Source organism: Chlorocebus sabaeus, chromosome 26 (genome assembly GCF_047675955.1).
Source record: "Chlorocebus sabaeus isolate Y175 chromosome 26, mChlSab1.0.hap1, whole genome shotgun sequence".
NCBI lineage: Eukaryota > Metazoa > Chordata > Mammalia > Primates > Cercopithecidae > Chlorocebus > Chlorocebus sabaeus.
In genome coordinates this window covers 54052565-54182333 of record NC_132929.1, presented here as the reverse complement: position 1 = coordinate 54182333, position 129769 = coordinate 54052565, and the positions used below count along the sequence as shown (strand labels likewise).

Genomic DNA, 129769 nt, shown 5'->3' with positions numbered 1-129769 from the left:
TAATGGTTTACAATCAAGGCGCCTGTATATACGATAAAAAATAGGATGCAGGTACTGCTACAGTATGACTCAAGTGATTTGTGGTCATTTCCCCTGCTTAAAGCACTTGATACATAACCATCTCTGTCTAACTCCATTCCACAGTAAGAGATGCTTGGTTTCATTTTTCCTTGAGGCCAGACCTGTAATACCAGCACTTTAGGAGGGCAAGGTGAGAGGATCAGTTGAGGCCAGGAGTTCATGGCCAGCCTGGGCAACACAGCAAGACCTTTTTCTAAAAAGAAAAAGGCAACCGGGCGCAGTGGCCACGCCTGTAATCCCAGCACTTTGGGAGGCCGAGGTGGTGGGTGGATCATGAGGTCAGGAGATTGAGACCACCCTGGCTAACACAGTGAAAACCCGTCTATACTACAAATACAAAAAATTAGCCAGGTGTGGTGGTGGGCGCCTGTAGTCCCAGCTACTTGGGAGGTTGAGGTGGGAGAATGGCGTGAACCTGGGGGGCGGAGCTTGCAGTGAGTGGAGACCGCACCACTGCACTCCAGTCTAGGCAACAGAGCAAGACTCCGTCTCAAAAATAAATAAGTAAATAAATAAATAAAAACAACAAAAAAAAAAGAAAAAGGCAGAACTAATCCAATAGCAATAGAAGTTAAGAGAGTGGTTACCTTGGGGACTGGGTGGGGAGCGAAAAGCTGCTGGTGCTGACAGTGTTCTATTTCTTTTTTTCTTTTTTTTTTTTTTTTGAGACGGAGTCTCGCTCTGTTGCCCAGGCTGGAGTGCAGTGGCCGGATCTCAGCTCACTGCAAGCTCTGCCTCCCGGGTTTATGCCATTCTCCTGCCTCAGCCTCCCGAGTAGCTGGGACTACAGGCGCCTGCCACCTCGCCCGGCTGGCTAGTTTTTTGTATTTTTAGTAGAGACGGGGTTTCACCGTGTTAGCCAGAATGGTCGCGATCTCCTGACCTCGTGATCTGCCCGCCTCGGCCTCCCAAAGTGCTGGGATTACAGGCTTGAGCCACCGCGCCCGGCCGACAGTGTTCTATTTCTTGTTCCGGTTGGTGGGTTGAGTGAGTGTGGATTGAGTGAGTTGAGTGAGAGTGCTTACAGTGTGAAGATTCACTGGCTCTGCACTCATGGTTTACACATTTTTCGATGTCTATGTTCTACTTCAATAAAAAAGTTTTTAAAAATGAGGGTGTTACAGCCAGATTTCCTTGGTTCAAATTCCAGCTTACTAGCTATGTGACCATAATCAAATGATCTAACTTCTCCTGCTGTTAGGAAGGTCAGATGAGTTAAATCCTTAGAATAGTGTGTGGAATAACATAGTGACCAGGATTAGCTATTAATTTGATGATGATGATGGTGGTGGTGGTGGTGGTGGTGGTGGTGGTGGTGATGCAAGATTCTGAAATACAGAAGGTCCACTCCTGTTGATAATTATTATTATGATTATTACAACGTCATCAGGGTTATCTGAAATCAAGATAAAAATGCCTGTGAGGGTGTGTGTGAGGCTTATAGTTTAGAGAACACGCAAGGGCTTGAGGCAAACCTGTGACCTCAACCTGGGCAGCTCTTTCTCATCTCTTTTATTTACTTATTTATTTATTCATTTATTTATTTAGAGACAGAGTCTCACTGTGTCGCCCAGGCTGGAATGCAGTGGCACGATCTTACTTCACTGCAACCTCTGCCTTCCAGGTTCAAGTGATTCTCCTGCCTCAGCTTCCTGAGTAGCTGGGACTACAGGCGCGTGCCACCACGTCCAGCTAATTTTTTGTATTTTTAGTAGAGACAGGGTTTCACTGTGTTAGCCAGGATGGTCTCGATCTCCTGAGCTCTTTCTCATCTCTCAGCCACATTTTCCACATCCGTGAAAAGGGTAACCATACTTAGCTCACCTGGGGATGGGGTGAAATACTACAGATAGTGCTTTTCTCACAAGGACAAGCACATAGGCACATAGTAAGCGTTCTTGGAAGGCCTACTACTGGGAACATCACTTTTATAAACCATTAATTCCCACCTTGACACTGGAGGAGTCAACTCTTTGCCAGGGGACATCCTAAGGGAACCATCATTTGCATACTTGCTAATTGGTCTTCCCTGTCACAAACATAAGCCAGGGATATAATGGCATTAGAACGGAAATCCCAGGCCTGGGCTAAGGAGGACTGGAACTCTTTAACATGGGAAAGGGGGCTGGGCATGATGGCTCACGCCCATAATCCCAGCACTTTGGGAGGCCAAGGCAGGAGGATTGCTTGAGCTCAGGAGTTTGAGACCACCCTGGGAAACATAGCAAGGCCCCATGTCTACTAAAAAAATAAAAACAGCTGGGCATGGTGGCTCATGCCTGTAATCCTACCACTTTGGGGGGCCAAGGCGGGCGGATCATGATATCAGGAGATTGAGACCATCCTGGCTAACATGGTGAAACCTGGTCTCTACTAAAAATACAAAAAATTAGCCAGGCATGATGGCGGGCACCTGTAGTCCCAACTACTTGGGAGGCTGAGGCAGGAGAATGGCGTGAACCCGGGAGGCAGAGCTCACAGTGAGCCAAGATAGCGCCACTGCACTCCAGCCTGGGCAACAGAGTGAGACTCTCTCTGAAATAAATAAACAAATATATAAAATAAAATAAAAATAAAGAAATTAGCCAGGCGTGGTGGTGTACACCTGTGGTTCCAGCTACTTAGGAGGCTGGGGTGGGAGGATTGCCTGGGAGGTTGAGGCTGCAGTGAGCAATGATTGTGCCACCGCACTCCAGTCTGGGCAACAGAGCAAGACCATGCCAAAAAAAAAAAAAAAAAAAAATTGGGAAAGATGGGGAGGAGTAAGATTACATCTTGATTTTTCCCTAACCTTTCATTGAATTAAGCATTTCCTTCCATGGTGAATGTTGCTGGGAACAAACCTCATTAGCAGCACCTATTACTTTGTTACCAACGGAAATAACAGATATTTTCATATTACACTACAGCTGTTGCAGACATCTTGAGATATCATTTTTGCTCATCATTACCTCAGAATTACAGTAATTAGACCAAACTCTGGATCTTGTTATTTAACGTGCCAATAAAACATATCATGTAATATCACAAATATTTTCATAAACCCTATTTTGATATAATTTATTTCCATTGCTCTCTGTATTTTATTTTGTGCACTTAAAAAAATCTATTCTGAGAAGTCCATAGGCTTCATCAGATACCAAAGAGGTCCATGGCACAAAAAGGCTAAGGATGCTGGGGTCTAACCCAGTCGGTTTGCTGCCAAAAGTGAGGTCCTGTAAGTATTCAAATACAAAGAAATGTGTTTCTACAATTTTCCATGATGCAATCTCTCCCCACCTTCCTTTCAGGCTGGATACTTTTATGGGCAGAACCTGGTCATTTTCCTAAGAAGACAAAGGTTTTGTGTATAAAAGGCGGCAGAGCCCAGTATGGCTATGGGCCAGAGGTCAGATTCCAAAGTTAGGCAAATAAGGTGGGTCTCTATACTCAGTGGAAATGTGGGGATGGGGAGGGGCGACGCCCAGGTGAGCTCCGTGAAGAAGGGTTGGGGTAGGAAAAGGTTGTCCTTGACAGTGCTCTTCGTGTCATTGTTCATTTCAATACGTGTGGTCACCTACTGGGTGCTGAGGCCTGGGCATACAAAGGACACTACAGTAGTCTAGCTCTCCTTCTCCAGCAGGGGCCCAGAGATGCAGGGAGAGGGAGAAGAAGGCTTCAGGCTCTGGAGTCAGGCTTACTGGCTTAGAATCCTAGCTCCCAGCTGGGCACGGTGGCTCACACCTGTAATCCCAGCACTTTGGGAGGCTGAGGCAGGCAGATCACAAGGTCAAGAGATCGGGACCATTCTGACCAACATGGTGAAACCCTGTCTCTACTGTAAAGTACAAAAATTAGCTGGGCATGGTGGCGCTCACCTGTAGTCCCAGCTACTCAGGAGGCTGAGGCAGGAGAATTGCTTGAACCCAGGAGGTGGAGGTTGCAGTGAGCCGAGATTGCGCCACCGCACTCCAGCCTGGCGAGAGAGCGAGACTCCGTCTCAAAAAAAATAAAATAAAATAAAATAAATTAAAAAAAACCAAACAAATAAATAAAAAGAATTCCATCTCCCTTACTTGTTGGCTCTGTGAGTTCACTTGTTTGTTTCTTCATCCATAAACATAGAAGGGAGAAAAAGTGCCTACCCGGTAGGTTTCAGGACTTCTCAGAGCTAATCTATGCAGTGAAGTGGCCGGGAGGTTCAGTGCACATGCAGTAGACATCAGTGGCCATCATGATTCACCCACAGCTGCAAGTCATCCCCGGGACTGGGAAGTCCCCAGAATTCAAAGTCCCTGTGCCTAGCAAAACTTCCCTGTCCTAAGTTCTCCTCTCTTAAAAGGTTGCTTTTCCTATAGCGCAAATAGATGGTAATGGATTATCCCACAAATGACTATCTACTGAAGGTGTTCAGCCTGGCTTGCCCTTTCAGGAAGGAGGTTGAGGTTTCTCCAGAAAGCCGCTGAGAGGTAGTGTCTCTCTAAGCCTTTCGACGAAGGCCCAGTGAATGTGCCCCATCCAAGCACTGAGTCTCTCACTTCTCTTTTTGAGCCTGTGCAGAAGCCATGTTCATTGCCAATTGCTGCTGGTAGAGACTGGTGATCGAACACCAAAGTGGACTTTTCCGTAAATGCTTGTCATGTGCCTGTGTTAGCCTATGCACACTACATTTTCATAGCCCTAAGTTGTTTCATTAATAGGCCTGAATTAGTTCTATAATATTGGGGAATGAAAAATGAATGATCCTATTTCTTTTTTCTCAATTTGTCTATCTCATTTTCCACTGTATCCCTTACCTAGAATGGTGCTTGGCACAAGTAGATGCTCCGTAGGTTTATTTTATTTTATGTTATTATTTGATTTGATTTGATTTGATTTTTGAGACAGAGTCTCACTCTGTTGCCCAGGATGGAGTGCAGTGGACACAATCTTGACTCATTGCAACCTCCAGTTCCCAGGTGAAAGTGATTCTCCTGCCTCAGCCCCCTGAGTAGGTGGGACTACAGGCATGCACCACCACATCTGGCTAATTTTTGTATTTTTAATAGAGATGGGGTTTTGTCACATTGGTCAGGCTGGTCTCAAACTCCTGACCCCAAGTGATCCACCTGCCTTGGCCTCTCAAAGTGCTGGGATTATAGGTGTGGACCACTGTACCTGGCCTTCAGTAAATACATTTTAATTCATTATTCAAATAGATGATAAATCAACATAATTTTAAAAAGACAAATATAAAAAGATATCAGTAAAAATATTCTCCCTCCAGGAATTTAACCCCATCCACCCAGTTACTAACCGCATGTCATTCCCATAGATAACCACTGTTAGTTGTTCCTTGAATGTCCTGCCTGGGTTTCTTTATGGACATCCAAATAAGTATGTATTTCTTTTTCCTTTTTTCCTTTCCTTTCCTTTCCTTTTCTGACAGAGCCTTGCTCTGTTGGCCAGGCTGGAGTGCAGTGGTGCAACCACAGTTCACTGCACCCTCAACTTCCTGGGCTCAAGCAATCCTCCCATACCTCAGCCTCTTGAGTAGCTGACACTAAAGGTACTGGGATTATAGGCATGAGCTACTGCGCCCAGCCAAGTATGTATATTCTTATTTTCCTCACCTTCTTACATAAAAGGTAGAGTACTATACAGCATTCTGCACCTTGCCTTGTAAAAAAATTCAACAGTATATCTTGGCACTCCTTCCATAAGACTAAAGAGAGGGGTGCCATTCTTATTTTCACAGCTGCATATTATTCCATTGTATGAATACATCATAATTTTTGTAACCAGTCCTCTATTGATGATCATTTGAGTTGTTTCCATTTTTTTTAATTCCTGGAAAATGCAGCAATAGATAATCTTATATGGATTTGATTAAGTGTAAGAATAAATACATCCATGAAACATTCTCAAAAGTGGAATCACTGAATCAAAGGGTATTTGCAGTTGTCATTTTAACAGATGATGCCAAATTGCTTTCTTTAAGGGTTGTATTGATGTGTGACTCAGTAAATATTGAATACATGGATGAATAATATTTTCAAGTTCAGTCATTTTGAGGCCCCCAGCATGCAAGAAAAACCAGGGGAGAGGGCTATTGCTGGTCCAGAAAAGTCGCCAATGTTATTGTGATGCTTTTGGCCCCTCAAAGCCACTGAGTGACTTCGTCTTGCCATCTTTCCAACATGGCTGCTGGTTGGGGAGGGCAGTGTCCAGAGAGGTCCCCCTCAGCCCTTCTCCCACCCAACACAGGCTGTTCTATTTTATCCATAGGACAATGGCCAGGTACTGGGAACTTTCCAAGGGCCTATAAAAAGATCTAAGATCTGGAAGAAACAAACAAACAACCAGTATTGGCTCCAAAATTCAAAAGGAGAAAAATGCAAAATCACAATGAATAAATGTATAAGTAAATGTCTATACTATGTAATATTGCATCAGCTTCATTTAGCATTCATAAAGGTTTCATCACATCTGAAAATGGTTTGGAGGCCAGATTATCTTAGCTCATGAAAATCCCCAAGTATGCAAGAAAACTGCCAAGAAATCATTACCAATTGTAAATGAAATGAATTCCTCAAGGCCAAATCATTTCAAAAGCAAAATCATAAGAATTATCCTTTCCAAAAAGCTTAAAGCAAAAGACATTTTTTTTTTTTTTTGTAAAATGTGGCCATGCCATTTAAAAATTATATATATTTGATAGTAGTGAGATGGGGACTCCAAAGGTGAGAGTGCTCTGGACCTACCATGGCCTTAAAAACATTGCCAGCCTCATCTGAGCCATAAAGCACCCATCTGGGGCGCTCTGGGCTTGTAGTCTCTGCTCCTGACAGCCCAGAGCGGAAAACCACCCCTCAGATCAGAGAGGCTCCTTTGTCAGTGTACCTCTCAGTTTCAGCAGCAAGAACAAGACACAAGTTAATTTCGCTATAGATAATCCGGCCTCACTAGTGAGTATTTCTGAGTCCCACGTAAAAATGAAATTCTTCAGAGTTGCTTACTGTTTGCTCATGACAGCTGGAGAAGGGACAAGTTTTGGGATCAGTTTAGGGAACCATAGGGAAGACAAGGGGCCAAGGACCACAATTTTGAGAACTCTCGTTCTACAGCCTTTTGGAGGCCAGATGGCCACTGTGGGGCCCAGTTGCAGAGACCTGGTACACCTAGCTGCTTAGGCAGCTGGGGCCCCTGGGCTTGTCTCTCAATTTAGTCCTATCCCTGTCTCCCTTCCCCTCTCTTTACAGCTGGGAAAACGGAGGTCCTCTGTAGATTCCTAATGATTTTGAGCCCTTACCATGTGCCAAGTACTTCACATACACACATATATGATTTCCTTTCATCTTTACAGCAGGTATACAGGTAGTATTACTGTCCCCATTTTTTCCCATTATAAAGACAGGGACACTGAAACTCAAGAATGGAAATGGTCTGTCCAAGACAAGGAGTAAGTCCATGGCAGGGCCAAGAACCTGGTGGTACCCCATCCTCCTCCCCCATACATGCTGCATCCTCCTCCCATGCCATTGCTCCAGCCATTTTCCCTGCTACCCAAACTCTTTAAATACTTTAAAAATACATTAATTCAAAATTAATAGTCAATGTACTCAAACTTCCAAATAAGAAACACATTTAAAAACATTCCTCCCACTCCAGTATCTACTTCTGGGTCTTTTCTGTGCCCGTCATCATGTATCCTGACTGCCTTCTTCCTGCTTCCCTCTTCATTGCTTTGCTCACATAAGTACACTGTAAACTCCTTTCATAGACCCCCTCACCCAACCAGAAGGATGCCTGAACTTCCACCATCAGAACAGCATCTCTTTAGGCTTTCAGTTAAAATGCTTGATCTCAAAGTGGGTTTTAGTCCCTGTTGCTTGTGTGGGAAGGGTGGAAGTGTCCAAGATCAGATTTGGCTGAGCGATGGGGGCACTGGGAAGGGGAGAGCCTGAGGGCCTCTAGGAAGCGGGAAGGTGAAGGTAGAGGGGACTGTGCTGCGCTGGGCTGGGTGCCAGGCCCTGGGAACAGGGCGGTAACAGCAAGGACACAGGGCCTCTGCAGCTGCAGCCCATTGCCTCCTCAGGGTCCAGTGCTCCCCTGCTCCTGGGGCAGTGTGACTCTCCCTAACTCCCATGCTGGCTTTGACTGCCTGGCACCGAGCCCCTGCCAACCCTCTATCCTCTACCAGCTCCCAGAGACACCCAGGCCTCTATCTGTCCGAGCCTCAGTCCCCTGGCCCCAGGGCTGGGAGACTGGCCAGCACCTCAGATTTGTTCCCTCTCAGAAAAAGAGCCAGGAGGTATGCAGATTTGCTTAACAATTTGGTAGGGAAATGAGGCCTACTGGAAGCCTCTGGCTTCCACAGTTCAAGAGGGTCTGAGAGCCTTGGGCTCCTTTGCTGGGGCTGTTCTCTCTGAGGCTCTCCCACTTGACAAAACTGAGAGTTTCCTGCAGTGGGGGCCAGGCCTAGTCCTGTGGTGAGTTCTCAGCACCACCCATCACTAGCCAGAGGCAAAGAGCAGGGGCCAGGGATGTTTGTTAAATGAATTAGTTACCAAACTGAGACTTGTTGTACATCAGGGACTGTATCGAGTGTTTTGCATTTACTGGCTCATTTAAGCCCCTAGCAGCTCTAGGGGGTACATGTTATTACGCCCCATTGTACAGTTGAGGAAGCTGAGGCACACAGAGGCTGGGAGATTGGCCCAAGCTCCCACCGCTCCTTATTTATTTATTTATTTATTTATTTATTTACTTACTTATTTATTTAGAGACAGGGTCTCACTTTGTCACCCAGGCTGGAGTGCAGTGGCGCAATCTCAGCTTGCTGCAGCCTTGACTTCCGGGGCTCAAGCAATCCTCCTGCCTCAGACCCCCAAGTAGCTGGGACTATAGGCATATACCACCATGCCCAGCTAATTTTTTGGTAGAGATGGGGTTTTGCCATGTTGCCCAGGCTGGTCTCAAACTCCTGAGCTCAAGTGATCCACCTGCCTCAGCCTCCCAAAGTGCTAGGATTACAGGTGTAAGCCATCAGGCCCAGCCCCCTTCTTTATTTCAAAACCACTCCTCCGCTACCCTACCCCTGCCCCAGTCCCCCCAACAACTTCCCACCAGTGCAGTAGGCTTGGTGCAGGGTGCCCCCTTTCAGAGCTTTGCGGACATACCTGGAAAGCCCTCTCGCTGGTCTGGGGTCTCCCTGTGGCAGCTGTGTTCTCTGGTCGAAGCATCATCTGCTCTGAGGATGGCCTTGCTCTTCTCTGGCCTGCCCCTGCTCGGCCCATTCACAGCTCCAGTCCCCCAACCTTCTTCACCCACCCCACCCACTCCTCATCAGGCCAACTTCCTTCACAAGGCCCTACCAGGATAGCATTGTCTAACTCCCAAGGAACAGAGCCATCTCTGCTTCTACCTCAGGGACACAAAGCCTCCATTTGTGCCCTGGATGGGGGTGGTGATTAGGACTGCTTTTCCATCAGGGCCCAGGGTCATATGATGCAAAAGTGTCACCTCAAAGGGGTCATGCTTGCACCAACTGCAGTGGGCAGCCAAGCCTGTAGATGGAGTGGAGCCCTGAGGGGGGGCGGGCAGCTTGGTTGTGATGGCTGCAACAATCCAGAGGGCTTTGAGCATGGGGACTGAAAACAGCACAGCCTCCACCGGCCTGCAGAGTTGTGGGAAGAATGACTGCAGGCCCTCACAGCTGTGTCTCATGCCACTGTTGCATTTCAGAGCAGGCAGGGGCAGGCCTTTGGAGATCACTTAGCCATCCATCTTCTTGCTGTGCAGGTGGAAAACTGCAGCCCAGAGAGGGCGGGGACTTGCCCGGGGGCACACAGCATACAAGTGATAAGGCTGTTTTCCTCTCTGGGCCTCCTGCAGATCTGTGCACTCCTCCAACGGGAGGTCAGCATCTCGGCCAGCTCCGTCTCCCTGGGGTCTGGCAGTTACAAAGGCAGTGTGCAGTGAATGCTTCTTCAGAGGCCTCTGGACACATGCTTCCAACTCTGGGGAGACTGACCTAGGATGAGTCTCTGGCTCTGTATTCCCCTAGGGTTTTCCCAGAGGCTGGCCATGTAGGAGCAAGTTTACTGCCCAAATTTCCCCTTTTCAATAAACACCAGCTACTTCCTCCTGGGTGGCTGCTTCCTTCTGGTCACTGGGTTCCTGGAAGGCTCGAGGAAGCAGGGGCTTAAATGGGCATGCAGGGCAGACCCTTCAACACCTCTCATGCCTGTACTAGATGCAGGGGAGGTACACAGGCTGTACAAAGCTGGCCCTGACCACAGGACATTGCTGTTTAATATAAGAGACCTCAGGAACTGCAAAAGTCAACAAACCATTTACAAAGGTTCTAGGGAATTAGGAACCACCAGAGACAGCCCCAACATTTCCATGGAGGAGGCCCTTGGGAAGAACTGAAGCTATATTTATTTACATAAACTATAAACATTGTCCAAATTGAAAATGGAGGTACTAAGAGAGATGAGATAAAGCCCCATTGCCTAGTTCTCCTCAGCTCATGGCCCTAGGAATGAGGAGAGAAGGGTTTGTTCATGAAATAAAAAACATTCCAGCAGGGCCTTGAGAGAGTCAGTGGGGAAGAGGGGCCTGGAGGAGGTCTAGAGAGTCAAGAGGGTTTTAGGGTTGATTCTGGAGGCTCTAGGGATCCTTGGAAGGCTTGGGCCACTTCCCAAGCCTGGTCGGGTAAACAGAGACTCAGGGCCCTCCAGGGGACCCTCCTGAGACATTGCTGTTGGCCTTGAGGCTTCCATACTTTACAATTCTCACTGGGGACTCAGGCCTGTGTCTGTGCAGGCTCCTCAGACGGCCATATTCTGAACCTGGCGAGACTGAGGCAGGGGCCAGGCCAGTTTATCCCCTAGTATACTAAAAGGTTCAGTGCCTGGGCCTGGCTGCTCAAGGGGCCTGTGAAATGTTTGTGGCCTAAGAAAAATGTATTGGCTCTAAAACCCAAGAAAAACAGCAAAATTAGAATTAATGAACATCTAATTAAACATCTACACATGTAACATGTCACCTTTATAGCCATCATAAAAATGTCATAACAGAGCTGGGTACCATGGCTCATGCCTTAATCCCAGCACTCTGGGAGGCCAAGGTGGGAGGATCACTTGAGACCAGGAGTTTGAGATCAGCCTGGGCAACATGGCAAAGACCTATCTCTACAAAAAATACAAAAATTAGCTGAGCATGGTGCTGCGCACACCTGTGGTTCCAGCTACTTAGGAGGCTGAGGTGGGAGGATAGCTTGAGCCCAGGAGGGGGAGGTTACAGTGAGCCGAGGTAGCGTCACTGCACTCCAGCAGCCTGGGTGACACAATGAGACCCATCTCAAAAAAAAAAAAAAAAAAAAAGGGTCATTACATTTGAGAATAATTTCTAGGTTAGGTTTCTCTCACTTGGCCAAAATTCCCACATAGACATGATGATTGCCCAGAAATCAGCCAATTAAAAATCAAAATGAAAACTCAGATAATATCAAGAGCACAATTATGGATATTCCTGAAAACATTTTTATAGCAAAAATTATGTATATGTTTACTATGGGATGTAGGGTATTTTAATATATTTGATATGATGTAAGGTGTGGCCTCCGGAAGGAAGAGAGCAGTGGCCTACAAGCATTTTATTTATTTTTATTTATTTATTTTTTTTGAGACAGAGCCTTGCTCTGTTGCCAGGCTGGAGTGCAGTGGCACGATCTTGGTTCACTGCAACCTCCTCCTCCCAGACTCAAGCGATTCTCCTGCCTCGGCCTCCCGAGTAGCCGGGATTATAGGCACCTGCCACCGCGCCTGGCTAATTTTCCCATTTTTAGTAAAGATTGGGTTTCACCATGTTGGCCAGGCTGGTCTCAAACTCCTGACCTTGTGATCTGCCCTCCTTGGCCTCCCAAAGTGCTGGGATCACAGGCGTGAGCCACCACGCCCAGCCCTGCAAGCACTTTAAAATGGCCCCAGCTCGTCTGTGCTGGGTGACCAGGGAAGGACTAGGGGCTCAGGTGTAGGGGATCCAGGCTGAAGTCTAGCTTGCCCACTGAGGGGCACAGACAGCAAGTACGGTTCTGTATGCCAGGCCCTGGCGGATACAGTATTGAACAAACCAGTCATTCTCCTGCCCTCATGAAGATTATATTCTAGTAAGGCAGGGAGGTGACACACAAGAAAGCAGATAAAAGTAATGCGTGCTATGTTGTATAAATGCTGTGATGACATGTAAATGATTACCACTTAAAACAGCACCCTTGTCCCGTCCCATCTGCCTAGCCCTGGCCAGCCAGCCCAGACTCAGTCCAGGAGCGCGGCTCGTGCCTCCTTCCTTGGGCCTAGCAGACGTTGGTCCCCGTGAGACACCTCATGGGTCTTGGTACTGTCCACTGGGACCACAGGTCACGGCCACCCCCACTTCTTCATAACTTACTGATAGAGCTAGAAGAGATGGGCTACACCCTCCCCTGTCCTGTTGCCTCCGCACACCACAGCAATACAGACCTGGTTCTCCCAGCTCTTCCCTTTCCCACAGTATTTCAAGATCAGACCCCACCCTGACTGCCTACCCCACAAGCCAATTAGTCACAGCCCCTTTTACATACACGGTGAAGCCCAAATTGAACTTGGACCCCTCACTCCCGAAAGCAGCCCACTCCATTCCTGCAGCACCGCAGTCTCTGGCCTCCCTTGTCTGGGCCCAGTCTGACTGTTGGATTCCTCCTCTCTGAATCTGCTGACTGATGAGGAAGATATCGGTGTTAACTGTATGATGATAATAATAACAGCTGATACATGCTGAGTGCTTACTATGTGTGAGGCACCATGCTAAGCACTTTCATATGCATTTCTCACATAACCCTTCCAATAACAACAGCATGAGATAGCTACTTGTATTTATCAACCCCATTTTATAAATGAAGAGACTGAGGCCTAGAGAGGTTAAATCACTTGCCCAAGGTCATGTCTCTGGTAAGTGGCAGAGTTAGGAGACACATCCGGTCAGTGGGAAGTCAGAGTCCAGTCCTTAACACTGTGCTGACTGTGCTCAAAGACAGGTGGAGACGGCTAAGGTGGGAGCGCCCTTGCTGTGGCCACCCCAGCCAGACCTCTGACGGTCCCCAAGAAAGGAACACTTGTGTGGTGCCACTGTAGGGCCTGCAGAGAGTCGGCGGGCTGGGTGAGGACCCAGAGCCTGCCCTTCCTACCTGGGTGACTCTAAACAGGCAGTATAATTTGTGTCCCTGTCTAGCTCAGAAAGGTCAGTTTTCCTCCTGGGTCTTTCAGTGTGTCTGTATAAAACATGCAAATCTATAAGGGTGAGATATTTGGTTTGGGCCTTCACAAATGTAGCTATACACTTCCTTTTTCCTTTGAATAAAGTGAGCTCTTGTATTCACTATTCCCTCTCCCTGGAATGCTTCACCCACATTTCTGGTTGCCCCTGTCCCTCCCATCATCTGGGTCTGTGTTCCACGTCACAGGATCAGACCAGCCTCCTTGCCTGTCCTGGGGGAGCAGCCTGCTACCTGCCCCCTCACCTCATCCTCTCACTTTGCTTTTTATTTATTTTATTTTTTATTCTTGTGGGAACATAGTAGGTGTTTATGTTTATGGATTACATGAGACATTTTAACACAGGCATGCAAGGCATAATAATCACATCAGGGTAAGTAACGTATTCATCACCTCAAGCATTTATCCTTTGTGTTACAAACAATCCAATTATACTTTTTTTTTTCTTTTTAGACAGAGTTTCGCTCTTGTTGCCCAGGCTGGAGTGCAATGGTGTGATATTGGCTCACTGTAACCTCCGCCTCCTGGGTTCAAGAGATTCTCCTGCCTCAGCCTCCCAAGTAGCTGGGATTATAGGCATGGGCCATCATGCCCGGCTAATTTTGTATTTTTAGTAGGGATGGGGTTTCTTCATGTTGGTCACGCTGGTCTTGAACTCCCAACCTCAGGTGATGCGCCCACCTCGGCCTCCCAAACTGCTGGGATTACAGGCATGAACCACTGTGCCTGTATTATACTCTTTTGGTTATTTTTAAACGTACAATTATATTATTTGTGACTATAGTCACCCTGTTTTGCTAGCAAATACTTAGTCTTATTCATTCTTTCTCTTTGCTTTATTACAAAGCAATAGATTTGCCTTCTCAGGTTGTGAGTGTTCAAATAATCTATAAAGCACTGATAAATACTAGGTGCTATTTTAAGTGATAATATTTACATGTCATCACGGCATTTATACAACGTAGCACACATTACTTTTATCTGCTTTCTTGTGTATCACCTCCTTGCCTTACTAGAATATAATCTCCACGAGGGCAGGAGAATGATTGGTTTGTTTACTGCTCTATCCGCCAGGGCCTGGCATACAGAACTGTACCTGGCATTCAGAAGGCGCTCAATAAATATATGTTGAATTCAATGAATGAACTGAGGTCTGGAGAGGCAGGAAACACTTTGGCTTTCATGAATTCTGCAAATATTTACTGAGCACCCACTCAGCACCAGGCAATAGGCTGTCTCATTTTTACAATATTAGTTTGAGACTCTGGCAGGAGGGAGATTTAAAAATCAAGTTTTTAGAAAAAGTTACGCAGTGTGAAATGCAGTTTTAAGTGGACACTCCGTTGGGTTTTGAGACATGCACACTCCCATGTACTTACACTGCCGTAAAGAAATAGACCATTGCTTCACCCCACAGGGCGAGGACTTGGAGCACAGGTAGCACGAAGGCAACTGACTCGCAGGGATGCTGGACGCAGGACCCTGCCTCCGGGGACTGCGGGGGCAACGGCTGGCGGGCGGGCGGGGGCGGGACTACAAGTCCCAGGCTGCTTTGCGCACCCGCGGGCCTTGCGGAGCGATGGGGCGGTGCGGAGGGGTAGGGGGCGCAGCGGCGGTGGCGCGAAGGCGCGGGGCGCGGGCTCGGGCTCCTACCGTTGGCGCGCGGTAGCTATGCCGGGGGCTGGATCCCGGGCGGAGGAGGGCGGCGGCGGCGAGGGCGCGGCTCAGGGGGCGGCCGCGGAGCCCGGGGCGGGTCCCGCGCGGGAGCCAGCGCGGCTGTGCGGCTATCTGCAGAAGCTGTCGGGCAAAGGCCCCCTGCGCGGCTACCGCAGCCGCTGGTTCGTGTTCGACGCGCGCCGCTGCTACCTCTACTATTTCAAGAGTCCGCAGGACGCGCTGCCCCTCGGCCACCTGGACATCGCAGACGCCTGCTTTAGTTACCAGGGCCCCGACGAGGCGGCGGAGCTGGGCGCGGAGCCGCCCGCGCACTTCCAGGTGCACAGCGCAGGAGCCGTCACGGTGCTCAAGGTGGGACCGCGCGCCCCAAAGCCGCCCTTGCGCTTCCGCAGGCGCCCGCTGCCTAGACCACGGGCCTGCGCCATCCACCCTCCTTCCTCCAAGGCCTCCTCGCCCCTGCCCACGTCGGCCTGCCTTTCCCTGCTTCTCCACATCCCGCCCTCGTTCCTATCTTCACCCCTCTACCTGGGCTTCGGCCAGTCTGGCTGGGGCTACCCAGCCCCATCTCCTTCCTTAGACACCTTGACCCATTATCCCCTCTGCGCCTAACCTCGGGCCCCTCTCTGGTGTCTCCCGACCCCCACCATCCCCTGGATGTCCCGTGCAGCCTTCCCAGGCCTGTAACCGTAGGCTTCTACCCTCGGGGCCTCCTTTAGAACTCTGCCGGCGGGGCGCTGTGGCTAACGCCTGTAATCCTAGCACTCTGGGAGGCTGAGGCGGGTGGATCACGAGGTCAGGAGATCGAGACCATCCTGGCTAACACGGTGAAACCCCGTCTCTACTAAAAATACAAAAAATTAGCCGGGCATGGTGGCGGGCGCCTGTAGTCCCAGCTACTTGGGCGACTGAGGCGGGAGAATGGCGTGAACCCGGGAGGCGGAGCTTGCAGTGGGCCAAGATGCGCCACTGCTCTCCAGCCTGGGGGACAGAGCGACTCTGTCTCAAATGAAAAAAGAAAAAAGACCTCTGCCTATAACCTTGGTACCTCAGTGAACCGCTCTGTGCTGCAGCGGCCTCCTCTGTAAACTGGGATAGCAGTAGTATCTACCTCATGGGGTGTTGGGATTAAATGAATTATACTCTAAACTGCTCAGTAAATGTTAGTGCTTTTATTTATTTGTTTATTCTTTTTGAGACAGGATCTCGTTCTGTTGTCCAGGCTGGAGTGCAGGGGTGCAATCTCGGCTCTAATGCAGTCTCTATGCCTGGGCTCAAGCGATCCTCCCACCTCAGCCTCCCAAGTAGCAGGGACCACAGGCGCAGGCCCCCACGCTTGGCTAATTAATTTTTTTTTTTTTTAAAGAAACGGGGTCTTACTATGTTGCCCAGGCTAGTCTCGAACTCCTGGGCTGAAACCATTCTCCCCATCCAGCTTCCTAAAGTGCTGGGATGCCAGGCGTGAGCCAGAGTGCATTCAGCACTGTAGACAGAAAGAGTCAGAGATGGCAGGGCCCTTAGAGACAGTCCACTACATTTCCCTCCAGAGTGGACAGGAATGCTCCAGCTAAGGTGACACAACAAGTAGGTGGCAGAGCCTGTTTTCTTGCTCCTTGCTTTGTCCAGGAGAGGTGGGAGGGGGTCGCTTCAGCCAGTTATGACTTGCTCCTTTGAGGCTCCCTTAATCCTCCAGTGGACAGACACAATGAGAGATACAGTGTAGAGGCAGGAGAGTAGAGTCAGGAGTCCTGGTGCTGAAAGGCCTCCCCTGTCCTTGAGAGTCCTGGGGGACTAGACTGTCACCTCCTAGGAGCCTACCTGCTTTGAGCACCTGGAGGGATCTGGGCCCAGGCCTGGAGCTGGGTATCCTTTCTCCAGGCTTTGCTCCCTGCCTGGTTCCTATGAGTCTCCACCCTCACTCTCACTCTTACGTATTCCCAAGTTGGGCTTTCTCCAGGACAACAGGGTTGGGCTGGGATGTATGAAAGTGCTCTCAAAGTTGGCCACGTGGAGAGCAGAGTAGGCAAGCGCCTGGCCTTATGAGCTGATGACTGTTCCTCAGACCCCAGAGCTGATAACAGCTGGAGCTGCTCCCTGGAGATGTTCTTAGAGCTTTGTTGACTCAGCTTTTGCCAGTTCAAGCAGGATCTGATTCCCATGTTCTCTTGGGCTCCCCTGTCCTGTCTGTAAGTGTGTGCAGACAGCCTGTTTCCCCAAAGAAAACCAACTCAGGTTGCAGTCCTACTCAGGCTTACTTAGAGAGTGCCTGTATAATCTTGGGAATGACCCTAGTGGGAGACCTTTGCCAAAGGCAGAGGCTCTTCCTCAGTGTACATACGGGCTGTCCCTGTGTTGGATTAATTTCCTGTGGAATGTTTGTTAAAGAAACTAGAGCATCATGTTTCACATTTTTCCCAGATGACTGTAGAGCCCTCTATCGGTTTTTTTTCATTAAAATAATCTGAATCTCCTGTAATCCCAGCACTTTGGGAGGCCGAGGTGGGTGGATCACAAGGTCAGGAGATCAAGACCTGGCTAACACGGTGACACCCCATCTCTATTAAATATACAAAAAAATTAGCCGGGTGTGGTGGCGGGCGCCTGTAGTCACAGCTACTCGAGAGGCTGAGGCAGGAGAATGGCGTGAACCCGTGAGGCGGAGCTTGCAGTGAGCAGAGATCGCACCACTGCACTCCAGCCTGGGTGACAGAGCGGACTCCATCTCAAAAGTAAATAAATAAATAAAAAATAATCTGAATCTACATAAGCAGGGTTACAAGCCACATTCATTGTCAGAAGTGTGGCTTTAAATTTGGATGGACTTGAACTTGAAGCAGGAGTCTGCTGCTCACACATATTGGACAAATTACACTTCCCTGCTCCAGTTTCCTCTTTGGTCTAGTGGGAATCATACCTTCCTCATTAGGTGGCTGTGAGGATTCTGGAGAATGTTATGGAAAATGGCTGGCACATTTTCCATAGTAGTATGGAAAATAGTAGGCACTACATGGCATATAAAATATCAAGCTGTGTCTTTGGCCAAATATGTAGTGTATTCATATAATGGAATAGTAAACAATAGTAAATATTGTAAATGCAATATTTACAATAAAATAGTAAATAGTAATGCAGTAGTAAACAAAGGAACTAGAGCTATAGGTGTCAATGTGGATTACTCTCACAAACAATAAAATTGAACAAGAAGTAAGTTACAGACTGATTGTGTTCAGAATGATACCACTTATAGAAAGGTTAGGAAGATCACGTGAAACAGTACTACAGATCATAAGGATGTATGCTCTTTTGCGAGGGGAATAGCTTCATGGGGCTGATGAGCCCTGGTTTCCAGGTGGTGGTTGCCTCTGATGGGAAGAGGGAGGATGTGATTGGGAATGGCTGCCTCAGGGCTTCTCCTGTTGTTTTGCAGTGTTTTATTTCTTGGACTGGGTCATTGTTTGTCATGTTATGCTATCCATCTTTTTGTAGGTTCAGAATATTTCTTTTTTTAAAGAAAGGAAATACATTTTCCTTTGGGTTACTTACAATGGAGGAGTATTTTGACATATAAAATTAAATTGGTCACAGAGTAAGATAGTACCAAGTGTTAGCTGTATACAACAATGGGAATGGAAACCAGGCAAGGCTTTCTGGAAGAAGGGAGGAGAAGGCCGGGCGCGGTGGCTCATGCCTGTAATCCCAGCACTTTGGGAGGCCGAGGCGGGTGGATCATTTGAGGTCAGGAGTTCGAGACCAGCCTGGCCAATATGGTGAAACCCTGTCTCTACTAAAAATACAAAAATTGGCTGGGCATAGTGGCGCACGCCTATAGTCCCAGCCGTTCGTGAGGCTGAGGCAGGAGAATCACATGAACCCGGGAGGCGGAAGTTGCAGTGAGCCGAGATCATACCACTGCACTCCAGCCTGAGTGACAGAGTGAGACTCCATCTCAAAAAAGAAACACCCCTACTCTAAAACCCTGCTCCCCCCCTTTTTTTTTTAGACGGAGTCTTGCTTTGTCGCTCAGGCTGGAGTGCAGTGGTGCAGTCTCTGCTAACTGCAACCTCTGGCTCCGGGTTCAAGCAAGTCTCCTGCCTCAGCCTCCCCAGCAGCTGGGACTATAGGCGCGCGCCACCACGCCCAGCTAATTTTTGTATTTTTAGTAGAGATGGGGTTTCACCATATTGGCCAGACTGGTCTTAAATTTCTGAACTTGTGATCCACCTGCCTCTGCCTCTCAAAGTGCTGGGGTTACAGATGTGAGCCACCACGCCCGGCCAGGGGTGTGTTTTAAGAAAGTTAAATTTCATTGTACAGTTATTTCTTTTGAGCTGTAGGAGTAAAATCTTTATGGTGGTAAGTATGGAAATTACCAATTTATCTTCCTTTTTGTCTTTCAGATGCAAGAACTGATGCCCTTAAGCCTTAATGTTTCCCTTCAGGGCTGCCCAGCTGTAGAGGAGACCCTGATTTCTAAGGATTTTAAGTTAGGATTTAGCGCTGCTCAGACTTCAGCTAGTTGTGTATAATTTTACAAATACCATTTCTTATCACAGAGGGTTAAAAAGTAAAGAAAAATCAGCAATTTTCTTATTCTGTTATCATATGTTTTTCTTATTTAAAAGCATCTTTCAACCTTCTCTGGAGAAGCTGTGGTTTTGTTGGGCTTTTTCAAAATGTTTTTCTATGTAAGTCTTAATGAAAGCTGATATAGGAATTTCTTTGTAAACTCCTCTATTCCCAAACTTAGGGATTTGATCTAGTGCTTTATGAGGTAATAGAGGCTAGAGAGGGGATGTGATTTTGCCAATATCATGAAGCTAGACTCAGCCCCTCTCTGAAAGTAGAGGCTCCAGGAACAGTGAATGTCTAAAATGTGGAGTATCTAATTGTATTGTCTGTTCTGACAAGTCTACTTTTTTTTGACTTTGTTGTGGATCAGATAAGGTGTAGTAGTAGTCTTTCCTTTTATTGCATTTGTTATCTGTCATTTTTGGATAGTGAGTATCACAAGGGAACATTTTACTGCCCAGTTCTTTACCAGGATACCTAGTACCTTTTACTGGACATGTCTGGAAACTGCTGCAAGGGTCTAGCAGAGGCTGATGCTTCCTGTGTGCGTCTCTCTGTGTGTAGGGGTGCTGGAGGCTTCTCACGGAGCTTTACTGGAATCTGAGGCACTTAGGGGAAGGAGAGCCTGTGACTGACCAAGGGTGAAGCTTAAACAGCCTTGATCTTCCAGATCTCTGCAGTCTTTGGAGCAAGAGAGCGTCATCAGACCGTCAGCAAATGAATTCCTCCCTCTGTAGGTGCTTGGTGCTAAATGGACATGTGTATTGGTTTCTGAGCCACACGTAACTGAATAGCTGTGTACCCCCATTCTTAACCCACTTTTGTGGGAACGCGCATTCCCTGGTGTTGAAATTTCTCTTAATGACAAACATTGGTCGGCTTAGGTAATCATAGTGTGTTCAGTACAAAATAGATGTGGTGAACCAGCCTTGTTTGCTGTATGGTTCTTCTAAGTTGTTCTGCCCTAGGGCATCTGCTCAGTCTTGAAGCGTTATTTAACTCTTTAAGTTATGGGGATTTAACTTTTCATGGCTTTTGAATTAGTAAGTTCCTTCAAGGCAAGTCCAGTATTGTGCTTGTGATATCACAGTGGCATTCCATCTCCCACTGCCTCTCACACAGTCCTCATTGCAGGGGAGTCTCCATCCTATTTCCTGCTGACCAGAGGGTAAGCTCCCTAAGGACTGTGTGTATCTTCAACTCCCGCAACAGTATCTGGCACAAAGGAGACATGCTGTAGACTAGTGTTTGTGTTCCTGAAAAATTCATATGTTGAAGTGCCAACTCCCGTTGTGATAATATTTAGACGTGGGACCTTTGGAAGGTAATTAAGTCATGAGGGTGGAGCCTTCATGAATGAGATTAGTGCCTTTATAAAAAGAGACCCTGGAGAGATGATCTCCCTCTCCACCTATGAGGATACAGCAAAAAGGCATTCCTTTGCCAACCAGGAAGAGGGCCCCCGCCAGGAACTGAATTGACCAGCACCTTGATTTTGGACATTCCAGCCTTCAGAATTGAGGAGTAAATTTCTGTTGTTTAAGCCACTTAGTCTGTGGTGTTTTTGTTATAACAGCCTGAACTGACTAAGGTAAGGTGCCCAGGTAGACATTTGTTGAATGAATGAAAAGAACACGATCACCCAGTAAGCACTGGTTTTCGTGTGAACCCCGACCCTTTAGAAGTGATCAGCCAGAACTCATGTCGTGGAGGTGGCAGCCATTCAGTGAATGCCCATTGAATCTAACAGACATCAGGAATCCAAAAGGGGATTATGACTCACCCTTCCCCAGAGGAGAGAGCTTACAGTCAGTTCCGTATTTTCGGGTCTCATGTGTTTCATGCCCATGGTCAGGACTCTGAGGACACTGTTATAGCAGAGGCAAACTTTTTATGTAAAGGGCCACATACTATTTTAGGTTTTGCGCACTCTGCCATATCTGTCACTATGCTGTTGTAGTACAGAAACAACCATAGAAGTATAGCTGTGTTTTAACTTTTAGTTATGGACTCTGAAATTTGGATTTCATATAATTTTCACATTTCGCAAAATAATCTTTTGATTTTTTTCAACCATTTAAAAATGTTAGCTGGGCACAGTGGCTCACTCCTGTAATCCCAGCACTTTGGGAGACCGAGATGGGAGTATCACTTGAGCCCAATAGTTCAAGACCAGCCTGGGCAACAAAGTGAGACCCTATCTCTACAGAAATTAAAAAACTAGCCAGGTATGGCTGAACGCAGTGGCTCACACTTGTAATCCCAGCACTTTTGGGAGGCCGAGGCGGGTGGATCACTTGAGGTCAGGAGTTCAAGACCAGCCTGACCAGCATGGTGTAACCCTGTCTCTACTAAAAATACAAAATTAGCTGGGTATGGTGGCGGTTGCCTGTAATCCCAGCTGCTTGGGAGGCTGAGGCAGGAGAATTGCTTGAATCCAGGAGATGGAGGTTGCAGTGAGCTGAGATGGCGCCATTGCTTTGCAGCCTGGGCAACAAGAGCGAAACTCTGTCTCAAAACAAAAAACAAATAGCCAGGCATGATGGCACATGTCTTTAGTCCCAGCTACTTGGGAGGCTGAGGCAGGAGGACTGCTTGATCCCAGGAGGTAGAGATTGCAGTGAGTTGTGTTTGCTCCATTGTACCCCAGCCTGGGTGACAGACGGAGACCCTGTTTCAAAAAAATAAAATAGCAAAATAAAAATGTTAAAACTGTCCTTGCCTTGTAGATTGTACAGAAATAGGCAGAGGCTGGAAATGACCCCAGGCTGTAGTTGACTGACTTGTGTTCTAGGAAGGCCTCAGAAGCTTCTCACTCATTCACTCACTGTGTGTGCTTAGGCACTGGGGGTACGACTGGAGAAGACAAACAGTCCTTGGCCTCCTGGAGCTTTCAGTAGGTGGGGGGGCAGACGTTAATAAAATATAGCAAACACCAACCAGTGTTAGGAAGTTTGAAAGGAAATATATGCAATGCATGTATAGTTCAGGATCTTGATCTGGTTTATGGGTGGGGCAGGGCTAGGAAAGACTTTCCTGAAGAAGCAACATTTGAACTGAGACACAAAGGATGAGTTGGTGTTGACTGAAGGTGGGGTGGGGAGTGAAGAGGAAATGGCATAAGCTGATGCCCTTAGGTGGGGGTGCTGGTTGCATGTGGGATTCAAGGAGTGCCCAGTGGCAGCTAGGAGTGGAGGGGACATAACCTTTGGAAGAGGCAGGCCTTAGGCCAGGGCAGGATTTTGTCTTTGTCTTAAGAGCTAGAGTCAGTGAAGAGTTTTAAGCAGGGTTTGACAAATAGGTTTTTTTTTTTTCTTCTGCTCCCAGAGAGATTGTTTTAGGCCATTTGTGCTGCTGTGAAAAAATACCTAGACAGGGTAGCTTATAAACAACAGAAATTTATTTCTGATAGTTCTGGAGGCTGGGAAGCCCACAATGAAGGCGCCAGCAGATGTGGTGTCTGGTGAGGGCTCACTCTGCTTTAGAGGTAGTGCCTTCTAGTGGTGTCCTCATAGCAGAAGGGGACAGGCAAGTTCCCGCTGGGGACTCCATCTGTGTGTGTTTGTATATATGTATGTATGTATCTATCTATCTAAATGTATTTTTCTCCTCAAATTCCTTTTACCACTCTGGCCTCTTTCATAAGGACCCTGATCTCATTCCAGAGGGCTCTGCCCTCATGACTTAAATGACTTCCCACAAGGTTTCCCTCTTAATACTATCATCTTGGGGACTGGGTCTCAACACATGAATTTTGCGGGGACACAGACATTTGGACTGTGGCACTGATGGTTTGGTCGTGCCTAGTATTTTTATGTAACTAAGAGGATTATCGTGTTTGGGTACGAAGGGTTGATGTATTTAATGTACTGGCAAACAGATTTAAGAGTAGATAAATGCAAAGCTGAACCTATCTTGAGCAGTTGCTTCTTAATTGTTTCTGAGCGGTGGGTGTTGTGACGGGCGAAGCTTGCTTTGGCAGGCGTGTGTGTGGCTAGGGCCGGCCCACCCTGGTGGACTTCCTTTCCTGAAGCATTCCTAATGGCCCCTGCCATTGACTTCTGTCCTGCTGCACTTGCTTTGCTCATATGCACATTACCAGTTTCCTTAATCTGTGGAGATGACGATTTCTTGAGAAATGGAAGGAGGGTTCAGGTGTGTTTGGCGTAGAGGTGTACCAGCTCCCACCTCACGTCTGAGGGGGGTGAACCAGTCTCCTTGCTCGGTTGCTTTTACCTTTGATATACTGAGGTGCAGACTTCCCACCTCCAGTCAGAACAAAATACAAACAGTAACACCCCCTTCCTCTAAAGAAAGAAAAAGACCGCGTCACTGTAGAAGTGACTGTCAGATTGGGAGAGGGAGAGGCATTTTCATTAGCAATTTTTGGTTCTGGTATTTATGTAGTGGAGTCTTAATGACATTCGATCAGGTGTACCCATATCCTATCAGGCCAGCCCTCAGCTGGGTATTGTTTGCTTTCACAGAGTGAATGCAATGTGGAAAAGGTAAACTGGATAGTGGTGACTAGTTAGTGGCTTCTGACTAGTGTTCTGTGAAATGCTCTGCCTGGAGTGCTCAGTTCAGTAAACATCTTAAGCACTCAGATATGTGAGGCCTTGTGAGGGGCAAGACGCTGAGAGGATCCCTGGAGAGACTGCGGCTTCGGGGATTGTCCAGCAGGCAGTAGCTCACCAGTCAGCACAGGAGGCCCTCAGTCGGCTAGAGATTCAGGATGGTTTTGCTCCCTGACCTAGACTTTGAGTGTCTGCTATTGTGTCCTACTAATGCATCACCTCCTGAGAGATTTTGTCAGTGCATTTCACTACTGTGCCTTTCATGCTTAGAGGATGCCAACACCTGTTAGATGCTTGTTGGCTAAATGCATGCTTTAAGCCCTCATATCCTCTGTGTGTGTGTGTGTGTGTGTGTGTGTGGTGTGTGCTTTCATTTCATAGTCAAACGGACTTTTGCAGTGTCCACTTACTCAGCAAATATTTTTGAGTATTTGTCATATTCTAAGCACTATGCTTCTTGCTGCAAATACAGCAGTGAAAATTTCCCATTGATTTAAGAAACTAGTGTTAACTTTAAAAATAGCTTAGCATCTGATGTAATCAAAGAATTGCAAGAGTTTTGAAAAAAACATTGAAGAGGACCATGTTTGTCTGTAGTATTCAGCACTGGGAGATAAATATCACATGTCTGCAAGTTTTTTGATTCTGAGAAGTCTGGCACTCCTCCATAGGAAATGAAGGGGAGGGGGCATCCATATGTAAAATACTAATCTGGATATGGCCCAGGGCCAGAAATCTGTGGTTTGTGTAATAATTTTGGTGAACATTGCAGAATTGGAGAGTTCTGTGTAACTGATTATCAAGAAAAACTCCCTGAAGAAGGTGGGAAAGGGAGTTAGTAAATGTTGGTATGATTGTGTAGCTGCTCAAAGACTTAATTCCTCTTTGATCAGCAACATGTGTTCCCAGTAAGCTGGGAATCACCATCTTCTAATGAGTTTGCATGCTTGGCCATTTTCTTAGCCTTTGCAGAGATTGCCTGGGAGAACTGGAATTCAGTGTGAGAAGTGGGGATTTGGTAGCTGAGATCCTGTGTGCTGCTTCTTTCTGCCCCTTTCCTAGGCCAGTGCTACTGTACCAGCAGACTTTCCTCGAGCAGACTGCCTCTGGGCTGGGACTTGTGTCGCTGACTGTCAGATGGCAGGCCTGGCCGTGGCCTGGAGGTGGGCAGGCCAATGTTATCAGAAATGTTGATCTTGGATTACAGGAATTATTTCTAGGCAGCAAGCCCAGTATTCATTTTCCTCTCCAGCTCTCTGGTGTTCAGGAGAGGCTGTGCTTGCAGAGAAGGTGGCCAGCTTTCTAAATGGATGCGGCCAACTGGCCATTCACCAAACAGACTTTGTTGAGCGGGTGTCAAGCTTTGCCTCTGGCCTCAGGGAGCTTCTGTGTGTTTTGGGTGTGGTTAATAGTCAATAGGTGGCTCTGTGAGCTGGAGGAAGGCATTCATTGTTTTTGTTCAAGGGTCATTATCCCAAAGTTAGAACTGGAGAGACCCTCAGAGATCAGCCCCCTTCCCATGCATGATACAGAGAGGAAACTTGAGTCCCACAGCTAGCTACCCTACCACTGAAACCTTCTCCAAACACATGAACAGTATTTTACCATTTTAAACCCAGCAGTTTGATGATACTTGCTTTATATATCTATCTTAATCCACTAGTAGAAAATTGGGCTTATTCTTTTTTTAGTAGTCGTATACGGAGACTCAAATTGTACCTTTAACCATTTTGTGTTGGGGCACAGATTTAAGAAGTTTAGTCACATGGAGGTTGGAAATTAACAGCACAGGTTATACACTTCCAATTGGGGTTGACTTGATAGGAGGCATCAGTGATGTTTCCCTGGCAGAGACTGAGGCCTGGTGCATCCCTTTTCAGAGGGCTTCTCTTTGGAGGCGGCTTTAGTTTTCTCTTTGGTTTGTCAAAGGAAAACAGGCAGTTGGCAGATGGCTGTATCCTTTCATTCTGCTCTGTAAGGCCCTCTGGCCTTAGAAGTGAACCACTTTTTATAGTGTTTACAGAGCTCTCTTGTATATATTGTCCTAGAGGTAACATGCTGATAAGACTTTTTTTGTTTCTATCTTTTAAAGGCAAATATCTCCCTCAGAACTGCAGTTCTCAAGTTTTGTGTGGAAAAGACTCCTCCTCCTTTCTGTTAGAATGCAGATTCTGGGGTTCCTCCCCTGGGGATTCTGCTTTGGTTGGCAGGCCAGAGTGGGCCTTAGGAATCTGCATTTCTCTCCAGCATCCCAGCCCTTCTGCTGCAGATCTCTGTGGCTTCCCTGTGAAACACTGCTGTCCTCTCGATGATGAATGTCCTCTTTGGCTGTGAAGAAAAGACTGTCCCTGTATGATGGTGGCTTTCTAAGTGAACTAGAAATAACTAAACTGCGTGGGTGGAGACCAGTGAAGTGTGAGCCCTCCATCCTCAGGTTGAGTCTCTGTGGTTTATAACTGCATATCTACTTTGCATTCTGAGTTTCTGTGCTCCAGAGGAATGACTTTTGGCCCAATTCTCCATTAGCCCTAAGATTTCTGTCTTCTGTGCTGATCGTAGTAGCTGGCAGACCCTGCATGCTAGGGTTCCTTCCTGAGCATTCAGAGGGAGGCTCCTGGAGGGAACAGTGTTCACTTGGCATCTTTGGGTATTTCTGGGAGGGTGAATTGCAATGATTACCACCACCAAAGAACTGGTAATTACTTTCAGATCCCCTAGCTTTTCACCAGAGAGAAGTGGGTAACAATGATGTAGGACGACCATCTGATACTCCTTAAACACCAGCTCCACCTTAAAACACTGTTAGAAATCACCATGGTTCCCAAACATGCCTGTAAATTCACTGAAAGACTAGGCAGGTTCCTGGTACCGGGCTCTCCTGCCTCCCAAATGTCTGATGGGTGGAGCCTGGGAACCTATCCTATCTCCATTTCCTAAAACTTCATGTTAAGTCAGTCATTCTTTTGCCCTAGTTTTAGTTGAAAAACATCAAGCAGAATAATGTGGTATTGCATCGTGTGTGGAAGCCACTGTGGGCGGAGGTGGAGCAAGACTATCCAATAGGCCACAGGCCGAGGCTGCAGGAGTTGTTATTTATCGTGAGCTCATCCCTGGCTCTCTCACATTGTGCAATGGCAGAGCTGAGAGAGAACCATAGGAATGTAGCCCTGTGGTCACTTGGAGGCCTCGTGTTCCCTTTCTCTCTGAAACAGAAAGCATTTTGACAGGCTTCTACATTTCCTGTAGGGACGAGCATGTCCGGAGAGTGGCCTTGTCCTTGCCCTTGTCTTGATGAAATCTGTGGCTCAGCCCAGCGGGGTGGCCTGGGCTGTGAGAGGCTTTGATGTGGCCAAATCCCTCACAAGCCCAGTTGTTTTCGTTGCCCACTTTCCTGTGAACTCACATTTGCTCTTCTTTGTTCTAGTTGTAGGCCCTCTTCTTCTAGTCCATTACCCTTAGTTGCTAATCTCTATTAAATGGTATTTGCTTAAAAAGGTATTTGCTGAATATGGGTTTAAGAAATGGCTTTTCTTTCAAGGTGTTTGCTTTTTAAAAAGGGGTGCTTCAGTGTTAGAGGTGGCAGAACTCCTCAGACCACCACCTGCCAGAATGGATGAGGAATGTGGCATCTTCCCAGGGAATGGCTGCCCACCTCAACACAGACTATTCAGGGAAATTGATTATGGTTTCTAGGTGTGTGCCCAGCCTTTGAAAGGAGTTAGATTGGAACTATTTTAATAAGATACGATTATTTTGTAAGACATATGGATGCTACTTTTAAGATAGCAATTTTAAAAGATACGAAAGGAGAGTTTATTATGTTCACTAGAGGAATGGAGGTTTGTGACCTTGCATTCCATTTTCCAAGGAGCCAGGAGATCCAGTATTTTACTTCTCAGTCTCTGTTGCTGGGCTGAAACAGAAGATTTCAAAACCTTCCTGGGGAAAAAAATACATTTTTCCCCTATTGATGCTGGTCCAGATCCCTTGAGATTGTTTCCAGGCTCATGATTTTGAAACACTCAGGAAAAAATTTGGAACCTAAAGTTATTTATCAGGTTCGGCGTTATAGCCTGTTTTCTATTTGAATTTTGTTTTGTATTATCAGGCTGCTTACAATATTCTTGTGCTTTTTTTTTTTTTTTTTTTTTTTTTTTTTGAGACGGAGTCTGGCTCTGTCGCCCGGGCTGGAGTGCAGTGGCCGGATCTCAGCTCACTGCAAGCTCCGCCTCCCGGATTTACGCCTTTCTCCTGCCTCAGCCTCCCGAGTAGCTGGGACTACAGGCGCCCGCCACCTCGCCCGGCTAGTTTTTTGTATTTTTTAGTAGAGACGGGGTTTCGCCGTGTTAGCCAGGATGGTCTCGATCTCCTGACCTCGTGATCCGCCTGTCTCGGCCTCCCAAAGTGCTGGGATTACAGGCTTGAGCCACCGCGCCCGGCCTCTTGTGCTTTTTATTGCTTATGGAAGAAATTACTTTAGACATTTCTTAGAAATCCAGATATCCTTCCTTGGGTTTAAGTAACAAAAAATCCTTCATTATGAGCAGCCATTGCATTCTTTTGAGAAATGGATACTCAAAACTATCCGTGTAATTTAAATTGCTTTCTATAAGATATGCAGACTTGACCCATTCTGTATATATATTTTCCTTTCTGTGGCTCCTTCGTGATTGTTGGTTATGTTGTTCTTTTGGCTTATAAACATGGTGGGACCTGATCCATTGGGAAGGAACCCAGAGTTCATAACCCTAAGTGGGTGATTGAGGTGGTGTGCATCATATAGAGCATGCTGGAGGAATGATCGTTTGGTTGTATAAGGGATGTTGGCTGGCCTTGTAGATGAGATGTTTGAGCTGGGTCTTGAGTGAGTAGGAATTTGTTAGGGAGGTGTTAGTGCAGTAGGAGCAGAGATTGTGAAGGCTTTTGTGGGCCTTTAGTGTGGGAGAAAGGTTATAGTTCTATGGAGTGTGGGGCAGTGCGGGCCAGATTTCTTGACACTTGGAAGCCATGAGAGAGTTTTAAGCATGCAACATATATGACTTCACTGGCTAGGTGTCAGAAGAGTGTTTAGAGAGGGGAGACTGAGACAGCAAGTCTAGTTAGGAAGCTGTTGCGGAGGCCCAGGGGTAGATGAATCTGGAGACCCAGGGGTCCCGGGGTAGATGACTCTGAGACTGTCAGGACGCAGGAATCTGAGAGACTGACAAGGGAGTCCTTAGGAATAGGAGACCTGGCGATTCTATTATGTCAGGATGGAGAAGTTTCTGTCCTCTCCATATTTGCTTGTGTGTGGTCTTGTTACTGCTCACAGCAGTCTCGTTTTGAGAAGTGCTGTTAGAGCAGAATTGTGATTAAGAGTGGAAGCATGTTGGCCATTGTAGACTGATGGTCACGCCCTCTCCCAGTGACACTATGCCTAGCCCTCTAGATTTGATGTCCAGAGGACCTTCTGTACTGATGTGGGGACCAGCATCTGATATAGTTTTATTTGTCCCTGAAGCCAACCCAGAGGTTTTTATTTGAACTTTGCTATTGACTGAGGCCATCAGCATTTCAGTATTTGAGAAAAGCCATAGAGGAACTTGTGATTCCTGCTGAAATGCTGAGAGGATTGATTTTGTCTTGGACATGCTCTCTCATCCTTCCCCTTGATAGCAAGTAATGCAGACTCAGGTTTAAATTTTGACTGTGCCAAGTGACTGTGAGATTTTGGGTAAACATGATAATACAGATAGTTGATACACAATGAGTACTTTGTGTCAAATACTCTTCTGAGCTTAACACATGTTAAGTGGGTTATCATGGGTAAACATGATAATATAGATAGTTGATACCTAATGAGTACTTGGTGCCAAACACCCTTTTGAGCTTAACACATGTTAACTCGTTAATCTTCAATACCGTGAAGTAGGTTCCTATTATTATTATTTCAATTTTACCAGCAAGGAATCTGAGGCCTAGACAATTTATGTAACTTACCTAACGTAGCTAGCCAGTAGCAGAGCTGGGATTTGAACCTTGGCAGTTAGGCTCCAGGGTCCATGGGCAAGCAGATGATACTGTTTAGGGAGAGATAGTTACGAGGGTTAAATGACAGCGTGTATAAAGCGAAAGCATAGTGTCTGGCACACAGTGATTGTTTTATGGATGGTGTCTAATATAATATGCAAATATAGATTATGGAAGAGTCTATGTAATTTTAATACAGTTTTTTTTGTTTGTTTGTTTTTGTTTTTGTTTTTTTTTGAGACGGAGTCTCGCTCTGTCGCCTGGGCTGGAGTGCAGTGGCCGGATCTCAGCTCACTGCAAGCTCCGCCTCCCGGATTTACGCCATTCTCCTGCCTCAGCCTCCCGAGTAGCTGGGACTATAGGCGCCCGCCACCTCGCCTGGCTAGTTTTTTGTATTTTTTAGTAGAGACGGGGTTTCACTGTGTTAGCCAGGATGGTCTCGATCTCCTGACCTCGTGATCCGCTCGTCTCGGCCTCCCAAAGTGCTGGGATTACAGGCTTGAGCCACCGCGCCCGGCCTTAATACAGTTTTATAAAGAAAATTGATTTTCTACCAATTGGCTAGAAAATTGGTAGAAAATATATGGGTAGAGAGTTTTCTATACATTTATGGGTAGAAAAATGTTTGGAAATACCAAAGTATTAATGGTGGTTATTTCTGGTGATGCAGCTATGTTCATATTATTTTCTTTTTTGCTTTCCTGTGTTTTCCAAATTCTCCTCAGCAGATGTAGATTGTTATTATTTGAAATAGAAGTCTAAAATACGTTTGTTTTTTTTTTTAAACTAAAGATTAATAGGAACTCACCAGACAAACAGGACTTCCCACAGTCCAGGAAGAGTGAAGAGCCCTGCAAAGTTATGGTGGTGTGAAACTCTACGCCACACTTAGTGACTTTGAAGTTGTTTGGTCTTTTTTCAGTTCGTCTTTGTCTATTAATTTATTTGTAGTGTTTTAGACACATATTTTCTTTGCTTTGCTTTCTTTGTGGGTTTAGAAAGCCCTTTACCTTCCAAGAAAATAGAAATGTTAGGACAGCAGTTTCTTGTGCTGCTGGAGAGAATCATCAGCCCTCTTACGATCAGTGACTCCCTGCTGCCTGGAGCTGGCTTCCAGGGTTGCCCATGGGAGAAGCAGCTCCCGGGCTTACGGTTTGAAGTGTCTGTCCTTCTAGCTTTCAGTTTCGGGCTCGGTCTTGAAAGAGTATTTTGTTTTCCTCATCGACTGCATCATGGTGCACATGGCATTCATTTTCTGTGTAGAGTCTTGTGGCTGCTGTTTATACTTCAGTTTTAGCTAAACCTTCCCATGTGAATTTCTGCTATGCCGCATTGCTTGATTTAAGTCCTATCTTCCCTTCCATACCTTTATAATTGGTGGAAATCTATACAACTGTTGTAAGAGGCAGAAAGAGATAGAAACTTAATTTTAATTATACAGGCTTTTTCTTCTACTGATCTGATGGTTTTTATTAAATTTACTTATTTGTTAAATTCATTCATTTAATGGTTTTCATTAAATTCATTAGTTTGTTAAATCTTGAATTAAATTTGAAATTATTTTCTCTGATGACAGGTTTCTTACCCAGGGCATCACTTATTTTTTTCCAGATATTTGGCCAGTTGTCCTAATGCCATTATATATATTATATATATAAATTACATACATATATTTGGAGACAGGGCCTCACTCTGTCACCTGGCCTGGAGTACAGTGGTACAGTTATGGCTCACTGCAGCTTCAACCTCCTGGGCTCAAGAAATTCTCCTGCCTCAGCCTTCTGAGTAGCTGAGACTGCAGGCATGTACCACCACACCTGGCTAATTTTTGCACTTTTTGTAGAGAGGGGATTTCACCATGTTGGCCAGGCTGGTCTCGAAATCCTGGGTTCAAGTGATCTGCCTGCCTCTGCCTCCCAAAGTGCTGGGATTACAGGTATCAGCCACTGTGCCTGGCCTGTTGTTATTATATTTTTAAGAGACAGGGTCTTGTTTTTGAGATGGAGTTTCGCTCTTGTTGCCCAGGTTGGAGTGCAGTGCCACGATCTTAGCTCCCTGCAATCTCTGCCTCTCAGGTTTAAATGATTCTCCTGCCTCAGCCTCCTGAGTAGCTGGGATTATAGGAGTGTGCCACCACACCTGGTGAATTTATATTTTTAATAGAGATGAGGTTTTACCATATTGCCCAGGCTGATCTCGAACTCCTGGGCTCAAGCAATCTGCCTACCTCTGCCTCCCAAAGTGCTGGGATTACAGGCATGAACCACTGTGCCTGACCTATTATTATTATATTTTAAAGAGACAGTGTCTTCTGTTTTCATTTTTGAGACAGAATTTCACTCTTGTTGCCCAGGCTGGAGTGCAGTGGCATGATCTCGACTCACTGCAACCTCTGCTTCCTGGGTTTAAACGATTCTTCTGCCTCAGCCTCCCGAGTAGCTGCAATTACAGGAGTGCGCCACGACACCTGGCTAATTTTGGTATTTTTAATAGAGATGAGGTTTCACCATGTTGGCCAGGCTGGTCCCGAACTCCAGACTTCAGGTGATCTACCTGCCTCGGCCTCCCAAAATATTGGGATTACAGGAGCGAGCCACGGTGCCTGGTTAACCAAGAGATTGGTCTTGCTCTGTCGCCCAGGCTGGGTACAGATCTTGGCTCACTGCAAACTCTGTATCCTGGGCTCAAGGGATCCTCTAACCTCAGCCTCCTGAGTAGCTGGTGCTACGAGCACATGCCACTGTGCCTGGCTAATTTTTTTTTTTTTTTTATTGAGAGGTGTGGTTTCACCATGTTGCTCAGGCTGGTCTCAAACTCCTGAGCCCAGGCGATTCACCCACCTGGGCCTCCCAAAGGGCTAGGATTACTGGCATGAGCCACTGCGCCTGGCCTCTAGATTTCTTAATTGGATACCTAGGCATTTTATGTTGATTATAATTATGAACTTGTTTCCCACTGTTTATTGTTGGCATAAAGGAACATGTTTGCTTGCGGTGAATATCTCAGAGGTAGGAATTAACCAGATCTCATCCAGTTCTGTATTCTTAGTGCTAATTACTGGACTTGGCCCAAGTTAGGCTCTTAATAAACATTTGTCAAGCAAATGAACACTTTATGTACATGGTGTTGTCCCTTTTTCCTCTTTTGAACTACTTTAGCTACATTTCTAGGAATGGAATTGTGGGTCAAAGAATGTGAACATTATTATAGCTTCTAAAATGTGGTAAATTTTGATAGGCGGACATTGTTTACCAAAGGGAATAAAAGCTTAGATAAACTTGTTGTTTAGTGGAGATAATGAGGCACGACTCCCTGTAGATGCTGCTGGATTGCTACTCCAGCCCCTCTCCCCACAATCATGCACTTCCCGCTGAGAGTGGACCCTTAATATTTGTGTATTGAAATCAGTTAACTTGTAATCAAACAACTTTATTGTGGGACTTGTCTAAGTATCAAGTTGAGAGCCGATGGGAGGCTGAGGGTAGTCTCTGGGGCCCAAGAGAAGAAACAGGTGGCCAGGGCCTGTCTCACACATGAGTGGGCTTCTCGGTTTTGTGCTACTAGAGACCTGGGGACAGCAGCTTGTGGGAGCAGCTGGGGCATCACATGGTACTTCTCAGCCAGCTGTCAAGGACTACATTCCCACCTCGAGCAGAACACAGATGGCTTGCTTTTATTCTCCTAGCTGCTACCTCATGTCTTGGCACCCAAAGGCAGCAGATGGCTGCCATGTAGAATTGTGACCACCCAATCCTTGTCTGCCCCTCTTCCTGAGTAGAAGAAACCCAGGATGTTCATGCAGCCATGTAGGAGACAACTACAATGGCTTTCCAAGATGTTCGGCTTTGTCTCATATTGGGATTGGTGCCATATTTGACCTGGGATTTCAACATTGTTGAGAGGAAGTAGCAACAATTGAACATGAGAGGATGAGTCAGATATTTGAGTGTTTATATTCAGGACACTGTGCAAGGCATCTTGGATCATATTGAGACCAGCAGGTCTGGCCTCTGCCTTTGAGGAACACGCAGGGAGTGCCCTCATCTCCATGGGAGGGTTACCTGGGCTACAAGATTCTCCAGGCTCCCCATTCAGAGAATGGAGACAAAATGCACAACCAGGTCAGGGAAACCTGCTCTGAAGAGGTGGCCTTTGCATTGGACCTTGAAGGGTGAGTAGGAAGGAGCTGAGGACACTGGTGTGAGGGGAGACTCAGGAGCTGGCCTGGGTGAGGCATCAGACAGCACCCGCTAACACCTGGCTTCTTGCTGGGTGCTTGTGTGGAATCAGCTCCCAATTCTCTGCTGATCTGTGGAGCTCTGCCTTGTCACTGTTTCTTCTAGCATGAATGGAATGCCTCTCTGACTCTCCAGAACATGGGACCACAGCGTTTTAAATGGTCATTCTGAGGGGTGGGGGGCAGATGGTGATCCTTCCTGGTCCTCACTCCTCTGGCGGGCATGTCTTTGGTGAATGCTGTGTGATCCTGGTGGTAAGCTTCTGCGCTGACTGGCTCATTGTCACCAGCTGAGCTGAGCCTCAGCGGAGGGAACTCCTGGTGATAGACCCAGCAAGGCATTGTCTGTGCAGCCAGATCACTCGAAGGTCCTACTCGCCCCACTTTGGGAGCACTGAATAAAGGCACTAAAGCTGTTAGTCAGACCAGCGGTTGCCTGGGTTCCTAAAGAATGTTGGCCTCTCCTTGGACATTAATGGACCATGGGATGGTTGGAGATATGGAGGTGCCTGTTTAAAGAGAGAAGTTATCTTGAGTCATAAAGTGCTGTAGAAGAGCAATGGTGTTGGCTGCCCCACACCCCCATGGGGACCGCATGCCCTTGGCTTACGTTGTAATCCTGAGGTGCTGTTTCCTGCCAAGCCAGATCTCCCACCAACCTTGGCTCTCAAAATGGAATATATTTGCCATTGTGGTATAGACCAGCTCTGTTGAGTAAAGATAAGATATGAGTCACATACATACTTTTAAATTTTCAAGTAGCCACATTAAACCGGTAAAATTAATTTTAACACTGTTGTATTTAATTCAGTGCATCCAAACGATTTTATCATGTGGTGCTGGTCTCCTCTCATGTGCTCAGTAGTCACATCTGGCTAGTGGCTGTTGTGTTGGACAGGGCAGATCTGAACCAATTTATTGGGACTGGGGCGATAAAGAGGCTGGCTTGTGATTATACATTTAATTAGGCCTGAGCCGAATCTCCATTTAGTCCTTCGCTGAAAGATATCAGATGGAAAACCCAGAGGCTTTTTGGATTTCTGCTGATTTTGCTGTGTTGTACTTTTAGTGGTGCTCAGTCTTAGAGCCTGTGTGTGTTTCTGTCTTTGGGTTTCAGCTGTCTTCAGAAAAGGCCCTTTGGGGCTTTTCTGTCAAAGCACGTGCCCCAGAGACATTTCAGACAGCCTGGCCCCCAGCCTTTTACTAGCTAATTGGGGATTGAAGCAAAAAGTCTTCTAGTGATCTCTAGATTTTTTTTTTTTTTTTGAGACAGAGTCTCACTGTCGCCCAGGTTGGAGTTCAGTGGCACCGTGTCAGCTCACTGCAGCCTCCATCTCCTGGGTTCAAGCAGTTCTCCTACCTCAGCTTCCCAAGTATTACAGGTGCCCACCACCATGCCTGGCTAATTTAAAAAAATATTTTTAGTAGAGACGGGGTTTTCACCATGTTGGCTAGGCTGATCTCGAACTCCTGACCTCAGGTTATCTGCCTGCCTTGGCCTCCCAAAGTGCTGGGATTACAGGTGTGAGCAACCACACCTGCCTGTCTAGATTTTTTTTTTTTTTTTTTTTTTGAAAGGAAACAAACCCAGTTAATCAGTGTCTAGATTAACTGCCTTACTGACCAGGTTTTGCCCACCTTATTGACCGAATTTCTACAATATGATAAAATAGCAGTCGTTGAAAGCATGTGATCTCAAAGTTTTGCCCTGGGAATTTAGTGAGAGATGACTCAGAGGTTACTAATTGTTTCCCAGTTAGATTTAATACTCAGAGATTTAAAGGGAAAAGGATTTCTTGTAAAAAGCAGATTTTTCATGGTGCCTGCATTGTCAGAGGCAGCTGGAGAGGTTGGTTCAGATCTGTCCTAGTGAGTGTGTGCCAGCTTCTCTGAGCAGCCTGTGGCTCCTGAGCATAAATAGAAACACAGCTGCGTGTGCAGGCTGAACAAGAGGAAGTAGAGCAAGTGTCTGGACGCCTCCCTGGCTGGAGCAGAAGGCTCCCAGGGTGCTTAGCTCATCCATGGCATGGGGATGGAGGGGCCAGGTAGTCAGGGAGCTGGTGGGAGGACCAGACACACATTCCCCCCACCCAAACACACAATTGCCTCTAAGGGTTGGGGGTTTGGCAGACCGGGCTCACAGTATTGACTCCCTGTATGATCTAGACAAGTCACATCCCTTTCTGGGCCTCTATCCCCTCATCTGCAAAAAAAAAGGGGAGGACTGGGTGGGCTTTGGGCTCTGAATTTGGCTGTGGTTGTGTGTCTCAGTTCCTGACTTGCCTGGTGACTACTCTCCTCTCCCCTCCTGTGGAAATGTTTGTGTGCTCTTTGCTCCGCCCCAGGGCCAGGCTGAGCTCCTGTGTCTACCCTGCAACCAGCCTGCCGCCCAAACTCCAGGCTGTAATTCATGGATCTCTCAAGTGGGCTCATGGCCTCTGGCCTGAGCTAATCTCCTATGCAAACTGTGCACCTGCCTTTCCCTCACCACCATTTTCACCAGCAGTACCTTTGTCTAATAATCTGATATGTGTCCTTCCCCATTGCCCTGCTAAGTTCCCCATTCCATCTCTTTAGGAAGGCACACAAGTCCCTTCAGGGCTAGGTCCTTGCCACTCACTGACCTCACCTCACTCCTGGTCTCTGACCTTTTCACTTTTGTAAACACTCCTCTCTCTTCCTGAAATCTATTTTCCTCTGGCCACTGCCTGCTTCCCATTTAAGACCAAGCTCTCCTGTATCATTTTCTGATTATTCATTCATTCACTATTCCTACATATATGTATTCGGTAAATACTGACCTACTATGTGCCTGGCACTGAGCTAGATGCTAGAGAAATGGAGACAACTTGGAGTTTGTTTCTTGGAGAAGATAGACATTAAACCAATACTTTGAAGCTTTTAAACCTGCATGTGGCAGGTGTCCTGGACTTTGAGTACCTTGTCCTTTGCTGCACCTCCCTCCTTGGCTATTTGTCCTTCCCCAGTGCTCTCCAGTCACGCCAGCCCTGCCTCACCTGCTCTGCTTTCTGTCATAGCACTTAATGCAGCATGGAAATTACTGGGTGTTTTTTCCTGTCTTTCTCACTAGGCCAAGCCCCAGGTCTGGGTACCTGATAGGTGCTTGGCAAATGTTGGTTAAATGAATAGATGAAATGGCAACTTGGCTGATAGTTGGAAGAACTTTCTGTAAAATACCCAAATATCCTGTAATGAAGGCTTTTCTTTATCTGAGGCCAGGTATGCAGTTATCACTAAAAAGACCCAGGTTGTAGCCACAGCACCCAGAGGTTATCCTTTGTATCCTTTGCTTGTAAGTAGTAGTAGTTTGGTTTAGGCCTGTCTCTTGCTGTCATGCCTGCAGAGCCATTTTCTTCACTGCCTCTGATCTTGGGAACCACTGTGTCTGATGTCTGCACATGTCACTGGATGCCAGTGTTGATGAAGTTCCCATAATTGTGTCATGGCAGCCTTCCTTGTTCTTGGGACTCCTTTGCAGGGGGCAGCCTGGAGACCTTAACCCATACCTGCAGTCTAGTTTGTTTATAGTTAGGTTCATTGTTCTGGGTCCTCTCCCCCATCTTGGTTGATTTTTCTAAATAATATTCACTCTTTGTGTATATAATTCTATGATTTTGGACAAATGTGTAGAATCATGACTTTACCACCAGAACCATAATACAGAACAGTTCTGTCACCCACAAATTCTTGTGCTGCCCCTTTGTAGTCTGCTACTCCCCTGCCTGCCAAGCCCTGGCAACCACTGATTTGTTTTCTGTTCTGACAATTTTGCCTTTTCAGGCAAAACCTTTTCAGGGTGTTACATAAATGGCGTCATATAGTATATAGCCGTTTGGGTCAGGCTTCTTTCACTTAGCAATATGCATTTAATATTTATCCATGTTGTAGGAATCAATAATGTGCTCCTTTTTATTGCTAAATAGTATTTTATTGTATGGATGTGTACCACAGTTTTTTTTTTAATCCTTTCACCAGATGAAGTTCTCATTTTTTTGGCAATTATGAATAAAACCTCTATACATACTTACATACAGGTCTTTGTGTGAATATGTTTTCATTCTTCTTGGGTGGATATGTAGGGATGGGCTTGCCAGGTCACTTGGTAAGTGTATATTTAACTTTATAAGGAATTGCCAAACTGTTTTCTAAAGTAGCTGCACCAAGTTGCATTCTACCAGCAGCTTATGAAAGTTCTAGCTGCCCTTCACCCTTGTCAGCACTTGGCATTGTCAACTTTTTGAAATATTAGCCATTCTGATAGGAGTGCCAGCTAGTTTTTAATCTGCAGTTTTCTTTGTATACTCTCAGATGCTGATGGAGTTTAAATATCATTATTTGATGTGATTTGGCAAGGCCGTCATTCATACCTATGTAAGATTTTATTTCTGAAGATGGAATTTATAGTTGCTCAGAGCAAAAGAGCAGCAGTATTATCACACCTTCCTAAACAGTTTTGAGGAAAATGTTATGCTGCATTATTTAATTTTAGAATTTAAAAAGACTTCTTATTAATTGTGTTCAATTCTTCATGTTACAATTGCTGTTTGCTTGACCAACTCATCATGAGCAAAAGCTACTAATCTTGTAGCTGAAGTTTCCTTGATCTGTTCATCTTAACTCTCATATGGCAAGCTGAACAGTCTGTACTCATGAGACATAATATTTTTTAAGCTCTTCATATTATTGGTGGCCATAACATGTTTTTCCCCTCCCTCTTTCTAGGCTCCCAATCGTCAACTCATGACTTACTGGTTACAGGAGCTTCAGCAGAAGAGATGGGAATATTGTAACAGTCTCGACATGGTCAAGTGGGACAGCAGGACCTCTCCAACTCCCGGGGATTTTCCTAAGGGTCTTGTAGCCAGAGATAACACCGGTAAGGCAGAAATAAAGGGGAGCTGGGTCAGTTATTTGTGTGAGCCATTCGATACCACACATGAACTTAGCAGTGAATGAAAATGATTTTAGAAAGAAATAATAGTGATGCTACCTTATGAGTGGACAGCATTCCACAGTTACCCAGCGCCTCCATGTACGAAGCTTATGCAAACCCAGTGATGGCCTTGGAATCAGGCAAGGCCAGTGCCAAGCATATGGAAGAGATGATATGACTAAGGTCAGCATGTAGTAAGTTGTGGTGCTGTAAGTCTAGTTCTGACTGCAGGGCCAGCCTTTCTACCACACCTAATGATGGAGCACTCGTGCCTAAATAGTCATGCTTGGGCAGACTTGCCAAGGTTAACAGGTGTTTGTATACGCTAGGAAGGTATTCTCAAAACATTCCACTTAGAATTCTCTAGTGTTTCTTAGGAAGACTTTAGCCTTCAAACATTGATGTAATTCTGTCCTGGATTCATGGCATTTCTATAACTCAGGGGAATCCCTGGGCATTTGCAACATGGAGATAACCTCTAGAAAGAACAGGACAACAATTATTTGCTGCCCATCCTACCCCCGACTGCAAAGACTGTGGAGATGGGACTATTTTTGGCCCCCGCTCTCCATACAGGGCAAAGAACACATCCAGAAAAACAGACAAACAAACAAACAAACAAACAAAAAAGCCTCCTAAGCTCAGAAGTAAGGTCTAAAAAGCCCAGGCCATTGTACTAGTATTTTTGGAAGACACATGGAGCATACATTAAAAGAAGTAGACAACAGTAAGGACTAGTTCTAACAGTTTCATAAAGAGATGTTGTCTGCACTTAATAAAACCTGCGGGACCCTTTGCTCAGCAGAACACAGGGCTGCATCCGAGTTGCCTGTCCCACCAAGGATGGTGTTGGCACATGTGTGGCTGATTTACTCCAGAAACAAATGCGTTCTTAGACAAATTTTTCATCTCCAAATTTGCCAGTCTTGTTTTTACTTGTCCCAGTATTTTTCAGTAGGTGAATCCTCTTATCAGTGAGAAATTACTATATATGCTTTGTACTTGTTGATATATTTTCTGTGAGAGTTTTCGAGTCACTTTCACGACTGTCTTAGCACTCTGACTATTCCAAGTTCTGAGGTCATGGCTTTATTTTCAACTTTTTGCCCCCTTATGTTTAGTTCAGGGTCAAGTTACTGGTAACTGAGTTGTTTTGAAAGCCACTCTTACAGTGCTTTTCATCAAAAGGAGCTCCTAACTGAGTGTCTGAGTCACTTGGGACATTTGGAAATCCTGTGGGAACAGGCGGTGTTCATGAGCATAGCCACTGCCTTTGGCACAGGAGGTGCTTGATTTGCCTCAGTTCCTTTGTTCTGAGGACACCAAGTGCTTCTTTCTAGCAAAGACTCAGGGATATTGAACCAAAAGGAGGACAAAGAAGTGATGCTTATCCCTATAGTCTCTTTATAACAGCTGTCCTTCCTCCTTCTAAGTCAAAATGCTGTGATTGGAGAGCCAGAGAAAATATCTGAAGCCCATATTTGTTTCTCCTCCTTTGATTTGGGGACTCCAGGTATCGAATTTAGCATTTGAGTAAATGCCATCTGACATTTACTCATTCATTCAGCAAAGTTGGCACTCAAGATGAGCTTTGTCCCTCTCCTCACAGAATTTCTAGTCAAGCAGGGTGGTTGTGCAGAGAAAAAATGAGAGAAATGTGAGGGAAGGGTGCATGCTGGTGCCATGGGCTGTAAGTGGGCTGTGCATAGCTTCTGGCAGTTAGGGCCTCTCTGAGGAAGTGCATCTAAGCCAAGGCCTGAAGGATGGCTAGGAATTAGCTAGGTGGAGAAGCGGGGAGGCAGGTGACAGGGCTGGACTGCGGTGCCTTTCCAGAGCTGTAGTCAGGATGGCTACCGGCTGGAAGCAGTTGTGGGGTGTGAATTGAACCTGGGGGCACACCCAGGACCCAGAGCCAGAGCTGGGGGAGAGCCTAGACTGCTGGCCTTGGGATTTTGGACTTTATCCTAAGAGCAATGGAGTGCCTTTGAAGATTTTTATAGATAGAAATGACGGTAACTTTAGACTTCTATTAATTTTTAGATAGCTTCTAAGAACAAGGAATGAAACTTTGGGCCCCAGAGCGGTATGTGAGACTATAATAGCTCAGGAAGCCAAAAAATCTAAAGCAGGAAGTCAAGAAGAAAAGCTTGTATTTTAGCCCCTTTTGTTTCATCATCAGAGATGAAATCCGGTTCAAAGATAAATTGTGTTGTGTTATATGGCAGTGCTCTGTGAAGTTTCTAAAGCCATGCTTGTAGTTATCTGCTCAGCTTAGCCTACTCTAGCAAGAATTAAAGAAGAGTGTTTTTATAACTGATTTGCATTAAAAATAAAATTTTTCCTAGTATTGTCTCGTGGTCACTCAGTTGTTTGGAACATTTTGGTTTGTAGTCTAATGGGCTTCACCTATCAGGACCCTCCTAGCACCTAAAGTCAATATGGGGAAAAATATAGGGGATTAACATTTTCCACTGATAGCTAGTTATACATCTTAGAAGGCAGCTCTACCTGGTGGAAGAAGCCCTGTGGGCCTGTGAGTTTTGGGGATATTTACTAGTTGTCAGACTCTAAGTTAAGTCACTTATCCTGTAGTACAGGGGTAGGAAACTGTGGCTCTGGGAATTGAAGTTTGTTCACCCTCCTTTGTAGTTGTTATAAGGATCAAATGGGAAACTGCATTGTTAAGTGTAAAGAGCCATATGTATGTGTATATACACATATATTATATATTGTATACATATGTATGAGATGATATCATTTTGAAAGGGTTAGCATTATGTTCAGCTGTAATTAACAGGAAACCTTCCTAATAAGGACTTACACATAGGGAGTAATTTGTCTCACATGATAAGCAGTTTATGGCTGGCATAGCTACTCACTAGTGCCGCTGAGGAGCCCAAGCTGTCTCTGACTCTGTTTTCCATTGCTAGAGTGTATTAGCTTTCCTGCTTATGCTAGCTGCCCCTGGGGGTGGCACTTACATCAAAAAGGAGAATGCTTTCCCAGAAACCTGTGGCTTATGCATCGTTAGCTGGAACTGTCACATGACCATTCCTAGCTGGAAGGAGTCTGGGAAGCCAAGTATTTTAGCTGAGCATATGGCCACGATCAAAACCAAGGTTTATAAGTAAGGAAAAGCTGGATTGAATATTCATTAAGGAGCCAGCACTGTCACATATAATTTTTTTTCTAGAATCTGTGTTGAGTAAGAGACTTTCCTGTGTGTGATTAGAACTTGCAGTTTTATTATTAGTCAATATCTGTTCTGTCTGCCTTCTATTTTGTAGCCTGTCCTCTGAAGGCATGCCATGCCTCAAATACCATTCCACATTGTCTTCTGTGTTTGGATAGAGAAAGACCTAGTTTCAACACAAAAGAATAATTTGCATAAAGATACAATCAGGGGTCCACAAACCTTTATAGCTGTTGAGAATGAGGTAACTAGAACCCAAAGGAGGTGCCCATAAATGACTAATAGCCTCATTACAGGATGTATGTCTAGCACATTCTGTTTACTTCATTCCCCACATAAACTAATAAGAAAACAAGCCAGGGGTAACAAGATCCTGCTTTTTTAAAAAAACTTCTTGAAAGTTCATGAGTACTAAAGCATTCATGGTCATAGCAGGCTCAAATGCCCAAGTGCCTGTTTGAATATGGATGGTATTTCTTGCAGATCATTGTATTGTGAAGACAGTTTGAAGGATGACCACACATTTCCTCCCCTGAAGCAGCTGCATCGGGTAGTTGAACTGTTACACTCTTAACAGCTTGTGTGCAAGGGGATGGCGTGGGAGGAGTAGCTGTAACTTTCAGTCCTCAGGCAGCTTGAGCAGTGCTCTCGGTGCGGGGTGCAGGGTGTAGAGGGCTGCCAGAAGGAAAGCCATTAGGTGGAATGCAGGCCCCGCGTTGGCAGTGCCACAGGAATTACACATCAACCTTTAATGTCATGATTCCATACAGAGATCAAGGAAGCTGTGCTTTCGTGTAATCCTTGTAAAATGCAAAATGCCATCCGTTCTTGTGAAGTATCGGTAGTTACTAGCATTGTATCTGAGAGACAGCATGGAGAGAGCTTATGGGACCTTGAGTACATCATGATTTCCCCATCTGTGAAGCAAGATGCTCTCTGAACCAGGTTCCTTCCGGTTTGAAGGTTCTGTGAAAGTCAGGTTGTGAAAGAATGTGACTGTGGGAGGGAGGATGTGAGGGAGATGCCGAGTGGGGTTAGATTGCAGTTCTGTCTGGGAGGAGCCTGCTGGATAGGGTCGAAAAGGAGACTGTCTGGAACAAGCTTGGAGTTTGGTGTCAGCAGGGACATCCTCAGCCTAGATTTGGTGGGACTTAATGCAGGTGAATACAGGGGTTGATGTGGCTGTGAATGGGGGCAGGGGCGGTGGCTGAGTCAGGTTGCAGGAGAACAGGGAGGAATGGGAAAGGAAAAGAGGGAAACCCCCACCCCACTTCAGGGAATCTGTCAGAGGCAAGGTGGCAGGAGAGAGGAAAGTCAGGAAGGATGATGAGTATAAATCCATTGAAGAACTGCAGGAGCCTTGGCTGCCTTCTGCCCGATTGTTTAAACCCACAGAAGGCCTTTTCTCCTATGCCATGTTAGCAAGTTCCTGTCTTTTATGGATTAATGTGGTCATTTAACCAATATTTATTCAGTCACTCCTCTATGCTAGGTGTTGGATATGCAGCTGTTAGCACATCAGATAGAGGTTCACTTCTCACAGAGTTGTGTCCTTGATGGGGGTAGGGGACAGGCAGATGAATAATTAACCAGACATATGGACTGGCCTATGCTGGGGCCTGTCAGGACCCGGTGGTTTGCTGCCTCTTTTTTTTGGTGCTTAGATGGACGCGGTGTTCTCATTTGGAAGATATTTCTGTTCCTCTTGACTGGTCCTTCACAATCTGTATTAAAACTCACATTGGTAAATAAAAAAAAAATTTCAGATTAAGCCCACCCTGTCTTCCTCCACCTCCCAGTGTTGACACCCACACTTTCGTTTGCTGTGTCCTTAATGAAAAGTTCTGCTTTTCATTAAGATACATACGGGGACAACCCTTTCCCAGTGTTCTTTTCTCCTTTCTTGGATGCAGCTACAGGCCTGGGATGAGTTTTATGAGAATTCTCCCACTGTACACAGTTCTGTGCTATGTAGAAGTTGCTGGCGGAGCACCTAGGCCTGACTGAGACAGCAGGAGAGGAGAGGGAATACTCACTGAGGCAGTCCAGATGTAGGCAGGAGCCGCTCCTGTGCAGGGAGTCCCATTAGGAGGAGACTTTGAGCATCATGTGGTAGAATGCAGCAAATGGGAACAGATGTTGGAGACCAGGGAGGCTGGAGACCAGGGAGGAGAAGCCAGCAGCTCCAGGGAGGCTGAGACTGCCCGGGGTCACACTGGATTTAGAGGCGGTGCTAGAATCAGAACCTAGGAAATGGGAACAATGCAGTCAGAAACCCCCTCAGAGTTTTCATTTAGGCATTTGAAAATGTTTAAAAAGGACAGAGGTCTAAACACCAAAAACCATCAGGCACAGACTTTCTTTCCCCACTGAAGCTGTAAGACAAAAGACATGTTCATGAACACCAGTCCAGCCTCTTAAAATCTTCGAGGAAATGTTGCCATGTCCTAGTTTGTGTTTTCCCTTAATGTCCTCCTTGAGGCGGTTCCTTGCATGCTAATGTTAGGACATGTATTGAGGAGAAGCCAGCAGCTCTGCTTTCATTAAGTACATCTCACATGGTCTCTTAAAAACCAAAAACCAGACAAAAATAACAGTTACAGCAAAAATGTATTAAGCTGGAAAAGAGCTTCTTTTTCAAGTCAGATAATTACTTTTAGAAATTGTCCTCCAACATGTTCCTCCCTGGTCTCTGGTCCCTTTTCTCCACCCCTCCCTGGGGCCTCTGAGTTCCTCAGGAAGTATTTCCAGTATGGGCTGTGGGTTGCTGCAAGGCCTGGGGTTTTCTTGGTAATAGGCACTTTGCCACATGAGCGTTTGACAGTCCAGTCTCGCAGAGAGGCCATTCATCACCTTGCTACTAACCCACACAGGAAGAAGAGGCCAGACTGAGCCTGTAGTAGAAATCCGTACAGTTTGTTGTGTTTATTTCCTGATTTGGCTTAGAATTGTGATGATGGTTGTAAGACCAGCCTTTGAAGTAAAGGAGTTTGTGCTGCGCCTGTACTCCATGTACCTGTAAACTGACACACACGCTCACCAACATTGAGCACCCCCCACCCCCCACTCCAGGTACTGTGCCCTCCTCTGGTAGGTACACTCATCTCTACCTGCCTTGCGATATTTGTATACTGCAGGGGCAGGTGTCCGGGTTCTGGCCCTGGCTCTGGACTCTAGTGTCCTGATGGAGAAAGTAGGTAAGGAGACTGGACTGGATTAGTCGGGTTTGAACTTTTTTTTTCTTTTGTTTGCTGGAACCTCTTCTCCAAATGAAATCTTAAAGGGAACCCCAGTATATAAAAGGTGAAGAGAGGAACTGCTGAAGATGAAACTGAGCATGGGGCCCCCATCCTCCTCTCCCTCTAGAAGTCCCCCAGGCATCTCCTGGAACCCTAAGACTCAGAGGAAGGGTCTGGATCCCAAGGACTCAATGTATTTATTCTGTGGTGACTTGGAGCTTGACATGTTACTGTGTTACTTATGTCTGTCTCCTGGACGTGTTCTCCTTTATGGGGAAAGCTCTGTCTCATCGGTTGTTGTGCCCTCGGTGCCTAGTGCTTACTACATGATAATAAAACCAAGAACTGGCAATCTGTGGTTATTTGTAACTTCTTGCCTCTTGACTCAAGAGGCTGCAGTGAGCCGCGATCACACCACTGCACTCCAGGCCTCAGTGACAGAGTGAGATCCAGTCTCAAAAAAATAAAAAATTTTAAAAAAAAGTGTGTACTCTGTTACTAAGCCTGTAATTCTTCTGTTCCCAGCACACCATCTTGCTTTTCCTGGTCAGAACCCTACTGTAAGCCATGCATTGACTCTTCTGGCCAGAGCCAAATTACCCTAATAGATACACAGCAGTTGTTTACTTATGCCACGCCCAAGATACTTTCCCAGTGTGTTTTTGAAGCCCTTCCCACTGACTGGTCAAGTCAGAACCTGCCTACACAGTGCAGGCTCATCATGCGACATTCAGTACGTTGCTCTCCAAGCCGGAGCAGCCCAGGAATGCCTGCTCTCTGTTTCCTTTACCAGTGCTCAGTGACCTTTAGCAGAGACCTGTTCTTGCTGGCTCTGGTTGTGTGCTCCTCTGATTAGAAACAGATTTTTCTTGGCTGGGTACAGTGGCTTACACCTGTAATCCCAGCACTTTGGGATGCCGAGGTGGAAGAATTGCTTGAACCCAGGCATTCAAGACTAGCCTGGGCAACATGGCAGACCCTGTCTCTACAAAAAAACAAAACAAAACAAACAAAAAAACCCCAAAAATTAGCTGGGCATGGTGCGTGCCTGTAGTCCCAGCTACTTGGGAGGCTGAGGCAAGAGGATCTCATGAGCCTGGGAGGTTGAGGCTGCAGTGAGTCGTGTTCACTGAGATCCTGTCTCAAAAGAAAGAGAAAAGAATTTTTCTTGAATATCAGTGGTCAGCAGTCAATTCTGATTTCACAGAAAGAGATGGTTCATTTTGTTGATACAGAGATACTTTAAAAAGAAGTGTAGATCAAATTGATTAAAGTAATATTGAATTCTGTTTACAAGCATGTCCTATTCTCAGAGAGATTATGCCATTTGGCATGGGAGAATTCTACCACTGAAACACCAGTGCAGATTATGTCATTTGGAAGAATACAAAGTATTTGTAGTTAGAAATGTTTTTATCAGCACAGTGGCTCATGTCCATAATCCCAGCACTTTGGGAGGCGGAGGCGGGTAGATCACCTGAGCTCAGGAGTTCGCGACCAGCCTGGCCAACACGATGAAACCTCGTCTCTACTGAAAATACAAAAATTAGCTGGCGTGGTGCCGGGTGCTTGTAATCCCAGCTACTTGGAAGGCTGAGGCAGGAGAATCACTTGAACCCATGAGGAGGAGGTTGCAGTGAGCCAAGACTGTGCCATTGGATTCCATCCTGGGCAACAAGAGTGAAACACTCCATCCTGGGCAACAAGAGCCAAACTCCGTCTTGGGAGAAAAAAAAAAAACAAAAGTTTTTATCAAAAAAAAATTTTTAAGTAACTTTTTATTATGGGAAATTTTAAACGTATACAAAGAATAACATAATATTACCTCCAGGTTTATTGGGTAGTTGCAGCGATAGTTACCCCTCTTGTTTCATTGATATCCTGCTTTGTTATTTTGAAGCAAATAAAATGTTACCTGAAGCAAATATTACTATGTGTTTGTTAAGTAACAAAATACTGCTGTTTACCATCATATTTACCATATGATGGTAAATCCTGACCATCATATGATTTCCACCTTAACTATTTCAAAAGTTTACATTTTAAAGATGTGAAGTTTCATCATGCCTTAGCATCAGTGTGTTTGCTTGTGAATTTACTGAACTGCTATTCTGTGATGTGCAAACTTTATTTTTTCAGTATCATTCTTTACAAGTATTAGCAAATACATTTACATTTGTATTTCTCCCACTTTCTTAGAGAAAACATACCCTTGTATAATCTGACCTGCACTTTGCTTTTCTTATATACCAGTTTTTCCTGGAAATTGTTTCTTATCAGGACAGGTGATTGGACTTTGATGACGGGTTTATGGTGAGGGTTATTGATCTGCAGTACTGGAGGAAAATTCTAGCCTTTGCTTTCTCTGGGCCAACACTGTTAATACTTGGTGGTTTGAGGTATGTCACAACCTTCCTTTAAGAAACATGGAGCTATTTAGATGAAAATGGTTTCAGAACACCAGAGTTACCCACAGATTATGTTTTTTATATAGTATACATTAAAAATATACTATTACATAGTTTAGATTTTTATATAGTATATCAAGTCAGTGTTTTATGTGGGATATCAAGTTTTATGTGGAAGCTTTGAGTAAGTGACATTTGTTTACCTTTTTCTTTTCAGATTTAATTTACCCACACCCAAATGCTTCTGCAGAAAAAGCCAGAAATGTCCTAGCTGTGGAGACTGTGCCTGGAGAGCTGGTGGGAGAACAAGCTGCAAATCAGCCCGCCCCAGGGCATCCAAATTCCATTAATTTTTACTCTTTGAAACAGTGGGGCAATGAGCTCAAGTGAGTCTTTGGAAAGCAGCATATGAAATTGAAAATGGATTGTTTCTGATAATGTATGTTATAATTTTATAAATGAGGTTATAAAACTATCTTACACTTACAAAGGCCTTTGTTGTTTACATCATACTTTCCCATAGATCATTGTGGTTTTAGCTTGTATTACATGCTTATTCTGTGTCTGACACTATGCCAAACATTTTCACACTTACAGTTTAATTTAATTGCTCAACTCTGTGAAGTAGGTCATATGGCTGACATTTTACAGAGACTGAAACTGGCTGAAGGAGAGTATGTGTCCGAGGTCACAATTCTTCCAGGCTGCAGAGCTGGGGCTTCTTGTGCCTAGGGCCTAGTCCCCTCTCCAAGACACTGGGTTGGCCAGGTCCTGTGCTCTGGATTTCCATTCCCTGTTTGTGCATGGTCTAGTGAGAGTGGAGGTGGGTTGGTTTTTATGAGATGAGGTCTTGCTGTGTTGGCCAGGCTGGTTTCAAGTCCTGGGCTCAAGTGATCCTCCTGCCTTAGCCTCTTGAGTAGTTGGGACTACAGGCAGGTGCCACTATGGTCGACTTGTTTTTTAATATAAGAACTTCATTGAGATACAAGTCCCACACTGTACAGTTCACCCATTTAAAATGTACAATTCAATGATTTTTGGTATATTCACAGAGTTGTGCTACCATCACCACAATCAATTTTTAAATGTTTTCGTCGATCCAAAAAGAAACTCATTACATTAGCGATTTCTTCTCATTTCCCCCAACCCCTTCTCCTCTGTCAACCCTCAACCACAGGCAACTCCTAATCAACTTTCTATCTGTATGAATTTTTTTTTTGGTGGGATTTTTGTTTTGTTTTGTTGTTTTTTGAGACAAGGTCTTGCTCTGTTACCTAGGCTGGCGTGCAGTTGCATGATCATGGCTCACTGCAGCCTTGAACTCCTGAGCTCAAGCATTCCTCCTACCTCAGCTTCCAGAGTAGCTGGGACTACAGGCGTACACCACCATGCCCGGCTAATATTTTAATTTTTTTTTTTTTTTTTTTGTAGGGACAGGGGTCTCTCTATCTTGCACAGGCTGGTCTCAACTTCTGGGCTCAAGCAATCCTACCTTGGCTTCCCAAAGTGCTGGGATTACATGAGCCACTGCCCCTGGCTTATGAATTTGTTTATTGTGGACATTTCATATAAATGGCACTGTATATACCTTTGTGTCTGGCTTCTTTTGCTTAGCATAGTATTTTCAAGATTCATCCATGTTGTAGCAAGTATCAGTGCTTCATTTCCTTTTGTGGTCAAATAATATTCCCATATATGAATGTGCCATATTTTGTTTATCCGTTAGCTGGGTGTGATGGTGCATGCCTGTGGTCCCAACTGCTTGGAGGCTGCACAGGTGGGAAGATCGCTTGAGTCCAGGAGGTCGAGCCTGCAGTGAGCTGAGTTCACATCACTGCACTCCAGTCTGGGCGACAGGGTGAAACCCTGTCTCAAAGAAAATAAAAAATAAAAAAAGAGAAAGATGGTAGAGGCAGTGCGTTGTGGGAGACTTGGAAGTTTCTTGCTGTCCCATAGAGCCCAGGCCAGCGGTCACTGTGCAGTTGACCGTTCTCTTGCTGTCCCATAGAGCCCAGGCCAGCAGTCACTGTACAGTTGGCCGTTCTCTTGCTGTCCCATAGAGCCCGGGCCAGTGGTCACCGTGCAGTTGGCCAGCTGAGCTCCATAAGGGGTCCCACTGGTTTTTCAGGGTGGGGCTGGGGTGTTCCTAGAAGCTACCATCCAAGGACACACTGTTTTAAAAAGTAGCCTCTTTGCTATAACTGCTTTCTTTTTTGTACGTTCATGGTTGAATTCAGTATGATAAAGTTATTGTCTGTGTGTTTTTAGTTTTTAAGGCATAAATTGAAGCTGAGTAGGATATATAGGATATATACGGTTATATTGGAGCTCAATGTCAGGGATACTCAGACCTCAGAAGACCAGCACTTGTGAGGGTGGTCACTGTAGTGGGCCCTGCTTTCTTTCCTCATCCTGGCTCATGGCTGCAGTCCCACCTTCTTGGTCCTGCTCTGCTCCCATCCATCTGCTTTCTGCTGTTTTCTGTCTTCAGACAGCTCTGATCATGTCATCTCCCTACATCAGAAGCATTGCTGATAGACCTCAGCCTGCAAGTGCAGCTTCAGACTCTTTGGTCTGATATTTGAGGTTCTCAATGATACGACTTTAGTCTCTTCCTTGGGCAGCTGCTTCCCAGTATTAGCACTTCATGAGCCTCTGTTCTGCCCATTCTGTGCCTTCCTCTTCATCCCAGAACTTCTGCTCACCATGTGCCTGTCTGCCCTGTGCCATCTAATTAAGTCCCAGTCGTCTCCCAGCATCCAGGGGATGGGGAGGGATCAGCCGAGAGACACAGTGGGGCTGCCTTCCCTGGGTACCTGCAACTAGAGAACCACTGGTTTCCTCTGTTTCAAAGTATCGGGCTTCTCAGTAAAGAAAGGGATCTGTGCTCCTAAAAGTGTCAGAAAACCACTGAGAGCTTCCCTTCATTCCACATGTTAAAAGATTGAGGCTTAGAGAGGTAAAGTGACTTGCTCAAGATCACATAGCAAGTGTGTGGCGGAGCTGAAACACGCACCCAGGTCTCCTGACTGGGGACCCAGTGCTCCTTCCCCCTTTCATCATAAGAATACATTTGGGGGACTATTGGTTTGCCAGAGGTGTGTCATCTGCCCTCAAAGTGAGATAATGGAATGAGGTGGAAACAGACCTGTAATGCTGGGTGCTTTCCATGTCCTGGAGCGTAGGAACATGGATGATGATTGAGTGCCTCCTGCCTGGAAAGTGAATGCCTGTCACTTCTGACAGATCACGTTCAGGGTGAAACATCACTAGGAGTTATCTTCTATCAGCTCTGCCTTTGCCGTGTAACACAGTGATTAAGAACCAGGCTGCGTGAGTTCAACTCCCAGCTATGCCACGTAGTAGCTGGATAACTTGGGCAAATTACTTAATATTCTATATGCCTCCGTTTCTCACTTGTAATATGAAGATAATAATCATACATCATGAGATTGATAGCATGATGATGAGTTCATATGTGTACACTGCTTAAAACAGTGCCTGGCACTTAGGAAGTACTAGTCAAGGGTTAGTTGTTGCTGCTGCTGGTGGAGGCACAGCTCGTGACAAAGCCTTTCTTCACAGAGGTTTTTGGGACCACTTTCTGTAGACACTAACGCTTAGTGACTGGCATATGAATCTGAAGTGTTCATGGTTTTTTTGTTTTTCTTTTGTTTGTTTTTGCTTATGGCATGCTTTATGAAGTTTTAAATAAAAGACCTTAAATGCATAGACAGACTTTAATGACCCTAAAATAGATTCCTGTATTATAAATGAATGGCTCAAAAGTTGTATTTTTTAATGCACTCAAAATGCTGTCAACATTGTAGTCAAGGCTTAAAAGATAAATGAAGGTTTATTTATTATTTTATTGTATTTATCAGTATAGTTGAAACTCTCTTAACTAGCTCCCCTGATGAACTGACATTTTAAGTTTCCTCAGTTAGAGCCATGGTCCCCACTGACTGCATGAGACCAAATGGGCCACTTCAGGGCACCTGTGTCCCTGCTGCCCCCAGCTGAGCTACAGACCTACCAATAATCAGCTGGGTTTGTTCCTCACTGGTTAATGCCCGTTGTACTTATTATTGTAATTAGGTAATTTAATGGGATATTTATTAAACCCATGAAATATAAAAAGGAATTGTCGTTTCTAGGAAAAATAAGTTGAATGCTTAGGGAAACTTTGATAAAGGAGAGTCACTAAAAAAATTATCATGAGAATGTGGGTGACATGATTGTGAAAAATCAGAAAAAAAAAACTTGAAAGCCTGTAAGATTTTATGCTTAGATTGTTTCACAACTGTTAGGCCTTGTTCCACTTTTTAATAAGAAACAAAACAAAACTGGAAAAATTAGCTGATGTCTTAATGGATGTGATTTGCCCAAGAAAGATAACAGAGAACTGCAGTTAGTATCCCCAGATTGATTTCTGCCTCCCTCCCTTTCTCCCTCTTTTCTGTTCTGTTCTGTTTTTCTTTTCTTTTCTCTTTTCTTTTTTTCTCTCTCTCTTCCTTCCTTCCTTTTCTTTTTCTTTCTTTCTTTCTTTTCTTTCTTTCTTTCTTTCTTTCTTTCTTTCTTTTTTTTCTTTCTTTTCTTTTCTTTCTCTTTCTCTTTCTTTCTTTTTCTCTCTCTCTCACTTTCTTTCTTTCTCCCCTTCCTTCCCTCCTTTCCTTTCTTTTCCTTTCTCCTTTCTCCTTTTTCTCCTTTTTCTTTTATTCCTTTCTCCTCTCTCCCCTCTCCCCTCTCCCCTCCTTTCCTTTCCCTTTTCTTTTCTTTTTTCATTTTTTGAAACAGGGTCTCTACTTTGTCACCCAGGCTGGAGTGTAGTGGCATGATCTTGGCTTACTGAACTCTTGAACTTCTGGGCTCAAGTGATCCTCACACCTCAGCCCCCGCAAGTAGCTAGAACTTCAGGCGTGTGTCACCACGCCCAGTATCCCCAGATTCCAAGAAGAGGCTTTGGCTGGCGTGTATCAGTTACTGGCAGATGAGTGCACATTTACATACACCTTTACAGGTGCTTGTGTTTGTTTTAAGTTCCTTTTATATGGATTCCTGCTTTAACCACATTTTTCATTTAACTTATCAATAGTCCAAATCACACCAGGTGAAGGCACTAGGTCTCTGCTGAAATTCTGGCCAGTCCATGTGTGTATGTGCATGCTCAGGGGTAGGAATGCACAGGCACGTGTGAGAAAGCGCATGCCTGAGCACACGTGTGAGCGTGCATCGGGAGCCTGTGTAGTGGTTGAGCGTGTATTTTCAGTGTATGTAAGAGGTGTGCTTAGGCTGCAGCAGCGCTGACAGCAGTCAGCAAAGTTCTGTGGCTTTGCAGCCTGGACTGTGCGCCCATCTTTGGGTGCTAGGCAGGGCCTGATGTGGACCTCTGGCTCCTGGGGTCCAGCTCTAGTTCTGTTCAAGAGTGGGGTTACATTGTAGATATTTCTGTCAGCCCAGGTTTTGGAATCCCAGTCCTGCTACTTATTGGGTGTGTGATGTTGAGCTAGTGACTTAACTTCTCTGAGCTTTATTTTCTCCATTAGTAAAATTGCGTGCACACACGTGTGTGTGCGTGTGTGTGTGTGCACGCGTGTGTGCGTGAGAAGTAGTAAGCCTCTCTTCTACTGGATGGGTGGGAGTGTTAAGGTTATAAATAAGAACTGCTTAGCACAGTGTCATTGTAAGTGCTCAGTAAATGGTGGCTACACAACCCAGGCCTGCTGGCATTGCTGCCACTGTCGTTAACCTGACTCTTTTGAACCAGTGGGTGAAGTGAGTCTCCACTTCCTTCAGTCAGGTGCCTTTCTTAGTGCAGGTGTGAGGGCTGAGCTGGCCGGGAAGGTGTGCTCATCCTTCCAGGCCTGCCTCCCGTAGGTCTTCTGCGGGCTCTGTAGTTGGCCCCGCTCTGATCCTTTATTTTTGCTTCTCTTTTGGCTCCCTCAGGCCTGGTAGAAAGAGTTTTTTGTGAACATGGCGGGAGTTCCCAAGAATATATTATGGTTTTAGTGTCTAGGACTGTAAAGTCGTGACAGTGACTCCTCTCTTCAGCCCCAGTTCTCAGCAGAGGGCCCAGCGCAGCCCAAAGCAGGCACCCAGATGTTTGGTGAATTAGGGGAAGTTGTTCCTGTCCCAGAGCTGTAATATGGTACTTGTGATTTTCCTCACTGGAAGGCACAGCTATGTCTACCAAGAAAGACAAGGCATGTAGTCACCATGCTGCTGCCTCACACAGACATTTTTAAAGCCAGGCCTTCTGGAGAAGGAAACAGGAAGGAAGGCGACTTGCTCTTGGGCCCATGGAGTTTTAGCAGTTGTGGGAAGTTGGCTGGGGTCGCAGTGGCACCTGGTCTTCTCTGATAACTCCCAGGAGCATGAAGTTGTGCTTAGCAGTTGTGTCCCAGCAGTCCTCTTTGTCTTGATCCATTCACATGCTCCCGGGGGAGCGAGCCTGTGAGTCCTCTGCCACAGGGGCTGTAGGGTGCAGTTCAAGGCTGAACCCAGCATGTCACAGCCTACCTGGGTGCATCAGGAAGAAGTGCTTATTCTTTGCAGTTTGGGTTGTGGGAGAGACTGGTGATGGTTTTGCTGTGAAGATGAGTTTTGGCTTAAAGGGCTTGAGAGATGGAGAGGGACTGTCCAAAGGGAAATGCAAGTGCAAGGACACCCATGCAGAGGCAAGGAAGTCAGAACAGGGTGTATCTCACGAGTGGCATGGGTTCTGGTGCCAGGTGCGTAGGGTGCTAAGGGGGTGAGGATAGAAGAAGGACTGAGGAGGCCAGGGACTCCCAGGGTGAAGGAGTGGGGGTGCCCACCCTTTGGGCAGTAGGGAACCTGTGGAACTGTACCTGTCTGTACATTCTACAGTAAGAATATTGTTTCTTAGCTGTTTGGTTTCTTTGAGGCTGTGCATGTTTATTAGGTGTTTGCTCTGATGTCTTAGAATTGGAAGGGTGATGTACTCATCTGTCCAGGTAAATGTCTAGAGTATTTTGGGAAGGGTCTTTCTGATGACACCTTTCCAGGTCCTTAGGACAAAAAGACATCATATCAGAAGTAAATATGTTCTGACTTTGGACATTAATGCTCCAAACTTGAATGTCAGCTGAAGCCTGGACCACAACAGAAAGCAACCTATCAAAGTCCTTGGTTTGAAGGGCGATAGCTTATGGGAGAGTAATTGCATTAATTTACTCTGGCTACTATAACAAGTGACCATAAAATTGGTGGCTTAAAACAACACATATTTATTCTTTGATCGTTTGGGAGGCCAGAAATTCAAAATCAGCTTCACTAGGCCTAAGTTAAGGTGTTGGCAGGACTGCTTTCTTCAGAGGCTCCAGGGCAGAGTTAGTTCCTGGCCTCTTGCAGCTTCTGCTGGCTGCTGGCGTTCCTTGGCCTATGGCTGCCTTGGTCTAAATCTCTGCTTCCCTGACCACATTGCCGTCTCCTCTTCTGTAGTTGAATCTAGGCTCACTCCCCAGATAACAGTGTTGATCCATTTGTGAAGACTGAGCCTTCATGGCCTAATCGATTACCTCTTAATGGTCCTACCTCTTAATACCATCACAATGACAATTAGATTTCAACATGAATTTTGGAGGAGACATTCAAACCATAGCAAGTGACCTGACTTGCAGGCCTGCCACCTGACAGCTTCCCCGTTTGGCCTGCCTTCTTAGTTGTGTGTTTGTGCTTCATTGCAATAAGCATGCGTGCGTATAAAAAGAAAAATCAGTCATTGCTGAGGGGTACACAGTTAAAAGTGAAAGTCCTTTGAAGTCCACTTCTCAGGACTTAAAAGGACTTAAAAGTTCAGAAGTCACCACTAGAACTGAAGGTACTTTTGTCTGCACCCTGAACTTTGCTCTGTGTGTATGTGACTTACACAGAGGGATCATACAGTATCCACTATGTCAGTGCATAGCTACCTCAGTGACTTAGAATGCTCAGTCTTCCCTCAGACATAGCTTCTCTGTATTTACCATGTCATGAGGCCCACTTGCACCAGAGCTGTGCTCTCACCAGCAGGTGGGTCAGGAGGGGTCAGCAGTGGTGGGGCGTGTAGGGCTACCTGCCATGCCCCTTTGAGCTGATACATTATATGGGCACTTACTGGAATGTCCAAACTTATTACCCTTACTAGAGCTCTTGTTCTGACGGAATTCAGTTATAGGAATGTGCCCTAATTTATTTAAGCAGTTTCCTAGCCATGGACATCTGCTTGTTTCTACTTTTCTGTCATTTCAAATAGCATTGTTCTGATATTCTTGTACATATGTCTCTGTGCCCTTGTGAGAACATATTTGAGGAATTAATTTGTAGAGGAGGAAATACTGAGTCAGCTTTGTTGAGAGGGCTGTTGCCAGTCAGAGGAAACCTCTCTACACGACCTCCTCCCTGCCCTCCCACCTTCGTTTCCCTTAACAGGGCCTGTAGTCTGGAGGGAGGGAGGGAGCTGGAAGCCTGCCTCCCTCCTGTGCATAAAGGGAGCTGGGAGCCTGCCTCCCTCCAGTGCACAAAGTCCTGGCGAGTGCAAACCTCTGCCTCCGCAGCGTTGTCCCCCTGCTGAAGAGGTTGTGGTGTGGCCTGAAACCTGGCTATGCAGGTGGTTTGTGGAGGGGTTAGCTCGGAAGAAATTGGATGGAACATTTCCCAACAATTCTGTCAACTTGTAAATTCTAGCTGGTTATCAGAATTCAAACAAATGTTGAACAAGTTATTACTCTTTTAGTTAGACACTTTAAACTGTGCAGACTTCCACCTGGAAAGAGGTTTTCTTAACAATGATACAGATTGCTGGCGTTTGTTTTAAAAAGCTCAGGCTGACCACTGCCCCTAACAAGGTGCTGTTTTGCTGCTTGGTGGTGCCTCACTTTCTATTTCAGATCAGAGCAGCTGAGTGTTTATAGGTGGGTACCTGGCACGATGCCTGGGGGAACACAGAAGGCCTCTCAAAGATCTGTCAAATGAGGCTAGGGTCTTTAAACAGCAAATACTGCCATAGAACAGCCTCTAACAGCAGTTAAAAACCCTCCATTTAAACCAGCTGTGAACTCCACATGGCGTGCACAGGCAGGACACGTGGTTGCCCCTGAGGCCTCTGCAGGCCAGAGCGGATAGGGTGAGTGTGTCTGAGAAGTCTGCACTGTAATGGCCCCCTTGTTGCACAGTCCCAGAATTGGGTTTCGCCACATAAGAGCAAAAACAGGAATTGGCTGTATAGTGTTTCAGCTTCAAGAGGCTTTCACTTTGAGCCTGATTCCATTTCTCTGTTACCCAGTACTTGACAAGTAGCACCACGCCTCCAGCAAGGCTGTCCCTTAGCTGCAGGTGAGAGCACAGCAGTGTACAACTCAGGCTTGCGACAGGCTGGAAACCCAAAACCGCTGTGGGAGGAAGGAGGGTGTGTGGCAGTTCTAAGTCATTGAAATTACTGTTCTCTCTCCCCAGGCCCTGTGGGGGTGTTCCTGCTCTTATTTCTCTTCCCTGCATTCACCCTTTAGGAACTAGAGCTGAGGAGCACAGTTTGACGGCTAGGGCAAATGGCAAGGAGAAATTAACTCCTAAAATTGACAGTGGTGGTAATCACATGCCACCTGAGAGAAGGCTCCCGTGGGATCCTTGCCATAGGCAGGGCCACTGAAACGTCATGGTGCAGTGGGTCCAGCAGTGCCAGTGCTCTGTGAAGTGATGAACCAGCCATGTCAAAAAAATGAACAGAAGTATAGCCAGCATTTGTGAGAGTTTTCTTTTTGAGCAGCTATTTAGAAACGGTTTTCTCTACAATTTTATAATTTTTATAAAATCAGACTTTATACAGTATCTTGCTCATTGGGTTACCATGGGGAATTGACTAGAATCCTTCTATGCAGTTGTCTGTGAAGATGTGTGGCACAATGCCAGGCTCTAGAAGAGACAGGAAATAAATAGCATGTGCAAGATGCTGTATGTTGTTTACCAGCTCCCTCTTGGTCCTAAGTAAATAAACTACGAGAAAGGGAGTGTCAGTTCTAAACAGGCATAATTGCTGGTTCCTGATGACTCTTTGTTAAAGCAGTTAGCCAAAGGCCATGCATCCATAAGCTGTGATAACATGATGAGAACGTAAGTGTGTTACATAATTTCTCTGTATTCTTCTGAATGTTTAAAGTACAAGTAAAACGAAAAAAGATATTCTTTAAAAAACACATTGAGAAATGACTGTTTGAATGAGAATATCATCTGTCTGATTCAAACTAGAGATAAAGCTGTCTTTTCCCCCCTTGCCTTTAATCCACCTCAGAAAACAGCAAATGATACATTTCTTCCTCTTCCTTATTTATTTGCATGTTTATTTTAATAACTTTGTTGAGTTATAATTTACCTCCAATAAGTTCACCTATTTTAGGTAAATAGGCTGATGAATTTAAGAAATTATACACAGCAATGTAAATACCTCCATGATAAAGAAAAATAGAACATCTCTACACCTTTAAAAATTCCTTCACGGTCCTTTGCGGTTGATCCCTTCCCTTAATACCCAGCCCTGGGCAACCTCTGATCAGCTTTCTGTCACTATAGCTTTGACTTTTAAAAATTTTTATATAAATGGAATCATACTGCATGTAGTCTCCTGTGTTTCTTCTTTCACTTAACATAATGTTTTGGAGACTTACCTATATTGTTTGGTGGTTTCATATTTCATTCCTTTTATTGCTTTAGGGATAAGTATGGATCTATTAAGTAAGAGAATATAAGCATTTATGTGTGTGTGCATATAAGTAAGGTGGTTCATGTGAACGTGTCCTCTCCTTACCACTCCACTTACCAACTGCTCAAATGAATTAAGATGTCTCTTCATAATGAACACATGCCTCTTACCTTTTGACAGTTTAACTATGAAAATTTGACTGTTCCTTTATTTCTTTTGCAAATTAAGGTTATACTTAAAACTTTAAACATTATTTGTATTAGGCAATTTGATTATGATATGCCTGGATACAGTTTTCTTCATGATTTTTGTGCTTGAAGTTTATTGAGCTGCTTCTATCTGTGGATTGATAGTTTACATCAGATTTAGAAAAAATTTTGGTCATTATTTCTTCACATACTTTTATTCCATCTCCTCCCCTTCTCGTCTCCTTCAGTGACCAGCTCATTGGTCCATCCATCCTTCTTTGTTTCATTTGTCATTTTTCTGTTTCATTTTAGGTCATATTTCTGTTTCATTTTAGGTCATTTCTATTGCAGGGTCATCAAATTTTCTAGTCTTTCCTTCCACAATGCCTAGTCTGCTCTTGTTCCCATTTGGCATGTTTTTCATCGTAGGCATTGTAGTTTTATTTTTGGAAATTTGATTTAAATCTTTTTTTTTTTTTAATTTTCTATGTCTCTAAGATGTTTATTCTTTTTTTCTAGCTTCTAGAACATAAAGAATACAGTTATAACTTTTAGAGTCCCTGTCTGCTAATTTTATCATTTGTAGTTTATCATTTGGTCTGTTTCTGTTGATTGATTTTTTTCCTCATTATGACTTGTACTTCCCACTTCATGCATGCCTAGTCATTTTTAAAATTGGATACCAGATATTGTGAATTTTACCTTTCTGTGTGCTGGATTTTTTTTGTATTGCTCTAAATATTCTTGAGCTTTGTTCTTGGATATATTAAATGACTCTGAAACAGTTTGATCCTTTTGAAGTTTGCTTTTAAGCTTTGCTTGGTAGGATGAGCACAGGCTTTAGGAATACCATTGGTAGCCTTTCTCAGTACTCTTTCTGATGCCCTGTGAATTATGAGGTTTTCCTGTGTGAGCCTCAAGGATGGTTTCCTTTGCTTCTCTCAGTTGGTTCTCTCGCTGTCCTCAGATAGCTTTCTTATATCGAACCGCAATCAGTACTCAGTTGAAGACTTGGGGGACCATCTAAGATCTCTGCGACACTCCCTCTGTGCAGCTATCTTCTCTCTAGTACTCTGCTCTATGAGCTGCAACTGCCTTGAGAGTCTCCACTCTATCTTCTCAGCTCAGAGAGATGCTGGGCTCCTCCTGGGTGTCCCCTGCCTGCACCCTGGCCTGGAAACTGTCTCCAGGCAGTAAGGTGAGCTTACCTCATTGGCTTTCCCTCTCTCAGGATCACTGTCCTGTGCTGCCTGATGGCCAATGTCTGAAAACCATGGTTTCCTATATTTTTAATTTTTTTTTTTTCAGTTCTTTAGTTTTCACCAGGGAGGGTAAATCTAGTCCTTGTTATTCCATCTTCACTGGAAGCAGAAATCTCAACCTACTTTTTAAAACTTTTAATGAAATATTTTTAGCACACAGGCAAGTATATTGATTACTCAGATAGCCATGACTCATTTTTAGAGTTTTGTCATATTTCTACTGCATTTTTAAAAACAGAACATTACTAAGATCCTCTCTCTCTCTCTCTCTTTTTTTTTTTTTAGAGATAGAATCTTGCTCTATCGCCCAGACTGGAGTACAGTGGTGCAATCTCAGCTCACTGTAACCTTCACCTCCCAGGTTCAATGATTCTTGTGCCTCAGCCTCCTGAGTAGCCGGGACTACAGGTGTGCGCCACCACACCCAGCTAATTTTTGTATTTTTAGTAGAGACAGAGTTTCGCCATGTTGGCCAGGCTGGTCTTGAACTCCTGACCTCAGGTGATATGCCCGCCTTGGTCTCCCAAAGTAATGGGATTACAGGCATTAGCCACGGCACTGGGCTAAATGCTCTCTTCTTGATCCCGTTCTTTACCTTTACAGAGGTTGCCAATATTCTGTATTTGATAATTGTAATTTGTGTGTGTATTTTAAAAAATAGTTTTACTACATATATATGTGTCTATAAGTAGTCTCTATTAATAGTATAATCTGAAGATATAAAACAGTATCATGCTATACCTATAATTCTTCCATTTTCTTTTTCATTCAGTGTTTAAAAAATGTTTATCCCTATGATACATATAGCTTTGGCTGAAATGTACATTCCATAAGAATAAGAATCTTGCTATGTTTTGTTCACTGGGATATTCCAAGCATCTAGAATAGTGCCTGGCATGTTGTAGGCTCAAGCAATAATTGCTGGATGAATGAATTAATTTTAAGTGCTGTAGTACTTGACTATATGAATATGCCACAGTTTATTCTCCTGTTCATGAATGTTTAGGTTGTTGTACCTTTTTATTATTTTTGTAATATGAACAGTGCTGCAGTGAATGTTTTTGTTTGTGTCTCCTTGTGCACATATGTAAGAATTTCTTTTAGCAAATACTGGATGTTAGGGGTAGGCACCTCTTCAACTTAACAGTACCTTGCTGAGTTCTTCTGCGTGGTAATACTATCAATTTATAATCCCACCAGCAATGTATGAGAATCCCCATTTCGGTTGGGTGAGATGGCTCACACCTGTAATCCCAGCACTTTGGGAGGCCGAGGTGGGCAGATCACCTGAGGTCAAGAGTTCAAGACCAGCCTGGCCAATATGGTGAAACCTTGTCTCTACTAAACAAACAAACAAAAAAAAAATTAGCTGGGCGTGGTGGTGCATGCCTGTAATCCCAGCTACTCAGGGAGGCAGAGGCAGGAGAATTGTTTGAATCCAGGAGGCAGAGGTTGCAGTGAGCCAAGACTATACCACTGTACTCCAGCCTGGGTGACAGACGGAGACTCCATCTCAAAAAAAAAAAAAAGGGAATCCCCATTTCTCTATCCTCACCAACATTTGATATCATCAGATATCTTAATTTTTGCCAATCCTATATATGTGTGGTTACATTTTGTTTTACTTTTGTTTTTGTTAATAACACATACTGTTTTTCCCAATAGAAATTCGATGTCTTCTTTCCGTCCTGGGAGAGGACATAATGATAGTCGGAGGACTGTGTTTTATACCAATGAAGAGTGGGAACTTTTAGACCCAACCCCTAAGGACCTAGAGGAGTCCGTAGTACAGGAAGAAAAGAAGAAGCTTACCCCTGAAGGAAACAAAGGTATCAGTGTACTTCCTGTTGTCTGTCATTCTCTGTACTGCTATCTGTTAACCACCAGTGATGTGGGAGACACTTTATTAGCAGGTATTTTGAGAAGCATAAGGACCAAGACCAATGGGGGCTTGCATTCTCTTTGTTGGACTTAAAACATAAAGGCTTAAAAAGTTATTTAATAAATGTTATAAGAAATAAATGACTGTCTAGTCCAATGGCTCAGTTTTTTGGGGGAGATAGCACACTTGGAAGTCATGATCCTCTTTATGGAAATATTGATTTTAAAAAACTTTATAGACATTTGAAATGTACACAAAAGAAGAGAATATAATCTCATGAATTCTGGTGTACCCATCATCCAGCTTCTACAGTGTGAACTATGGTCTCTCTTCCTCCTTCTCTGTCTCTAAGCTCTTGCTCCTCCCTGCACCCACTGTCAGCTGGATTATTATTGTAGGCATTAATCCATTGCATCTGCAAATGCTTTAGTATGTATCTCTAAGAGATAATGATTCTTTTAAAAAAATTATAACCAGCCAGGCATGGTGGCTCCCCATAATCCCAGCACTTTGGGAGGCTGAGGCGGGTGGATCACGAGGTTAGGATATCGAGACCATCCTGGCTGACACCGTGAAACCCTGTCTCTACTAAAAATACAAAAAATTAGCCGGGCGTGGTGGCGGACACCTGTAGTCCCAGCTACTCGGGAGGCTGAGGCAGGAGAATGGCGTGAACCCGGGAAGCGGAGCTTGAAGTGAGCCGAGGTCGTGCCACTGCACTCCAGCCTGGGAGACAGACCGAGACTCCGTCTCAAAAAAAAAATTACAACCACAACCTTTTTTTTTTTTTTTTTTTGAGACAGAGTCTCGCTCTGCCGCCCAGGCTGGAGTGCAGTGGTTGGATTTCAGCTCACTGCAAGCTCCGCCTCCCGGGTTTACTCCATTCTCCTGCCTCAGCCTCCCAAGTAGCTGGGACTACAGGCGCCCGCCACCTCGCCCAGCTAGTTTTTTTTTGTATTTTTTAGTAGAGACGGGGTTTCACCGTGTTAGCCAGGATGGTCTTGATCTCCTGACCTCGTGATCCGCCCATCTCGGCCTCCCAAAGTGCTGGGATTACAGGCTTGAGCCACCGCGCCCGGCCACCCCAACTTCTTTATTATATTTACAGTTACAATAAATCCTTAATATTATTTAATTTCTTAATTGTTCCTTAAGTGTCTGTTTACAGCCGATTTGTTCAAATGAGGATTCAAACAAGACCCACACATTGTATTTAATTGATGTCTTCTTGGATCTCTTTTAGTCTAAACGGCTCCCTGGGTTTTTTTTTCCTTCCCCTTCGCTTGCCACATTCGTTGAAGAAACCAGGTCTTTGCGCTGAGAAGTCTCCCACGTCTGGGTTTGCTGATTGTATTTCTGTGGGGTCATTTAACGTGCTCCTGTCCCATGTAATTCCTGTATACTGGTAGTTAGGGCCGGAGGCCTGCCCAGATTCAGGGTTGACTTCTGATTCGACAGGAATGTTTTGGTGGGGAGATGCTGCATGCTTCCTGTCGCATCACATCTGAAGCCACATCATCTGTTTCTCTCTTTTGATGTTAAGATTGATCAAAGTTTAGGGTTGTCATCCTAATCCATTCATAAAATTCTCTGTTGGCCTTTTGCCTGATGCTTTTAACAACCATTTACAATCCTAGATTTATTTATGCATTTATTTAATTTATTGAGACAGAGTTTCACTCTGTCACGCAGGGTGGAGTGCAGTGGTGTGATCCTGGCTCATTGCAACCTCTGCCTCCCAGGTTCAAGAGATTCTGCCTCAGCCTCCTGAGTAACTGGGATTACAGGCGCCCACCACAATGCCTGGCTAATTTTTGTATTTTCAGTAGAGATGGTGTTTCATCATGTTGGCCAGGCTGTCCTTGAACTCCTGACCTCAGGTGATTTGTCCACCTTGGTCTCCCAAAGTACTAGGATTACAGGCGTGAGCCACTGTGGCCGGCCACAGTCCTAGATTTGTTAATTCATTAGGAGAATATTGATGTTTTAAACATAAAACAACAATAAATAATTTTGAAATTCCACCTTATGCCTAATTCTAGCATGGGGCAGCAGGAATAGGGTGCAGGATTTGAGGAAACCTTTATTGGGAGAGTAAGCACTTAGGAAAGGAAATATTTTTTCTGTCTCCTAGAAAAGGACTGTCATGATTTGCTGTGAGAGGGAGCTTACCTGTGCTCCATAGATCCTGGTGTAGAACCCACTGGGCCGGTATGACATGGTATAGAATGTGGCCACACTGAATGTGCTGAATTACCTAATGCGTGGCAAGGCCAGTGGGAGTGCCAAGGAGAGGGGCTCAGTATGAGCTGATAATGCTACCTGGAGGAAAAGGGATTAAAACTGGGGATTTGGGTTATTGAAAATAAGTACTGTTGGCTGTGACTTCCAGTAGAGACTAAGGGTGAAATGGAAGGATGAATGTGAGCAGGACTGGGGAGGAGAAATCGGGAGCACTTAGTGAGTTGGGACAGGAGGAGAAACTCCCTGCACCATGGAGAGTGTTTTCTTGACGGATGACAGCCTTCTTAGCCCTCTGCCCAGCCCTTCATCCCCTTTGAGGGGAGTTTACGTGATAGACAGGGAGAGACAAAGATGTCACTAGACTTTGATCTTACACTCTTCATGGGTATTTCCTGAAACAGCTCCAAGAATCAGCCCTCCAACTTGTCCATGTTATTCACAGAAAGTGAACTACCCTTCCTTTATTTTCCCCTATCTTTAAGTAAACTTTTTATTGATGTATAACATGCAGGAAAGTCCCCAAATCAGAAATATATAGCTCAGTGAGTTGTCACAAAGTGAATACATCCATGTAACCAGCACTCACTTTAAGAAAGATGACTATGCCAACACCCCAGGAGCCTGCTGCCATCCCCGTGCCCTTTCCAGTCACTACTCCGCCCCAGGGAACCGCTGTGCTGATTCCTAACAGTGTAGGTTGGTTCTGCCTGTTTTCTAACTTTATATAAATCACACTTGCATAATATATACTCCCTTGTGTCTCCTCTTTGTAATTGGAATATATATATTTGAATCTCTCTACACTGACGTTTATTTAGATCTCATAGTATTTTTTTTTCTTTTTTAGTGATGGAGTCTCTGTGTTGCCCAGGCTGGCCTTGAACTCCTGGGCCTAAGCTGCCCTCCTGCCTCAGCCTCCAATAGCTGGGACCACTGGTACATGTCCCTGTGCCTGGCCTGACAGTATTTCTGAATACTCATTTTTTTTTTTTGTTTTTTTTTTGTTGTTGTTGTTGTTTTGAGACAGAGATTCGCTCTTGTTGCCCAGGCTAGAGTGCAGTGGCTTGATCTCGGCTCATTGCAACCTCCGCCTCCCAGATTCAAGTGATTCTTCTGCCTCAGCCTCCTAACTGGAATTACAGGCATGCACCACCACGCCCAGCTAATTTTGTATTTTTAGTAGAGACAAGGTTTCTCCATGTTGGTCAGGCTGGTCTCCAATGCCCGACCTCAGATGATCTGCCCACCTTGGCCTCCGAAAATGCTGGGATTACAGACGTGAGCCACCATGCCCGACCCCAAATATCCATTTTTAAGAAGGGGAATATAGTCATGCTTTAAAACATGCATGTCTTAGTTTGTTTTATATTGTTATAACAGAATACCATAGACTGGGTAATTTATAATGAACAGAAATTTATTTGGCTCATGGTTCTGGGGTTAGAAGTCCAAAAGCATGGCACTGGCATCTGGGGAGAGCCTTTGTTCTGTGTAGTCCCTTGGCGGAAGGCAAGAGAGAAAGAGAGCAAGAGAGGGTAAGAGTGAGGGAGAGCCAGGGTACCAAACTTGTTTTTATTACAAATCTGCTCTGGTGATAACTAACCTACCCTGGTGATAACAACATTAATCCATTCACAGGGGCAGAGTCCTCATGACCTAATCACCTGTTATTAGGCCCCACTTCCCAATACTGTTACATTGAGGATTAAATTTCTAACACATAAACTTTGGGGGACACATTCAAAGCATAATGATGTTTGTACGTTTAAAAAAACCAACATACATTTGAGTGTTCTTGGTTTTTTGCTAAGGACAAATTAGCAAAAATAGGATGCTTAATATGTCTTAGTTTTCCATGAAAAATGATCCTGTGATAAAGTCTTCCAAGGAAGGATCCAGTGGGGGGAAATCAGTCATCTCTGGTTGAAGCATGTTGGTTACTATCTAGAATGCAGTGGGGGCAGAGTCGTCAATCTCCTGTAGTTCTCAAGGTAGTGAATTTCAAACTCCCTGGAGGATGATTTGTGAGGTTGCTTTATTTTGTTATAGTTTCCAAAAGGAAGATGTGGCTTGCATTTAAAATACAAGTTTTGGCCAGGTGTGGTGGCTTACGCCTGTAATTCCATCACTTTGGGAGGCTGAGGCGGGTGGATCCGAGGTCAGGAGATCAAGACCATCCTGGCTAACACAGTGAAACCCCATCTCTACTGAAAATGCAAAAAATTATCCAGGCTGGTGGTGGGCACCTGTAGTCCCAGCTACTGTGCAGGCTGAGGCAGGAGAATGGTGTGAACCCGGGAGGCGGAGCTTACGGTGAGCCAACATTGCGCCACTGCACACTAGCCTGGGCAACAGGACGAGGCTCTGTCTCAAAAAAAATAATAATAATAAAATACAAGTTTTATTTTTATGTAGGAGTAACTGGCTCAGGATTCCCCTTTGATTTTGGACGTAACCCCTACAAAGGAAAGCGCCCTTTGAAAGACATAATTGGGTCGTACAAAAATCGTCACAGCAGTGGTGACCCTTCAAGTGAAGGCACATCAGGCAGTGGCAGCATCAGCATCAGGAAGCCGGGCTCCGAAATGCAACTGCAGATCCAGAGCCAGCAGGAAGAGCTGGAACGGTTAAAGAAAGACCTATGCAGTCAGAAGGTAACTTCTGGTTTCTGTCTTACCCCACATCAGCAGGCCAAGGATGGGAGAAATAAAGCCCAATTTATGTTTCCCTGAGTCTGGGAACAGCTTTGTTTCCCAGAAGTTGCTTTTCCTCTGGAGGTTTCATATTGCCATGGCCATCATCTAGGCGCGGCTGCTGTGCTTAATCATTAGTTCAGAGGTGTTTGCATTTGCAAGGAGAGTGAAGATCTCTCAAAGGAGGACAGAGGAGGTTGCTGTCTGCACCCACCGCCCAGTCCTGCCCCTGAGGTTGAATCTCCCTGAACACAGTTTCAGCCCAGAGTTCTTTAACAGTCGTTAAAAAGAGTTTCTGCATCCTATTCAACAACAGTTTCCTGAGCTAATCAGATCGAATTACATTTAATTGTTCAGTAGTTCAGTGACTCTTAGAGCACAGATTTTTTAATACCCATGAACATTTACTGGACACCATTGCTAATTACAGTACACATGTCCATTATTTCCTGTTTCCTATTACTGTTCTCTACAGACAGTCTTTATGGAATAAATATTTTTTTCCTCTATTTTTGAGATCCTTCAAGAGGAAGTTCAGTATTAAAATGTTTCCAGTAAAGTTTCTACATTTCCTCAAATTCTGTTGATTGCTCTGTATAATGTTGTCATAATTTCTGCTTTTCCTCCCCTCCTCACCCTTCACTCCATTCTCCTTTTGGCTCCCAGGAGCTTGTTCGACTGCTCCAGCAGACAGTCCGGTCATCCCAGTATGACAAGTATTTCACAAGCAGCCGGCTCTGCGAGGGGGTCCCAAAAGACACACTCGAGCTTCTGCACCAAAAGGATGATCAGATTCTGGGCCTTACCAGCCAGCTGGAGAGGTTCAACCTGGAGAAGGAGAGCCTTCAGCAGGAAGTGAGGACGCTGAAGAGCAAAGTGGGCGAGCTCAACGAGCAGCTGGGGATGCTCATGGAGACCATCCAAGCCAAGGATGAGGTCATCATCAAGCTCAGCGAGGGCGAGGGCAGCGGGCCTCCTCCCACTGTGGTGCCCAGCTCCCCTTCAGCCACGCCTGTTGCCAGGGACCAGCTGGAACTGGACAGGCTCAAAGTAAGAGCAGGGCAGGGGCTCTGGTGATTGGCATGAGAGACCACCGATGTCACCCTAGAGGCCTGGCCTCCATGAGCTGATTTGGTGTGATGGACAGCTACACACCTTTTTTTTTTTTTTTTTTTTTTTTTTTTTCCACAAGTGTAACAGGACTTACCATCAAATAATCATTAATCATCTGTGGAGCTTCCTTGGAAAAGGAAACTCTTGCTGTTATTTGGAACAGTTTCAAATCCTTCCCCTCCCTTGCTTTCAAGCAACTGAGACTTACCTTTCTATATATACCACCCTTAGTACTTCATTATCCCATGTATCATACAGAGGCTGTTTCTTACCCCTCTTGTGTACATGAAAGCACACACAAACTTAATTTGTAAAGTTTGCTGCAGGACCTAGTGGATGCCTGCTTTGGGAGCATTGTTCCTAACAGCTAGTTTAGGATTAGCTGAGGAAGCAGACTCCAGCTTCCAAGCAGGCCTAGGAAGAGGACCTGTTCAGAGTCAGTGCCCCCAACACCCAAGATGGGAGGGTACTGACACTTAGTAGGAAGGACAGCTTTCCTCCCCATGTCCCTCTCTGGGCTAGCCCTCAGGGTGGGAGGCTATTTCCTGAACGGAAGTGACCCTCCAAGTCATGCCTGGGGTGGTGACCAACTGATGTGGTAGGAGGAACACACAGCATTTGTGAGAGGCGGGGGCAGCCTGCATTTCTCTTGCCCATAGAGAAGCCTCCTGTTTCAGAGGGGAAGCCACAGGGAGGATCATAACATTCTTGCTGCCACCAGTTCTTGAGACTTGGTTGGAGTGGTTTTAGGTGGACACGTGGCCCCCAGGACGTGGGGCATCAAGTATAGCCCGTTTGACCCCAGCAGACCCCAAACATGTCTGTAGCTACTGGTCTTAGCCCCAAGGCATCCCTTACCTGGCCACCCTCATCTTGCAAATAATGTGTTTTCAAGGGTGTTTGGCTCCGGAGGGAGCTTGTCCTTGGAGGGCCGAGGTTTGTTACTGTCCAGGTTGTTACTGAGCATTTGCTTCATGCCTAGCAGTACCTTTCAGGTACTGCCAATGCATTGAGTGAGGGAATGATGGGCATGCTGGGGACCCTGAAGATAATTCCAAAACAGAAGTAAAAACACTGGAATCATGGCAGCAGGGCTGGAATATGTACATGGTCCCCAGAGTGACCACTTCTCACTGATAACACCCTTTGGATATGTGAGGCCCAGAGGATTTATGAATGAGAAAATCCAAAACAACAATAAAACCTCTGGTCTCAATACTTTACCATTGTATCTACTATTAAAAAAAAAAAAAGCTGGCAGTGCATGATGGCTCATGCCTGTGATAGCAGCACTTTGGGTGACTGAGGTGGGCACATTGCTTGAGCCCAGGAGTTTGAGACCAGTGTAGGCAACATAGTGAAACCCCCATCTCTACAAAAAAAAAAAAGGCCAGGCATGGTGGCTTGTACTTGTAGTCCCAACTACTCAAGAGGCTAAAGTGGGAGGATTGCTCGAGCCCTGGAGAGCAGAGCAAGGCTGCAGTGAACTGAGATCCTACCACCGCACTCCAGCCTGGATGACAAAAGTGAGACCCCGTTGCGAGAAAAAAATAGCCTTTGTGGTTTTTTTTGTTTTTTGTTTTTTTGTTTTTTAAATAGGAGGTATTGGTTAACGTTGCCAATGGAAGTTGGGTTTTTTAATGTACACAACATTGAATATACATGACCCTAAATATATACCCATCAATAATACAAATTTTGGGATTACTTAATGATAGCAGAAATTTTTATTTTTATGTATTTTTTTTTGAGACAGTGTTTTGCTCTGTTGCAGGCTGGAGTACAGTAGTGCAATTTCAGCTCACTGCAGCCTTAACCTCCCTGGCTCAAGAAATCCTCTGGCCTCAGCCTCCTGAGTAGCTGGGTGGGGCTAGAGGCGTACATCACCACACCCAGCTAATTTTTTTATTTTTAATAGAGACAGAGGTTCGCCGTGTTGCCCGGGCTGGTCTTGAACTCCCGAGCTCAAGTGATCCTCCTGAGATTACAGGCATGAGCCATGGCACCCAGCAGACGGGTGAAGGTTTTATTTTGCAAGTGTGTCTATTTCTGTAGTGTGTAGAATAGTACTATAGTGGTGGGTTTTCAGGGCGTGCGTGACACTCGGCAGTGGGGGAGACGTGTGGAGCAGGTTTTCCGGGGGAGCAAGCCGGGGTTGTGTGAAGAGTATGCTTCGTGGCTGTCGCGACTGTGTAGCTCCTTCTGTAGGCAGCTGATAGAGCTGATCGGGATACAACACTGATCAGAACAGGACATTCCCTCCTCTTTTCTTTCTGCAGTGTAATGGGTGGGGTGGTTTTGAATCAGCCATGAAGTTTTTTTTCCTCCAACATTTCTCAACAAGTTTAACCATTTTTAACAACTTAAGCCTGTGACCCCAAAATATCACAACCGTGAGGTGATGTAGTGACAGTTGATGAAGAGGCAAAGTGGTTGTTAGGTGGATTCCGGGCGAGACAATTGAGGCCTGCCTGGGTCCATGACCTCATGCTGTCTGACATTGCTCTGTTTTTTTTTTTTTTTTTTTTGAGACGGAGTCTTGCTCTGTCGCCCGGGTTGGAGTGCAGTGGCCGGATCTCAGCTCACTGCAAGCTCCGCCTCCCGGGTTTACGCCATTCTCCTGCCTCAGCCTCCCGAGTAGCGGGGACTACAGGCGCCCGCCACCTCGCCCGGCTAGTTTTTTGTGTTTTTAGTAGAGATGGGGTTTCACCATGTTAGCCAGGATGGTCTCGATCTCCTGACCTCGTGATCCGCCCATCTCGGCCTCCCAAAGTGCTGGGATTACAGGCTTGAGCCACCGCGCCCGGCCCTGACATTGCTCTGTTATTGCCAGTGCTGGGGGTCCCTCTGCAATGCAGAAGGTGTTCACACCTCATATAGGTCTCCTCTGCAGTGGCACTGGGAGAACTGGAAAGGCTCCAAGGAGAAAGAGGGAGTGCACTGACAGAAGTGGGTGTTCTGATGTGCGTTCCTTCATAGCCCTTCAGCTCTAGACAGGGTATGGTTGAAGAAGAAATATTGATTCCTACTTTTGATTCCAAATTTAAAATGTCTAAGTGGAAAAATATATATATTTAAGATATGTTTATTTAAAGCATATTTTATATATTTTTAATTTTAAATATATGTTTATGTATCTTTTTTGTTATTGCCGTTCTTGACCAGTTTTCATGCTTTATTGTCAGTGGATGCTGCCTGTAAAGATTTCTGCCATTTGGAATTTGCTAACTTTTTTTGGTGTAGTCTAATGCTTTTTGTTTCTGTAGTATTCTGAGGCAGGAATAAACATTGGTCCTAGGATTTTGCCACCCTAGTGATTTAAGTCATTCTTTTTCTATGTTTCCTTCCAATCCTTTTCTATGTTTCCATAATGCTTCCATTTGTGAAGTATATGGACTTCCAGATTGTTCCATTCAGCATTGTGGCCCCAGCACTTCCACATTGCTTTCATTAACGATTTCAGTGTTGTCCATCCTTTGTGTTGTCATTTACTTCATCCTTGTCTTTCTTCCTGCGTTTGCTGTTCCATGAATACCTCCATGCCTACAGCTTCTCCTTCCAGCTCATCTATGCATCCAGCTTTGTGCCTACTCTTTTATTCTGCATGGGTACACAGGCACTGCACTCCTGGGCCTCACGGTTTAGTTTAGAGGCACAAACAGAAAAGCAGAATGACAACTGGAGCAAGCACCAGGAGGGAAGGGGATGTGGAACAGCGTGGGGTGATGCGTTACATGACCTCTGGAGCCAGCCCTGGTTGGATTCAAAGTCAGATCACCACTTAGGACCTCTGACTTGGGCAGGTGAATTCATGTCTCTGCTTCAGTGTGTCTGTCTGTGAAATAGTGCTTATTTTCATCATAGGTATTGTAAGGGTTACAGGCAGTAATCCACGTAAAGCCCTCCCTCACACAGTGCCTGGCTCCTCATAAGGTCTTCACTATTGAGTGTTGTTATTGCTGTGGTCATCATCATTCTAGAGAAAGTAGCTGTAATATAAATGATCAGGACTTAACTTAGATTGTAACACAAATTTTAAGTTAAAGACATACATGACAGCTGATGTTACTTGCTTTCACTGACCCACCTTGTATCACTCAGTCTCTATCCATCACTGTTGAGTGTTTTCTTCACTTGCCCTCCAGCCAGCTTTCCTTTGGCTAACCTGCCTTTTAGTAATATGTTTGCTTAATCTTTCCAAATATGAGACCTTTGGCCAGGTGCAGTAGCTCATACCTGTAATCCCAGTGCTTTGGGAGACCGAGGCAAGAGGATCACTTGAGGCCAAGAGTTTGAGACCAGCCTGGGCAACATAATGAGATCTCATCTCTACAAAAAAAAAAAAAAAAAAAAAAAAAATTAGCTGGGTGTGGTGGCCATGCCTGTGGTCCTAGCTACTCAGGAGGCTGAGGTGGGAGGATCACTTATGCCCAGGAGTTCGAGACTGCAGTGAGCTATGACCGCGCTAGTGCACTCCAGCCTGGGCAATAGAGTTAGACCTTGTCTCCCACCCTTTTTTTTTTTTTTTTTTTTTTTTTGATACAGTGTCTCACTATTTCACCCAGGTTGGGGTGCAGTGGCATGATCTTGGGTCAGTGCAGCCTCTGCCTCCTGGGGTCAAGTGATTCTCATGCCTCAGAAAGGGTAGTTGGGACTAGAGGTGTGCACTACCACATCTGGCCAATTTTGGGTTTTTTTTTGTATTTTTAGTAGAGACAGGGTTTTGCCATGTTAGCCAGGCTGGTCTCAAACTCAAGTGATCCTCCTGCCTTGGCCTCCCAAAGTGCTGGGATTATAGGCATGAGTCACCATGCCCAGCCAACTTGTTTCTTAAAAAAAAAAAAAAAAGCTTTTAAGACACCAGTAGAAAGGAAATTCGGGTGAGAAAAGGAAGTCCAATATTCAACATTTCAAGTACTTGTCGTGACGTGGTTTTGCTCAGGCTGAGTATGATGCCTATCGAAGTTCTTGTGGGAGTCGGGCCTGAGACCATGGAGCTAAGAGCCCACTGGTCTGGCTCTCAGAAGTCTGATTTGCAGCCTAGACAGTAATTGGGCAACTTTCTATGGCTCAATTCTTCACCTCAAAAATAAAGATGGTGAGAATGACTGCCTAGAGTTGTGAGTTTTAAACAAGATTAGGAATCTCACATGCGTAGCTCGGGGCACCTGTAACCCATTGCAAGTGCTCCATAAATGTTAGTGATTAAAGGGAACATTGAACCATTTTCAGTTCTGCATTTTATGGGGGAAATGGTATAATCCCGTGGTGGTTTCTTGTTTGGCGATGAGGAATTTCTGTAGCCACATCTCTGGGGAGCAGCAGCAGTCTCCTGCCTGTGGTATCACCAGAGTCTGTCTTGACTCCCCTGGCCTGCTCTTTGAGCTGTCTTGAACATAATTTCTTCTGTGATTGGGAAATCAGGAACCTCACACACCAGCCTGTCAGATTATAAAAGAGAAACAATTAGAAGCGGGGCGGGATGGGGAGAAGAGACACATTTATAAAAGACTGAATTTGTAAAGAAGATTCAGAAGTCACTGCCTCAGAGGTGATTTGGATTAGTATCCTTAGCAGCGTCTTCAGTTCATTGTTTTTATTATTAGGAAAGTCTAAGGAAGTTTTCTGAGCTTCATTTTCAGTGTTTTACGTGCAAACACTTTACCCCCTTTTTGGTTTGCTTTTTGTTGCTGTTGGCTCCTTTCAGCTTTCTTGCTTGGAGTTTCAAGGGCTGAAGCCAACATGACATGTGCCCCACCCCAACCTGCTCTCACAGTTGGACTTGGCAGAACTTGTCACCAGCTTGTTATGTTCTTTTATAGACAGAAAGCAAATAGGCAAAGGTTAACAATTGGCTAATTTAAGTGAAGGCTATATTGTGTTAATTGTACTTTTCTTTCAGCTTTTCTGTAAGTTTGAAATTTTTCAATGTTGAAGAATATGTTCTCTTACGTGCTTTATACATTGTAGGTCGTAGGATTTGTTGTTAAGAGTGATTTTTAGTTATGAACTGTATATGTATGTAACCTTTTTTTTTATATAAACTGGATAAGTGAAGATGAGAACCTTCAGAAAATATGTTGTTTCTCTAGTTTAAAAAAAAAGTAAGATATTGCTTTTTTTTTTTAACCACCTCAATGAATATGGAATATGGATAAAATATTTGCATAGATTTAGGAATATGTCATATTTATTTCTCCTGTCATCAGTTGAGAAAAACTACCACAATTAAATAAAAATATCTTCTCTATCACGGCCATCATGCCTGCCTGCCTTCTACTACTGTAAATGGCCAAAAAGATTAATCGGAAAGTGCCTTTTAACAACTTCTAGTTCTTTAGAACTTACTCTAACTTAGCAGGGCTATTTGATTGGTGAGGCAGCAAGATACTGACTACATAGGGTAATTAATTAGTCAATATTCAACCAATGTGAATTCAGGGATTTTTTTTTTTCTAACAGGATAATCTACAGGGGTACAAAACCCAAAACAAATTTCTAAATAAGGAGATTTTGGAACTCTCAGCTCTACGAAGAAATGCAGAAAGGAGAGAGAGGGATCTGATGGCAAAGGTGGGTCAGGATAGATGGATTCTGTTACCTGGTGGGAGGTAAGGTTAGGAAACCATTAAAATTAAGCATGCTTTACAAACCGGTTCAACTCCCAGGCTTAGAGAGATGTGGTTACTGATAACAAAATATGTTTAAAATATATATAGTACATAGAGATATATAGTTAGTCTTATTTTATCTCTGATGAAGACAAAGATAAATGCCCTGAGATGTGAGTTTTTCACATAAACTGGGTAAGAATGAGAAGCTACAGAAAATGTGTTCAGTTTCTCCAGTTAAAGAAAAAGAACATAAGGTATTGCTTTCTTTGTGTGTTACCTTTGTTCATAAGCATTTTTAATGGACTTTGAAGAAAACAAACTAAATATATAATTATAAGGTCCCCTAAATTAAGATTATTTGGGTTTTGATTTATGCTGTTCAGTTTGTATTTATGGAGATGGTGAGGTGAATGCCTCCTCTGTGAACCCAGTAGGGTTGTTGTGAAAGTCTGATATGATTATGGCTGGAAGGGGCTTTACACAAAGTGTAATGGGACCACAAACATTTCAGCTGTCATCAAATGAGTTGTAGTCAAATGACACTTGTCAACAGCTGTTATATACCTGATAAACTTTTTTGAACGGAACTTGAAGCATCTTCCCAGACCTTATTCCTGCATGTTTTCCAGGGTATATTTGATTTGTCTGATAAGGTGGCAGATGGGAGCTAGTCCTGGACCACAGTGTCGTTAAATAGAATGGGTATAGCATGGAGTGGCCACTCATGGGCCATGTGCCAAATGGCACCGAGCTGGACCTCAGTAATTGGCATGTAGTAATTGGCATGTAGCCTGTCCAGAGGTGATGCATTTGTTGGCATCCGAAGGTCTGATTATCAGCACTCCTCTATAAGGAAGAGAGGAGCCCACTGCAGGCCATTTTAAACGTGACAGGTGGTCTGTGGCATGAATTAATTTATTGTCTTTGATACAGTCTGTCTCTGGCTCACTTCCTAATAGTTTTGGGTTTGTTGTTCACTGGTTATTTGAGTATCTAAATATTGCTCTTCCTGTGTCTCTGTCTGGATGGAGGTAACCACCACATTCTCTGCAGTATTCTAGCCTGGAAGCCAAGCTCTGCCAGATAGAAAGTAAATACCTGATATTGCTCCAAGAAATGAAGACACCAGTGTGCTCAGAAGACCAGGGGCCCACCCGGGAGGTCATAGCCCAGTTGCTGGAGGATGCTCTGCAGGTTGAAAGCCAAGAGCAGCCAGAGCAAGCATTTGTTAAACCTCATCTTGTCAGGTAAAGGTGCTAGTGACTGTTGGGAGTAGTGCACCCCATTTCTGAAGTCCCTTTTTCAACAGCAGGAACCATTCGCAGAAAGCCGTACACAACTGTGTGTCTCATTTGGTGCTCATGACAAATGCTGTGAGGTCAGCAGAACAGGTAATATCTTCATTCTCCCCTCGTAATCAAGTCATAGAGCAGGGACTTACCACAGGTCTTCTGATTGCAAGACCTATTTCTCGTGTAGGTAAGGGAGCCTTCCTTCTGATCCTTGCTTACTTCAGGAGGAGCCAGTCTTCCAAGGAATAGGAACCGTCTGCTAAAACAGCCCTACCCACAGGTGGTTCAAAACAAAGGGGGCCCTTAAGTGGGGAACTGAGCTTACACACACATACCCACACACCCCATATATTTTTGGGGAAATCACTGAATCTGGAAGCCCATGATGGATCTTGGATTAAGAACCCTCTCATAACCTGTTTTCTAAAAAAAATTAGACTCATGAAATACTTGAGCCAGGAGAAATCTGCAGATTCACGCAGTTCAGCTTCCTCTTGTTTCCACGACTCAGGACCAGCCCTGTGTCTAGGCCTTGTTTACGGCAGTCTCCTTGCTTCTCCTGCCCCACCCCTGCAGGCCCAGGTGAAGCCTTGCTTCAGTTTGACGTGACCTTTCCCTTCTCTGAGCTTACAGCACCAGCCTGCATTGTTTGGGCTACTCAGATAACAGAAATATGCTCAGAAAGTACCCAACACCATCTTTACTAAACACTTCTATGGATGTCTCCCAGGTGCCAGGAACTGTGCTAAGGGTTTTATGTGCAGAGTGGTACTTAATGCTCAGTGAGGTGGGTGTTTTTATTTTCACTTTACAAGTGAAGAAGCTGGGTATGGAGGTGATATAACTTGCCCAGAGTCACCCAGCCTGTGAGTGGTGAGGACAGGCCCTCAGCCGCCTGGATGGTCAGGTTCCCACGTGCTGGAGCGCCACCTGTACGCTGGGCATTGCTGCTTTGCCCGTCGTGGTGGTTGTTAACTTCTATGAGCTCTTGGAGTGCTTCTGAAGGTGCTGTGTATTATTACATCTTCCCATGTAAAAGTGTTTTGTGCTCTTACTACTTGTATCGTGTGTTCAAATTTTATATATAAGTAGAATAACCATGTATATTGTTTTATTTTCAACTTTTTCTTATGGAAAATTTAAAACACACAAAGAAGTAGACAGAATTATGTAACATATACCCCTGTGTGCAACTAACTGGAGCACTTGTTAATGTTTTGCCAATATTATTTCATTTTACCTCCCTACTCCCCACAGTTTTTTTTCTGGAATATTTTATTTTATTTTATTTTATTTTTTTATTTTATTTTATTTTTTTGAGACGGAGTCTGGCTCTGTCGCCCAGGCTGGAGTGCAGTGGCCGGATCTCAGCTCACTGCAAGCTCCGCCTCCCGGGTTTACGCCATTCTCCTGCCTCAGCCTCCGGAGTAGCTGGGACTACAGGCGCCCGCCACCTCGCCCGGCTAGTTTTTTGTATTTTTAGTAGAGACGGGGTTTCACCATGTTCGCCAGGATGGTCTCGATCTCCTGACCTCGTGATCTGCCCGTCTCGGCCTCCCAGAGTGCTGGGATTACAGGCTTGAGCCACCGCGCCCGGCCTCTGGAATATTTTAAAGCAAATGCCGGACATCAAGTCATTCCACCTGTAAACATTTCAGTATGTATTTCTGACTGGATACATACTAATCCCAGATACATATCATTTTGAAACTTATTTCCTTCAACATTATTTTCTGAAATTATCCAGGCTGATACAAGTTAACTCCTGAGCTTTTTTTTTTTTTTTTTTTAAGAGATGGGGTTTCACTCTGTTGCTCTGGCTGGCCTGGACCTCCTGGGCTCAAGCAGTTCTCCTACATCAGCCTCCCAGACAGCTGGGACTACAGACGCACACGACTGAGCATGTTTACCTTCTTTGTAGAACATCATTGTATGAATCTACCATGGTGTCTTTATTCCTTCCCCTCATGGAGGACATTTAGATCTTTCCATTTTTCCTTGTTACAGTGATGCAAGGACCATCATGGTCCATATTCCCATGTGCCCACGTGAGAGAGTTTCTCTAGGGTGCAGACTGGAAGTGGAATTCCTGGTGTGTAGAAAATATATACCTTTAACTCTGCTAGATCTGATTTTCAAAGTGCTTGAGTAAGTTTACGCTCAGCAGCAGTGTGTGAAAGGCCTTTGTAGTAGTTTTCTTTTACTGGTACAACAAATTATAAACATAGTGGCTTAAAACAACACAATACAAATTTGTCACTTAATAGTTCTGAAGGTCAGTAGCCCAATATGGGTCTCATTGGATTAAAATCCAGGTTTAATTGAGGGCTGCATTTTTTCTGAAGGTTCTGGGATAATTTCCTTGTTCATTTAAGTTGTTGGTGGAATATATTCCTTGCAGTCAGTTGTAGGACTAGGTCGCTGTTTTCTTGCTGGTTGTCAGCTGTGGTTGGCGGCTTCTAGAGCCCCCTGCGTTCTTTGGCCCGGGGCCCCTTTTCCCATCTTCGGGGCGGCAGCAGCAGGTCCAGCGCCTCTCACGCCTCCCATCTCTCCTGCCTGACGTTTCTCTGACTGACTCTTCCACTTTGAAGGGCTCATGAGGATATTTGGGCCCACCCAGATATCCCAGATAATCTCCTTGTTTTAAATTCTGCATTAACATTCCATTAACAACATTCCTATTGCCATGTAACGTAAAACAGCCACAGGTTCCAGGAACTGGGACGTGAACATCTTTATCCCTAATAGCTTATAAATACATTCTTCTTTTTTTTATCTTTTAAAATGATATTTTTAAGCATAAAGTTATACATATGTAGTACATATATGATAAAGAAACATACACACGCATTAATGTAGCCAAATTTATCAGTCTTGTTTTTGTGCTGTTGCCTGCGTTTTCTTCCATGCTTTTCATATTTTCAGTGTTAAACTGTTTGGGATTGGTTTTTTCCCTGTGTAGTATCAAGTAGAGATCTAATTTAATTTTTCCATATAGATAGTCATTCTAGCTTTATATACTGAGAAGTCGATTATATCCTCACTGATCTGAAATGCTTCTCATAGTTCAAAGTACCACGTGTGCATAATTTGGTTTCTAGACTCTCTTTTTCTGTTGCGTTGGTCTTTGTTGCTAAAACTTTGTCATTTTAATTTTTCCTTTTGTTTTTATCAACAGTGAATATGATATTTATGGGTTCAGGACTGTACCTGAGGATGACGAGGAAGAGAAGTTGGTCGCCAAGGTCCGCGCTTTGGATCTGAAGACTCTCTACCTCACAGAAAACCAGGAAGTCTCCACTGGGGTCAAGTGGGAAAACTATTTTGCCAGTACAGTCAACAGGGAGATGATGTGCTCTCCAGAATTAAAAAACCTTATCCGTGCGGGCATTCCCCATGAGCACCGTTCCAAGGTATGGAAGTGGTGTGTGGACCGTCACACCAGGAAGTTCAAGGACAGCACGGAGCCTGGCCACTTCCAGACCTTGCTGCAGAAGGCGCTGGAGAAACAGAACCCGGCCTCCAAGCAGATTGAGCTGGACTTGCTGCGAACTCTGCCCAACAACAAACATTACTCCTGCCCCACCTCAGAAGGCATACAGAAGCTACGCAACGTCCTCCTCGCCTTCTCCTGGCGGAATCCAGACATCGGCTACTGCCAAGGCCTAAACAGGTGGGGGTACAGCACAAAATGTTCCCATTTGCCATTAGGCAACTTGTAGGCACCGGTGCTGCCTGGCAGCTCCCTCCCTTCCTGGTTGGCCAAGAAAAGTCAATATTTTAAAAGAAAAAAGTAGTTGCAGCAAGCCAGTTTTCATGACACAGTGTCCCCAGTTCTAGAAGAACTGAGAGAAACAAACATGCTTTCAGAAAGTATTAAGAACACAAGAGTTTAATTCATTTGAAACTACTGGAGTCTCATTTTTTCCTATCCTCATCACACTTGGGTTTTGATCAGAAGTTTGATTTTATTAGTTTGTAATGCATGGAGTGGAAATTGATGGTCACCCCTTGTTTATGCAGTATACAGGATCTTTTTGTGAATCAAGAAGTCACCCCAGACAATTATTCAGCTGATTGAAACTTAGCCCTTCATGGACTTAAACTTGTTTCCTTTTAAACTAGAACCTTTAACAGGTCTTGCATACTTCCCTACTTCCATAGGCAGAGGACGCTGAAAAGCCTCTCACATTTTCTTGGTGATCCAGGCTCATCCTCCTGAGCTGTGTAGGGATGGGACAAGACCTCAGGAGGACTGAGGTTTGCTCCCCATGAAGCTCTTCCTGTCACTGGACTTTGCACTGACTGCTTCTTAATGGCTTGCGCACTTTCTGCTTACTGCTATCCTGGCAGTTGTCCATTTATATTTCTGTGTTATGAAAGTAGGTAATCAAGTTTGTAAAAAAAAAAAAAAAAGGATAAAGGTCCAGTGCAGTGGCTCACACCTGTAATCCCAACACTTTGGGAGGCCAAGGTGGAAGGATTGCTTGAGTCCAGGAGTTTGAAACCAGCCTGGGCAACATAGCGAAACCCCGTCCCTACAAAAAATACAAAAAAAATAGGCTGGGTGCGGTGGGTCACACCTGTAATCCCGGCACTTTGAGAGGTCGAGGCAGGCAGATCACCTGACGTCAGGAGTTCAAGACCAGCCTGGCCAACATGGTGAGACCCTGTCTCTACTAAAAATACAAAACTTAGCCAGACGGTGGCACATGCCTGTAATTCCACCTGCTTGGGAGCCTGAGGTAGGAGATTTGCTTGAACCTGGGAGGCAGATGTTGCAGTGAGCCAAGATCGTGCCACTGCACTCTAGCCTGAACAACAGAGGGAGACTCCGTCAAAAAAAAAAAAAAAAAAAAATTAGCTGGGCATGGTGGCATGCACCTCTAATCCCAGCTACTTGGAAGGTTGAGGTGGGAGGATTGCTTGAGCCCAGGAGGTTGAGGCTGTAGTGAGCTGTGATCATACCACTATACTCCAGCCTGGGCAACAGAGTGAGACCCTGTCTCAAAAAAAAAAAAAAAAAAAAAAGATACGGATAAAGTAAGAACGAAAAAGCTCTGCATGTGTACCTTAGGAATTCTGTAAGCCGTGCATGAGCTGGAGTTCTGAGTACTGACATTTGTTCTGGCTGCTCACAGGCCTTTTTGCTTCTGCTCCATGCCAGGTATTGACCTCCAGGTAAGGGTTTTCTGTTTGTGTCTGAAATGAGAGTACTGCAGGAAGAAAGGGTTTTAAACTGAAATGTTATTTGGTTAAGACCTGAAACCAAATGGTTTTCAGTAAGTCATTGTCTCTGTGGTGGTGAGGATAGGGCAGCCTCTCTATGTGCCCTCAGAAGGTGAAAGGGACTAGAGCTACTTCTAGACAGTCTCCATTTTTAAAAAGCCTGTAAGTGGCATCCTGCCTAATGAACCAGTTTTGTTTTGCTTAAAGCCACCATTCACATTGTATACTCAATCTAAAAATTCCTGGAAGCTGGAAACCCCTGAAATTAAGGGTCCTGGTGAGGACTTGAGTGTGCCTGTTTGGGGTACAGTAATGCTCCGTTTATTTGGCATTGTTATGGAATCAGTTTTTTCCTACATAAATGATACTTCCAGATAACTGAAGCTTTCTCTCTACACCTCCACCCTCATTACCATTAAAACCTCGGAGTTGTAATTCTTTGGGATTTTTTTCTTCAAAGTATTTGGTACGTGTCCATGCCTTCTGAGCACCCAGAACTTCAGTAGGACTGTAGCCTTGTCTAGATGATGGTGATTCAGGCCTATCATCTGGAATATTGGTGAATTTAAGTGATGTCCTCAAAGGCTTTGCCGCTTTCAGACTCTCTGCTCTTTCTCCTGGCACCATCAAGTCCTGTGGATTTGGTGTCTCTGCTTGCGTGTCTTGTTTTTCTCTCCTCTGTTTCTGCCCGTGGTCACTATTCTCCTTTCCATCCCATCCCTGCACACTTGAGACATCCTCTTCCCGGACTTTTTTCCCATTTAATTTGAGATGAGTTCATTATAGTTTTATCTAAGGAAAAAATGTCTGAGAAACGGCTTCAGGGGTTTTCCCATGAGTGTTGCTCATAAGCTTTGTGTGATGGGCAGAAGTTTTGGGTTTCAGCTGAGTAGAGGGAGGCCTATCTCTCACCTCTTCCTTTCCATTCTGCTGCTCCAGATTCCCACTTGGAGCCATACCAGGGCTGTTGATTAGTGACAGCATGTAAATAGCGGACCCGTTTCCGTTATGAACAACAAAGCAACTGAGACACATGGTCCTCCTCCCCTGCTGTGCATGCAGCGGACACAGCACTGTTAGCTTCTCCGGGGTGCTCTCGTCTGCAGCCCGTTTTATTCCTTCAGCCTGGAAGCAAGATGGCATTGGGAAAGCTGTTTTAAACCGCCCTGTGTTCTTTGTTACTTACATTCACATCTGGATTTTTTTGTGTATGAAAGGGTTATCTGGAACTTCTTGATGAACTCAAAAGAATCAGCTGCATTTGCAAAAATGCTATAATGAAAACTATTTAATGAGGCTGGTTGATCATTGGGAAACTATTTCATCTTTGAACAAAAACCAAATGAAAGTGGGGAAAAGTAGCTTTGCTTCTCAAATTTTAGGAAATGTCCTCCCCCTCCTTTTTTTTTTAATGAGACAAGGTCTCGTTCTGTTGCACAGGCTGGAGTGCAGTGGTGCAATCATCATTCACTGTAGCCTTCACCTCCTGGGCTCAAGTGATCCTCCTGCCTCAGACTCCTGGGTAGCTAGGATTACAGGTGTGCATCACTACTCTTGGCTGATTTTTGTTTTTTGTTTTTTTAGAAATGGGGTCTTGCTATGTTGCCCAGGCTGGTCTTAAACTCCTGGCCTCAAGTGATCTTCCTGTCTTGGCTGCCCAGAGTGCTGGGATAATAGGCGTGAGCCATTAAGCCAGGCCCTTATTATTCTTTATTGGAGAACTAGAAATAGTTTTGGCCGTGGGAGAAAAAGTGGCTTAAAGCAGACGGTCTCTGTGGAGACTGTGGTAGCAGCTGTCTGTGCCTGGGCTCTCATCTTGTCCTCCCTTTGCTTATAGGTTGGTGGCAGTGGCCCTCCTGTACCTGGAACAAGAAGATGCTTTCTGGTGTCTCGTTACCATAGTGGAAGTTTTCATGCCCCGAGACTATTATACAAAGACTCTTTTAGGATCCCAGGTAGTTCTGAAAATTCTGTGTTTCAGTCATCACTTTTAGAATTGCAGCTGAAATGTGACCTGAATTAAACCTGTGGTCGGGGTTGGGGGTTTGCTTTGTGTACATGACTTCAGAGACTGATTCCTGAAGACAGCAGGCCACATCTCAGAGGCTGTCCCCAGTCATGGCCTGCTGTTTGTGACTGAGGCCAAGTTGGGTTCATTCAGCCCCCTGCGGACCAGCAGAGACAGACCCGTCCTGCAGGCCTAACATTGTGTTCACTGCTCTGCGCTCTCTTCCCCGGACACAGGCCTACCAGCGGGCTGAGTCATAATCCAGGCGTGCTTGGGTGACTGGTGTGTTAGCTCAGGCTGTCAAGAAACAGATGTCAGGCTGGGATGAGACAAACCAGAGACTTTGGCATGGGGGAACCCCTGTGGAGGACAAGGGACAGAGAAGCTCTAGCCCCAGGAAGGGAGGAGGATGGGGAGGAGAGTCCCAGACCCTGTGCAGTGACCACCATGAAGTCCTGAGGAAGTCTGGGCAGGGCCAGTGGGGAGCCCTCAAGCCAAGGGCAGTGACCAAGGCACCCACCTCCACAGATGGGCTGCATTCGTGCCCCTGCCGCACCCATGCCCTGCTGCTGGAAATGAACATGGTGATGCACCAGAGGGGCATCTCCCACAGTGGGGGTCTGAGTGGCGCATTTCATGCCGTCCACACCTGGAGTCTGATGCCAGGGGCCAGGGCAGGGTGATAAGGGCTGGGAGAGCCCAGTGTTTCCGTCTTTGCTTGGGACAGTCCTGGCCCTGGACCAGATCCTTGGCCCTTGCATCATCCCTAGGCTGAGCTGGGGCTGCTGTCGGCACTGGCTTCCCCATAAGCTGGCCCTTTACATGTGGCCCAGCCTCAGGCAGCTTCTGTCTTAGCCACAGCTGTGCCCGTGTGTGCCTACTCTGTCTCTTGTCTCTTCTCCAGGTCTGTGCCCCCACCTGGCCTACCTGCTCACAGCCTCTCCTTGCCCTTCTCCTGCACCACTCGGTGTCACAAGGCCTGGCCCCACAGGCCAGCGAGAGGTGCTGGCAGGAGACTGAAGGGTGACAGGAGGGACTGAAGGGGTTTTCCCTCTCCCCATCTCGGGCACTGTCTCTGAAGGTGGCTTTGTCTCCTCTGTGCCCAGCTCCTGTTCGGTGTTTCCTCTGTACCAACAGCTGACCCTACCGGCTCCCTTCATTGCTCCCTGCAGGGTAGCTTTCTGCCCTTGCTATAACTGTGGGCTGCCTCGCCGTCAGCTGTTTGGCTTCTCAGCTTTTCTCTCAACGGTGTGGCCAGCCTCTGGATGACATTCACTCTGTGACACATATTTAGAGGGACTTCCATTTTCCTGGCTGGACCCTGAGTGAGTGTTCTTTGCATTTGCATTTCTGCCTTTGGAGGTAGGGTCGTCATTATTGCCTCCTATTTCCGCCTGTGCTCCTCACCTCTCTAGCTCCCCAGGCTGGAAACTCAAGCCATCCTGGACTCTTGCCTCCTTCCCCTGTATCCCTGTCATCAACATTTCTAGTGCTGCCACCTGCCTGGAAGCTTACATCTGTGTCCCCTTTTTGTCCGTCTCACCACAGTGGGACCACCGTCCCCTCTCCATCACGGCAGTTGCCTCTCTCCTTTCTTCCCGCTGCCACTCGCCTACTGCTCCAGTTTAACCTCTGTCTCACTCAGGCATTCAGTCTCGTCCCTCTGCTGCTGTTGTCCGGGGCTCCTCAGGGTAAAGATGCCTTCGAATGCCGCCAGGGCCCTCCTTCCTGCCCGCTGATGGGACATGTGTTCTCTGGGCATGTCCATCCTCTGGGTACTTTCCTATGTAATCCCTCTACTGGAACAACATCCCATTGCTCATCTCCCTGGGAAGCTCCTGTGCAGCCTTAGCACACAGACCATCTCCTCTGTGAGTGGTCCTCCCTGCCCCAAGGCAGGCACGGGGCCCTGCTGCTGTTCCCGCTGCTCCAGTGCAGGCCTCTGGGACAGCAGCCACCTGATTGGATCATCCTTGTGTGCCTGCTTGTCCTCCAGCTAGTCAGTGGTACCTGAGGGCCATGGCCCTGTCTTTCGTTTTTCTTTCTTTTTCCTTTTCCTCTATGCCTGGCACCCCACATAGTAAATGTTTGAACTTACATGAGCTACTGTTTGAACAGGGAAGGGGAGCTGGCATTTACTGAGCCCTGGCCCCGTGCCAGCAGCTGTACAACTGCACAGAGCCCTGCACACTTGAGCATCAGTCTCCCTATTTGACTTGGGAGAAAACTGGGAGCCGAAGACACTAATAAGCAATTTGCCTGAGGTGCCACTGCTGAAGGGCTGAGCTGGGGTTTGAACTCAAGCCTCTGCAGCTCTGGGCCTAAGCTTGCCCGTCTCTGCCCAGTGCCTAGAACATCACAGGAGGGTGGCAAGAGAGTCAGAGCTCTGGCCTTCCCAGAGGGTGGACTTTCGCCACAGCTGCCCCCTTCAGGTCCCTGTCCCAGTTTCACAGATGTCAGTGGATCGCAGGAGAAGCTCATCTGGTCTCCCTGTGATCACTTCACTTGCTAATTACCCAACATATGTATTGTTCTGTTGCATTGGTGTGTAGGAAATGAACATCAACAGGAAGAGGCAGTAGTCAGTCAGGTGGGATTAGAGGGTCAGTAAAGAAAGTTTTGTGTGTTCATGGGCACCTGAAAGCTAATAGCTTTCAAAAATTCAAATTTAAAATATCAGGTGACCCAGTGTTTCAGAATAAGAAAAATGAAGCATTGATCTTTCTTAATTCCGTTGAAGTGTAGCCAAGCACCTTGGTTAGGAACTTGGGTGGAGGGTCACATGTAGTAGGTCACAACCCAGGCCCTACCTCCTATGAGCTGTGGAGCTTGGACACATGACTTAACAGCTCTGTGCCTCAGTTTCCCCATATGTAAGATGAGAGTAATACTCCTTCACACAGATTATTTGAGGTTGAATTCAGATGATGCATTAAAGTTGAATGTAATGCTCAGAACATTGTAAAAACTCAGTAAAAGTTGGTAGTATTGTTATAGGGGAAGACTTATTTTAAATGTCTGGATTTAAGATAAAATTTGCATCACATTGTCATGTAAACATAAATGTAAATTCTAAGGAGACTTCTCCCTCCCCCCGCCGACTATACAGGTAATAGATGCTCACGAAAGAGAAGTTAGGCAATGTAGAAAGATGTTAAGAGGAAAATGAAAATTACCTGTTATCCTACCAACTGGAGAACCATGGTTAGCATTTTGATGTATTTCCTTTTGCTTTTTTTCCCCTAGTTCATATAGGTATCCAAATTGAGAGCACACTGTATCCTGGCTGGTTCACATTATAGCATGAGCATTTTCCCATGTCATTTTATACCGTGTACCCATCCTATTTGGTGGCCTAATATTCCATCAGGTGGGTGCTAGAACATGTTTAATTATCCTCCTGCTTATCGATGGCCATTATGTAAGGTGGCTCTTAAAATACGGATAGCTTTGTTTTTGCTGTTGACCCTCAGCACTGGGCTTTGCCAATCACTGTCAAACTGCCTCCTGCCAGAATCAAGTGCCTGAGCCCCGTGTCCACTGCTACTGCAGTCCACATGCTTGTCAGCTTTTCCATTCATTCCATCCTTTGAGTGCATGTTCTGTGCCAGGACCTTGCTAGGTGCTGAGGACACAGAGATGAATGACACAGTCATTCCATGTCCTCCAGAGCTCAGTGGAGGAGGAAGCTTGAACAGAGGCCAGAGCAAGCGTTCCCTGGCAGCCTGCTCCACACCAGCCCTCTGCCAAGCACCCGGGCAGCCTTAAGAGTGAGGCACAGTCGGCCGGGCGCGCGGTGGCTCAAGCCTGTAATCCCAGCACTTTGGGAGGCCGAGACGGGTGAATCACGAGGTCAGGAGATCGAGACCATCCTGGCTAACACGGTGAAACCCCGTCTCTACTAAAAAATACAAAAAACTAGCCGGGCGAGGCGGCAGGCGCCTGTAGTCCCAGCTACTCGGGAGGCTGAGGCAGGAGAATGGCCTGAACCTGGGAGGCGGAGCTGGCAGTGAGCTGAGATCCGGCCACTGCACTCCAGCCTGGGCGACCGAGCGAGACTCCGTCTCAAAAAAAAAAAAAAAAGACACAGTCTGCCTCCTAGTTCGGAGAAGAGATGTGTACAAGGATCTCCTCCAACGTCAGGGCCAGCTGATATGCCCCTCCCTCTTGGACGTCTTCAGCTAGATCCTCCAGGCTGAATGAATCACGTCATCATCAACTGGTCTTACAGTGAGCTGTCCGTCTCCCTTGCCACTTTACAGCTCCCTAAAGGCAGCTCCTGACTGGGCATGAAATATGGGAAAGTACGTACAGTTGACCCTTGAATAATGTGGGTTTGAACTGCATGGGTCCACTTACATGTGGATTTTTTCAACCAAACACAGACTGAAAATACAGTATTCACAGGATGTGAAACTCTCTTATATGGAGGACCAGCTTTTAGTGTATACACCAAGGGCTGACTATCGTTGTTTTTTATACTATGGATAGAGAAATTGTTTTACTAGGTTGGTACTAGGTTTTTATTTCTATCTTTTTACCATCAAATCCAATTGATTAGAATTAAAAGCATCAAAGGGTAGTCCGCTGTGTGAGGTTAAGTATTGTTTTGTGAAACATTTATTTCTGTTTTGTACATGTGCACACTGGTTCACGTGGACTGGGTGATGGTTGAAGATGCATGTTTTTTTGTGAGTCATAGACAAAGGCTAGGAAAGCCCCTGGCTGACAGGATAGTTGACTCCTCAGTGTGATTCAGGGGTGTCTGTGACCAGCCTCTGCCTGGCTGTGCTGCCTCACCTCCCAGCCCTCCTGCCTGGAAGCCTGAACTCTGGCTGTAGGAACGGTTTCTCCTCAGGGCTTGGCCGGGACCTGTCCGTGGTTCCACAGGGCTGTATGAACACATCGTTACCAGGGCCTGGCCATAGTTAGGATGGTCCATGTGTCTGGCCTTCCCCTCTCATCTTTTAACTCCTTGAGGTCAGGGTTGAACCTTATTTTTGCTCTGCCCAGCGCTGGCCCCATGCCTGACACAGAGTGGCGGTAACCAGGTATTGCTTGTCTGTCGTGCGATGGGTAGTTTATATAAGCCTCATTTAATCCTCACAGTAGTCCAGTAAGAGAGAGTTAATTAACTATTTTCCACATGAGGCACAGAGCCATTTAGAGCATAATTTGCTAAAAGCCACCCAGCTAGTAAGTGGTAGAGCTGAGATTCAGACTCAGGTCCATGTGATGCTGGAGTCCTTGCCACCCCCACTGCACATAGAGCCCAGGAAATGTTTGTTGAATGGACGTGGTGATGCTGCTTCCTCTTTGACTCAAGACTCCCATCTGCCCAGGATTCCAGTTTTTGGCCATTTGTGTCAACGTCTCCTGTAGTTACATGTGGATTGGCAAGGCTGACTGTCCCACCTGCTCCTTGCAGTGGCCTGTTTCCCAGGGCATTTTGAGTGCAAGAGTTGGTTTCAGGTCACAGACCCCCCCCTGCTCCCATGCCCTGTGGAAAGCATGTGTTTAGCAGACACTCGGTGTGTACCTGCAGCACACAAGGTCAGCGCTGCTGGAACATGGCAGTCTGGCTCTGTGATGGGCCCCACGGCGCATTTGGAACAGTCGTGCTGCTGTCATGTGGGCTCCACTCCCAGGCTCTCAGGTTGTGTGTCTGTTTGTCTGCTTACCCAGTGACCTGGCAGGCCCCATACACTTCTCCCCTTTGTTCCCTCTCCAGGTGGACCAGCGGGTGTTCAGAGACCTCATGAGTGAGAAGCTGCCTCGGTTGCATGGCCACTTTGAACAGTACAAAGTTGACTACACCCTCATCACTTTCAACTGGTTTCTGGTGGTGTTTGTTGATAGTGTCGTTAGTGACATCCTCTTTAAAATATGGGACTCTTTCCTTTATGAAGGACCAAAGGTGGGTTGGCTCAGCTCAGCTATTTTCAGATATACATGCTTGACAACCGTCAGCAGCGCTGGTGGCGGTAGAGTGGCTGGCTCACCTGGAACTTGTGAGGATTACCACGGTGCCCACGGGATCTCAGCATGGCCTGACTAGAGCTGGGTCCAGGGTATCAGGAAACCACAGTCATTTGTTCGTGTATCAGAAACATTCAACCCACATCAAGCCCTGTGATAGGCGCTGGGAGCTGTGACTTATAGTTGGAGCCTGAGCCTCACCATCTGTCAAATGTCTGGTGGTGTTACCCCATCATATGGAGGAGGAGATGGAGACCCAGAGATCTAATAAGCAGGGGATTAGGGGGACTAACGAGGGGGAGCCAACTGCAGAGCCTTACTGCCCATGAGCCTCCCACTCGCTCTGTTGTATGTCTTTTAAAAATCAGTTTTTGAATAAGGAATACATTTACATACTAAACCCTAATTGTATAAACAGGTGTATGTAATGGAGTGGAGGCCCCCCTAGTCTTCTAGTTACTCTTCTCAATTTATTCTATACCTTAGCTGGGCACAGTGGCATGTGCCAATTGTCTCAGCTATTTGGGAGGCTGAGGTAGGAGGATCATTTGAGCCCAGGAGTTACAAAAGTCTAGCCTGGGCAATATAGCAAGACCCGGAAAACAAACTAAATAAGAGAAAGTACAGGTTGGCACAGGCCCTTAGTTATGGGAAAAGCAATTTGTTCCAAAGCTGCTTGAACTCGCAAGACTACCAGGAGTCCATTCCCTCTAACCTCTAATGTACCCCAAACACAAATTAAAAAAAAAAAAAAAAAAAAAAACGCCAGGTGCAGTGGCCGACACTTGTAATCCCAGAACTTTGGGAGGCCGAGGCAGGCGGATCATGAGGTCAGGAGATGGAGACCATCGTGGCTAACATAGTAAAACCCCGCCTCTACTCAAAATACAAAAATAGCCGGGTGTGGTGGCAGGCGCCTGTAGTCCTAGCTACTCAGGAGGCTGAGGCAGGAGAATCACTTGAACCTGGGAGGCAGAGGTTGCAGTGAGCCGAGATTGCGCCGCTGCATTCCAGCCTGGGCGGCAGAGCAAGACTCCATCTCAAAAAAATTAAATAAAAAATAAAAATAAAATTAAAAAAAATCTCCTTCCCTGTCTTCAAAAGTACACTAGTTGAGATGGAAACAGCCTCTGTAGGTGGGACTTTCTAAGAGTTTCAGAATCAGAAAACTTTGGTTTTGGTTTTATTTTAAAATGATTCCTTATGCTTGTTCCTTATGCTTTATTGACTAGAAGTGTTCTCTGAATATGAAAGGATTCCACAAAGATCTCCTATAAGGAGATTTTTGGTTTGGGCTGATGTGTTGTTGAAAACCACCAGAGTTTATTTTCCTGTAATAAAGGAGTCTTGGCCTAGCCAGGAAAAATTGCCGCTCAGGTCAGTTGTCTTTCCCCAGGTTGGGGACCATGCAAACCATGTCCCCCTGTCCCCAGTGAGGCCAGCACCCCCCTGGAGTCCAGCCTTGTGCCTGGACCCACGAGGGTTTTTCTGCTAACAGATTTCCCTGTTTATTCCACAGGTTATTTTCCGTTTTGCTCTGGCACTTTTTAAGTACAAGGAAGAGGAGATTTTGAAATTGCAAGATTCCATGTCTATATTTAAGTATCTCCGCTACTTCACTCGCACTATCCTTGATGCTAGGTGAGTCCTGGGGAGTTCTCAGATGTCAAGGAGAGCAGGAAGCCTGGCCCCTGCCTCCTTGAGAGTAGCGTGTCCTTGCTGTCTTCCAACTCGGAGCCGTGCCAAGTGTGGGAGGGGCATTGCTTTGCAGGGAAAGGAAGGAGTAAGGGGTGTGAGCCCCAAGTAGCCTTACGTAGGAGGAACTGAGATGATTCTGTCCTTTGTCCTACAAACACAGATCCCAACAACCAACGGCAATAGTTTCATTTGTCTAGAAAGCATTTACTGAGTACCTGCTGCATGGTAGGGCCTGTGCTGCACACTGAGGATGTCGGATGGAGAGTAAGGCCTGTCCTAGAAGACCTTGCTGGGGACACCATTGCGCATCATTTGATCCGTGCTATGGTAGAGGGAGCCCAGGCCAGAGAAAGGCTGAGTAAGCTGGCCAAGGGGCAGCAAGGAAACAGTATGGGGATGGGGGTCCTTCAGGGGCGGTGGCGCAGAACTGTGGGGCAAGTGCGTTTGGGGAAGTGTGGAGGCAGCTCAGCCCGGCTGTTGCCAGTGTGGCTGGGCCATAGCAGAGCTGGGCTGTCAGGGTGCTTACAGACTTTGCTCAGGACTTGAGGCTTCATCTTGAGCGCTAGGAAGTATTGCAGGGTTAGGCAAGAGACAAACAGGTCAGATTGGGGCAGGACTGGTGACTGTTAGAGGGCTCTAGGGAGAGAGGTGGTGACCTGGGGAGAGGTGGTCCCACAGATGGAGAAGGAGGGTAGATTGAAGAGAGGGAGGGAGGAATTTGACTTGGAGGACCCCTGAGTTTCTGGCCTGGGAGGCCAAGTGTTCAGGAATCCTCCCTGGCCACACAATCATTGCCTGTTCTGGGCCACCTTTGTCTGTGTGGACCACAGCTGGACCACAGCTGTTGGCTGCTCTGACCCTGACAGCTGATTCAGACAGTGGGAGCTGAGGTGCTGGCTGAGGCCATGCCAGGCCTCCTGGAGGTCGTTGCTATTTTCAGGGTCTTTTATTGGGAGTGGGTTTGTAAGTTTCAGGCTTACTAATAGCACCAACAACAGTGCCCTGATTTCTGCCAAATGAGAAAGGATATTGGAATCATACTTGCTGGAGAAAGTTTGATTCTGAGTCCTGGGATGAGCCTTGAGAGTTTCTGTTCATCTCGTGTTGGGTCAGGATTCCTGAGAGTGACACGGAATGAGCTCACCTATGCCAACAGCTAGGGCTGTGTCGGAAGCGCCGCTACCCTCAGTTCTGTACTGGGTCCCAGGCGCTGCCAGGAGGAGCAGAGGCGAGTGGGCGTGACTCTGGCGAGTGCCTGCCCCTTCCCTGGCACCAACACTGCTGGACCTTGCATGGTCCTGCAGCGCCTCCTTGCGAGCGGCTTGCAGTACAGTCTCCCCTGCAGCTTGCTTTAGAAAGCCGGGTCGCCAGACCAGCAGGTGCTTTAAGGAGTGCCAGGCCACAGTGACAGGCTCCCCAATGTTATAAAGACTGCAGGGGCCCATAACCCGCCTATGGGCTGCAGCCTCAGTGTTTTAATGAGCTCCCCAGACTAGAGGTTGCAAGGAGGCCAGTCCTGCAGCACAGTGAGTGGCCTTCAGAAACACAGGGAGGGAGTTGTGTGGTCAGCTGCATTCAGGAGACGGGGATTAAACAGGATTGAACCAGGCTCTGCAGCAGGACTTCTGGGAGCCTTTCAAGGTGCTGAGCATCGTCTCCCAAATTTAGCTGACCACGGGGCGCCTTCTCATCTCCCAGAGGAATCTTCCAGGCCTGAGGCAGAGGTGGGGTCCGGCTTCCCAGGTGCCAGCCTGGGCTCAGAGGCCTCTGTCAGCTCCTGACTGAGGAGCAAATGAAGAATTACACTTCGGGCTCACGTTCTGCAGCACAGGAGGGGTGGGCGCCTTAGGTTTGGGGTTTGTGGGGGCTGTGGGCTGACAGCTATGGGGGAGAAAGTGCTGGTGAGTGGGGACCCCGTGCCCCGTTCACATGAAGCCTCCTCCCGCCTGACTGGCAGCCCGGTCCGCAGAGCCAGGCAGGAGGCGGAACCTGAGAAATCCATATGCAGGGACCCCTGTGCTCGAGTCTTCCCTGTTCTCTGGTGCTCCCATGTTCTAGAACACACGCTGGGGAATTCAGAATTTAAATAAAGCTGGCCTTTCTGACCTTGAGCCTCTGGACAAGAGTTAAGCATGTCCAGGCAGCGGGGTTTGGAAACACAGAAGGCTGCGCCCTCGTGTGCGCCGTGTGTTGACAGGAACACAGGCGGCTGACAGCAGCAGGAGCAAATGGCCTGCTCTGATGGGGACAGGCAGGAAGTCCTTCAGGGCATTTCTGTTTCATCACAGCTTTTCCTGGGGCTGGTGAGTCTGTTGGGCCTTCGGTTGACAGGAAAGGAACGAGCCCCTAAGGAACGAGCCCCTGTTGCTGGATGCAGAGCGTCTGGGGCCTGGCAGAATCCAGAGAGGGGAAGATGGTGGCCCCGTGTTGGAGGAACTGGCTTATTTTGTGATCCCCAGACACCAGCGTGGCTGACCCCTTAGTGCTAGAAATCTATAGCCAGGCCTCAGGACAGCTTTTGGTTTTATTTTTATTAAGCCACTGACCAGTGGTTAGGAGCAAGTGATCACAACCTTAACATTTTTATTGTAAATTGGAGCCTTGACTTGGGGATAATGTGAAACCCACGAGCTGCACGTTTCTCTGTAGACTGCACCTGGACACTTGTCACATTGCCAGCTGGCTCTGACAGTCATCGCCAGGACTGCCTGGGCCTGTGTTCATTCCCAGTCAATCAGTCCTGGGACACAGACATCCCGGACTCATGCCCGGTGCCAGGCCTCATGCCTACCTGAGGATGCAGACACATCCGCACCTGTCATCACCATGCAAGTGCCGGGCACTCTTCTCAGTGCTTATGTGTGGGAACTCGAGTAATCCCACACACTAGGAGGTGGCACTACTGTCATCCCCAGTGTGCAGATGAGGAATCAGAGGCCAGAAAAGGGGGTGACTTCAGTCACACAGCAAGCATGTGGCAGAGCTGGAGTCCAGGCTGTCATTCTGAACCTGCCCCTGGCAGGGCCATTGTTCCTTGTCACCTCTCTGCAGAAGGTGGGCCTCGTCCCCTACGTCAGACCCCTAGCCTGGCCAGCGCTCTTCCCACCCTGCCCCAGGCCACCTGCTGTGCCTGTGAGGGCTGTGTGTGAGCACTCACGTGAGCACTGCTGATTTTCTTGTCTCTCCCCTGTGTCCTGCCAGGAAGCTGATCAGTATCTCCTTTGGGGACCTGAACCCCTTCCCCCTACGCCAGATCCGGAACCGACGCGCCTACCACTTGGAGAAGGTCCGGCTGGAGCTGACCGAGCTGGAGGCCATCCGTGAGGATTTCCTGCGTGAGCGGGACACCAGCCCTGACAAGGGTGAGCTGGTCAGCGACGAGGAGGAGGATACCTGAGTAGGTCCCGGGATGCTGCTCTTCCTGCCTTCACAACCAAAGTGTGCCCAAAGGGTGAAAGCACGCTTAAAAGCCAGAATGTAACGTGTGTGGCTTCTGGGAATCTGCTGGGCAGATGTCCAAAGCCAGACTGCACTTCCTCATTTCCCACTGTGCGGGGGCAGGGGTGGGAGGTCTCATCTGTTTACAGCCATTTCCATGCCATGCTTTTGGTTACACGTATCTCAGTCATGCTTTCTGTCTGATTAGTGGATCCTCAGGCTTACCAGTGGCTATTTGCAAGAGCCTGTTTCCAGCCTCCGTCAGCCTGTCAGTGCTCTCACCCCCGAAACCTTGCTTTGCTGGGCGTCTCCCCATGTTCTCTCTCCTGTACATAGTGGGCAGTGGTGTGTGGTTTTGAATGGCAGTGCTGTGAAGGATGCCCACTGTGCTTCAGGCACCTGTAGGCCAGAGGGTTGCTGCCTCAGGCATAAGGTCGGTATGAAAAGGGACTGCCTTAGAAAGGCAGGCACATCCCTTGTTCAGAAATGGCCACTGTAGAAAGCCTGTGAACCTCCCACCAGTGGCTTTAAGCTGCCAGCCGTGCCCCATTTCTAGAATAACCTTTGCTCTTCCACACGCAACCCTTCCAACAGTGGCTCCCAGCCTGCATGGGGAGGGCCTGGCTGCCCAGACACCCGCCCTCACTTCTCATGGCCAGCCTGCGTTTGCAGATCACTGGGCTGCTCTGTCCCCGGCTTGCCGCGTGCCTGGCGTAGCTCGGTGAGATTCTGTGGAATGCCCTTCTTGACCTGTGGGAATCATTCACCAAGTACGACAGTTCAGGATTCCAGGTCAACAGTGGACCGGCATATTGCAAAGCAGACCCACCCCTGGGCTGGCCTTGGTCGAGGGGATGGAGGAATCTTTTCGGTGGCGCTTTGCAGGGCAGTGGTGCAGCTGCAGCATGAACGCTCTTGGACAGTTGAAAACCTTGGCTTCCTTGGAGATGGCCAGTGCTCCTGATGTCTCCTCCACCTGACTGGGTTGTGCAGGAGGCCGGCTGCCAGTGTCTGGGGCTGGGAAACTTTTTTGCTTGGGGCCCAGGCTTGGGTGAGCTCTCCCAGGTGTGTGCCCACCCCACCACTGCCTGGAAGCATCCTTGTTCTCTGCCAGGACACAGGGTCACTGGTGCCTCTGACACGGCAGTTTCTGGGAACTCACAGGACTGCCTTTCTGAAGGCTGGGAAGAGGCTTAGAGCAAGGAGCTCATTTTTGCTTAATCCCTCTAGACCATCCCTGAGGCGTAGATGTGAGAGGATGTTTTCTGGCACAGTGTTATGAAAATACAAGAAAAACGGTCTCAGTGGAATGTTTCATATTACCTGACAAAAACTGGAAATCATCCTTTGTTGATATGAACACACTGAGACTAAGAATTGAAGCAATGCAGTTTTCAGAAGTACTTTTTTCCTGTTATTTTGTGCTGTCAACTTTCTAGCAGTGCCACGGCGAAGCTGGCGTTTCCGCACGCTAGACTGAGCTCCGGCTTCATGTCTTTAGTGGAGCTGGTTAACGTTTCACTGGGTAGAGGGGCTGGCCTCTATATTTAGCCAAAAGCCTTTGCCTCTTTTCAGGCATCAAAAATGGGTTTTGCCATTGTCTTTGTCTTTGAGAGCAGCAGTTTGAGGTCTGACTCCTTCAGGAAGTTGTCCTGTGAGCTGGGCCTTGCAGTCTGCTCAAATCAAGTGTTGGACCTTCCCACTCCCTCAGCCCATCAGAAATGACAGCTGTCAGCCTGCGGGACGGCTGCTGAGGAGGTGCAGCAGGAATGGGGCTGGGCCCGTGGGCTGGCACCAGCTGCCCTCAGGTTTTACTTTCCAAGCTGATGGCCCCTGGAACATGCCAGCACACACTGCTATGTCCTGGGGCTTTAGGGACAGGCTCATGTTGTCCAGTTTGCCCTGAGAGGTGCACCTGACCAGGGTCCCATCATGGCTGCAACCCACAGTGGTATGTTCGTGTTTCCAGGCAGTTGTCAGCAGTTGCCAGGCAGTGTGTGTGCAAGAGCAGGAGAGTTCCTGGAGGAAAGGGACTGGGGACACTTTCTCAGAGGTTCTCCTGCCTGGAATCAAGTGACGTGCGTCCAGAAGGCAAGATAGGGCGGCTCCGCCTGGTTCCAGTTTGGGAACAGGATGGAGCCAACTCCTCCTTCCAGGACTGTGGCCTCCACTCTTTCGTGCTAACACTTCCCCTCTTCATGTCACTGAGGAAAGAGCTGCTCTGTCCCCTCCAGTGCCCTGAAGGTCCCTGGCCTCCACTGGCTGCCATGGCAGGGGGCCCTTCTGGCAGGGGCTGCCCCACACTGCTGTTCCTCCTCCGAACCTTCGCCCCAACACCCAGCCCATGGCCCCTGCAAGGGGGACCTTGCCAGCTGAGAAACCCAAAGGCCTGTCCAAATACACGCACCAGGACCGAGGGGAGCTCCCTCCCCACACCTGCTGGGAATTGCCAACTTTTAAATGGATGGGGTTTTTTTTAATGGGTTGAACCTCTGTTAATACTTTTGTATGCTTTCACTACAGTTTATATTTTTATAGGCTATTTTCTCAAGGTGTTTCTAGATTCCACATATCTATTTTATATAACAAGTTCTTACGTTATGTGTGTGACTCCCTTGTATCTGTGCCAGCCTGAGCCTCCGAGTTGCTCTTCCCTCCGGCCCTGACTCTCACTGACTCGCTGTTGTGATGTGCGGGCCCACTTCTTACCCCAGGTAGCCCCAGGCGCTGCCTGTAGTCATGCTGGCAGCTGTACAGTAGCCGCCAAGACTGCTGATGGCTGGAGACGGTTCTGGTTCCAACTATGGTATATTGATATAGGAAGTATCCTAGACAGATGCTCGGTTGGGTTTTCTAACTACAAGTTTGTATTGCACAGATCCCCACCCGCCATCCTGTAGTTTTGTCTTCCTGTGTGTTCCGGGGCTTCTGGGCAGCTGGGCCTGCCTGGGGAAGTCCTTGCAGGTAGGAGGCCATACAGAGACCTAGTGTGTGCCACTGAGTGTCCCACCGCTGCTGGGCAACTGGAGGACTGCAGGGGGCACCAGGTGACTCTCTCTTTTTATGTCACAGCAGCTCCTGTGCTGACCTTCAGGTTACATTTTGGAACTGTAATACTAAGGAAGAAATAAACTAATTTGTATGATATTCTGCACTGAAATTCCGTTATAGTCACTAGTGATGAGGCTCACCCCAAGGGCTTGGAGGGTGGACCAGGGCTTATTGGTGTTGGGGGGTGAGGAGGGGCTCTCTGACCTTCCAGCCTGGCATTTCTGGGTGTCCCTGCCCTTGGCTTACCCTGGGGCGGGTGCGTCAGGATGCCTTTCCCAGCAGTGGCAGCCTTGGGAGTCCCCAAGAACCATGGCCAAGCTGCAGGTGTGGGCTGGGGGCACCAAGGTGGGAAGCCAGGAGCTGGAGACTCCCTGTGTCCAGATAACCCCCCACCCAGCCACAAAGAACAGGCACGCTTCCTTCCGCCAGCTGTGCCATGCCCTGCCTGAGTCACAGGCTTGTTTGTCTCCTGCCTGGGCTGACAGCTCAGGCCCAGCTGCCACCGGAGACACCCCCAGCCATCAGTGGAAAACACCCAAGAATGATGAAGACCAAAGGGGTTCCCATAGGGGTGTTTCAGGGGTGGCTCCCGCAAGGATTCCCAGACAGGGCAAGCCAAGGCCTGGCAGGCTTTTCCCTTCTGGGGACATGGATTCAGCGAGGCTGGGGGCTCCTGAAGTCACACAGCACAGCAGGGGCGGCAGAGCTGGGACGGACTGGCTCAGTGTGTGGGTCAGGAGCAAGTCCACAGGCTCTGCTCCCCACCCCTTGGAAGGGGCTGCCACCAGGAGCAGTTCTGACTAAGGCCTGGGAAGCCATGACTCAGAGCATGGGTCCCCAGGGTCTCTTTGGGCCAGCCGGGCTGCTGTAGACAGACAGGAAGCACTCCTGACGCTCCTCCACCCGCAGGCAGCGTAGCAGGGCTGGACTCAAGCTAGCTTGCCCAGCAACTTGCTTTCCTGCGTGAACTCTGGCAGGCTGCCTGCTTTGTGCAAAGCCGCCGCTGGGGCCTGCTCAGGGCCCTCTCCCTCTTCCACCTGCTCAGGGTGGCCTGGAGCTTGGAGGTGGGCAGTCAGAGCCTAGGATGAGCCTGTGTCACCAGGGCATGTGCCCTTGGGCCAATTACTTCCTCTCAGAGCCTTGGGCTCCTCCTCTGAGGATGGGGTGTGTTGGTGTGAAATGAGGTGAGCGTGTTGAATTGGGGAGCAGCAGGATATGCACCTGTAGGCAGCCGCCCTGGCCACACTCCCTCCCTCCCTTCCAAGTCCTGGGACAGACACAGTAGGGCACAGCTGGCCAGCCTGCTCTTCTCCTCTCTGCCCACTTTTTGCAGAAAAATCAACAGATACAACAGGGCCAGGGAGGTGCCCCCGGGGGCCCCAGTCCCCATCACTCCAAGGGGCAGTCCCTGCAAGTGACAAGGTGGGCCCAATCCCTGTAGAACAAGTCTCTGAGGACCACAGAGTGGGGCCTCAGGCGGGCAGCAAGTAAGGGCCAAACTGTGCCCCTGCCCAGAAGACCTTCCTGCCCCCAGAACCCTACCCTCTGCACACAGGCCTCCCTGGGCAGCAGCCCCCGGCTTCCAAGGCCTTCTGTGCCTCACCAGACACCACGCTCTCATGGACCCGACTGCTGCTCTGCCCACTGCAGATCTGCCCCAGAGGAGCACGTGAAAAGCCGCGCCTGCCAGGGTGCTGCCGTGGTGGAGTTTTGGGCAGAGGGGCTGGGGGAAGAGTTTCTGACTTTTAAGATTCCCCAAATCCAGGATGAAGTCACACTGTGCTTTGGAATGGTAGATGCTCATTTATGTAAAATCGTAATAAATGTTACACGAACTGTTAGAATAAAAAAATACCTTTTTTGATGGGGAGGAGGTCCCCAGCCTGCCACTGGGTAGGGAGAGGGTTAGCACCATTAGGGCGCAGGGGGTGGAAGCTCCGCCACAGCCCGTAGTGGGCACTGAGGTCTGTCGGTCAGTCTGTGCATCCTGGCACAGTCAGCGGCGGGCAACCCGCTGATGGCCTCGAGGGGGCGCCGTGGCTGGGCGGAGAGCATGAGCGGCAGCACTGCATGCGGATGGTTGGCAGCTGGCAGCGGCCCAGTAGGCGCAGCCTCTCACAGAACCCGAAGGATAGGCGGTCCCGCTCACAGCCTGGAGTGGGGGAGGGGCAGAGGGGCATCAGGACCAGTGGTTTGGGGTACCCAGAACCTGGCTCCCCACCCCAACCACCTTAAGGAGGCTCCAGCAGCTCCCCACCGAGCAAAGGGCCCCAGTTTCTGGAGTGGCTCCTGAACCGGAGTTGCAGGTCTCCAGCTGTTGCTGTTTCTGTCCCACCTGCTCATGGCCAACCCCAGGACTCGAGAACGGGCGCTGCTGGGCTGAGGTTTCTGGAGGAAAGGTCCTGAGACCCCACCCTGATGCCCTCACATGCCCGTGAAAGAGCCTGCCCAGGGCGACTCCCTGCCACCCCATCTCCATCCTTGCTCACCCCTGGTGTTCCCCAACAGATCCTGCCACAGAACTGCGGTCCCGGGGCCTCCTGCCAGCCTGCAGCGGCCTCTGTCCCCGACTCCCACCACCACCCCCTGCCCCAGTACATCTGTCCTGCCAGGCCTCCGTGACCACCTCCAGCCATGGGGGCTGTACTCAGCCTCGGGTTCTGAGTCATAGGGTCCCATCTCCCAGGCCAACCTCCCACTTCTCACGTTGGCCACAAAGCCTAGAGTGAGTGGGCCTTACAGGCCGTCAGTGGAAACCAGGGACTGAGCCCAGGCCAGCTCTAGGCTGTGCTCGTTAGGACTGAGGCTTGGCTGGGCCCTCTTGCCCCATGGTTATCAGAGCTATTTTGGGAGGTGGCTTGTTTCCAGCCTCCTGGCCTTGCTCCCGATTCTGCTGCTGCTGCTGCTGACAGATCCAGCTTACTCCAGCAGGAGGAATAGGAGGACAGCAGCCATCCCTGGGCCTGGGACAGTCCCCAGGCCCGGCAGAGGGCACGAGGCAGCAGGCAGGCTCCTCCACCCCAGCTCCAGGCAAAGCTCCAGAGCGCACATCTGCAGGCATGCATCCTGGTCACCTGGGGTGACTTCAGACAAGTTGCTTCACCTCTTGGGCCTTCGTTCCCTCCTCTGTCAACCCCGCCTCCACAGCAAACAGATGTGGCCTTGCTGTGTCACTGCAGTGACCACACACTCGAGTTTCCTGGCTTTCCACATGTCCCACCAACTGTCCCACAGACCAGCAAAACATCCTGGGAATTCCAGGTCTGGAAGTCCAAGATACCTTCCCAGCCGCCCCTCCACTATTCACTGGTGGCAGAAAACTCCTCACTTAGGACAGCTTCTAGTTCAGCCACCTAACCAGCCCCCGTTGCCCACTCCCTGCAGCTCACTCACAACCCCCCTGGGAGACCTTGCAAACCCAGAGCCTCCTGGGCCATCCATCCTTGGTTCTAGGCTGCCAGGCGCCTCAGTTCCTGTTCTCTGCCCCATCTGGTCCTCATCCCCGGGGATCATAACCACCCTGCTCCCTCTGGCCAGCCCTAACCCTGAAGGTGAGAGAGATGGTGCCAGCACCCAGCTTAGGCGACACACAGGAGCACTCTGAGATGCTGGCTAGGTGCATGCTGAGGGCAGGCAGGACAGAGTGGGGGCACTGCCACTGGGCCTTGAGGTAATGCGGTTTGAGGCAGGAAGGCCACCCCTGCTAGAGGCAGGGTAGCGAGGCATGGCAGGGGCCACTCTGAGCCTGAATGAGGGCTGCCCAGGAGCCAGTGCAGATAGAGAAGGCTGTATTGGACAAGGGGAGAAGGCAGACCGGGGAGATTGCAGGGGGCCCCGAATGCCAGCTTGAGGGCCCTGGCTGAGGACTCTGTCCTAGGGGTAGGGAGCAGACAGCCAATAGCACAGGGGCCACAGCTCCTCAAACCACAGCTTCTGAATTCCTTGGACTGGCAGGGTTGACCCCAGGCCCTCTCCCTGACCTTGCTATTGGGGATGACAGTGGCTTTGGCAGAGGGGAAAAAGCTGCTTTCCCTGAGTATCGCCTCGATGCCCACGCAGTGCTGGGCCCTTCATGCCCAGACTTCATTTATGCAAGGATGGGGCTTGGCAGCCCCTTTATTCAGCATATGAAGGCCCTGAGAGGGAAATGGAGCCCAAGGCCACACAGCTGGTGAGGGGAGCCTAGGTGACACTCCAGGGCCACCCCATTTTCTGCCCTCAGCACTGCTGAGAGCAGCTGGGGCTGCAGGAAGGAAGTGTATGAGTGTGTGTGTGTGTGTGTGTGTGTGTGTGTGTGTTGGAGGCAGCGGCGGGGTTGTGCAGAACCACCTCTAGCTCAGGCCCTTCCACCAGGACCCAGCTGGCCAGGAAACCCCCCACCACTGGGATTAGCAGAACCCTGGAAGGGAGGCCCTTCCTGCCTCAAACCCCATTACCTCATCAGCAGGGCCCTGGTTGTGTGTGCCTGTAAATCCCAGCTACTCAGGAGGCTGAGGCAGGAGAATCACTGGAACCTGGGAGGTGGAGGCTGCAGTGAGCTGAGATCGCGCCATTGCACTCCAGCCTGGGTGACAGAGTGAGACTCCATCTCAAATAAAATAAAATAAAATAAATAAAATAAAATAAAATAAAATAAAATAAAATAAAATAAAATAAAATAAAATAAAATAAAATAAAATAAATAAAATAAAATAAAATAAAATAAAATAAAATAAAAAAATAAACAGCTGTATTAGATAACATGGGTTTCCTAGCTTTGGAAGGTATCTGCCCAGTTCTCCATTTTCGTTTTGTCATCATAATAGCATTTTAAGGAATGCTCAAATGTCTGTATCTCAGATTCCCGATTCTGAGACCCTGAGGACACTGAGTGTCAACGATGGGAAGACTGAGGGGAAAAGGGAGGACTAAGAGACAAAGGGGGAAACTGAGGTGTGGGGAGACCAAGGAACAACGGGGGAGACCGAGCGGGGAGAGAAAGACCGAGGGGCATGGGTGGGACTGGAGGGCAGGAGGGAGACCGAGGGGTACGGGGGGAGACTGAGAAGTATGGAAGGAGATGGAGGGACAGAGGGGAGACCGAGGAGCAGTGGGGAGGAGATAAAGAGAGCGGGGACTGAGGAGCATGGGGGGAGACTGAGGGAAATATGGGGAGGAAGAGTCGGAGTTAAAGAAATTGCCCTACTTTTCATAAATAGTTCAGGGAAATAAGTCAGGGTGGTGAGGGGCCACTGGACTGGTCTCCAGGACGCAGCAGAAATGCAGGCACAAGACCTGCCGGAGCTGAGCAAGGACACAATCGAGAGAGAGCTGTGTCCGCTGGAGGGAGAACGCCAAGAGCTGGAGCACACTGAGCACGCGCCGCGAGCCAGCACCCACCTGCCTCATCCATTTCCCCTCCCAGTGCGCCTGGGACATGGGGCGGTTGCCAGCCTCATCTCACAGATGGGGAACTGAGGCTCAGAGAAGCCAACTTCCAAACCCATGGTGGCCCAGCAGTGAGCTGGAAGCTGAAGCCAGCGTCCCTGTCCAGAGATGAAGCCCCTGCCGCCGGGGCTGTGCCTGCCCCACTTCTCACCTCTGCCGCAGGTGACTGTGCACTTGGTCCAGGGCCCATAGTGCCAGGAGAACTCGGGTGGCGGGACCTCACCATGGCCGCCTGCCTCCCTGTGGATGGTGTACTCATAGCGCACCCCGGGGTTGCTCTCCTGGAACAGCAGCTGGGTGGGCAGGCAGGAGCCCGTGAGCACGAGGTGTCTTCTCCATCCACCCAGTCCTAAAGGAGCCAACCCCAGCCACCTCTGTGAACTGCAGCTACACCATCGGGCCATTTTAAAGATAGGGAAACCAAGGTAGAGGCCACAGCAGGAGGGCCTGGCTCAGAGCCAGGCTCTGTGACTGACCCAGGGCTCACTCCTCCAGGACGAGACCTGCCATGAGGGGTGCTGAGCCTGGGACTGCACCTCTGCTCCCCCACCCTGGGCCTCGGGAGGCAGGCACCTGGATCCAGACAGGCTCGTTGGTGGGACCCGGGGACGTGAGGTTCTCCCAGTTGCCCCTGCGTGCATATGTGAAGGTGGTCCCTGCCACCTGGTAGTCCCCGTTCCACTGGATGGTCCAGCCACCATTGAGGAAGTACTTCTCTGGGTCCTCGCTCCGCAGTGCCAGGAAGTTGGCAGCCTCGGCCACCTCCTGGATGCGGATCTCGCGTGCGCCGGCTGGGATCAGCCCCACATCCACATACCCTGTCAGCCAAGGGTTGTGGGTAGGTTGTGCCCAGGGTGAGAAGGTTGCTTATCCCCACCCGCTTCCCTCACGTCTCTCCCCGCTTGCCTCCGCCTGCTGATGCCAAAGATTTCGCCATTAGCTTTAAAGTCTGAGCTCCCAAAATTGCTCAGATGTGTCGTGGGTCACCAAAACCTCACAGAGGTGCCACAAATCCTGACCCCGTGGCCATGCCCTGTCACCCCCTCTTGAGGACCTAAACTGGTCTCATCATAAGGCTGTATCCATCCCCTACACTAATTCTCTTTCTAAAAAAAACAAAGTGCCCAGGCCTTTCTCCTGGGACACCCTCCTCATCCCCACACAGCCTGCTTGTATTCATTCACTTCTGTCACACCCATCACGTGCCAGGCACTACTCTCAGCACTTGTGTAAGCTCATGGGTAACAGCCCTATAGCCTAGGTACTATTGTTATCCCCATTTTACAGATGAGCAGAGAGGCAGACAGGGATGGTAACGTGCATGAGCGTCCTGCTGGGATATGAGCAGCCTCCAGGGCCAGTGCTTTATCCACCACATTGCACTGGGATGAAATCTAAGCTGCTCAGCCTGGCATTCAAGGCCCCATAGCTGGTCCTGCCTTCTCTTCTTGCCTCCAGGCTCTGGCACAAGCTCTTCCTCCATTTGGAAGACCACTTTCATCACTTCTGAGCTTTATGATTCAGCTCAACTTCCACCTCCTACAGGAAACCTTCCCTGACTTCCCCAGGCCAGGACCTTCTTCCTCGGTGCTCCCAGAGTCCTCTGGGCCTCCCTCCACTGCACTGGTCACACCAGAAGCTTCTGCCCCTGCAGGACTGAGCGCTTTGCCTGCATGTCCCCATCACCTAGCACACAGCCAGTATTTGAGCAACGTGTGCAAAACAGACCGGAGGTGAGGGCCCGGAGCTGGGGGTCTCAGAAGCTTCAGGAGGAGACTGCCATTCTTTGAAAGGCCCAGGGGCCACACACAAGCCGGGTTGGCCCTGCCTGGGGTCTCTGGGACAGGAGGACTCCCCATGGGGACATGTCTCTGCACGTGGGCCAGGGGTCCCCTGACTCCTGCAAGAATTCCACCCCAGCAAGGCTTCCCTGCTTAGCCATCTCCAGGCTGGGTGGGGACCACGAGGCCAAGGACAGGGGCCCAGGGGAGATGGGGAAGGGGTCACCAGGTGAAGAGCACACCCCTCCCCCACAGCAGTCCCACCCCATACCCAGGCCCTCGGCCTCCTCGAAGGTCCCGCTCACGGTGTGGCAGGTGGAGCCATTGCCGTGGCACACACCACAGCGATCCTCCATAGCACCGGAGTCAATCTCAAAGTCACAGCCCACGTTCTGCAACACACAAGGAGGGGAGGCTCCTGGTGCTGGCGTCCAGCCCTCTGTGGCCCCAGCCCCGGGGGCCAGCCAGGCTCAGGAGGAGAAAGCTGGGAGTGGGGGTCAGGAGGCCTCTCTCTGGCCCTGCCCCACCCTAGCTGTGCCTCTGACCCAGGTGAACTTCTCTACCTCCCTGAGCCTCAGTTTCCTCAGATGTGAGATGGGGAGACCCACCCCTTGCTTAAAGGCATGTCGTGAGCATCACATGAGACAAGAGAAGGAAAGAGTTCTGCAAAGGCCACGGGCAGGCAGGGGATCTGACGCGCCACGGGCTCCTGACCAGCGCGTGCAGGGAATTTCAACGTCAAAGGCACTGGGGGTTGGCACCTCCCTGCTGGTCCTCCTCGGAGCCCAGGCCTTGATACCCCAGAGGCTTAGAAGCCAAGAAGCAGGGACAAGTAGGTGGCTGGGGACATAGGCAAAGAGGAGAGGCCATTGCTGTTATTAAAAATAAGAATAGAAATTGTTACCAAATACTGAGCACTATTCTTCGGGGCTCAGAGCCCTTCATGTCACCTGTGCCACCTAATTTAACCCCTTCTGTCAGGGAGCAAACCACTGCCTGGGGTCAGCCAGCCAGCAAGAGGTCAAGTCACTGCCTGGGCTTTGGTTTCCTGGCTGGGGCGGTGCTGGTGCAGGCATCCAAGGAGATGCAGGGGGCGAGGCCTGACTGGGAGGGGTCCCCAGTGCCAGGAGGCATAGTAGGGGCTTTGCCTTAGAGGTCATAGAGGGTAGGGGCTGGGAAGCCCAAAGGTAGAGCATGAGGAGGGTGGCCTGAGGAGGACCAGGAGGGACCCAGGAGACAGCCTGAGGCCCACCAGTGGGGCTGGGGGCAGCCGGTGCTGGGAGAGCCTCTTCTAACCAGGCAAACCTTGCAGATGCCGTTGATGCAGAGGTCCCTGCTGGCCCGGACCTGGTAGCAGGGGGTGCCATCGACCACTGCGTCCCGCAGCTTCTCGGCAAAGTACTCATTCGAGGGCCGGCAGTGCAGCTCGCAGGGGTTCACTGGGGGCCCAAGTAGAAGAGCCATCAGCAACAGCTGGGGCAGGAGTGTGGAGGCCACCAAGAAGATCCCTCTGTGACACACATCCATAGCAGGCTAGAGGCTCCCAAGCAGCACCAACATGCTGGAGGCTCCGGCTGGGCTGGTAGCTATCTGCAAGGCTGCAGACTGGAGAGCTAGTGATGGGTGAGCAGCAGCCCCAGGGGACATTGGGAGCGGCCCAGGCTTGGGGTGGAGACTGGGCCTCCTGCTTGCATCACAGGGTAACCTTGGACCTACACACCCCCAGCCCTCTGAGCCTCAGTGTCTCCAAGGGAGGCAGCACTCACCGTCGTTGACCACGGGCACCCATGTGTGCAGCTGGCCCTCGTAAAGCGTAGCGTCAAAGTGGCTGCACTGGATGTGGCGGAAGGAGGGGCGGCCAGCGGGGCAGGCCTGTAGGTTGCAGAGGCGGAAGCACTTCCGCTCACCCACACAGTATTTCCCTTTGTATTTGGGCCTGTGGGAGGACCGGGGTGCACCCCAGTGAGGGACTGGTGAATACTACTGCATGGCTACAGCCCAGAGCGAGCGGCTTCCTCCTGCACCCACACCCCGAGATCCCTGCCGCCCAGCTTTGTGCACGCTGCTCTCCTCCCATGGGCTGCCCACCCTCTGGCCCAGACACACCCTCCCTGTTTGTAAGGACCTGTGGGGAGGTGGCAGCAGGAAGCCTGAGCTCTGCCCCCAACCTGCTGTGTGATCGGGGGCAAGTCTTGAGCCACCCTCTGGGCCTCAGTTTCCTCCAGTGTAAAGTGAGGTTGGGGCTGCCTCTGCAGAGGGCTGTTGAGAAGCTGGGACAAGCTGTAGGCATGACTGGCACTGGCTGGAGGGACTGCTCCAAGTCTCCGACCCATGACACCAGCATCCTAATGAGCCCTTGAGTCCTCAGCCTCCTTCCTGGTGGCAGTACCCCAGCCCGGGCCTAAAGGAAGCGCCCAGGGCCCCAGCCAGCTGAGAGGTCTGACCAAGCACAGCTCCTGAAACCCTCTGCATCTAAGCCAGGGTCGCTGACCATCACCCAGCTCAGACCTGGAGGCCAGGAGGCAGGAGGGCCACAGGCCAGTCTTGGGTAAGCACAGGGCCCTGGGTGGGGCTGGCTGTGAACCTCATGTCTGCCCCAGGTGGCCTCCTGAAGTGAAGATTAGCCGGGTAGTGCCTCAGGTCTACAGTACCACTGGCCTCTGCATCTCACCAGATCTTCACATCCCACCGTTTAGACAGGGAAACAGAGGCCCAGAGAGGTGAAGTCACTCACCTCAGGCCACCCCTTGAATGCTGCCCTGTCCATCTCAGACCTTTGTTGTGCCTCTGAGGCCACCAAGCCCCTCCCGCTGAGTGCCCACTACAGACGAGCTGCAAAACTGAGGGCCTGGCCTGCGTAAACTGCATTTGCCCCCGACTACAACTTTACTGGATGGGCACTGCTATTACATAGACGGGGAAACGGAGGCCCAGAGAAGGGGTGAACAGAGGACTCGAACTCAGAGCCATCTAAGGTCTGAGACCCATGCTCTTCGCCACTGCCCTCTCCTGCCTCCTTCCAACCAGCAGCTGCTTTGCCATGTGGCCTCTGATGAGTCTCTCCAGTCTCTGGGCCTCAGTGTCCCCCTCTCTGGAAAGGGGTCAGCAGTGGGGACCCTGTCAGTCCCCAGAACACTGCTTGAAAGTGACTCAAGGTGGCCTGGACACTCGGACTGACCATTATGAAGACACTTCTCAGAGCCAGGGTCTGGGACAGAGCCAAGCTCCTGCAATCGGCTGACTGCCTGGGTCCCTCTGTCCCATTGCCCAGGGTACCCTGGGCCCCACACTCACGTAGGCTGCGTGCACTGCCGCTCGGCGCTCTGTACGCCCACGCCACAGCTCCGCGAGCAGATGGACCAGCCGCTCCAGCCACCATCCACGGCCTCGGGCCGGAAGCCCACGGGTACGCACTCCCCATTGAGACACCACTACTGTGACAGATGGAGGTAGAGCCACCCCACCCCCCAGCCTATCAGTCATCCTCACCCTAGTGAGAACAAGGTGGGTGGGAAGGCTGCGAAAGGCACAGAGGGGAAGGATGGAAGGTGAGAGAGACCCCCTCACAATCATCACAATCATCTGTGACCCAGGCCACAGGGAGGAGCTGAGCAGGGAGTAAAACAGCCCATGTGCTGACTCAGCTGAAGACACCCTGGGGAATCGTGGAATCAAGCCCTGGCCCCAGTGCCTCCGCTTTGCAGATGGAGCCTTGGGCTGTAGAGAGTGAGGGGCTCTGCTAGGAGAACAAGCAAGACTGTGAGCCGGGGCTGACCCCAGGGCCCGGTCACAGCAGGTCTGGCGTCTCACACACCCACCGCCGGGACTGGGGACATCCCCTACCTTATTCTCCCCACACCCTGGCTGCATCCAGCTTGGAGTGACAGGTGGTCCCCACAGAGCACCAGAGTGTGTGGCAGACATTCTGCAAGGAGGAGGGCATAAGCCATACCCTCACCCCCTCCCAGTGCCGCCACCCACCCTGCCCCCTCCCTGTCCCCAAGGGTCCCCTGGACATCCTTCCACATGGCAGGGGCCCACTGACCCCCAGAGGTTCCTTCTTGTGTGCCTGCTCCCACCTTCCTCCCCGGACCATGTGGTGGTATGGGGTGCCCGGGGCCGCGCTGCTCAGAGCCGTCCCCAGCTGTCCCCACCTCTCCCGGCCCAGCCCCTCCTCTGGAAACACTCCCGTTAGATCACTTCAGGCAATCTTCTCCAGGATAAATAGACCCTCCCCACTGGGGTCCCTTTTCCCTCTCATGAGCCAGCTCCAGAGAGGCTAAGGGACTTGCCCAAAGTGTCACAGTTGGTCCATGGTTGATGCAGAAATCAGAGCTGGGTCTGTGGCCGCCCATCCCTGGCCTCTCCCACAGGCCACTTGACGTCTCACAGTATCACTCGGGGGCGCAGCCCAGGCCAGGCGAGGTTACTCCCAGGTTGGCATCCACGGGCTGGTGAGAGCTGTCCCCTGAGCCCTCCTGCTGGGTCCCCACACCCCCACACCCACATCGGCCCCACTCACATCCATGTCCTCGCAGAAGGCAGAGTAGGCCCCATACTGGAGGCGGCACTGGTGGCTCACATCATAGAGGACGCCAGGCGGCACCGAGGGGAAGTCAATGATGTCCTTGGCAGGAGGGTCATCCAGGCACGGGCCCCACCCACAGCTAGAGGATGGAGGGGGCGCAGCCTGTGAGACCCATCAGAGAAGTCTCGGTGGGGCCGGGAGAGGAGGAGAGGTGGGAGGGGGCACAGAGCCCTACAGCTGTAGGAAACTCCAGCCTCCCCGCTCGGTTCAGCTGATCCTCCAACCACAGCCAGCAGCACAGGCCCTTCCGGCCTCTCTCATCTCACCTCCTGGGCACTCCAGCTGGCTAAACAATCCCAACCCCAATCCCAGCCCTCTGCACACGCTGCCAGGGCCCTTCCCTCAGAAGGCCTCCTGGACCGCCAAGCCCTCATGTGGCGCTGCCCTCTGACCCTGCAGCCTCCGTCCCTGAGCCCAGACCCTGGAGCCAGGCCCAACAAGGATCCAGAGAACATCACATCACAGTTGACACAACAGAGCCTCCGATGGCCCCACCCAGGCAGAGACCTCGGGTCATCTGTGGAAGGGCGAGGTCTGGAAAGCAGCCACCCCCGGGAGAGAGCCCAGGGCAGCCGTGCCTGTCCATTTCCCCCACCCACCGACAGGGCTGGCCTCCGGCCTCCACTCCTGTCTTCCTCCAGCCAGCATTCCCTGGCAGCAGTGGTGGGGAAAATGGCAGACATGAGCAGGCGCCATCTGTGTCCACCATACACTTTTGCTGCTGCAGTGTGCCAAAGACAAGGCTGCCCAGACACAACACCACGAGGCAGGGAGCACAAAGGTAGGGGCCCTGGGGAGGGCGGCCCAGGCCTGGCTGGCACTCACTTCTGCCTCTGCCTCACTCTGTACAGCCCTTGGCCATGCTATTGTTTCTGGGATCCGTGACCAGCCTGCTGCCCCTGCTGGAACTTAGGCAGACACCACTACAGCTTAGCAGCAGGAGTGCCCTAACCAGCATGCTGACCACACTGCCTATGGCTCACTGCTGTCCTGGAGGAACTGGAGGAAGGTTTGGGGCCTTCTGGGGGCAGCAGTGGCTGGGGAGAATTGAGCCACGCAGACATGCAGGGCTGGGGATGACCCAGGCAGCCACGGCTTGGGCAGAAGCAACGGAGGGAGGCAGGACCCGTGGGACCTGGGGCCTCTAGCCAGGCAGGGGAGATGGGGAGGCACAAACCCTCCAGTTCTATAGTCTGGGTGGCCTCAGGCCAGGTGGTGCCAGGCCAGAGGGCCAGGATGAGCATACAGTCCTGGCTGGGACAGGTGGGGGGTTGCACAGGGAAGAAGGGCAAAGGTGATGGATCCTGGAGTCCAGCAGGGAGAGAAAGACACTCCGAGATGTGGAGAGGCTGGGAGAACATGAAAGGGTCTGGAAACAGGGCCAAGACCGCTGAAGGCAGGTGTGGAGAGAGGCTGGGAGGGTAGATCAGACCATGGAATCCCAAAACCCAGATTTCAGAGGAGCGGGCCTGGCAGCTGGGAGACCCAGGGTGGGGTGGGTGGTCTGTGTGGTCTCCTAAGTCCCCTGGCCAGTGACAAGCCCCTGGCTCTGCCCAGAGCTGCAGAGAAGAAAGCCAAGGTGACCAGACTTCTACTGAGAACCCTGGAATCCTCCTGGAATCCCCCAGACTGCCCATGCTGGCTGGAAACAGACCCTCGAACACGGGCGTTGGCAGATGAGCAGCTGCTGGATGCAGTTCTAGTGCCCAAGATGACCACGTGCCAGGCTGGTCCCGGGTACTGGGGGCATACTCTCTCATTTGCTCCTCACAACATCCCAGGCAGACTCTACCATCATCTCTCCTCACACACTCAGGGCCCATACGTCACTTGCCCTGGGTCACGCAAGAGGGACGTGATGGCCAGGATCTGAAGCCAGGCCCCGGCTGCCTGCACCAGGCTGTGTCTACTCACTAAGCTGCCGCCAGTGCAGGGCTCCTCCCATTCAGCCGCGAGCCTGGCCTCAAATACTTCACCCCAAATACAAGTTCAAAACCATGGCAGCCAAGGCCTGGTGGGGAGAAAGGAGTGTCCCAAGTGCTCCTGCAGCTTGGGGCTCCCTGAGCCTCCCTGGGCCTGCACCCGGGGCAGAGTGTCAGCAGTGGGTGGTGGGCTCAGCTGGCCCTGGGCTCCCTCCTTCCCGCTAGCATTCCGTGGCTCCAGGAGGTAGACTGGGGGCTCACCCATCCCAGCCAGGGTGTCCTCTGATCCCGTGGCTGAGGGGTCCCATGTGCCTCATCCCGGCACCAACAGTCCCTGGGCTACAGCCCAGCCCGTCTGCTTCCTGGCTGCCCCAGTGCTGACTCGTTGCTCATGTGGCTCCTGTGGGCCTGCTGCTGGGCAGCTGAAGCCACAACAACCTCTCAGCCCACCCTGGGTGTGTGGGAGAAGTCGGGAGCATGAGGCGACCCTCACAGAATCCACTGCCAGAATCAGGCCCAGGTGCTGTCTTGGGAGTCAGAAACCCAAGTTCTATTCTCTGCCTGGCTGTAGTTGCTGTGTGGCCTTGGGCCTTCACGTCCTCATCTGCAAGAAGCTGATCCCAAGCTACAGGGGTATAAATAGCAGTGTCTTCTTGGGAAAAATCACACAGGCGGCCAGCAGCCAGCCCTTCCTTCCCCTGGCAGGCTCACTGCCAGCTCCTCTGCGCTGCCGACACACCCGGATCCCCAAACCCATCAGCCCTTCCCCTCCACGCCCCTCCTTAGGCTAATTATAGCGGGGCTGGGCAGTCCCACAAGAGGTCAGAGCAGACAGTAGGTGACTCTGGTCAGAAACCTCACTCTCACCTCGAGACTGCAAAGAGCTGCCCACCACTGACAGGAGAGACCTGTGGGCCCGCTCCCCTGGCCACCCCTGGGATCTGGTCATGGAGTCACTGAATGGGGGGTCCATGGGGTGAAGTGAAAGACCCCACATGTGACCCAGCCTGTCTCTCTCCCTGTAGAAATGCTGGCTTCGAGGAAAGCAGGGACCAGGGCCTCCCCTTCTCCCACCCAAGTCCGAGTTGACACCAGTGAAATGCTGTGACCTCTCCCCAGGGTCCCTTAAAGCACCTGTCAGCCAGGAAAGGATCTTAGAGTTCTTCAGGTCAACCCTCTTGGACAAGCTCCAGATGCTACCCTCCAGCACCCCCTCCCCGCCACCTCCTGAGGGTTCTTCTGCCCCACCCTACACTCGCGTGGCCCCGGCCTCTGCCCAGCCTGCCCTCCACTTAGCACCCTTCTTCCTCAGGGTAGACGTCAGCCTTTAGAGGGCAGGCTCCTTCTCCGAGTCACTGTCCCTGACCCCAGGAGGGCTTGGTGCCCCTCTCCCCAGTCCTACAGCCCACGAGGACTGCATGCCTCGGTGCCAATCATCCCCAACTGTCATCTGTCCGTCTCCCCCTGGTGTGAGGATCTGCAGGACAGGCACCTGGAGGTCTGTCTCCTTTACCACGGTCCCCACACACAGGTCCTGATGGACACGGAGTCTGTGGACACAGCAAGAACGAGTCTGGATTCAGCCCTGTGGGTCTACCTGGCTGGGTAAGCATCTACGCGCAGGAAGCCAAGGGGCTTCAGGACCAGCCAGGATGAGGGGGTTGTCTGTGAGTGCCTCCGAGGTGCCCCCAAGTCCTGGGAACACTGCCTGACCATTTGGCACTTCGGTGAATCTCACTCATTCTGTCCCCCAACCAGCTGGGGTGGGGCCCGTCCTTTCTCTCCTGTCCCACCCCCAGCAAGGAGACCAAAGCCTGCAGGCTGGGAGACAGGCTGCTGCCACCCTCCCCACCTCCGCACACCCTCTTCCTTCCACCTCCTGGGCCTTGGGAGGGCCCTGCTGCCTGACTCCCAGGATGCAAAGGTGAAAGTGTGAAAGGACCTTGGGAAGATGGGGTTCTTCTTCCTCCCAAACACCCCTCCACTGGTGAGGCATGGATTGCTCTGCTTCTGTCTGGCTCACCCCACTGCCAAGGCTCTGGGAGGCCATGGCTGGCTCTGACTCTCATCCTGTCCTCCCCTCCTCACCCCAGGTCCCGAGCCAAGTCCCTCAAGCATGCCAGCAGCTGAATGAGGACAGAGACTTGTCTGTCTGTCTGTCTGTCCTAGAGCCAGGGTGTTGGGTGGCACCCTGGGTGGGGGCAGCTGGGAACAAGCCCTGGGGGTGCTGTGGCGGCAGCTACTATTCTGATTTTCTGAAGTCATTCTCTCATTCTCTACCTCTCTCTGGGGAAGGAGACACACCTTCCTCTCCACCTTCAGGCCACTTGCCTGGTTCAAGTCCGTCCCATCTATCACTTGGTAACAGTGGAAGGAATAGTAGTGAGCGTGTGTGAAATGCTTACTGCGTGGCAGGTGCGGTTCTCAGCACTGCACATGTTTTCTCACTTATTCCTCATATCACATGCACAAGGCAGTCCCATCATGATGTCCATTTTTTGAGGCTTAAGGGATAATATAACTTGTGTGCCAACACAGGTAGAAGCCTGGGCCACAATCTAGGTTCTTTTTTTTCCCCAAGACAGTCTTACTCTGTTGCCCAAGCTGAACTGCAGTGGCGTGATCTTGGTTCACTGCAACTTCCACCTCCCAGGTTCAAGCAGTTATCCTGCCTCAGCCTCCCGAGTAGCTGGGATTATAGGCATGCACCACCATGTCCAGCTAAATTTTGTATTTTTAGTAGAGATGGGGTTTTACCATGTTGGCCAGGCTGGTCTCAAACTCCTGACCTCAAGGGATCTGCCTGCCTCAGTCTCCCAAAGTGCTGGGATTACAGGTGTGAGCCACCATGCCGAGCCAGTCTAGGTCCTTAACCACCAAACAAAACTCTTCTCTGCTTCAAATCCCAATCCCCACCCTAGTAATCCCTCCTCTACTGGAGGCCAGCATCCTTGCTCTTATATCCCTAATGGACCTGGTCACATCCCTGCTTAAACCCCACAGTGAGTGGACTTCTAGAAAAACATGGCACATTGAGCAGACAGATTTATTGATGCTCCCTTCCAAAACTGCACTCTGATGACAGTAGAGGAAACAAACAAGGCATAAATCCATAAGGGGTGATGATGGATAAGGAAGGATGTCAAGATTCTGGAAGCTGGGAAGCAGATGGCCGGGCAGTAGCTGACTTGGTAGAGTGATGAAAACTGAGAGCCAAATGCCTGCAGGGAGGAACCATCCAGAAGGAGAAGCCCGGAAAAGCCTGTTTCCAGGGACCCCTCAGGGCCTTAGGGCCAGGAAGGCTGAGGACAGTGGGCTGAAAGTCTGTAAGAACTGATCAGACCCTAGATCCCCTCCCAAACCCTGTGTAGCCAAGTGACGGCCACCTCTCCACCCAGCAGAGGGCCGGGGATCACTCCCTGGAAAGGGTGAACCAAGAGGCTCTGGCCCAGCAACACTGGGCATAGATGAAGGCCCAAGGCAGAAGGACCTACAGAGAAAAGAGGACAAGCAAAAGTCTACACATCGAAGGGTAAGAAACACGCCAAGCCCCTTCCTCACTTGGATGCCGGAATGCTGCAGCCAGACATACACTCTCCCAGGAAAAGTCTAGAGGATTCTTCTCTGGGGAAACTGAATCACTCAGAAAAATGACCTCAGATACTGACATTAGAGGATCTCCCCAAAACAGCCCTATCTGAACCAGTCCTTCAGCAGTGACTTGGAAAAGTCCTGCCCAAGTCCACAAACTGCCCAATCGGTGTCTCTGCATCTCCTTGCTATATATGAAATACTGCCAATGCATTTTAAGAAAACTTTTTTTTGAGACACAGTTTCTGTTGCCCAGGCTGGAGTACAATGGTGCAATCTCCGTTCACTGCAGCCTCCGCCTCCTGGGTTCAAGCGATTCTCCTGCCTCAGCTTTCTGAGCAGCTGCAATTACAGACACCAGTCACCGCACTTGGCTAATATTTTGCATTTTTTTTAGTAGAGATACAGTTTCACCATGTTGGCCAGGCTGGCCTGCCTTGGCCTCCCAAAGTGCTGGGATTACAGGCATGAGCCACCTGGCCAAGAAAACTGTTAACATGAAACAAATATTTAAAAAAAAAATAACCCAAAGGAAAGAAAAACATTTCAGGGAACAGAAGAGAAAAGTCAAATCCATGTAAGTAATAACCTCAACAGAGATAAGAGAACCTACTGTACCCATGAAACAAGGATAGGATCAAAAGGTGCACAGGTTGAGCATGTCCAATCCCAAAATCCAAATGCTCCAAAATCCAAAACTTTTGAGCACTAACATGACGCTCAGGGGAAATGCTCTTTGGAGCACTTCAGATTTTGGACTTTCAGACTGGGGATTCTGAACTGCTAAGTATAATGCAAATACCACTCACCCCCAAAAAATCCAAAATCTAAAACACTTCTGGTCCCAAGTATTTCAGATGCAAGACACTTAATGTATATTTAGTGAATGAAAAAGTTCAAGAAATTAAAAGTACAATAAAAAAATAAAAAATTTAATAGGATTATAAAGTAAAGATTAATTAGATACCTCCTGGAAAATAGAAAGAGATGGCTGGGCACGCTGGCTCATGCCTGTAATCCCAGAGCATTGGGAGGCTGAGGGAGGAGACTAGGAGTTCCAGTCCAGCCTGAGCAACATGGCAGAACCCCATCTCTATGAAAAATTAAAAAATTAGCTGAGTGTGGTGGGACACACCTGTAGTCCCAGCTACTTGGGATGCTGAGGAAGGAGGATCATTTGTGGCTGGGAGGTCGAGGCTGCAGTGAGCCATGATTGTGGCACTGCACTGCAGCCTGGGCAACAAAGTGAGACCCTGTCTCAAAAAAAAAAAGAAAAGAAAAGAAAAAGGAAAAAAGAAAGAATAGAAAAGAAAATAGAGATGAAAAAGTAGAAAATGTTTAAAAATAAGAAAGTAAGAGAATAGCTGCATATGAAGGATTCCAGAAAGAGAAAATGTAAGAAAGTTATCAAATAAATAATACGACAACAGTTCAAGAACTGAAGGGCACAAGTTTCTGGATTAAAACAGTCCAATGAGTGCTACCTCAAATTAAAATAGACCAAGGCATATATTGTAAAATTTAAAATAACCAAAGAGAGAGAGAGAATCCTAAAAGCTTCCAGATTTTTTAAAAGGTCACATTCAAATCAGAATGGGATGGGACCTCTTCAGAGCAATGTTGGAAACTAGAAGACAACAGAAAAATGCCTCCAACATTCAGAAGAAGAGTCACTTCCAATCCAGAAGTTGATATTAAATCAAAATATCAATCAGGTGTGAGGGAAGAATAAAGACACTTTGAGACGGGCAAACCATTTACCTCCATGCACTCTTTCTCAGAAAGCTACTTGAGGATGTGCTCCACCAAAACAAACAAAAAAAAGATACCTCCCCCCCAAAAAAGTACCATGGGATCCAAGAAACAAGAAGACCCTCCATGAATATTTTGGGGCAGGCCTAGAAAGCATCTAGTCTAAACTGGAGGACAGAGGGAGTTGGGAGGAAGGTCCAGAAAAGAAGGGAACTGCTGGATTATCTGGTAGGGATTACCTTTGGAAAAACTGGATTAAGAGACATCTTACAAAACTGTTAAAGGATCTGGAAGGCCTGGAGAAGCAACAAAAACTAAGCACATAAAAAACTTGTTCTTAAAAAGAAATGCCATCTAGATGGGGCACGGTGGCTCACACCTGTAATCCCAGCACTTTCGGAGGCTAAGGTGGTGAATCACTTGAGGTCAGGAGTTCAAGACCAGCCTGGCCAACATGAGAACCCTGTCTCTACTAAAAATACAAACATTAGCTGGGTGGGGTGGCAGGTGCCTGTAATCCCAGCTACTTGGGAGGCTGAGGCATGAGAATCACTTGAACCTGGGAGGCAGAGGCTGCAGTGAGCCGAGACTGCACCACTGTACTCTAACTGGGGCAACAGAGTGAGACACTAAAAAAAAAAAAAAAAAGCCATCTTATTACAACACTTAGTTCAGCCATCAAGATTTACAGCCATAATAATGAAAACACAGAATATGGGCTTAATCCAAATATGTTAACACTAAATTGGGAGGAAAGGTGAGGGGACAAATGTATGTACAGGAAGTGATGCAAGGGTGCTAAATCCCAACCTTCCAGATAATATCGAAACTGGAAAATCAACAAATGAGAGTCTAGCAATGCTTTTTGGAAATAGAAAAGTAAATACAAGAAAAAGCTAAAAGTGTTAAGTTTGAAGGTGGTTGCCTAGAAAAAAGCAATGGAGGGTGGGGAGAAGTGGGGCAGGTATACAATGCTCTGCTGTTGCCATCTTCCATTCTTTTTTTGAGATGGAGTTTTTTTGCTCTTGTTGCCCAGGCTGGAGTACAGTGGCAAGATCTTGGCTCACTGCAGCCTCTGCCTCCCGGGTTCAAGCAATTCTTCTGCCTCAGGCTCCTGAATAGCTGGGATTACAGGCGTCTGCCACCATGCCCAGCTGATTTTTTATATTTTTAGTGGAGAGGGGGTTTCACCATGTTGGCCAGGCTGGTCTCAAACTCCTGATCTCAGGTGATCCACCCACCTCGGTCTCCCAAAGAAATGGGATTACAGGCATGAGCCACTGCATCTAGCCTGCCATCTTGAATTCTTCATATCTTTGACCTTGCTCCTTGTAAGCAAGGTCTATTTATTTTATTACTATTATTTTGTTGAGACTTCTCAGTTTGCTGTTTGTTTTCTGCTATAGATATTTGAAGTTTTTAAGCAATCAAATTTGTTAATCTTGTCTTTTTATAGCATCTGAGTGTTGTGTTAGAAAATCCTCTGCACCACTCCAAAGAAGTGAAATTCACCTGTTTTTCACTTATAATTAACCTCTTTAATCCAAATACAGAGATGCAAAGTGACATTTAGCTATTGAATCTTATCCAGTACCCTGGAAGCATCTTTATCAGTCCAGACTGACCACATGCAAACAGCACCACCTCCATGCCAGCCTGAGAAGTGTGCACTAAGCCCCTGGATACAGAACTCCAGGTCACAACCCCTCCAGTGATTTTCTGGGGGTGACATTTTATTAACAAAGATGGGTTTCCCTACATGTCCATCTTTACCAGGAATGGAAATTTACACAAAAGAGAAAAGATGCAGGGGAGGGTGGGGAGGCACAGCTGGAACTTTCCAGGAGCCCAAGGGTTCATTTACCTCTCTGTTCCTAACTCTCTGTGTCAACTCTTGACCACAAGAACTGGCACTAGCTTTTCATAAAGAGTCCTAGAGAAGCCGTCTCCTGTGTGTTTGATTTTGGGAAGCTGGTCCTTGCCAGTGTCAACTATCCTACATGAGACAGAGAGGAAGTCACACTTAAGACCAATATATGGCATAATGATCCCACTGAGAAGGGCCCTGGTAGTCGAGGCGGTACCCTAAGACCAGCCTGCCACAGTGAGCCAAGCCTGGAAACAAAGCCAAGTTCAAGGTTGCTCCCCCAAGACATTCCTTTCTCTGTTGGCCAAACCACAGGGGTGAGAGAGGCTTGGTTCCACCAGGAAGCATTCTTGGTTAAAAACTTGAGAACTAATCTGGCTAACTTAAGTAAAAGGGACTTATTGAAAGACTGTCAGGGAACTGACAGAATAGAAGGAAGCTGATGGATCAGGCTTGAGAACAGTTAAGAACCCAGAAACAAAGAGGAAGGCCCCAAGAACCACAACAGTCTCTTAACAGAAATGGTTCAGCCCGCCCACCCCATGACCTCTGGTGGTACTACAGCCATCTCTGTTTCCCCGCCTTTCTCACTCAAATTTCCACGTGCAAGGAAAGAGCATTTGGTTGGCTGAGTCTAAGTCTACATGCACACGCCCTGGCTGCAGCAGGGTGAGAGAGGATCAGATCTGGCTCCTAGCTTTTCTTACTAAGACCCCACACAAAGGCAGATTCTCCACTCTGGAGACTGAAGGCCTATTAGGCAGAAACAGTGTCACTACTTGTTTTTAGACTCTGAGCAGGAAGGGACTTCACCCCAAAGAATGCTGCGCCTAAGGCATCTGGGGGCCCTTACCTCATCTAGAGTTGATGAAAAATGGTGTGTGTGGGGACGGGGAGAACTGCTTTTCCTAACAGTTCTTTCCATAACAGTTTTGATTGGAAGTTTAGTCCATTAACATTCAAGGTTATTATTGATCAGTAAGGACTTAATCTTGCCATTTTGCTATTTGTTTTCTGGTGGTTGTGGTCTTCTTTTTCTTCTTTCCTTCCTTCCTGTCTTCCTTTTTGTAAAGATGATTTTCTCTAGTGGTATGATTTAACTTCTTGCTTTTGGTTTTTTGTGTATTCATTGAGTGTTTTTTGTTTGTTTGTTTGTTTTGAGGTTCCCACAAGGCTTGCAATACTATCTTATCACCCATTGTTTTAAACTGATAACTTTACACTGCTTGCATAAAAGAACAAACAAATAAACAAGCAAAAAGAAAACTCACCAAAACTCAACACTTTAAATCTGTCCCTCTGCTTTTTAACTTTTTGTTGTTTCTACTTATATCTTATTGCACTGTGTCTTGAAAAGTTGTTGTAGTTATTATTTTTGTTTGGTTCATCTTTTAGTTTTTGTTGTCGTTTTTTTGAGACAGTCTCACTCTGTCACTTAGGCTGGAGTGCAGTGGTGCCATCTCGGCACCCTGTAACCTCCACCTCCTGGTTCAAGTGATTCTCCTGCCTCAGCCTGCCAGGTAGCTGGGACTACAGACACATGCCATGAGGCCCAGCTAATTTTTTTTTTTTTTTTTTTTTTTTTTGTATTTTTAGTAGAGATGCGGTTTCACTGTATTAGCCAAGATGGTATCAATCACCTGAACTCGTGATCTGCCTGCCTTGGCCTCCCAAAGTGCTGGGATTACCGGCATGAGCCACTGTGCCCGGCCTCATCTTTTAGTCTTTCTACTTAAGATAAGAGTTGTTTACACACCACAATTACAGTGTTATAATACTCTGTGTTTTTCTGTGTACTTACTATTACCAGTGAGTTTTGTACCTTCAGATAATGTCTTATTGCTCATGAATGTCCTTTTGTTTCTGATTGAAGACTTTCCTTTAGCATTTCTTGTAGGATAGGTCTGCTGTTGGTGAAATCCCTCAGCTTTTGTTTGTCTGGGGAAGTATTTCTCCTTCATGTTTGAAGGATATTTTCAGTGGATATATTATTCCAGGGTAAAAGGTGTTTTTTTTTTTTCCTTCAGCCCATCACACATATCATGGCACTCTCTCCTGGCCTGTAAGGGTTCCACTGAAAGTCTGCTGCCAGATGCATTGGAGCTCCATTGTACGTTATTTGTTACTTTTCTCCTGCTGCTTTAGGATCCTTTCTTTATCCTTGACCTTTGGAAGTTTGAATATTAAATGCCTTCAGGTAGTTTTCTTTGGGTTAAATCTACTTGGTGTCCTATAATGTTCTTGTACTTGAATATTTATTCTCTGCTATTATCCCTTTGAATAAACTTTCTACCTCTATTTCTCCACTTCCTCTTTAAGGCCAGTAACTCCTGGCTTTGCCCTTTTGAGACTATTTCTAGATCTTGTGGGCGACTTTGTTCTTTTAAATTTTTTGTCTCCTCTAATTGTGTATTTTCAAATAGTTTGTCTTCAAGCTCACTAAGTTTTTCTTCTGCTTCATCAATTCCACTATTAAGAGACTCTGATGCATTATTTATTGTCAATTGCATTTTTCATCTCCAGAATTTCTGCTTGATTCTTTTTAATTATTTCAATCTCGTTGTTAAATTTAACTGATAGAATTCCAAATTCTTTCTCTGTGTTATCTTTAATTTCTTTGAGTTTCCCTGAAACCACTATTTTGAATTCTCTGTCTGGAAGGTCACATATCTCTGTTTTTCTATGATTGGTCCTTGGTGCTTTAATTAGTTTGTTTGGTGAGGTCATGTTTTCCTGGATGGTCTTGATGCTTGTGGATATTCAATGCCTGAGCATTGAAGAGTTAGGTATTTATTGTAGTCTTCTCAGTCTAGCCGTGCATTACCCTCCTGGCTTTGCTATGTGCCAATACACATGGAGTATTCCCAGGCAGAGAGGCTCCCTCAAGCCTCAGTGTTCAAGGTGTTTACTGGAACTTCATCACAGAGGCATGCTTGATTGTCCATGTGGATGGATCTTCTCAGTTTTCAGTTTCCAGTCCTTCCAGGGGTGACCTAAAGCCTGGACTCTAAATCTCTTAGCTGGTTTTCCTGACCTGGCTAGACCCCACACTAAATCTCATTATTAGACTATCCGTTATGACCCAAGAGCCCCAGGCAAAGATACTCCTGTCAGGCATTACACATTGAAGATTACCCCCCAGGAGTCTAGGACAAAGGCCAGACCTCTTTTCGGTCAAGGTTAATTTTTATTTAAAACTGTACAACATGCCATCATTCCATTATCCTTTCTGTTTTATCTTCAAAATAACCCTAATAAATGGGTAAGGATGTTTATTATCATAAACAAGATCTCAAGAGGGAAGACACTTGGGCAAGGTTGCACAGTTGATCCTGGACTCATGGTACAAGACTCTTTCCACTCTCTGAGAGCCCCGAGTCCTGAGAAGAAGATGGAAACAAGGTGTGTATATGTGTGTGTGTGCACATGTGTGTTTGTGTGTGTAAACGTATATCTAATGAGTATGTGTGGATATGTGTACATCTCTGTGTGTTTGTGTATATATGTGGATGTTTGTGTGTCTATAAGTATGGTTGTATATGTGTGTATCTGTTCAGTGGTGCACATCTGGAAGGCCAGCTACTCAGGAGGCAGATGAAGGAGGATCACTTGAGCCCAGGAGTTTGAGAGAGAGAAAATTTCAATGATCTTCTTGCAATTAGAAGAAGAAACCTGGGGCTGAACATAAAAAGACATAAAGCACCGCATACAGAGGCAGAGAAATGTCTAAAGAAAAACAAGTGACCAAGAATTAGTTAGTTCATCGATAAAGAAATATAGCACTTTAGCAGCAGAATAAAACTGTAAGATAATTTCCTCTAGAACCCTGACAATCTTTGTGAGAAAACTGTCGATCGCATATGTTAATCGCCAAAACTTGCAGGACTCTGTGCAACAGAACTGGCTAGTAAAATCATTTTTCTTAAACTCATTATGCTACCAGTGGCATTCAACTCTTTCTCAAGCAAGATTTCACAAACCTATCTCCAGCTTCCAGATGGTGAGGGAAAGTGTGATCAGATTTTATGATAAATTGTGCCTGTCTCTGAGCCCATCTCCTCCTATTTAAGAGAAGGAAAATGAAGCAAGCACATTACAGCCCTGCCGACAAAAGTCACAAGATAAGCAAATAATTATTATTTAAAACCAGAGAGTCTTATAATTTATTCTCGAATGCCACACATTCTATATTAGATCTTTCAGTTCAATTTACTTGTATTCTTTGAAGCAAATTTATAAGATTCAAATTATTCATAAAATACTCCCAAGCTAATAAAACACTTTAACCACAGGAAGTATCATGCTACATAATAGTGTGGTGGTGAAGGGTGTAGGCTCTTAAACCAGAAAACACAGGTTCAAGTCCTGGCTCTACCACTTTGGCAAGGTTACACGGTTTTGCTGTGCCTCAATATCTCCATCTAAAATGTGGGGATGACAATAATAGTGTCTATTTCACAGAGTTGTTTTGAGGAAAATAATATATATAAAGCACTTTGAACAGCAGTTATTGCTATATAAATGTTTGTTATAGTTATTTTAACATTTCAGATTATAAGTATCTACCCTGTTACTCAGATAACAAGAGTCCCTAAGCTGATAACATGATGAAGAGCTTTTGGGTTTCTTAATTTCCATCAGTTTTGTGAGGGAAAAAATACCACATGAAGAAGAGCAACTAAGCAGGCATGAGAAGGAAGTTTGGCTTAAGATTGGGGGGCTTGGATTTATTAGGCTTTTGTCTTCTAAAAATTTCCTATGCTCCATTGATAAGAAGATGTTCAATATCAATCTAGCTAAAAAGGACCAGTAGACCCCACAAGACACTGAGTTAGAGACAAAAATAGAAAGGTAATAAATGAAATATGGAAAACTACACAACCAGAAAAATAAAGAACTACCAGTATCCAAAACATGGCTAAATCTCACAGGATTACGTTGAATGAAAGAAGCCAGCCACAAATGCACACATAAGGAATGATTCCATTTATATGAAGTTCAATAACAGGTGAAACGAATCCATGGAATCATGTGAGATTTAGCCATGTTTTGGGTGCCACCAAGATGGCACTTTTTGTGTTCTAACATGGTGGAAAGGACAGAAAAACAAAAGAAGAAAACTGAGCTAGGTAGCTCTCTCAAGCCCTTTCATAAGGTCACTAATCCCACTCATGAGGGGGCTCCTCCCTCATGACTTAGTCATCTCCTAAAGACTCCATCTGTTAATGCTATCACATTGGGGTTTAAGTTCCAGCATGAATTTTGGAGGAGACACAATCATTCCAACCATAGCAAATACACTTTACTAAAAAAGAAGAAAAAAGAAAAATCTTATCTCTAAACATAATTATTCTAAGAGTTTATATATTTACAGCCCAGTTTTCCACTTGCGTACATACATATTTGTGACCATGAGTGTCATTCTTAGCTGAGAACAGTTTCAGCAAGTTAAGTTTTTTCTCACATTATCTATTAATATCTTATTCAGATAAAACCAAATTTCTAACCTAGATTTTAGGTTGAGATAGAAACCCATAGTCATTTGTTGCAATGTGAGAATGACGAGAGAGATATTAACTAGCAGAATCCAACTATAAAAATAAATCTAAGAGCACAATTCTCTACTAATGACTCCCCCCAGACAAATCATTACTTGGATAGCAATGAATCAACTAAAAATGAAAGTGAGAAAAATTCAAGTCCTTTTAGTGATGGATGGATGTTTATGAGACTATTAAGTGAAGAAGGTTCAGAAACGAGGGGATAAATGGCATGCTAATTTGGGGTTGAATGGAGTAATGAGATGATCTTGGAAATACAAGAATCGTGCTTAATGGGACTTGTCTACTTGCAATTCAATAAACCAATATACGTAAATTCAAAGAGACAAAGGACATGAGCACTCAGAACAAAATTATAGGAATACAGCCAGTCACAGTGGCTCATGCCTGTAATCCCAGCACTTAGGGAGGCTGAGGCAGGCAAATCACCAGAGGTCAGGAGTTTCTGACCAGCCTGGCCAATGGGGTGAAACCCCATCTCTTCTAAAAATACAAAAATCAGCCGGGCATGGCGGTGGGTGCCTACAGTGCCAGCTACCTGGGAGGCTGAGGCATGAGAATCACTTGAACTGGAAGGCGGAGGTTGCAGTGACCGGATTGCCCCACTGCACTCCAGCCTGGGCGACAGAGCAAGACTCCGTCTCAAAAAACAAACAAACAAACAAATACAAATTTGCTGTAATAAATTTAGCAAAGAGTCACTAAAGTTGAGATAAGGGTCACTGTTCCACATCTGACACTTTTAATTCTTGAGTCATGGGGATGGCAAGCCACGAACAGAGTCTTCTGACCGGAAGCTAAAACCAGCCTTTGGGGTGGGTTCAGAGAGACTGTTCAGACTCAAGATGTGAAAGCAGATGTTTCCTGGTAGAAAATATCCTGAAGGCAAGGGCATTTTCAAAAACAGTGGTGCTGGGAGAAAGAGAATGCTGTGTATTTAAAAAGAAAAAAAAAAAAAAGGTAAAAGAATACCAACAAGGAAGAAAAAGTGACAGACAGTAGGGTGACTATACGTTCTCAGACCATCCAGGCTCTGAGGAGGGCGAGACTAGGCCAAAGTTACCCAGCAACAAGGTACAGCTAAGGTTACATCTGCTGTCCCGGTGCAATTATTATAGTACGCCTTTCACTCTCCAAAGTGAATTTGGATGATAAAGCTTATGATCACCTTACCAAAGAGAGGAAATTAGCCAGAAGACCCATGTGTCCATTTTAAACGGTGTGGACTGGCCCACAGCTCCGTGCCGCTGCCCAGCTGAGCGGTATGCACCACCTCTGCCTCGCCCTCCCCCGCCCTGCCCGGGGCTCCAGGAAGGCTGGAGCGGAACCCTAAGCTCCCCCGCTGCTCTGGTGCCACCTGCAGGTTATATGAGGGAACTGCTTCTCCCCACTCCGACCCTGGACAGCCTTGGACTTGGACAAAAGACATTCCGAGCACGCGAAGCCCCGGCTGGGGATTTGGCTGAACCCTGAAGTCCACGTTACAGAATAAGATGGGCCCAGCTTAAACCAACAGAGCCCAGCTCCTCCTCTTCCTACCCACTCCTGTCCTGTCTCATTTTGTAGACGGGAAACTGAAGCCTAATTCAGATTTTTCATTGATAGGATTGTGAAGCAAACAGTTGGAGCCTCCCAGGTGCCATTCCCCACATCTCTGTCTTTCCCCTAATACGTTAGGATAGTGGAGAAGCAAGAGAGCTTAAGCTTACTAAGCTCCTAACGTGTACAGGCCAGAGTGGGCACTTTTCTCTCCAGCCTCGCACTTGACGGGAAATAGGTGATCACACAACTAGGCGACAGGATCAGAGTGGGCTCGCGATGTGCTCACCGTCTGTCAGCTGAAACTGGAACCCAGTGTGAATATGTCAGTCTAAATGCAGAGCTCTATGCGTGTTCCTCTCTATTCTCTTGGTCACCAACACCAATTCCCAAGGCAGAACCCCAGGAGGGCTGGACTGAAGGACCTGGAGGTAATAGAAAACAGCTCAAGAGTGGTGTACATGGCACTGGACTTTGGATTCTCCTCTCTGTGTTGGAGCCTGTGAATTGCTACCGGCAGTAAACCGAGGACACTGTAGGGTTCACCTTCTTTTAGGGATCACAGTTCTGCTCGACCTATCTCCAATGTCTGAAAACTGTTGTTTTATATATTTTGTTCCATTTTTCTAGTTGTTCAAGGTGGGAGGCAAATCTGGTCCCTGTTAGCAATCATGGCCATGTGTAGAGGTTGCAGGATGTTGTTTATATCTGTATCTTTTTTTTTTTTTTTGAGACAAGATCTTGCTCTGTCACCCCAAGTGGCACCATCTCACCTCACTGCCACCTCCACTTCGTGGCCTCAAGTGATCCTCCCACTTCAGCCTCCTAAAGTGCTGGGATTACAGTTGTGAGCCACTGCACCTGGCCTAAAATTGTATCTTTCTTATTATCAGTGAAGTTAAACATTTTTTCCTGTGTGTCAGCAGCATTTGTATTTCTTTTTCTTTGAACTTTCATATGTTTTTTCCCATTTTTCTTAGAATTGTTGGTCTTTGTCTTCTCTACTTTTAGAATAGAATGAATATGATATTAATCATACTTCGAATTGTGGCCATGATGGAGTACCTGTATTGATGATAGTCTCCCAGTATAAACAACTACAAAGTTGGATGAAATACATGAAGAAATTGTCTTCAGACATTGGGCAATAGGCAGTTCCAGGTACAATCTGAGAGACGGGAATCACATGAAGTGACTGCTACATTTTTCTGGTAGGGAGTTTCCAAAGCCTCAATGACAGCACCCAGAGGAAGAGGCCAAGCCGAGAGGATGTGTTGTTTGGTGGAGGAAACAGAGACTGCCACTCAGGGCTGCTAAAATGTGTGTGACAGAGTCTCAGAAAGGATGGAGTTTCAGAGAAGGAGTCCCAGAAATCTTACAGAGGTTGCTGCAGGTCCTTGGCCAAATGCGAAACTATGAATGTGTGGATTGAGACTCTGCAAGGCCCAGCACAGAACAGTCAATGGGGAGCTGAAAGCTAAACAGTAATTTCAGTGGTCACAGACTGCTGGAGACACATCTGAATTCTGGCTCAGCCAGAGTCTCCAGTCTTGGAATCTCAGGTCTTGATGAATATCCCAGACATTCACAGGAGGGCCTAGAAGGCCGTGCCTTGGGATTAAGGAAGATTCCCTAGGAATAAGGGCAAAACTAAAAAACAGCTCACCCTAACAGAACCTAAAATGGAGCCTTGACACTCATGATCCAGTTAACCCATCAGTGATTTAATTCCCTGCCAAAACAACTCAACACTAGAGTAGGATAACATAATCCACATCTTTACAATGAAGGTTCACAATGTCTGACAGATCAAGTAATACTAGACGTGTGAAAAAGTGAGAAAATGCATCCTAAAATTAAGAGAAAACTGGTCAATATGAACAGACCCACCATGCATGGTGGCGCATGCCTGTAATCCCAGCACTTTGGGAAGCCAAGGCAGATAGATCACTTGAGCTCAAGACTTCGAGACCAGCCTGGGCAAAATGGCAAAACCCCATTCTACTAAAAATTCAAAAATGAGTCATGTGTGGGGGTGTGCAGGGGTCCGTAACCCCCAGGCTGTGGACTGCACCAGTTAGGTACCTGTTAGGAACCAGGCTGCGCAGCAGGACGTGAGTGGTGGGCGGTGAGTGTTACTGCCTGAGCTCTGCGCCCTGTCAGATCAGCAGGCATTAGATTCTCATATGAGTGTGAACCCTAATGTGAACTGCACATGTGAGGGATCTAGGTTTCGCACTCTTTATGAGAATCTAACGCCTGATGATCTGAAGTGGAACAGTTTCATACCATAACCACTGCCCCTGATCCTGTCTGTGGAAAAATTGTCTTCTGTGAAACCAGTCAGGACTGCAGGTAGCAAGTGCCTGTGGTCCCAGCTACTTGGAAGGCTGAGGTGGAAGGATGGATTGAGCCTGGGAGGTGGAGTTTGCAGTGAATTGAGATCATGCCGCTGCACTCCAGCCTGGACAACAGAGTGAGACCTTATCTCAAAGAAACAAATAAACCAAAAGAGCCAGGCATGGTGGCTCACACCTGTAATCCCAGCACTGAGATGGTGCCATTGCACTCTAGCCTGGGCTACAAGAGCCAAGCTCCATCAAAAAAAGAAAGAAAGAAAGAAAGAAAAGAAAGAAAGAAAGAAAGAAAGAAAGAAAGAAAGAAAGAAAGAAAGAAAGAAAGAAAGAAAGAAAGAAAGAAAGAAAGACTCATAAATGGCTCACACATTGGAATTAGCAGGCAAGAGGAGCTTTAAAGTAACTACATACATACATTAAAGAATTTAGAGAAATATCAACACCTGTGAAGGATGGTAAAATAAGAATTTAGAGAAATAAGTTTTAGTATAAGTATGTCCTAAATATGCATGGTACATACTTACTAAAATAGTTTACTTTTTATCAGAAATCTAAATTTAAGTGGGTGTGCTATATTTTATCTGGCAGCTCTACCCCAAAGCCAAGCAGGAGAGAGTCCAGAGTCCTACCTTCCAGCAGGTGACCTAGCCTAGGACAGGGCCTGGCCAGGGGCAATTGTGCATTGGATGGGTTCGAGATGCCCGTCATTCAATGTGTCAAAGGTTTGCCAGGCCACCATACAATCAATATTATTTGTATTTAACATTTTTCTCTAAAGCAACTTTAAAATTTTTAACCTTGTATTTGGAAATATAGATTCAGAGGAAATTTCAAAGATGGTACAGAGAGGTTTCATGGACTCCTCACTCAGTTTCCTCCAAAGGTTCTATTTTGTATAAATGTAGGACAATATCTAACAATGTCACGTGTCTAGGTCTATGCCATTTTATCACATATGCAGACTCTTTTAACCACCGCTACAATCAAGATACAGAACTGTTCTACCACCACGAAAATCCCCCTCCTGCTATTCCTCTGTACTCATTCCAGGCTCTTCCCCTCCACTATTCCTACTCCTGGCAACCACTAATCTGCTTTCTGTCTTCATAATCTTCTTACTTCAAGAACATTACAAAATGCAAAAATTAGCCAGGTTTGGTGGCACCAGCTTGTAGTTCCAGCTACGTGGAGGCTGAGGCAGGAGAATTGCTTGAACGTGGGAGGTGGAGGCTACAGTGTCCTGCCACTGCAGTCCAGCCTGAGAGACAGGGCGAGACTCTCTCAATGAATGAATGAATGAATGAATGAATGAATGAATGAATGAAGGCCTGGCACAGTGGCTCACACCTATAATCCCAGTGCTTTGGGAGGCCGAGGCAAGTGGACAAAAATTAGCCAGGCATTATGGTGCGTGCCTGTACTCCCACTTACTTGGGAGGCTGAGGCATGAGAATCACTTGAACCCAGGAGGTGGAGGCTGCAGTGAGCTGAGATCGTGCCACTGCCCTCCAGTCTGGGCCACAGAGTGAGACTTCATCTCAAAAACAAAATAAAAAAAAAACCAAACAAAGAAAAACAGAACATTATATAGATGGAATCACACAGTATGTGGCCTTTTGAGACTAGGTTTTTTTTTTTTTTTTCTACTCAGCAAATGCCTTTTAAGATCCATCCAAGTTGTGCATGTTCCTTTTTATTGTTTTTTTCTGTTTGAGATGGATTCTTACTCTGTCACCCAGGCTGGAATGCAGTGGCAAGATCTCAGCTCACTGCAACCTC

General features: G+C 47.4%; 3 protein-coding genes across 4 annotated transcripts; 1 reads left to right on the top strand and 2 right to left on the bottom strand.

Annotated features, from left to right (window-relative positions):
- Positions 1-14967: 14967 nt before the first annotated feature.
- TBC1D2B (TBC1 domain family member 2B) lies at positions 14968-97701 on the top strand. 2 transcript variants are annotated; one of them, XM_073012362.1, is made up of 14 exons: positions 14968-15389; positions 39171-39324; positions 48439-48607; positions 62030-62193; positions 66906-67144; positions 67850-68233; positions 74759-74869; positions 75964-76157; positions 79381-79875; positions 83269-83386; positions 89171-89356; positions 90938-91059; positions 94318-94478; positions 97627-97701. In XM_073012362.1, the coding sequence occupies exons 1-14, from the start codon at positions 15033-15035 to the stop codon at positions 97683-97685; spliced, it is 2913 nt and encodes a 970-aa protein (XP_072868463.1). In that variant the 5' UTR covers positions 14968-15032; the 3' UTR covers positions 97686-97701. The 2 variants fall into 2 exon arrangements, with proteins under 2 accessions (XP_072868463.1, XP_008013921.3); XM_008015730.3 differs by having other exon boundaries at positions 94318-97701.
- A 4520-nt stretch (positions 97702-102221) lies between these two features.
- LOC103246061 (A disintegrin and metalloproteinase with thrombospondin motifs 7-like) lies at positions 102222-108395 on the bottom strand. Its single transcript, XM_073011967.1, is given in 8 exon segments — positions 102222-103393; positions 103396-103563; positions 103566-103850; positions 105085-105205; positions 106119-106252; positions 106580-106749; positions 108108-108244; positions 108381-108395. Coding segments are annotated over 8 exon segments (1434 nt in total). The 3' UTR covers positions 102222-102989.
- Positions 108141-125392, bottom strand: LOC140710503 (A disintegrin and metalloproteinase with thrombospondin motifs 7-like). The gene is made up of 3 exons (XM_073012363.1): positions 125268-125392; positions 109336-109480; positions 108141-108738 (listed from the first exon to the last, which is right to left on the bottom strand). The coding sequence occupies exons 1-3, from the start codon at positions 125303-125305 to the stop codon at positions 108658-108660; spliced, it is 264 nt and encodes an 87-aa protein (XP_072868464.1). The 5' UTR covers positions 125306-125392; the 3' UTR covers positions 108141-108657.
- Between the last annotated feature and the right edge of the window lie 4377 nt (positions 125393-129769).

Bases quoted from the DNA above. Each gene is read 5' to 3' on its own strand.
- LOC140710503 (XM_073012363.1), bottom strand. From the start codon at position 125,305: ATGGACACATGGGTCTTCTGGCTAATTTCCTCTCTTTG. The intron at 109,481-125,267 runs GTAAGGTGATCA...TCCATCCTCTAG, and splicing joins TGGCTAATTTCCTCTCTTTG to CTGTGGGTGGGGCCCGTGCC. The intron at 108,739-109,335 runs GTGAGTGGGGCC...TCCTCCTTGCAG, and splicing joins CCTTCTGCGAGGACATGGAT to AATGTCTGCCACACACTCTG.
- TBC1D2B (XM_073012362.1), top strand. From the start codon at position 15,033: ATGCCGGGGGCTGGATCCCGGGCGGAGGAGGGCGGCGGCGGCGAGGGC. The intron at 68,234-74,758 runs GTAAGAGCAGGG...TTTTTCTAACAG, and splicing joins TGGAACTGGACAGGCTCAAA to GATAATCTACAGGGGTACAA. The intron at 94,479-97,626 runs GTGAGCTGGTCA...TTTATGTCACAG, and splicing joins GGACACCAGCCCTGACAAGG to CAGCTCCTGTGCTGACCTTC.